Genomic DNA, 112,760 nt, shown 5'->3' with positions numbered 1-112,760 from the left:
TGGCCTGGCTGAGGGAAGGAGGTTCTCACCCAAGATTTGACGGTACATGGCCCCGTCTATAGTCCCTTTGATGCGGTGAAGTTGTCCTGTCCCCTTAGCAGAAAAACACCCCCAAAGCATAATGTTTCCACCTCCATGTTTGATGGTGGGGGTGGTGTTCTTCCTCCTCCAAATACGGAGAATTAAGTTGATGCCAAAGAGCTTGATTTTAGTCTCATCTGAACACAACACTTTCACCAAGTTCTCCTCTGAATCATTCAGATGTTCATTAGCAAACCTCAGACAGGCCTGTACATGTGCTTTCTTGAGCAGGGGTAACTTGTGGGCGATGCAGGATTTCAGTCTTTCACGGCGTAGTTTGTTACCAATTGTTTTCTTGGTGACTATGGTTCCAGCTGCCTTGAGATCATTGCCTAGATTCTCCTGTGTACTGCTGGGCTGATTCCTCACCGTTCTTATAATCATTGAAACTCCACAAGATGAGATCTTGCATGGAGCCCCAGACTGAGGGAGATTGACAGTTATTTTGTGTTTCTTCCATTTGCGAATAATCGCACCAACTGTTGTCACAATCTCACCAAGCTGCTTGGCGATGGCCTTGTAGCCCATTCCAGCCTTGTGTAGGTCTACAATCTTGTCCCTGACATCCTTGGACAGCTCTTTGGTCTTTGCCATGGCGGAGAGATTGGAATCTGCTTCTGTGGACAGGTATCTTTTATACAGGTAACAAGCTGTGCTCCTAATCTCAGCTCGTTGCCTGTGTAGAAGATACCTGGGAGCCAGAAATCTTGCTGATAGGGGATCAAATACTTATTTCACTTATTAAAATGCAACTTAATTTAGAACTTTTTAGAAATGCGTTTTTCTGGATATTTTTGTTGTTATTCTGTCTCTCACTGGTAAAATAAACCTACCAATAAAATTATAGACTGATCATTTCTTTGTCAGTGGGCAAACGTACAAAATCAGAAGGGGATCAAATACTTTTTTTTTCCTCACTGTAGTCTTCTAGGTTGCTTTATCACAAGTAGGCAAATATGAGTACTAGATTTAATGCCAATAGAACTTATGATTAGTGCATCTCTTGTGAGCGACATAACGTTTTTTTAGAATTTTGTTGTTACTGGGTGTGACACATCTTATGGTCTATACACACAATCTGAAAATGGTACGAAAAATAACGATTTTTGAAGCGATTGTGCGGTAATCGGATCGTGATTATTGATCAGACAAACGCGCATGAAATGCATAGAGGTGAGGCCTGACGCTTACAATCATAGGAGCCCTATACTATTGCTTGCACAGCTGAGATGCACCACGCACATTGCAAGTTTTGCGGCATGGGACCGGTTTCTGCTTCCCCCTGAGCGGATTGTTTGTGATTTCATGCTGGACTATGCAAGTGCTCTTTTTAAACAATAAAACATAAAAGCGGTATCACACTATATTCTGCCTTCTGTGGCTCTTTGTTGGGGAGCTATTTCACAGACCTACTTGATGCAAGTTGATATATGCAGTGGAGAGATGCTGTAAGGTGAAGACATCTACATTTGTATACCTGCAAAGTGGATTGGGATCCAGCTTCCTCTATATATGATTGCTTGATTGGAATGGGATGCATAAAGGAGCCACAGCATTGAATTAAGGAGTACTTCCCATTAGTCATGCTTTGAGGTCACTGTGTGGCCGAGGCGATCTGGTGAGCGCATTTTGTTATCACTTCGGGTGAAGCACTTTAAGCAAGTTTACTGACGCACGTGCATTTTAATTTTCACAGTGTTGGAGCATACACAAGAAGATTTGTTCACATATAATTTTTATGGACATTTCTGATGGTTTATTTTATTGTGCACTTATTAATCAGATACACAGTGTATATTATTAATTAGATGTTTGTATTGTTTCCTTTGCGCCCTTTATATATATATATATATATATATATATATATATATATATATATATATATATATATATATATATATATATATATATATACACATATATTTATTTGTATTGTTTTCCACTAATTTGAGGTGCAGCATTGGTACATAATCAACAATTTTTTTTGTATTTTGGCGCCGACACCCAACACTTTCCCCCTCACATTTTGTTTTGTAATCACTTTCTGATGGTACATGCTATTACGTATGGACTCTCTGCAAAGTTTCTATTTTCTTTGTTTTGTTTGTTGACCTTCAATAAACTTTTTTACTTGATTTAAAAAAAAAAAAAAATGTGGTGTTAGTGTAAAAAACAAAGTGCGATATTTAAATATATTTTGTTGGTATACATTTCGCACAAGTAAACAGAAGTATTTTTGCACATTTTTTGTGCCTTTTTTTGTACATTTTAACTTGCCTAGTTACGAAAAAGAAATTGAAATTGATTATAATCAGACGCAAATTAGATTGATAGTTGAAGAAAACTAAAATGACTATGAATTAAGTTAATGTAATCTTATTATATAATATTTGAATATAGTATCTATTAAATGTGTATCTATATGTTGTATTCAACACATACATTGTTCTACTTTTTTTTTATCATTTAATGATTCTGCTATGTTTGCATAATACATTTATAAAATTAGACCAGACCTCATAACTCATGTAAATGCCTCCTATACTTTATTTTTTAACAACATACAAAGACAACAAAAGCACAACGCAAAATACATCTGCAAAAAATGTGCATTGGTCAGGAAGTTTAAAAGGGATATATATCAGTGGGCCCTACCTCCTGAAGATATAAAAATGCAGCGGGTGTCTGCAGGAGGTGGGGGTGACTATGGAGGATATAACAATTTTTCTTGATTAAAAGGTGCAGTTGCTCTCCACAAATCTCCGGCACTTCATCACCTTCAGGTAGGTCTCTACTTTATGCATGTCTTTCTTGAAGCAGGAGAGTAGACCGTAATTCTTCGCCCGGCCTTCTTCACTGCGCAGATTGACATCAAACTTATCATATGTAAAAGTCAGCACACCGTAGTTCCGGACGTTTCCATCATCCAGCTCCTGGTGATAAAAGGTATGTGTTGGTCAAAACCCAATTATATCTTTCTGACAATTTACCACTTTTAAGGCACTATTGATGTTCCTATTCATTGTACAGTCACTTGTGACCAGGATGGTAACTAGCAAGTGTGAAATATAACTATTGTATACTGTGCAAATCAGAATGTAAAAGTTGCATTACTATTAAATGTAATTACCAACTTATATTTTCTCGAAGATTTTTATTCTGGCTACACATGATGCGGTCTGAATGTACAATCTGTTAGGGTTAGGTTTCAAAGAAATCTAAACATGGGCTCACATAAAATACAGGATAGTAATAATAATTAGAACAGTTTGTATGAAGTTGCAAAACTAGGTTTTTTGCAGAATGTAAAGCGGGCCACACATGATCAAATATCTTTAATATCTTTATTAATTTAATTCTTACATTTTATTTGCATATTTATGTGTATATGTGTGTGTGTGTGTGTGTGTGTGTGTGTGTGTGTATATGTATATATATAATCATTTGGGCATCCAAGGAGGTTTTGAAACACTTTATTTTCAGTGGATATATGTGGCACTAGTTTGTTGATCAAGCTCAGTTTATTAGATTGTACGATCATATTGCAGTGTTTATGTGAGACAAACTTCACATGCATGAGAAATAGATAACAAGTATTTAAAAGTATAAGGCCTCATTCACACGAGGCGGATCCGCTGCCACGGAGTCCGCCTCTGTCCGCCGGCTCAGCAGAAGATCTCACCGTTGATCTCCGCTGAGCCGGCGAATGACAACACCGCTGGTTGCTATGGAGAGATCGGACGAAAACGGACAGCATGTCCAATTTTGTCAGATCCCATCCGATCCGCCAGGGACGGATGTGAACGTAGGGCCATCCGTCTGATTTTGGCGGATCGGACCGGGTCGGATTTTAGCGGACATGTCACCTTACATGGAGGGCCCCCGTTCAGGTCCGCTGACAAAACTGACAGGCGGACCTGATACGGTCCGTTCGTGTGAAAGGGGCCTAATTGTCAGGCCATGTCCCTAAAATCTTAGATAAGTCCTAAAGGGCTCGTTCACACCATACATGCATTCAAACTGATGGGGAAACCGTGCAGATTTCTCTTGCAGAGACATTCATTTACATCAGTTTTCATGCGTTTCAGTCAGTTTTTATGCACATTGACATCGGCTTTCATGCGCGTCAGTTACTTGCCCTATTCACACCAATGTTGATGTTGCGTCCGTTTCTTTCCCTGTACAGAAAACTGCATACACATTGCAGATTGCTGTACAGAAAAAATCTGCACTTTGTGGTGTGAACAGGGCACATAGAGAACCATTGGTTTTTTTTTTGTGGTCCTGCAGAATGCGTGCAGAAAAACTGACATCTCTGCACCATGGCATTAACGAGACCTAAATGAGCTGTTGGATGTCTTGGTTATCTGGTTATTTATAAACAGGAAGTATTCATCTTTCTAACAGTGACATTAACGCTAATAAACTGTTAAATGATACTTTATTAAAACAGAGGATCGGCTCACAGCAGAGGTCCGATGCGTCCTGGTTCACCAATTCAGGTCCGATTTCAGCCTGAATTTTGGGCTGAATTTGCACCTGAAACGGACCAAAAGACGTTTTTCTGCAAAATGCAGCGGACCTGCTGCAGGGATATGTGAACCGGCTCCATAGAGAGCCAGTCAAAATCTCCTGCTATTGCGAATTGGATGCGGAGATCCCACATCCAATTTGCAATGGTGTGACTCCAGCCTGAATATTTAATCATATCAGTTCTGTCCTTTGGTATAACTATACAGAGAGACAATAGCGTGTAGTACATTCACACCCCACCGATCTGATATGGTGGAAAAACATATATATATGTTTGGTAATGATATTCACAGCTGTTGTATATGTGGCTGCTCTTAATTTAAGTTTTCTGAACTTTTATATCAGTTGAAGATATACAAGATACTCAGATAAAACAAAAATCTTGCGAACAACCTTCAAGTAGTATACGGATTTCAGCTGCAAGCACTTCTCACATTCCCATAAATGTTTTTACAATAAATCCACAGTGATGTGTCAATAATAAATGAACATACTTTTCTTCAGAATCTGTGCAAAATAATAAAAAGAAGTTGATGCTTGTGAAAATAATAGTTCCAATACACAAATTAAAAAGAAAGAACTTAGCAGTTTAAAATGATATAAAACAGGTGCAGTCCATTAGTGTGCTTCTCACCTCAATTCCAGTGACCTCACAATTAAGTTTGGTCAAAATGCACTTTTAAGTCTCTTCCAGACTTAGTGATATGTGTATTCTGATCTCCTTATGTCTCCTTCAAAATATCACTGCCTAGGATTTCCGCGTACTCCTCCCCATCCATATATGTAAAAAAGTAAATCTCCAATAGTGCTTTAAATTTAAAACCAGGTGACGTTTATTAAACATGTAACAATTGAGTGCTCACATTTATCGGGTGCTTGTAGCGCACCACAGTTTTATCACTTAAATTACGTTCAGTCTCCGTGATCTAGCATACGCCGCTAGGTGTACAGTATGTCCACCTTCGGGAACAGCCACCGTGCCATCCTATTACCCCTCCCCTACGTCACAGAGTCACGTGGCTCCTTCAGGGGGATTCTGAGCATTTTAAGCAACCCATAGAGAAGTAGTGGTGATCATCAGCTGTGATTTTTTTTGCACAGAAGCACACTAATGGACTGCACCTGTTTTATATCATTTTAAATGCAACTGCTACGTTTTTTTCTTTTTAATTTGTGTATTGGCACCATTTTTTTCACAAGCATCATGTTTATATTATTTTGTACATATGTTATTCTGAAGAAAAGTATGTTCATTTATTATTGACACATCACTGTGGATTTATTTAGATGAATTAGTGTGGCACATTGATTGGATTACATATACAAGATACTCACTCTTATGAGAATGTGTAGTCCTTCATCGAGGTCCCTCAGTCTGTCATAAACTCTGTCAATGTTTCCAAACACCTGGTTGTTGCCAAAAACTCTGTTGACGATTTGGATAGGGGTCATCCATGACTGCAGGAGTGTGAGGGAGAAGCGGAGGAGGTCTATATCCTGTGAGATGAGCATATTACCAACAGCATTATCACGATACAGTTTTCAAAAGCCATCCAAAATTGTTGCAAACACCTTAAGGGCTAGTTTATGCTAGCATTAATTCTGAAGTGCAATCTGCAGTGGATCATGTTTTTTAGAGGGCATTTGACAGGTGGTTAGAAGGCATTATGTTGCCTTCTCACTGTGTGTTTTAAATCCTAAAAGACTGCACCACGGCCTCGCAACCACGTGATTTGCATTTAGTTGCAGCACGGCCTCATTCACTCAAAATGCAGCATAGTTTAAAGAATAAGTTCACTTTTAAAAAAAAATTAAATAAATGCACATTTTTTTGCAGGTAAAAAAAATGTGCATCTATTATTTTTTTGTAGTAGGAGCCTGCAAGGCATTGCACCAGCGATCAGCAGATTGCTGATGCCATGCAGGTCGCCTGCACACTGTCAATGTGTCTGCTTTCCTATACGGGTAAGCCGATACTGCCTGACAGGAAGACTCAGTGAACTACCACAGCGCCGTGGTATTTCATTGAGAACTACAAGTCAACAAATGCTAAGGCTGTCGGGGCTTGTAGTTCATTCAGACGCACAGAGCTTTGTGTCTGAATGATGCGGCCCTGTGGGCAGAGCCCCGGACAGCCACACTGGTTTCAAACGTTGACCGCTAGTACGGGAAACTTCTCTCTGTACTGCTGCCACAAAGGGAGAGGGGGGCAGCATTGGGAACATGTTCCACCCCAAAATCAGGTGGAACATATAATGTGTTCCCAAAGGTGATCCTTTAAATCTTGCCAGAAATCAAGGCATCACGACCACGGCATGTGTACAATTCTGTCCTCTGCCTTCGCACCTTAAGGGGGGGGGGGGGGGGCAGTTGGGGGAAGGCAGGTGGTAAAAACGTGCACCCCCTCGCCTGTTTCTACCACAAAATCACAAAAAGAGTCAAAATTTCGTGATTTAATTACCCCGAAACTTATGGAAATAGAAATGGAAGATTTTTAGTGTAAGTCAAAGGGGAAGGCGAAATAAACAGTTTTTAAATGCGCAAAGATCATACATGGCTCTTAAAACTATTCTGAACCTGTTCTTTTACCAAAAACATGTAGTAGCAAAATAGCTAGCTAAGCATGGGAAACTAAAACATTTGAGGTGACAGTACACAATAATCAAATATACAAAAAAGCAAAAAACACAAATTCAAAGGACATTAAATGAAAATAAACAAAATCACTCTAAATACACACAAATAAAGAAAAAAGTGGATTTTTTTTTTACAAGGAATTTTCTGCTTCAGTAATTTTACTGCAAAATTAATTTTGCCAAAAATATGCTCATCCCCAATGATGATGTATATATTTATATTATAGCATATTATATATTATTGCCCCCTCCGATGAAACCCCTTGAAAGCATGCCTCTTCCAAGAGCTGTGAAAATCTTTATTCTTCAAAAATAACCCATACACATCCACTACTCAATGGTCCTGTATTCTATTTTTCATTAAATGTATTTATTTCAGGTACTTATAGCACCATTGATTAATGCAGCACTTTACACACACACACACACACACACACACAATATATATATATATATATTGGAGGAGGCTGAGAGCATTAGAAGGTACTTTTTTGAGTTAGCAATACATACGCGAATGCATTTTTTTTTTAAACCTGCGTTTAATGTCACTTTAACTATAAGGCTGTGTTTTTTATTTGTGGTATATAAACTGGAGACCTCAGTCTCTTATTCTGCTTATACTTACTGATTTCTGGTGAGTATTGTCTTTGTCTGTTGGTGCTGGGATGGTTTCTGAGTAGCAATACACTGAATAAGAGTGTTTGTTTGAAAATCTCTGATCTTCAGGTATATATGTTCTTTCCTGGAAGAGAACAGGTGACTGCTTATCTAGCCGCAAAATTACATTTATGCAGTTTGTTTTTATGTGTGTCCAGGTAATGATAAATCTCTTTAAAAAAATATATTAAAAAAAGTTTCTCTATTCTTTTACAAGAGCCTTGATGCCATGGGGCTTTCCGCTCAGATATGACAGCCTCAGGTCTGAACAACATTTTGGAATATAGTGAGAACAGTGGAAACAAGATAACCTCTCTCTAAGATTTAGTATAATTTTCTAGACGTAAGACCTGATGAATCCTTTTAGTGATTGTCTTATAGTGGTATAGGAAGTGATAAATGTGCGCTGGTTAAAGTGTATTGATAACCAAAACTTTTTTTAAGTTCCAGTTAAGGTGGTAAAGATTTAGAACACCTGTAAGGTTTTACTGTCATCAGAGGTTCAGTTGGAAAGATTGCTTAATTTCCCGTCTGGTAAAAAAGTTGTACCTGGGACAGGAAATAGAGTGATTTCCCTTTAACAACAGTTTTTTTTTTTAAAGTTAAGTATAGGAAGGCTGTAGCCACTGTCTGCTTTTTAACCACTCCTCATTCTATCCAAAACATAAAAATGAGTGTTGGGTATGGATACACTTCAAGTCTGATTCCTGTTGAATCACTGATTAGACCAGGTAATAAAGTTGAAAAAATATATATATATATATATATATATATATATATATTTTTTTTTTTTTTTTTCATTAAATGCAAGACATTTTTGACTTCTCAGGTATTATTATGCTTTAAAAATGAAAGCTTTGGTGGTTCTGTAAAGTACTGTATTTTGGGGATTACATTTTTCCCTAAGACAATAACTTTCAGAGCAACTATAAAAATTACCTAAAACTATACAAAAACAGGACAGAACATGCAAAGGTTAAAATATCTGTGAATTGGTCATCTAACTTAAAACAGATGTTTTCATCTTGGGTAGATGTAAAGCTTGGACATACATGGTTCCTTTTTCTTTCGTTTAGCCAACTGGTGGATGGGGGAATTCTGCCCACAGTGTTGTATTCTGACAGCAGGACTCCCTCACAGTCAGAATACACTGATCAGTACTGCAGCCAATTAGCTGCATGCTCTGATCAAAGCAAAATTTTCTCCTGCACACGAACAGCCATACATAGATCAAAATTCGGCTGATTCTGGGTGAATTTTGATACATGTATGTATAGCCAGCCTTGAATCACCCTCCGGAATCATGTCTAAATCTGGGGGAAAGACCTCTGCATGTGCTTCCACAGCCAACCCACAGTTTCCAGGCATTTCAAGGACTTCCTGTCTACAGGTTGAAGCTTTCTTTAAATTTGAATTACAAGGTACAAAGCAATTAAAGTGAGGCTGCTCCTGCTGGAGCAAAAAAAAAATAAAACAGTTGAGACTCTGCAGATAAAGAGACTTCAAGATATCTTCAGAATTGATTTGGTGAGTAAACCAACCAACAAGCACTTATAACCAATACAATTTTGCATGTCCTAATTTTAAGGATTCATGGTACTTACATAGTCTCTGTAGGTATCGGCAACCATCTGGTGAAGGTGCTGAGCTCGAATGACAGCATTTGTAAAGAGGTTGGAAAGAGACATCTGTGGAAAGGCATTGAACCCTTGCGGGCTTTGAAGACATATTACAACCAAGAGTACAAGAGATGAGCCTAACCCTAAAGAGAGAAATGGATAGAGAGAGAGGTACATCAAGTTAAGCTAGTAGAAGCTGGTTAAATAAACTGAATCTGTTCTGGGATGTTAAAGACATTTTGTCCATCCAATTGGGGTCTTTAGACCAAATGTATGTCTACATTCACTATTAGGATAATACAGTTAACTGGCTGAAATCCATAAATGACATTTTCTAATCTGCCAGAACAGAAAAAAAACATTGTTTACAAAATAGTTAATCACAGAGACCTTTTTTTTTTAAATCAAATCTTTAAAATAAAGTGTATCTGAAGCCAAAACTTTTTATAGTTTTGTTAGTGCTAGAAATGGGTAAACCGCCTGTCATATTATTTTTTTGGCTATCCTTGTCCCACCCGGGAGATGATTTCTCTTCACTTTCTATCTCTGAGACACAACAAGAAGTGATAGGTAATCTCTCCAAATTAAGTGAAATGACCCTTTAGACAGAGGTCAATAAAACAAGGGTTTTTGTTAGAAGAGTCCCCCTCTATTCCTGTTCCAGGTAACAACTTAAAATGTAAGATTTTCCCTCACGGCTAGCCCGGTGACAATGGTCACTAGGAAATATAGAAAGGATAAATTTCAGCGGGTAGAGAGATGGCAACAAAAAACTGACAGATACTAACCCTTCTCCTTTCTACCCTAAACCATAAAAAAATGTCTTTGGATGCAATTTAAGCATTTCAGTAAGATGTACCTGAAGCCATTGATTGAGGTTAGCAGTGTTCCTGATGTATATTGGGGTTCCACAGATCTGTTTAAGGATGAGAATGGTCTGAGGCATTTTATATAGTGTACATATACTAATTAATAGGTATAAGATCAATACACCGGTTACTATCGAGATCCGGCCCTTTACATATATGAAGTATTTCTCATGTGTCACTAGTTGAATATGGATGAAGAGTTGTGACATTTGTGTTCCTAGAACATAGTATATCTGTTTACAGCTGGGCCTCCTGGCAGGTTTTACAGGTATACACCTGTAGTCCAATGTTTTGTAATACGTAAATCTTTTCTCTGGTGACTCCATTGATAATTTCTGAAATAATAAAGAAAAAAAGGCATCTTATTAAACAACATCTTTATTCTAACTGAATCTATAGTGTTTTTTTTAAAGTGAGACAGACTTGTCATAAAAAGTACTTAAGTTAACAACAGTATTGAAGTGCGAGTCCTCTATCACTTGGCTGTCAAATACTAGAGGCATTTGACATTAGAAAGGGGGTTCATGTTTAACACCTGAAGGGAGTGCAGCTTAAATCTTGATAATCTAGATAACGAGACCCAATTTAGCAACATCAGTATGCCACCGTTAACTTAAATTGTTCCCAGCATAGAAAGATAAATGACTACGGTGTTGTCTATTTTAATAGGAAAGCAGAGGGACTGGCAGGAAAACCAGGGATTTCATGCAAGGGAAGCAATACAAAGAGAACATGATACTTTTTCATACAAGTACATGGTACAGCAGGCACATATCAGGAATATGAAATTTTGGGTTTACATATTCTTTAACCACTAGCCGACCAGCTCACGCAGATATACTGTGGCAGGTCGTCTCTCCTTCATGAATTGATGTACCTGTACGTCGGTCCGTGCAAGGAGGATAGCGGGCGTGCTGCGGGTCACGTGGAATCGATGTCCGTCGGCGACCCGCGATCTTGGTGAGGAGATTGCGGTGATTCCCCGTTCTGCCAGATGACAGTGATCAGGAACAATGATCTCTGTCATGTTTCAGTGAGCCCATTCCCTCCTACAGTTAGAACATGCTGAGGGAACACACTTAACCCCTTGATCGTCCCCTAGTGTTAACCCCTTCCCTGCCAGTGGCATTTTTACATTGATCAAGGCATTTTTATAGCGCTGATCAATGTAATAATGTTCTAAAATGTGTGTGTCACTGGCGCAAAACCTATTCTATCAATCAATATAAAAGTGATATCTATAGCTGCTGCATCCAAAAAATTCTCAAAAGAAAAAAATTAAAAGTGCTATGTGTGTGGATGCGCTGCTCTCATTTATACTCTCTTTCCTATCTATGTATATCCTATCTGTTAGACATAATCTTATTCACCATCCACCTATTTAAATATATCACATTAAACAACAATCATATGCAAATTGTGTAAATCATATATAAGTCCGGTGACATGTATCACATGGTAATAAAGTCCCTTCATATATGCTTGCAAATCCTCCGTTAGTTTGCCGTGATCGGCGTGCTCTTGTGTTTAATCAATTTAAAGTGACTTAGTGCTTCACCACCACCTGTGAGATTGGCCACTCACCAGATATTTCTTTAAAACTGCACCTTTGGTTCATTCATAGGGATAACCACTCCACTCAAAGGGAACTTCTCCACAGAGCTTTTCCAGCAGTTAGGGACAGGGTGGGCGCTGCAGCCCGGTTCGCCTGGTGTATACTATGCTGTCTCCGTGTGCCGCTTGCGTTCCCCCCTTGTGTTCGTTCGCGTCCTCACCAATCACGCTCGTTCCCGGTCACGTGGGTGCAAAAATCTCCCAGCAGCCTCTACGCGTTTCGCATTCCAATGTGCGTCATCAGGAAGCTCTATGGATGCACAAATAGGATCAGTGGTGAGCGGATCCCACCATCTCCTCCGCCTCCTACGTAGACTCTTCCCCTTCATCCCAGAAGAAGACAAAGCGGCAGTTGTGGGAACAATCATCAATTCCTGACTCGACTACGCAAATTCGCTCTACATAGGACTACCCCAATATCAGCTTGCGTGCTTCCTGATGACGCACATTGGAATGCGAAACGCGTAGAGACAGCATAGTATACACCAGGCGAACCGGGCTGCAGCGCCCACCCTGTCCCTAACTGCTGGAAAAGCTCTGTGCCGGCATAATGGCACTTGGAAATGTGAGTGCATAGTTTTTTTGTGTTTTATGAAATAAAGGTTTTAAACGTTATTGTGCGATGATCGTTTTCATCCATTTTTATGAGGAACACTAAGACCCTAGTATAGCTATTGGAGAAGTTCCCTTTGAGTGGAGTGGTTATCCCTATGAATGAACCAAAGGTGCAGTTTTAAAGAAATATCTGGTGAGTGGCCAATCTCACAGGTGGTGGTGAAGCACTAAGTCACTTTAAATTGATTAAACACAAGAGCACGCCGATCACGGCAAACTAACGGAAGATTTGCAAGCATATATGAAGGGACTTTATTACCATGTGATACATGTCACCAGACTTATATATGATTTACACAATTTGCATATGATTGTTGTTTAATGTGATATATTTTAATAGGTGGATGGTGAATAAGATTATGTCTAACAGATAGGATATACATAGATAGGAAAGAGAGTATAAATGAGAGCAGCGCATCCACACACATAGCACTTTTAATGTAATAATGTTACTGTTCCCCAAAAAGTGTCATTTGGGGTCAGATTTGTCTGCCACAATGTCGCAGTCCCGCTATAAATTGCAGAACGCCGCCATTACCAGTAAAAACAATAAAAAAAAAAAAAAAGTCCCTAAATCTATCCCATAGTTTGTGGACGCAAAATTTTTTGCGCAAACCAATCAATATATACCTATTGCGATTTTTTTAAATTTTTTTTATGAAAAATATGTTGAAGAATATATATTGGCCTAAACTGATGCATACATTTGTTTTTTATATATTTTTTTTATATGTATTATAGCAGAAAGTAAAAAAAATAGTTTTTTTACAAAAAATTGTTGGCGCAAAAAATAAAATCCGCAGAGGTGATCAAATACTACCAAAAGAAAGCTCTATTTGTGGGTAAAAAAGGAGTCAATTTTGTTTGGGTACCACGTCGCGTGACCACGCAATTGTCAGTTAAAGCATTGCAGTGCCGTATCACAAAAAATGGCCTGGTCATTAAGGGGGCAAATCCTTCCGGGGCTGAAGTGATTATTAATTCTTGCCTACCTGTCTCCATGTGATCACCATAATTGGCTGGCATGATGATAACATACAGTGCCTTGCAAAAGTATTAACCACTCTTGGCATTTTTCGTGTTTTGTTGCCTCACAACCTGAAATTAACATGGATTGTTTGAGGATTTGCATCATTTAATTTCCAGAACATGCCCACAACTTTGAAGATTTTTTTTTTTTTTTTTACTGTGAAACAGACAACAAATAGGACAAAATAACAGAAAAAGTCAATGTGCATAACTATTCACCCCCCTAAAGTCAATACTTTGTAGAGCCACCTTTTGCGACTATCACAGCTCCAGGTCGCTTTGGATAAGTCTCTATGAGCTTGCCACATCTTACCACTGGGATTTTTACCCATTCCTCCTTGGAAAACTGCTCCAGCTCCTTCAAGTTGGATGGTTTGCGCTTGTGAACAGCAATCTTTAAGTCTGACCACAGATTTTCTATTGGATTGAGGTCTGGGCTTTGACTAGGCCATTCCAACACATTTACATGTTTCCCCTTAAACCACTCAAGTGTTCCGGGTCATTGTTCTGCTGGAAGGTGAACCTCCGTCCTAGCCTCAAATTACACACAGAGTAGTACAGGTTTTGCCCAAGAAAATCCCTGTATTTAGCACCATCCATCTTTCTTTCAACTCTGACCAGTTTCCCAGTTCCAACTGCTGAAAAACATCCCCACAGCATGATGCTGCCACCACCATGTTTCACTGTGGGGATGGTGTTCTTTGGGTGATGTGATGTGTTCGGTTTGCGCCAGACATAGCGTTTTCTTTGATAGCCAAAAAGTTATCCATACATTTTGGGAGTCTCCCACATGCCTTTTCGCAAACTCAAAACGTGCTATTTTGATTTTCGCTGAAAGTAATGGCTTTCTTCTGGCCACTCTGCCATAAAGCCCAACTCTATGGAGTGTACGGATTATTGTCATCCTATGTATAGATACTTCAGTATCTGTTGTGGAACTCTGCAGCTCCTCCAGGGTTACCTTAGGTCTCTCTGATTAATGGTCTGCTTACCCGGAGTTTTGGTGTGCAGCAATTTCTTGGCAGGTTTGCTGTTGTGCCATGTTCTTTCCATTTGGTTATGATAGATTTGATGGTGCTCCTAGGGATCATCAAAGATTTGGATATTTTTTTTATAACCTAACCCTGACTTGTACTTCTCAACAACATTGTCCCTTACTTGTTTGGAGAGTTCCTTGGTCTCCATGGCAGTGTTTGGTTAGTAGTGCCTCTTGCTTAGGTGTTGCAGCCTCTGGGGCCTTTCAAAAAGGTGTGTATATGTAATGACAGATCATGTGACACCTAGATTGCACACAGGTGGACATCATTTCACAAATTATGTGACTTCTGAAGGTAATTGGTTGAACTAGAGCTTTTTATGGGCTTCATAACAAAGGGGAAGAATACATACGCACATGCCAATTATCATTTTTTATTTCTTAAAAATAGTTTTATGTTTATATTTTTCTCATTTTACTTCACCAACTTAGACTATTGTGTTCTGATCCATCACATATAATTCAGATTAATAAAACATTGAACTAAAGGATGTAATGTAACAAAATAGGTAAAAAGCCAAGGGGGTGAATACTTTTGCACTGTAATGGGAATAACACTGACTGCTTCTTGATCACTAGGGGAAGTCGAGGAGCTGTCACAGACAGCAGCAGACTCTGAGAACTAAGAATACGCATAGGTGTGTATTCCTAGTTCTCAGTTAGAACAATAAGCAAAGATTTCATGACATGGGGACCCATACCTGACAATGTTAAAGCCAGATTGCAGATGCCTGGCCATTTATCTCAGTTTTGAAAGAAGTCGCATCTCGGGGTACATTTTTAAAATAGAAGCAGCCCCCCAAAAAATTTTACTATCTTAATTGTACTTTATGGGACACAGGAGAGGTATTCAGGAACATTGGATTATGCTACTTCCTTCGGGAGATTGGACACTGCAAAGCCTTGAGGACAGTCCAAAGCAAAGAAAAAACAGTTCAGATAGCACTCTTCATCGGCTTTATTGTAGATAAAAACATCACATAGCAGGGGACAGCAAAATGTTAACGCATTTCATGCTTTACAAGCACGTAATTGTAAGTTATAGATTGTGATTAAGAGCTTGTACTTAGAGGCAAGTCTCAAAGTATGTAGCATTAACCTGTAAAGAACCCTTTCTTGTGCTACAGAAGGACAAGGTTGTTTTGAGGCTCCAGCTCCTACCTCCTCTTCCCCCCTCTCTGTGACAGCAGGCAGGGGATCTTCTCCCCGCACCAGCTGTCAGAATTTAAAAACAGCACAGCCGTGCAGGGCTCTGCAGGCTCACAGAGTTCTGTGAATGAATGAATTACATCAATCGTCGGCCTTGCTCTGGTGAGCGTCCTCATAGTTCATTGCTATTTCTGTCATTCAGTAACTCTGTCTGTACAAGGTACGGGCAGACAGATGTACTAAGTGTTTGCAGAACCCATAATCTGTTCGTGGGTGCAATGCCTTACAGGCTGCAGAGTAAAAGAAAAAATAACAAATGCACATTTTTTTACCTGCAAAAAGATGTGCATTTATTATTTTTTTGTAAACGGTGAACTTAGGCGATGATGACAGAAGAGGAACTACATATTACACTAAAACAAATGAAACCGAGGAAAAGTCCGGGACTGGACTGCTTTTCCACATAATACTACAAGAGCTTTGAACAAAGTCTCCTCATTTTGTGCGAGCTTTCAACTCCTTTCTGAAAGATATACCTCCCCCACCCCTTTTTTGGAGGCACATATGTCAGTATTACCCAAGGCAGGGAAGGCTTCATGTCTAGTCCTGAACTATAGACCTATCTTGCTTCTGAATGTTGATGCGAAATTATTTGCAAAAACCTTGGCCAACCGGTTATTACCACTTATTTCATCGTTGATGGCCCTGTGCCAGGTAGGCTTTGTCCTGGGCCCACAACAGTACCTTGAAAGTGGTTAACATCCTTTTATTGGCCGATCTCCACTGTCGCAAGGGCCTTCTCCTGTCTATAGACGTAAGGAAGCCCTGCGATCACTTGGCATGGGAGTATATGGCAGTGGTCCTGCCCCAGATTTGCCTTTGCACAGAAATGTGTAAGAAGATTTTGTACGCTAACATGTCTGCTAGAGTCAAGGTACACAGGTACTTATTGGAGGCATTTCCGATTAACAATGAGACATGACAGGGGATGTTCACTTTCACATCTAATTTAATTTTCTTCTTGGCACCATTTTTGTGACACTTACAAGCTGACCCTGATATAAAAGGTTTTCAAATAGCAGGAAGAGAGTACAAAGTTGTTGTGGATGCGGACCATATGCTATTGTTCCTACGGATCCTCTCAAAATGCTCCTGAACCTTAATGAGGACTTTTCCCAATTGTCCAACTTGAAACTCAACTATACAAAGTCTTTTGCCCTCGGTGCTGTCTTATCATGAGAGGAGATATTATTATGCAAACTGAATTTTCCTTTCTGGAATTTACCTAGGCCTCGAGCTTCCAGCAGACATGTCGGAACTGTTTAGCTAGAATTAGTCGCCGTTAGTACGACAAATCCAAAAGGATCTACAGTTGTGCGATCTGAAACATCTTTCTTGGTTCAGCAGAGTGACAGTTCTGAAAATTATTGTGTTGCCAAGCGTCCTGTATGTGATGCAGACCCTCCCTATTTTTCTGTCCTTTAACAACCTCAAAAAGCTTTTCAAGACTTTTCTCTGGAACAATATAGCTCCTAGGATCAGCCTATTCCAGCTATCGCTACTGAAACATAAAGGCAGAATGGATCTGCCAGATCTACAAAGATAATATTGGGCCAGTCATCTGGCAAGGATTGTCGAGTGGGTAGTCCATGCTAATTATAAAGAATTGGTTGGTCTGGAGCAGGCGTTTTGGAAACCTTGTTATCCTCTGCCCTGTGGTTAAAACTGTCCCACTTGAAACCTCTGCTATCGGACAACAACCTTATTAAGGCAACCTTTTGTAGCTTTAGATCAGCGTGCACAGCTTTTGCCATCCCCTCAGTGCTGGGTCCTCTCACTCCACTCCGGCTTGGCCCAGACTTTGTACTGGGTATGACTAAGGATTTTTTTAAGTAGACATGGCCAAAATCCTCGCCAAGGGCGCTCCAGTTTTTTCGCAAGGGGGCTTTTATGGACAGAGTTGCTTTGATGACTTGCTTTGATGATGCACCAATTCCTTACTGGTCATACTTTCAAATCCACCACTACTTGCAAGAACCTAAAGCCTCATACACACGATCCGATTGTTGGCCAACAGAGCGTCAGACTTTTGTCCGACGGGTGTGTGCCAGGAATTTGTCTTGCATATAAACGGTACACAATTGTCGACCAACAAACACGAACGTAGTGACATACTAGACGTACTACGTGACTACAAAGAGGAAGTTCATTTCTCAAGCGCCACCCTTTAGGCTCCTTCTGCCAATTTCATGTTAGTAGAAGTTTGAGTGTTGATTCGCGCTTTTCAGTTCTTGCTTTTCAGTTTGTTTCTGAATGGCCGTTCGTCAACCAGCCATGTTGCGGAATCGGAGGAGAAAATGTGCTATTATTGGGCTTGGAGTTATTGTTTTGACCCAAGTACAGTACAGGAATAGGAGCAGGAGTAGGAGGAGGAGGAGCTCTTGGACCAAAAATCGGTTGCTTAATCGTGACCAATTATGTCATATGCCATTGCTGCGTGAGCTACAGGAGAATAATCTGGATAATTTTCAGAATTATCTCCGGATGACGGACCCCTGCTTTCACCAACTTTTGGCATTCCTATATTAGGAAGCAGGACATATGCATGAGGCTTGCCCTCACTCCACCCCTTGGCGATGGGGAGAAGTCTCCAGGACCTCAAGTTTACCACTGGGATCTCCCCCCAGGCTCTGGGACTCATTATTTCAGACACCTGCTCAGCCATTATTCAAGTACTGCAGAAGGTCTATATTCAGGTAAGTTTTTCCCTTTAAGATCACATTCTATGTATTAATGTTTGCTAATGTATTGTAATAATTTGTTGATTACATAATTATCAATATTGTAATATACTGTGAATGTCTTCTTTGTCCTCATGCATTCTGTAAGCTTTTCCTGCTCCTTTGTTGGCCTACATGCATATTTTCCATAACTAATCTCCCCAGCATGCTATCCTGGGCCCATACACACCAAGCCTAGTAACTTCACAATGTTTTTTGTCAGCTACAGTTTGGGCCCTAAACAACCCCTAAAATGTGTACAAATGTTATTGTTGTCCTCAAATTCAGGCAGAGTGCAAGAGACCATTTTTGGGGGCACAAACTCATTTGGAACCCTCCCTCCCCCCTAAGGATGCAAAGTCAACAGATACCAATACTTTATCTGCTGACTTTGCCAAACCAATACACACTATCCCTCTTTTGTGTTTAAATTTCTGTATAAATTCACCAAACCATGTAGTGCAAGTATCTGCCTGATTACCTACAAATTGTAATGTAGAAAGTTTTTGTCTCCTATTATATTGATAGGTGTTTTCAGAATGTCAAAATGTGCTGCAATTTGGACAGTGTGGATCCATATTTTTATATTATGACACTTCTTACCTGTCCACTGGGCTGCCAATAGTGTAAGGAAGGGCTGGCTAAAGTATTCCAGATTATTTATGCAAACAGCTCTCATGGAAGTGTAGAGGGTTACCTGTCCAAAACATCTACCCATTTCCTCCCCCCACCCTAAAATTTTGCTAATGGGCCACCAGAGGGGGAGAGGAATCGGATAAGTTGACCTTACCCTTTTGTCTTTAAATACTCATTTAAGTTTTCTCCTTATGTTGGCTAAGTGTCAGGAAAGGTTGATGACACTATCTGACATCTGGCGCGCAGTACTAATATCCACCAGCAGGTGTCTCCTGGCAGTTTGGAACTGTCAGGGGAGCTTTCCCCTGCTGGGTTTATGTGGTCTTTGGGCCGCAATACTGGCGTCCACCAGCGGGTGGTTCCTGGCAGTATGGAGCCGATATCACCTCCTGCAGTCAGGCATCACCTGAGCCTGATTGCAGGAAATGGTATAAATACCCGGCAAGCTCACACACACCTTGCCTTGGTGTGGTACTTGTGCCCTGACCTGAAAGCTCTGAACCTGATCCTGAACCCTTTACTCTGTACTCTGAATCTGTATTTGTACCTGTTCCTGTCTATCCTGAATCCCTGTACCCCTGCCCTGCAGCCTGATCCCTTCCACTTTCTCCTTGTCTTACTCCTTGCCCCCCATCTGCTGATCTCCCATTTATGACCCCGGTCTGGCTAAAGATTACGATTCTGGTATTCCCTTTTGCTGTATATACTTGTCTGATTATTATTTGTGAGTCTTGTTTGGTATTGGTTTGTCATGCACTGTGTGATTTTGGAGGTGGTTGCATTTATATATTGTTCACTTATCTTAATAAATTACTTACTTTTTCACATACATACGTTTGGGTTACTATGTTGCAGTCCAGACAGCTCTGATCACATCTGATTTATGACACTAAGCATGTTTGTGTCAAATCTGCTTGCAATGTTATGTGCAGAAGTAGAAATTTGTTTTTCTTTTTTTAATCCACAGTTTCCTTCCAACCCACAGCAATGGCATGACATTGCAGCCCAGTTCCACCATCAGTGGCATTTTCCCAACTGTGGTGTTGCTATTAATGGCAAGCATGTCCAGATTGTCCCACCAGCCAATTCTGGCTCCTATTATTTTAATTATAAGGGCTTTTGCAGCATAGTCATGCTAGCTGTAGTATCTACCAACTATGAGTTTTTGTATCTGGATGTTGGGAAGAATGGCTGCAACTCTGATGGAGGAGTGATTATGCAGACAGAGTTCTGCAAGCAGCACCTTAAACTTGCCACCTGCTGAGGAGAATGTTGAGGCCCTCGATTTTCTTTTTGTTGCAGATGAGGCCTTTGGTCTGGGGGAACATCTGATGAAGCCGTTTCCTATGAAACCTTACCCCAGAGCAGAGAATATTCAATTACAGGGTCTCTCGTGCCAGAAGGGTGGTTGAAAACGCCTTTGGCATCCTATCGAGTTGTTTCAGGCTGTTTTTTACTCCAATCAACCTGGCACTCTACAAGATCAACCATGTGGTCCTGTGCTGTTGTATTTTACATAATTTTTTAAGGAGGAATGCGACTAGCTACCTTGCCTCACTGCCAAGTGACGTGGACCCTGCAGTGGCAGGCCCAGCTGAAGAGGCTGCAGCTCAGCCGTCTGTGGGCGTGCTGACGGCTCTTGAAAATGCCCGTGCTGGATTGCCCTCACAAATTGCCAGAGATTTATGGCAGAAATACCTTGATTATTTTGTGGGTAGAGGAGCAGTGGCTTGGCAGCAAATTGTAGCTGATTATGCCTAATATCATTTTGAGATCATAAACTCATATTTCAAGTGAACTACTGTTGTCTCTGTTTCTTATCTGTCTAATATGTTCACAAATGGGCTTTATTTTGGCCACTTGCTCCAATAGTGCAAATGTACCTTATTTGCTACATGAGGTGACAATATCTTCTTCAGCTAACTATTATTGTGTGCTGTGGGTCTGCTACACACTCACAATGTTTTTGTTCTTAATGGATCTAATGCATGAAGTTCAAAAACATTATGCCTTTTCAACTCTTATGCCCCGTACACACGGTCGGACATTGATCGGACATTCCGACAACAAAATCCATAGATTTTTTCCGATGGATGTTGGCTCAAACTTGTTTTGCGTACACACGGTTGCACAAAGTTGTCGGAATTTCCGATCGCCAAGAACGCGGTCACGTACACCACATATGTCGAGACTATAAAAGGGCAGTTCAGAACCAAGCACGGCACCCTTTGGGCTCCTTTTGCTAATCTCGTGTTAGTAAAAGTTTGAGAGACGATTCGCACTTTTTCAGACTCGTGGTTTTCAGATCGTTTTCTGCTGTTCAGTTTGTGCTTGTGGGTTTGTATCTGCTCTTCAGTGCGTGCAGTCAGTTCGCAGTCGCAGCCGCTCTTCACAGGCCTTGCTGTTCTTCAGTGCATTCTGTTACTTCGTTCTGAGCAGCCGACCGTTTTCTAGCCATGTTGCGTATACGTACTCCTCGTAGAGTTCGTGCTGTGCGGGGGCTTGGTGTTGGGGTCCTTACCTTGACACAAGTCCAGTCCATGAACAGGGTGGGGAGGAGTTCATGGACCAAGAATTGGTTGCTTCAGCGTGACCAGTTCTGTCACATGCCTTTGCTCCGTGAGATCCATGAGAATAATCCTGATGATTTCAGGAACTTTCTCCGGATGACGGACCGCGTATTTCACCGTTTGTTGGCTTTGCTGACCCCCTATATCAGCAGGCAGGATACCTGCATGAGGCAAGCCATCACTCCGGAGCAGAGGCTAGTCGCCACCCTGCGGTACTTGGCGACGGGGAGAAGCCTGCAGGACCTTAAGTTCTCGACAGGCATCTCCCCCCAGGCTCTGGGGATCATTATCCCAGAGACCTGTTCTGCCATCATTCAGGTCCTGCAGAAGGAGTATATTAAGGTAAGATTTTTATCCTTTAACATCACATTTTATTGTATATAATGTTTGATAATATATTGTATTTCTTTCCTCATTCCCTAATTACCATGATTGTAATATGCTGTGAATGTCCCCTTTGTCCTCATGCATGCTGGATTTTTATGTAATTTTTTATTTTGTCCTTCATACATATTTGCCTTCACTTACCTCCCCAGCATGGTCTCCTGCCCCTATATTCACCTCATGTAGTCACTTAACAATGTATTTTATCAGCTCCATAGTAGTGCTTTACCCCACACACCCCTAAAATGTTTTTTAATGTGATTTGTGCTTTAAATTCAGGCAGAGTGCCAGAGGCTTTTTTTTGGGTGTCCCCAAATCATTTTGAACCCTCCCTCCCCCCAACTGCTAAGTCCGCTGATACCAATTCTCTATCTATCCTCAATCATCTATCTGCTGACTTTGCCAAACCCATACACACTATACCCATCTCTTTTGTGGTCAGATTTATGGACGAATTCCCCAAAGCATGTAGTGCAAGGGCCTGCCTATATACTTTCAAATGGTACTGTTTAAAGTTTTTGTATGCTATTATTATCTTGATAGGTAATAGCAGAATGTCCAAATGTGCTCAAATGTGTACAGTGTGTATGTATATCTTTGTATTATGACACTTCTTACCTGTCCAGTGGGCTACCAATAGTGTAACTAAGGATGGTCTGTTCAAAGTAATACACATTATTTAGGCATTCATCTCTCAATGAAGTGGAGAGGGTTACCTGTCCAAGAGCTCCCCCCCTATAATGTTAGAAATGGCCCATGAGAGTGTGGGGGGGGGGGGAATCTGATAGGTGTACCTTATACTTTGGTCTTTAAAAATTCCCATAAATAAATGGTATCTTGATGTTGGCCAAGAATGTTTGTGTCTAATCTGCTTTCCATGTTTATGTGCAAAAAGACAAATTTTTTCTTTGTTTGACTCCACAGTTTCCTTCCACACCACAGGAATGGCAGACTGTGGCCTCCCACTTTGCCCAGCGGTGGGACTTACCTAACTGTGTAGGGGCAATTGATGGGAAACACGTCCACATCGTCCCACCACCCAACTCGGGGTTGTACTATTACAACTACAAGGGGTTCAATAGTATTGTGATGTTGGCGGTGGTGTCGGCTACTTATGAGTTCCTGTATGTGGACGTGGGGAAGAATGGCCGGATGTCCGATGGTGGAGTCATCACCCAGACCGAGTTCTACAGGTGTCTCCAGAATGGCAGCTTGGACTTGCCACCTCCAGAAGACAATGTGGAAGGACTCCCATTCGTCTTCGTTGCAGATGAAGCATTTGCGCTGGGGGACCATCTTATGCGGCCATTCCCGATGAGGACCCTCACCCCGGACCAGAGGGTTTTTAATCACCGGCTAATCATGGCCAGCCGGTTCCGCCTATTTCTTACACCCATACACATGGCGGAGTACAAACTGAATTATATTATCCTGGCGTGCTGTTTTCTACACAACTTTTTACAGATTAATTCTGCCAACTATGCTGGCTCAGTTGGGCCTGAGGCCGGAATTCAAAATGAACCAACCCTGACGGCGCTTGAAAGTGGCCGTCCTGGCTTGCCCCCCCGAGTGCCCGTGATGTCTGGCTAAGATACCTTGAATTCTTTGCGGGTAGGGGGGCTATCAATATGCCAGACAATGTCTAAAACCTTTTTCAAATAAAAAAAAAAGAAAAAAATTATTTTGTGACATTTACTGCTTGTGTTTGTTTTAGCTGATCCTGAGAGAAATGTGGTGAGTCCTGAAAATGGTGTGATTGTGTAACATTACAAAGCAATGTTGGGTGTTACTAAAGGCAAAGACACTTTGCACTACAAGTGCACTTGAAAATGCAATAACACCCATTGACACTGAAAACAGCAATTAGAGCACCACAAAAGTGTTGTAGCGTTGAGACAATAATCCACACATTCTTGATTAACAATCTTTTTAATACCAGCACAATCACATGTGCATTTGTAAAAGGTTTTTTAAAACAAACCAACATGTTTGTTGTATAACAATTTTTGGGGTCACATTAGAAAAAGTAGAAATGTCCATTTGAGCTAAAACAGGCATATGTAAAACCAACAAGAAAGACACAAATCTTGAACTTACAAAGTTCACATTTGGTAGAAATTGAAGGCAATATCAGACATGAGTATTTGCAAACTGTGTTTGATATTGATGTTCAGATGGGGTGAAGTCACCCCAGGAAAAGCCAAATTTTGAAGATGCACACAAATTTACGAATGTCAACATGTGCTAGCTACCATCACGGGGGATCAAGGGACGTGTTTTGGGGGTGCAACCCCTTCCTCACAGCTACTTTATTATTGAGGAAGGGGTTGCACCCCCAAAACGCCTCCATTGAACTCCCGTGATGGCAGCTAGCACATGTTGACATTCGTAAATTCGCATCTTCAAAATTTGGCTTTTCCTGGGGTGACTTCACCCCATCTGAACGCAATATCAAACACAGTTTGCAAATACTCATGTCTGATATTGCCTTCAATTTCTACCAAATGTGAACTTTGTAAGTTCAAGATTTGTGCCTCTTCAAAATTTGGCTGTTCCACAATTTGACAATAAAAGGTCAAAAAATTGTAGCACACGAAAAAACAAAGGGATTTGGAGGGCTTTTAAACTCTCCCTAAAACATCAATGATGTTCTTATTTTTTTGAAGAACATCATTGATGTTTTTCTTGATGTTTTCCAAGTCCCTATTACACCCCATGATCTCCCTGATCAGGATCTGGGCACTTTCAGAGGTGAAAGGATCTGGATCCACAACATCACGATCACCTAAAAACAAAAAAAAAAAACATGTATTATAAATATGCCGGCATCCATTTCTTACCTGAGCCTGTGGTCGCAGACACTCACCTGTTGTGGTGACGATTTCCACCACGTCTTCCTCCCCCTACTCTGCTTGGCTTTGGGGGATTTCTCCTTCCAGAGGTGGGGGGGTCTGTGGTCTCCTCGGATGAGGGGTGTCCTCCGAGTCTTTTATCCCCTATGTAGAAAAAAAAATGGTATACTTAGCACACAGATATTTGATGTCAGAACTAAAAATATGAAACATTGCTTGGAAATGGGGTACAATTTTTTTGGTGAGCAGAGTTCCAAGACGTAGCATTTTTCTTGTCCTTTGTCAAGCTTCAATACTTTACCTGTTTTGTACAAGCTTCACAGATGGAGACCCCCCTATAGTATACACTGGAGCACCTGTGTGGGGCCCCCTAATAAAAAGGGTGTTCTTGTGTCCCACACTAGTGCTCCAGTGTCCAGATGTGTAAACTGCTGCTGAGTGTCCTCTCCTTACACAGAATCTAGTTTGCATTTCATTCTAGTTACAAACCCATCTACACAACCAAATATTTGTCAGACAAGTAGGCCCTAAAAAATGTGGGGAAATGCATATGGCCAAAACAATGGTGTTTTCTAGGCCGAACGAACAATGTTTGATACGAACGAACAATGTGCCCATGAACATGAAAGTTGACATTTTAAACTGGATAACAGTTAATAAAAGCACATGGAGCAGCACGAACGTAATAAATATAAAAAGAATAGGAACACAGGACAACTACTTACTTTTTTGCAGCACTCTCCGGATCTTTCTGTACTGCTCATGCTCTCTTAATTTCAGGTCCGACCACCGCTTCCTGAGCTGATCTTTCGATCGTCGTACCCTGAAATTCCGGTGCAGACTTTTGACCACTTTCGCCATGATCTTGGCCTTTCTGACATTGGGGTTGGGGTAAGGTCCATACTTCCCGTCATAGTTGGCCTTCTTCAGGATGTCCAACATCTCCCCAAAGGACATATTTGATGCCTTAAATCGTCTCTTCCGGGATCGGGACGTTTCTGGCTCCGGGCTTTCCTCCTCCTCCTCGTTGCTGTAATTAGCACGCACCTGCTGTGTCTCCACCATGTGCTCTTCCCCCCACTGCGCCAAACGAGAAAGGGCGGGGAATAGACTAGAAAGAACGTCAGGGGCGGGCGGAGTTACACGCATGCGCAGTGTCTATAAAGCATAACACGCGTGCGTAGTACATACGATCTGTGAGCAGAGGAAGGAGTATCAGAGGCGCCGATCGTGAAAACGAAGGTAAGATCTAAACTTGGGCCTATACTGCTTCTAGATTGAGGCCTATATTGTAACTATATTAGGAGAGTTTCGCCTGACATTAGGGTTTGTCTTGTGTTTGTGTCTTGCAGATAAAATGGATGGCTTCAATGATCACAACTTCCTCCCCCTGTTCATAGACAAGTACAGGGAGCTGCCCTGTCTGTGGCAGGTGAAACATCCTCATTATAACAATAAACAAAAGAGGCAGGCAGCGCTGGAGAAATTGCTGGAGTTGGTGAAGCCGGTGGTCCCCACAGCAACCATCCCCTATTTAAAAACCAAAATTGGTGGCCTGAGGAGCACTTATCTTAGGGAGCGCAAGAAGGTCACGGATTCCCAGAGATCCGGAGCTGCAGCAGATGACGTTTATGTCCCCAGGCTGTGGTACTATGAGAGACTTCGTTTTCTGTCAGACCACACTGGAGTCAGGGAATCCCTCTCCACTCTTCCTTCCACCCTATCTTCCACCCCAGCTGAGGCTTATGATGTCCAACCTGGGACTTCCAGCCAGGAAGAAGTGGAGGAGCCCAGCCTGAGTCAGGTATAGCATTCTTCTACAGATTTCTGGTCAATAAATAAATGATGTTTACTAGATGTTATTATTGATCACTAATTGCTGATTTAAGAAAGTGTTTTACATATCAATAGACAGTAGTGGGCACCAAAAAGTCGGACAAGAAGGAAAAATGCTGGGCTCAGAATGATAGTCTGTTATATTTGTTAACATTCAATTTGCAACAGTCATGAGATGAAAATTGTGTGTGATTGATGAATAAAAAACTAAAACTATGTCCCTTTTTCATACACAGGAAGACCTCAGCCAGGAGGAGGCTGTGAAATGTGGCACACAGGAGGCGGGGCTAAGTGGCAGCCAGAAGGAGGCGGGGATTAGTGTCAGCCAGGAGGAGGCGGGGCTAAGTGGCAGCCAGGAGAAGCCTGGGCCCAGTCGCAGCCTGACAGAATCGCAGATTCCTCCCCTCCGCCTTCCATACAAAAGACCGAGGAAGGGGACTTACGTGCAGGATTCTGCGCTCAGGCTCATTCAGGAGGCTTCTGTGTCCCTCAGAGCCTTACCCACTCCTGAAGAGGCCTTTGCCTGCATGGCTGCCACAAAACTGCAGGGCATGCAGGAGCTATGTGAGGACCTTCTGTATAAAGTCCTAAGTAAGGGGGTGAGTGGTGAACTAACACCCAATACCCACCTGAGTGAGTTGGCCCCTCCTCCTCCTGCTGCCACAACTCCACCACCACAGCCGCAGCGTGGAAGGAAGACCAGAGAGTGATGGCCCTGGGTTCAATCTGGTGTGACAAAAGATGCAGGCTCTTGTATGACCACAGCCTGGGGACACAGATGTCATCTGCTGCTTTCCGGATCTCTGGGACTTCTGAACCAGACTGCACTCCCTTAGATATGGACTCCTCAGGCCACCAATTTTACTTTCAATTAATTGATGTCTGCCCTGGGGGCCAAAGGCTTCACCAATTTCAGCTGTTTCTCCAGCGTTGCCTCCCTCTTTGTTTAGTTGTGAGCCCTTAAAGCGGGATTCCGGCCAGCTAAAAAAAAATTTTAAAGTCAGCAGCTACAAACAGTGTAGCTGCTGACTTTAAATAAGTAGACTTACCTGTCCTGGGTGCCCGCGATGTCGGCCGCCCGAGGCCGAACCGTCCCTCGGCTCTCGGGTCCCAGCACCGCCATCCTATGTAAGGGAAACAGACAGTGGAGCCTTGCGACTTCACTGCCAGTTTCCTACTGCGCAAGCGCGAGTGGCGCAGCGATCTGTGAATGGCCCCGTGGTGTTCTGGGAACACACACAGTTCCCAGAAGACAATGGGGCCGCTCACCGAGGAGAAGAACACGCCGCGGAATAGGAAGAGGCAGATTAGGAAGACTGCCTAGCAACAAGGGTTTAGGTAAGTATAAAAGATTTTTTTTTTTCCAGATGTTTTTTTTTAAATTTTTTTAGGAATTTTGGTGGCATTTTTTTTTAAGGATGGCCCTCTGCTTTAATAAATCAATTTTTGGTTCAATTATACTCGCCTATGTGTGTTTTCCTTCAAAAAGGACAGTTTGTTGGTGAGTAGGCAGGTACATTTCAAAAATACAATGTGAAATTAACAAGGGACACCAACACCAAACAATCTCATTGAGATTAAATAATACAAGATAATAATGGTGTTGTGGTAACTTGACACACAAAACACACACAAAAATATTATGGAGTAAAACACCAAAAAACCAAAAAAAAAACCATTGGCCTTGGAAAAAATACAAACACAAAAAAAAAAAAATGCCTTGACCAAAAAATTAAAAAAAAAATTTAAAAACCAACAAAAAAAAAATTTGGTAAGATGCGACGAATCTAAATATATTGAAGGAATCACAATAAATAATAAAGAAAGAACTTTGTGAGAAGTCTGTGTGAATATGAGCAGCAAAACTACTTCATTCTTCTCACATTATAAAGAAGAAGAGAGTGCGCTGTATTAAACTATTTGAAACATTGCAGCGTGACGAAAGTGTTGTATCCATTCCGAACGCTAATTTTACCAAACTGAGCTGTTCCATCTCGGAATTTCTTCTGAGCATGTGTGGCACTTTGTGCGTCGGAACTGGCCACACACGGTCGGAATTGACGCGATCGGATTTTGTTGTCAGAAAATTTTATAGCCAGCTCTCAAACTTTGTGTGTCGGAAAATCCGATGGAAAATGTCCGATTCAGCCCACACACGGTCGGAATGTCCGACAACACTCTCCGATCGGACATTTTCCATCGGAAAATCCGACTGTGTGTACGGGGCGTTAGAATTTTTTGGAGGACTAAAAATTGCAGGAGTTGGCCACATTTAAGAGCGCATTGTCACTGTAACTACAACAACTTAAATGCACTGGTATTGAGCTTTGAAATAATAAGCCACACTTTAGAATAAAGAAATTATTCCCGCGCTAACATTAAAAAGAGTCTATTAAAGTAATAGGGACAAGCTGCATGCACTGGATACAGGTGCAAACCAAACCTTAAAAGGACATAAAAATATTGAGTAGTGCTGCGCTAATCCTAAATGCCCCTGTCAGGGGCCTTAAAGTGGTGATAAATAACTAAAAAGTGGTATAAACAACATTAAAGTGTTGGCAGCCGCCATAAAAAGTCAAATTCATCAATAAAAATTCACAGTGCTAGAACGATTAAAACAAGTCCGTGTGGAAAATAAAGTGCTAAAACTTCACTCATCATAAATAATGCCGTTAGGTGAATACTCAGTCCATATCTATAATCATGTGCAAAGAGCAATGGTGTCACTTAACATAGCAAGAAGACATGTGTGACTCAAATAAAGTGGCAATCAAGGTAACAATTAAGGTGACAAAGTGCAAAGTGAAAATAAAAATGTAAACAAGTGTTGACAAAATGTTCAGAACTATAGCAGGCGATGGTGCTAAATAGTGTAACTTGGATAATTTGGCATGCACCAGATGTGACAGTGGGGCAAAGTCCTTTTTAGTTTAAAATAAAGGTGATAGCGTCCTGACATGCAACGGTCGCTCCGTGGTGCTTGACTTTAAATAACACGGTGCTCAACTTCGTGTAACAACACTCCTGTGAGAGATGGCCCCTTACCTTAAGGCAATAGGGCAAAAGCATATAGCCAGGGGTCTTTATACAGGGTCCTCCTTGGAGCAATGGAGCAGGCGTGTATGACCAAGAATCTTTTATGGGGGGGGGTCCTCCTGGGATGTAAATCCCTATCCTCACGGTCCCAGTTCCAGGGGGTGGTTCCCTCGGTAGTAGGGGGGATAAAAAACACGGGGAGCCCCAATAGTGTAATAATGCTAAAACCAGTAACTTTATTAAAGGTAAACACGATACTCACATAAAAAAACAGCAATTTGTTCCTATCTCCGACGAGCGGCGAGCTCGTATTACTGACGAATTGACGCGATCGGATTTTGTTGTCAGAAAATTTTATAGCCAGCTCTCAAACTTTGTGTGTCGGAAAATCCGATGGAAAATGTCCGATTCAGCCCACACACGGTCGGAATGTCCGACAACACTCTCCGATCGGACATTTTCCATCGGAAAATCCGACTGTGTGTACGGGGCATTAGAATTTTTTGGAGGACTAAAAATTGCAGGAGTTGGCCACATTTAAGAGCGCATTGTCACTGTAACTACAACAACTTAAATGCACTGGTATTGAGCTTTGAAATAATAAGCCACACTTTGTTTAGTAAAAAACTATTTACTCAAAGCACATTCACATGTGCACTTTAAGGTTTAAAACAAACCAACATCTTGGTGTATAACATGTATGTTTTGCATTATTTCCCCTTTTTTGGGGCTAAACAGGCATGTTCCAAAACATTAGATACACATCCCAAACTCATGAACTTACAAAGTTTGATTTTGGTAAAGTGAAGGCCAAATGAGACATTAGTATCCCAAGACTGTGCGGATGTTGTCTTCCTCATATGGGGTGATCTCACCCCTTTAAAAGCCAACATTTTAAGCCATGTACACGTAGAGGCATTACAATTGAATCACCCTTATGATCCCATGCCGCAAATATGTGTAGTTACAAACATCTTTTTTCCTAAACCCACAAAAAACACAGTGTGTCAACATGTGCTAGCTCCCAGCACGGGGTATCAATGGACGTGTTTCGGGGGTGCAACCCCTTCCTCTGAATTTCTTTAGTTATGAGGAAGGGGTTGCACCCCCAAAAAGCGTCCAGTGATGGTAGATAGCACATGTTGACACACTGTGTGTTTTTTGGCTTTTGGCAAACAAGATGTATGGAAATGCACACATTTTAGGCATGGGACCATGAGGGAAATAAGAATGTTAAGGCAAAATTTGGGAGCACCTTCAAATTTTGGGTTTTATATTCTTAAAAACACTGAAAAATTACAATTCACATTAGTAAGGGCAGTGTTTCCCAACTCTCCTCCTCAAGATGCAAACCCAGGTCATGTTTTCTATACTTGTAGAATTTGGCACTGGTGATGTTGTCATGTTCACTGTTCATAATTCGCACAGTCATTTTTAGACTGAGGAAAATACAGAAAACATGACCTGGTTGTGCACTTAGAAGAGTGGAGTGGAGAAACACTGAGTTCTGTCCCTAAACTTTCACATTTCCAAGTCCGAAAAACATGTTAAATAAGAAAAGGGCAAACAGGAGCAAACAAGTGGAATAAAAAACTTCAGAACAGGCAAGAGGAAATTAAAATTTGGCAAACATGTCCACAAAATCTCTGATTCTTCGCTGTAAAACAGTGGCAGCCTCCTTGATTTGCTCCAGATCCTTCAAACAGTGCAACATATCTGCACTCATTCTGCCAATAGTGCGTTGTGGAAGATCATGACCTAGTAAGAAGAGTAAAAAGTATTAAGGTAACGATGGTTAAGTGGCTGAGGCCCTACATAGTGAGCTATGGTCAAATTCAGTAAATACTTACCTACACAGTCTATTGTTGCTTGCAACCTGCTTGCCCTTCAGACACCTACACTATTAGGAATGTACACACTGCAGCTACTCTTTAATCCTGGCCCTGGTGCCTGGGTCTCTAAAACTCGGGTACCTAACAACACTGCCAGCTCCTTCCACCTATTCCTTCTCCATGCTAATGTTAATGCACTACATACTTTGCTAATGTGTGGAGTGGGTGTTTGGCTTCAAATGTGTATATGAGTCCAACAATACTTACTTGCACAAACAAGAGGCTCCTGAATACTTTCTTCCTCTTCTGGGTCGCTTTGGCCCTCAGTGTGACTTGCGTCAGGGTATTTGACATCTGTGCTGGGTCCAGGAGTCAGATCCCATTCCTCCAAAACAACATCCTGGGTGAGCTCACCACACTCTCTTTCCTCTAAAAAGAAACAATACACCATTAATTAAGCCACCCCAAGTCCCATCTGTTTCTAACATCAATTTTGCTACATTAGTTGACCAACCTTGCACTTGGTCTGATGTCAATGTTTGACTTGTTGATTCCACCATGCTGCACTCTGGTTGTTTTCCTGTGAAAAATGCATAGAAAAGGGATGGTGATGTCATTTTACAGAGGGCAATCACTGGACAAGTGCCAACATTTAAAAAGTCCAGCAGTTGCCCCCCACCCCTCTTGTCTCCTGTGGGAATGGGGATATATTATGATCATCCTAGCAGGCGTGACTCTGTGTGACTGTGATCCCTAGGGCCTCTCCTCTACCCATGTCTACACTGGCAAGGCTGCATTAATGGGCACTGATGAGGCAGGCAGCAACCAGAAAGTGTTTTTTACCCCTTAAGTTGTGACCTAAGCCCATGGCCTTTGGCCAACCTAAAAGCACCCCGGCCAGCTAAATGAGTGTGTTTTGAAGTTGTAACTTATGTTTTTAGGGGAGGATTCCCTTGTTGCCTCCCCTGTTGGGGTCTAATCTAGGGTAGCCTCCCTTCGTGCTTGTGGTGACTTGGCTGGTGCCTCCTTTTTTGGTGCCTCCCTGTTGAAAGAAGATTAAAATATTAGTTACAAAAATAAATGTCCAAAAACATGACCAAATAAGAATGTTCATATCTGCTTTATATTTACCTTCATCTTTTGAATACCAAGACATACAAAGATTTTATATAACCTTATACATAATTCTCTAGAGCTACTTATAGAAAGAACATATACAGACAGCTAATTTACACACATACATATTGGTTAGATACAAATATTGTCATATACTTTTTTTATGATCTGCTGTATGTACTCCATCTGGTCTTGCTCACGGTTTTTGAGATCAGACCATCATTTTCTGATTTGGTCCTTTGATCGTTCCACCGAAAATTCACTCTGCAAAACGGCGATGACCTTCTCCAAAATGCTTTCCTTTCGGCTGTTTGGTCTTTTGTAATTGCGCAGCTTGCAGTTGTAATCGTGCTTCTCTAGGATGGAAACTATCTCCTTGCTCATGGGGGTTGCTTTGTACCTCCTATGAGCTGCACCGCCGCGGGGCTGCCTGGAATCCGCCAGATCTGCCATGTTGTCCCTTTCGAATGTTCCGCTGTGTGTGTCGCATGCAGAAGAGAGATGGTCACGCCCCAGCATCATGACGCACTGAGGGCGGAGTTTCATGCATGCGCAGTGTATATAAAGCCATAACACACCGTCAATGGAATGGCCATAGGAACGATCTTGGAGTGGGTGATGAATGATCACCATTGCCAACACACGAAAGGAGCCAGAAAACGAAGGGACAGTTGGAAATTGTGGCATAGGTGGTTAGTGGCCTATACTGCTAAGATTGAGGCCTTGATTGTGACCAGCTTATGAGTTAAGCCAGATATTATGTTTTGTCTTGCAGGCATCATATCATTTATCATGATGGATAAATTTACTGCACCTGATTTTTTGCCCCAATTCATTGACCTGTACCGGGAGCTGCCCTGTCTCTGGAAGGTCAAGAGTCGAGACTACTCAAAATCTTGAGGAAGGCAGCACTGGAGAAACTGCTTGAGTTAGCGAAGCCTTTGTACCCCTCGGGCAGACATCAGCTATGTCAAGAATAAAATATCAAACCTGAGGGGTACTTTTAAAAGGGAGCTCAACAAGGTCATGGACTTACAGAGATCTGGAGTATCAGCAGATGACATATATGTCCCCAGGCTTTGGTATTACAACAGCCTGCGGTTTTTGACGGACCAGACAGAACCCAGGCCATTGCTGTCTACACTCCCTTCGACATCTACTGAGGCCACAGCTCCTGAGGTCCACACAGATCCTGCTGCACAGGATGAAGATGTGGAGGAGCCCAGCTTGACCCAGGTATAGCATTGTTGAACATATTTGTATCCAAAAATACAATGATGATATCTAGACGTTATTGTTAAAATATTTCTACCTCAACAAAGTGGTTTCCATATCAATAGACAGGAGTGATTGTAACAAATAAAAAATGCTGGGGTCAGAATGATAGTCTTTTCTATTTGTCAACATTCAATTTGCAACAGTGAGGAGATCAAAATTGTGTGTGATTGATGACCAAACCCTAACCAAAAATTAAAATTATGTCCCATTTTCAAAAACAGGAAAGTGTCAGTCAGGAGGAGCCCGTGGCCAGCAGCCAGACGGAGTCCCAGATCCCTTCCCTACGCCCTCCTGCTAAAAGGGCCAGGAAGAGCAGGAATCTGGACGAGGCCACTGCTGCCTTCCTCAGCCAGGCCACTACTGCCATCCGGACAGACCCAGAGGCATTTGGGTGTCTGACAGCAAACAAATTAAGGGAGATGGATGTTGAGCAAAGGAGAAGGTGTGTCATCCTGCATCTCCTCAACAAGGGGGGAGGGGCCAAATTTCGGAAAAATCACACATTTCGGATTTTTAGGCCCCCACCTCCACTGCCACCCCACCCACCACAGCAGCATGGCGGACAGTGGAAATACCAGCCACAAGACCCCAACAAGGCCGCTGGACTGGAGATTTTCAGCCCTTTACCAATTACTAATTTCCTTTTTGTTTTTGTTTTGGAATAATGATTTTATTTGTTATATTTTCTATATTTTTGTATGCATAGAATGTACTTTTTGGTTAAGTTCTTTATATTTGGATGGCAGATAGCATCTCTAATTTAATTTTTTTGCTTTTTTTAATGTACAATAAATAAAAAATTGTGTAGAATAATACTTGGCTATGTGTTTTACTTCAAATGACAGTTTGGGAGTAGGCAGTTACATTTAAAAAATACAAGGTACCGTATTTTTCGGACCATAGGGCGCACCGGGTTATAAGGCGCACTAGCAATGATCAGCTACTAACTGGGTTTATTTTCATATATAAGGCGCACTGGGTTATAAGGCGCAGTAAATGAAACAAAACTCTGATACGGTAAGTCAAATTTTATTCAACTCTTTCACAATAACCATAACATGGTCTTTAACAATAACTCTCAACATTGTTCAGTAAAATAGAAAACAATACACTCACTTTTTCACTCTATTCTTCTCCCGCAAATCCATCAAATTCTTCATCTTCAGTGTCTGAGTTCAACAATTGGGCGATTTCGGCATCAAGCACGCCCGTATCCCTCTCATCATTCTCATCATTATCCGAGTCAGTCTCGTTGCTGTCATCGGTACTTAGCTGTTCAGTGATAATTCTGGCCTTCCTGAAAGCTCGGATGACACTGGAGACTGATACCTTCGCCCAGGCATCCACGATCCACTGGCAGATAGTGGCGTAACTCGCCCGGCGTTGCCTCCCTGTGTTGGTGAATGTGTGTTCGCCTTCTGTCATCCAATGCTCCCATGCAGCTCGCAGTTTAACTTTAAACGACCTGTTGACACCAATATCTAGTGGCTGGAGTTCTTTGGTTAATCCACCCGGAATGATTGCAAGCACCGAATTAGTTTTCTTCACTTGGGTTTTGACAGTATCGGTCAGATGGGCGCGCATGGAGTCATAGATCAATAGGGACGGAGATTTGTGGAAAAAGCCATCCGGTCTCTTGACGTAAACCTCTCTCAGCCACTCACTCATCTTCTCCTCGTCCATCCAGCCCTTCGGGTTAGCCTTGATGATGATGCCAACCGGAAACTTTTCTTTTGGCAGAGTCTTCCTCTTGAAAATTACCATGGGTGGTAGTTTCTGGCCATTAGCCTGGCACCCGAGAACTACAGTGAAGGATGACTTCTCGTTTCCTGTAGTGCGTATAGATACCGTACTGGTCCCTGTTCTCTCGACAGTACGGTTTACGGGGATATCAAAGGTAAGGGGGACCTCGTCCATGTTGGTGATGTGTTCTGGCCGGATCTTCTTTTCATTGATCTTGTTCTTGCAGTAGGTACGGAAAATGGCCAGCTTTTCTTCGTAATCCTTTGGCAGTTGCTGTGACATAGTAGTTCTTGTGCGGATAGAGAGATTACGCCTTTTCATTAAACGGAAGCACCAAGAGGGACCTCCTCGAAAGTCGTTGATCTCCATGTCACGTGCTATTGATGTTGCTTTGAGTCGAATAGAGACAGTAGAGACACTTCTACCTGCGGTTCTCTGTTCAATAACCCACTGTTCAATTTTGTCCTCCAACTGTGGCCATCTTGCTTTGTTTCCTCGGAAACTCAGTTTGGTCTTCTTTACCTGGCGCAGGGCATCTTCTTGCTTCCTCCACTTTCTTACCATTGATTCATTAATGTTGAATTCTCTCGCAGCTGCTCTATTTCCATGTTGTACTGCGTAACTGATAGCCTTGAGTTTGAAATCTGCTTCGTAAGCATGTCTCTTAACAGGAGACATTTTTTATAGAAAATGAAGGAATGAATACGCACACCTCCTGACTACGATGGCCGTAATGCCCAATCCAAGCAGTGCAGCTTCGTAGGATTACCAAAGCTAGGAAGCTGCACTGCTTGGATTGGGCATTACGGCCATCGTAGTCAGGAGGTGTGCGTATTCATTCCTTCATTTTCTATACTCGCTGCCCAAAAAATGGCTCCTGTTAAGAGACATGCTTACAAAGCGGATTTCAAACTCAAGGCTATCAGTTACGCAGTACAACATGCTGGCCGTGCTAAAACATTTTGACAGATTTTTGCCATACATTAGGCGCACCGCATTATAAGGCGCACAGTCGATTTGTGAGAAATTTAAGGCTTTTAGGCGCGCCTTATAGTCCGAAAAATACGGTAAAATTAACAAAGGACACCAACATAGTTGTATCCTTGATCTTAAAAACGACTTGATAATGGTGTTGTGGTAACTTGCCCCAAAAAAACCCCCCAAAAAACCAGGCATAATAATATTATTCTTGATATCGCTAGAAAAAAAAAGCCTTTTAAAATACGTTTGGCAGAAATCCATTGGTATCACCAGCAAAGCAGCTTCATTATTATCCCATTAAAGAAGAAGAGAATGTGCGCTGCATTTCGACATTTCATAATTTGCCGTGTCACGAATGTTAATTCTCCATTATGAACGCTAGTTTACAAGACCGACCGCTTCCGGCTCATCCTTGCTTCCGTGCATGTACTTTGGACTTTTGTGTGAAGGACTTGTGTACAGACAAGACAAAAATCTGACAACAGACCGTTGTCCACCGAAAATGTACTAGCCTGCCATCCAACATTTGTTGGCCGAAAGTTGGACAATTGTTTGATGGAGCGTACTAACGGTCGGATTTTAGGCAAACAGTCTGTCATCACACAATTCTCTGCCGAAAATCCGATCGTGTGTACGAGGCTTAAGACTAGGGCTGCATTTGGCAGATCACCTGCTTTTGAAGCTATTTGATTGGAAGTTCTCCACAGAGACAACTGATGTCTGACCAATGCTATCTAATTTTAATACTAATTCTCAGGCAGAGGGTCCATTATGTAGTGCTTGGGCAGAGGATCTGGGCTTGCAGCTCACTAATGAAGAATGGAAGCTTGTGAACCTAACAGTGCACAAAAGCTCTCTTAATGTTAGCAATCAGAAGAAAGCATACAAGATAAGGTTCAGATGGTCTAAGGTACTCATTCTCCTTTATAAGATCTTGTCTACTTTCTTAGACAAATGCTGCCATTGCCTTTAGGTGAAATGTTGCTTCCTACATGTGTGGTGGTCCTGTTTGATCCTAAGTATGTTTTAGACAAAGGTACATGAGATTGCTGCTGCTGTGACTGGGGACGATTTGAATTTCTCCCCGCCACAATTTCTCTTGCACTACAACCAAACAGCATCATGGAAATATTGTAAAATGTTAGCTGCTTATATGATCAACTCGATTTTGCATCCCGGTGCATTGGCTTGACACTCGTCCTCCAAGGATGGTTCATTAGGCTAAATAAGATGGAGGAGATGAAGGAATTGGTTCATATCTCTCAGGACAGAATGCCCTTTCTTTCTTACGAGAACCTGAGCCTGCTAGATTCACTATAAAACTACTGACTCGTGTGCATGTATGGGTGAGGGGGCAGCATTCTAGATAAGACTGGAGGTTGTATAGAGAGTGAGGCATCTACACTTCTATAATTTTTGGACAATGTGACCTGGGTGATGATTTGGATGGCAGGCCTGGGGAAGTAATTTTCCTCCCTCGTGTTGGAATAAGCTTTTGATTAGAGATGTTGGTTGGGGAGACCCGTAAGGCAGTAGTGGTATTTGCCCTCTGCTATGCTAAAGACTTCCTAATAGGGTCTACTCACCCTATTTTCCTAAGTGGTACCTGTGTCCTCTGTCATATATATTTTCTATATATTGGTCATTGCAGAGTCCCTCTGGGGTGACAGCGATCTACTTTTATTTTTATTTTTTTCTTGTATTTCCTGTAACCTCTTGCAGAGGTGGTCTAGGGTTGAACTGTTTCATGTGTAAAACTTTTGGAAAATCAATAAAAATATTATGGAACAAAAGAAAAATTTGTACTGGACATACAACCAAATAACTATAATACAACACAACTTTGTCCTTAGATTGACCAGGCACATTTTACAGCTATAAAATATCTGTTCATTGCATAAACATGATACCTTCCTTGTGATCTCCAGATGCCTGGATTATAGTTTTCCATAGTAATGAATGAATACATCATGTCACACCTATGCTATGTATATTGAATAGGGAGTAAATCCTCCTAAATTCCAGGCCCACATATTCTTCATGAATATTAAAAGGATAGATCTGCAATGTGCTCAGAGACCTACTGGTCACCCTTGTCCACTTACTTCATTAGCATCTAAACATCTAGTGATATCTGTGAACCAGTAATTATAAAATACAACTATTGGCTAGCTTTTCTTTCTGAAGATTTTTTCAGCAATTTTTTTTTTACATTTATTATTATAAGTGTTAATGTGGTTTTATAATCTGATTTAAAGAGTAGTCACTAAAATTAGAGAAAATTAAGACAAAGGTGAAAAATACTCAAGTTTTCTCTGTGACCCAAAAATTATTTTTGCAAACACTGGTCACGTAATTGAAATATTGGATGAAATGCCATCATTGTTTACCTGTGATCAGCTGACGGTGCTGGCAGAATGACATGACCAACCGTTTGCTCTGCGTAAACTTTAATTATCACCTTTAGTAGAGATCACATGATGACATGTCGGCATTCGGTCAAGATACTGGCATTAGTGGGGAGAATTCCTGGGCTGAACTATTTTGCACTTTTTTTAGTTTTCCTTGCATTACAACTTTTTTTATTTTACAATAAGCTTGTAGTCGGGCTATAGGTCTTCTATAACATTTTATTATTTTACTTCATAACATGACAGCATTGGCGTACAACATTTGAATGGAAACTACAATAAGAATCACAAGCTCCCAGCATAAACCCCCATTTTTCAGGGCCATAGCAGTTGACTCATATTTGGGGCTTGTGCTTGAAAACTCCTTCCACGGTGAAATCAATGGGATTCTTTTTGTGCACAGTCATGTCTCCGGTTCAGCTTATTATTGCTGAGTAGTTCATAGTGGTAATAAGTCAGCTTCTATGGTCCTTTAGTTTATTTAGGATTATGATGATCCTTCTATGGTCCTTTAGGATTATGATCAACTGAACCCAAGTTAAGACATTCTTAACCCACCAGCTTCTAGATACTTGTAGGCAGGTATTAGACTGTGAGAAAACAGGGCAATCCATTATTTAAAATATTTTATTTAAACAAACTTTATGTTTATAGTATAATAGTTTTATATCACTGTAATGTATTAAAATACTATAGCTTATTTGATACACAGTAAGCTTTGGCAGAAGAAGAACTATGGATAGAAGCAAAAGGATGATGATGTTGAACAGGAACTTTTGCTATAACAACTGTTCAGGAGCTAATTCCTTTATCTATCTTCAGTAGGAAAATTACAGCTGGAATGTGGCTAGTTGCTTTCAGCAACAGAGACACTTGATGGCACCTCAACTAGCTGAAGTTCTTAGTGGTATAATAAGAACATGGCTGGTTTGTAAGCGAAGCAGGGTTAAAGGGTCAGTCCAACTGGTTCAGTTTACTTATACTTATGACTGCAGCATAATTTTTAACTGGACTGCCCTTTTAAAGAAACTACTGTTGCCCACAGCAACCAAACCAATTCAAATTAGCCCTAGAAGAATTACAGCTGAAACCTCTCCTCTTTGTATAAGTTGGCCCAAAAGCCCAAATGTATTGAATGGTGTGCAGTAGATAAATATACAGTGATACCTCGGTTCGCAAACAGAAGAGTTCACAAAAATTTGCTTTGGCTCACGAACATGAGCCGCAGCCGTCTTCCCTGCTCTGACACATTCATATTGAGAAGAGCAGTGAACCTGTCCATTCAGATAGGGGTTTCTGTCCCCTGACTACCATGAGGGTGGGCTCACTTGATTGGGAATCATGGATAAACAGTTCATATGAATTCTACAACTTTATCATGCCCTCAGATGATCTTTTCCTGGATGCACATTGCTGTTTTCTGGCCCCTAGATTAGTCATTTAAATTGAGGTTTGGGATTGTTTCAAACAAGGATTAAAGAGGAGCTATAGTTTTTTTATTTTTATTTTTAGCTGTACACATGAAAGAGGTCAGCTTAATGTAAAAGACCGTATGTAATAAATGTTTAACCGCTTCAGCCCCGGAAGATTTTACCCCCTTCCTGACCAGAGCACTTTTTGCGATTCGGCACTGCGCCGCTTTAACTGACAATTGTGCGGTCGTGCGACGTTGCACCCAAACAAAATTGACCTCCTTTTTTTCCCGCAAATAGAGCTTTCTTTTGGTGGTATTTAATCACCTCTGAGGTTTTTATTTTTTGCGCTATAATCAAAAAAAATTAAAATTTTGAAAAAAACACAATATTTTTTACTTTTTGCTATAATAAATATCCCCCAAAAATATATAAAAAAAAATATTTTTTTCCTCAGTTTAGGCCGATATGTATTCTTCTACATATTTTTGGGAAAAAAAATCGCAATAAGCGTATATTGATTGGTTTGCGCAAAAGTTATAGCGTCTACAAAATAGGGGATAGATTTATGGCATTTTTATTATTAATTTTTTTTTTTACTAGTAATGGTAGCGATCTGTGTTTTTTATCGGGACTGCGACATTATGGCGGACACATTGATTACTGTAAAAATGTCACTGGCAGTGAAGGGGTTAACCACTAGGGGGCGATCAAGGGGTTAATGTGTTCCCTATTGTGTGTTCTAACTGAAGGGGGGAGGGGACTATGTAGGGGAGATGACAGATCGCTGTTCATACTCTGTATGAACAGACGATCTGTCTGTTCTCCCGTCAGAGAACCGGGATCTGTGTGTTCAGACACACAGACCCCGATTCTCCGTGTGCCCCGAGCGATCGCGGGAGCCCGTCGGTGATCGCGAGAGCTGCGGGGGCGCGCGTGCGTGCGCCCCTAGTGGCCAAATATTAAAGCAACGTAACATGACAGCGATTCGCACAGCCGAGCCATGTTGCCGCAGTACAATTGCGGCGGCAAGTCCTTTATATGTACATACATTTCAGAATTTTACTGTACATATAAACAAAAAAAAAAAATAAACCGGATTAACCTAACTTACATTGAACCCTATGGGAAAATTTGCCTCGGTTCACAACCATTTCGGTTCGCGACCATTCGGTTTGCGAGTCATTTCACAAATTAAGTTTGTGAACTGAGGTATCACTGTAAAAACCAAACTCATAAAGGGAATAGACAAAGTAAAAATGTTACACATTAAAACTCATGTATATATGTGCAACATATGCATATACAGCATTCAGCACTATGGTGAGTGAGGGCTATGTGTGTCATAGCACTGGGCATCAAGTTAATTGGGATTATACCCAGAATACTGGGAAACTTTTGTTCAAAAAAGGAAACTGCGTCAATGTAAGATTCTAGAATATAAAAGCAAATAAAGTAGCTTATACAGATATACACATCGCCTGTACAACATGCAACCTCTGCTCTGGTCACTGGCATCTCTGAAGCTGTGAATTGTAAAGGATGTCAACAGTTACCTTTTCTGCACTAAGTTTCTAATTTATGTGCCAGGTGTAGGTTAGCTAATTTATACATATCTGTAAACAAAAATGAAAAATAAGTTATTTCAGTAATAGCCTGGATAGAACCTATGCACAGTTATGCCCCTATCACACAGGCTAGTCTGTCCTTAAAAGCAACATTATCTCTTAAGAGACCCTGTTATTCTCTAAACTAATCCTATCTGATGTTCCCTGCAATAGAAAAGGTGTTATGCAGCGTACACACGGTCTGACTTTTCGACCGGACTTGTCCGACAGACCAAATCCGGCGGACAATCCGATCGTGTGTGGGCTTCACCGGACCTTCAGCGGACTTTTCCAGTCGCAAATCTGACGGACTTTAGATTTGGAACATGCTTCAAATCTTTACGTCGTAACTCCGCCGGACCCAGAAATCCGCTTGTCTGTATGCTAGTCCGACGGACAATAACCGACGCTAGGGCAGCTATTGACTACTGGCTATCAACTTACTTATTTTAGTCCGGTGTACATCATCACGTACGAATCCGTCGGACTTTGGTGTGATCATGTGTAGGCAAGTCAGTTCGTTAAAAAGTCAGTCGAAAGTCCACTGGAAAGTCTGTCGGACCAGTCCGGTCGCAAAGTCCGCCCGTGTGTACGCGGCCTTATACTCACCTGTCTGGCAGCCTCTGTTACCTTACTTTTCTCCAGGACTGTATTGCAGTCATTCTGTTTTTATTTCTCCCAGCAAGTGTGTTCGCGGAGACAATAATAGTTTAGGTATAATTCCTCTTTAAATGCATTTGCAATATATTTTTGATACTGGAATACAAGAGCTGCATTTCCCCCCCCCCCTCATGGTTTAGGCTCTCTGTGTAGACAGGAAGATTCAACAAAGCACCATCTTCCTGATGCGCTGCAGCTTCTCCACATAGCGCACATAAATGCATTGGCATACATGCATGTAACCTACTAAAGGGTTAATAACATATAAAAATACACAAATAAGACCAATGACAAAAGCAAATGGGGGTCTAAACTGTGGATCTACAAATAAAAAATAATAGGATAATACTGGAATAATAACCTATAAAAAGTGAAAAAAACACTTGTGCATCTATTCCTTAGACCTCTCTTTAAGCCATCTCACAGGCTTCCTGGGACAAGATACTTAATATTTAACCACCCAGGTTTATCCAAAGTAGATTTGAAACTGCAGGAAGTTCACCTTGACCCTGACAATTTACAGACTTGTCTGTCCTTTATGGGTGTCATTTCCAGTGAAAACGCAGATCTCACAGTCAGGGTTTGAAAGTTAACGCATGTAGGTTAGCACTATATAATGCAGAAGTCAAAGAGACTGTAAGTCCAGCGGTTGCTAGAGTGGAGACTTTGTATTTCTAGCTCTGGATGACCCTACTCCAGACATGGGTGTTCTCCTTCCATTGTTTTAGAGGCAAGTACTCGCACTGTCTGGATGTCCTCATAGGTTGGTGATTGGTATGCCTCCAGTCCCTGTTTTAAAGACATTAAAACAAATTAATTTTATCTGCAACACAGAAGACTATAATAATAAAAAAACATAACTTCGGCTTCACGGAAGTCAGATTGGATGGATCCTGATTGGTGATTACAGGTACTGCTCTTACAGTAGCACTTAGCTCTGTGTGCTAATACATTGAATAACCCAATTGAATGTTGGATTTCTGTGAGCTTTTTATAGACCATTACAAAAAAGCAGGTTTATTGACAGTTGACCTATTGCAATATATTAGAGTTATTAGGGAGGAGCGACGTGCTGACGTCAACGCGTTCGCGCAGGTCCCTGAGTGACGGGCTGCAGCTTTGAGAGGGCCGACTTGTTTTTATGCTCTATTTTATCTCCATAATTGTAAGTGCATTTTTTTTTTAGTTTTTTACTATTAAAATATCCAAAGATTTTATGCTATGGAAGCTTTTTATTTCTTCATGGTGATCCTGTGTCATTGCACTCTTTATGAGTGATGGAAGCTTATGAAGACACTGTGGCTGTTGCTGTGTCCATTAAAGGCCATGGCTGGGTATTGAGCCGAAAGTGATTGTGATCCCCCCATCATAGGAGCTCACAGAGAGTGAATCTAGTGGTGGATGTCATCTTTTTTTCACATCACCTTTCCTTGGGTGTAATATTTGTTATTGCCACGCTGATGTCACTTCATTGGATGGACTCTATTTGTTGTCATTATTCACTTATTTCATTGATAATTTTAGATTATTAGCAAAACTTGTTATTTGAAAAGGTGTTTGTTATTGTGTGTATCTCACAGGAAGTTGCTGCTTTTTTGCACATGTTTATTTGTTTATCTATTTTTGGTAGCGCAGTAATTACTTTTTCTTTACAATATATTAGAGTTAGATTTAAATAGAAGCTTTTTTTTACTAGTTTCAAATCTGCAAATCTTTTTAACCTTCTTCAATAAAGAGTTCTAATTCTTAGAGACAATGTCAACTTGCCCATTCAGGGAAAAAAATGGCAGTGTTTGTGCAAAGGGGTCTCCCCTGGCCCTCTGATACTGTCTAAAATTCCCAGTGTCAGATGATTTTGTACATTGGACGGAAGAGCGACATCACGCCCTCTGTCATGGGACAGTGCTCGGGATTAGAGATTGGCTGATAGACCTGAGCTTTGTCACATGCTCCCCTATACCTGGAAGCGCCTGGTACTGCGACAGAAGGAGTTGATGGGAAGCAGAGTTGGGTGAACGGTTTGGCCCAAGTATCAGTTCGAGCCGAACATTGGCTGTTTACCCTGCTCGGTGAACACCCGAATTTGCAGGGCGTTCCACGGGTGTTCACCCTGCTGATTGCCCTACAATGCACTGCGCGCTACACAGTGCATTCTGCGTGCTGAAAGCTGATTGTTAAGGAGCTAAGCAGGAAGACGGATCTGTGTGTTTCCCCAGTCACACAGTCCCCTATACAGTTAGTAATCACAAACAGGGAACACAGTTAACCCCTTGATCGCCCCTGATGTTAACCCCTTCCCTGCCAGTGTCATTAGTACAATGTCAGTGCATATTTTTAGCACTGATCACTGTATTAATGTCACTGGTTCCCAAAAAAGTGTCAAAAATGAATGTCAGTTAGGTGTCCGATCTGTCCGCCGCAGTGTCGCAGTCCCGCTAAAAAAACACTGATTGCTGCCATTACTAGTAAAATAAAAATAATAAAAACGCCATAAATCTATGCCCTATTTTGTAGATTCTATAACTTGTGTGCAAACCAATCAATAAACGCTTATTGGGATTTTTTTTAAGCAAAAATATGTAGAATACATACATATTGGCCTAAATTAACAAATACATTTTTTTTATATATTTTTTGATATGTATTAGAGCAGAAAGTAAAGAATATATTTGGGTGATCAAATACTACCAAAAGAAAGCTCTATCTGTGGGGAATAAAAAAGGACGTCAATTTTGTTTGGGTACAACGTCGCACGCCCGCGCAATTGTCAGTTAAAGTAACACTGTATCCATATGAAATTGTTATCATATTTTCCCCACAAATTGAGCTTTCTTTTGGTGGTATTTGATCACCTCTGCAGTTTTTATTTCTTGCGCTATAAACAAAAGAAGAGTGACAAGTTTGAAAAAAACACAATATTTTTTACTTTTTGCTATAATATCCCAATTTAAAAAAAAAAAAAAACAATTTTTTCCTCAGTTTAGGCTGATATGTATTCTTCTACATATTTTTGGTAAATAAAAAAAATCGCAATAAGCGTATATTGATTGGTTTGCGCAAAAGTGATAGCGTCTACAAAATAGGGGATAGATTTATCGCATTTTTATTATTTTTTTTTTTTTACTAGTAATGGTGGCGATCTGCGATTTTTATCATGACTGTGACATTGCGGCCAACACATCAGACACTTTTGACACTATTTTGGGACCGTTCACATGTATACAGCAATCAGTGCTATAAAAATGCACTGATTACTGTATAAATGTCACTGGCAGAGAAGGGGTTAACCACTAGGGGGCGATCAAGGGGTTAAATGTGTTACTTAGGGAGTCATTCTAACTGTGGGGGGAGGGGACTTACAAGGGAAGGAGACCGATCGGTGTTCCTCTGTACTGGGAAAACACCATCGGTCTCCTCTCCCCTGACAGTATGTGGATCTGTGTGTTTACACACACACACACAGATCCACGTTCCGGCTCTGTTACCGGCAATCGCGGGTGCCCGGCAGACATCGCGGCCGCCCGCCGGACATCACGGCCGCCGGTCATGTGCACTAGTTTCTGAGTGACGCAGCGGGCACGCGCCCCCTAGATAGCCGGGAAGCCCAGGACGTCATATGGCGCCCGCCCAGGATGGGAGATCCCTCCTGCGGACGTCATAGAACTATGGGCGGGGTAGGAAGTGGTTAAGCATCATTAAAATCACTGCTCCTTAAAAAAACAATCGTTTTACCTGGACCCCTCATACCCCCTTTTATGGTCAATTACTTGCATATAAGCATTTAATATGGGCACTTTTGATTTTTCCTGTTCGGCTCCCAAAGACTTCAGTGGGGTTCGCTGTTCGGGTTAGAACTTTTCCCCTGTTCGCGAGTTCTGCTGCGAATCGAACAGGGGGGTGTTTGTCCCATCTCCCGACACTGTTTCTTTGCTCTAAATCTCAAAGGTAATGTCTTTGAGTATTAAACTTCAGAAGCCAATAAGAATCTATTTTGTATTTATCTAACTGCAGCTAATAAATGAAAATATTTATGAATAAGGCCATTTGTCTTCAAAGGCCAACACTTCACATGACTGATACTTGAATTTTCAAGGAGAAACAGAAATATTTAATCTTCAGCTGCTTTCTTTTAATTTCTTTGTTTCTTACTTTTATATTAAAGTACCCAGATGCCTTGGAAACACATGTATAAATGGAACTGGTCACCCATTTGGTAACACTCCTTGACGGTAGGGACTGATGTGAATGTACAATGTATATGTAAAGCGCTGCGTAAATTGACAGCGCTATATAAGTACCTGAAATAAATAAAAATAAAATAAATAAACACAGCTAGGCAGCCCACCTCAACAGGCCCTGTTTGTGCCCTGGCACAGGCTGTAGGCTGCAGTTCTCACAAATCCCTTATGGCATCAGTATCATTCTTTACTATGCTACAACTGCATTTTGAACAAAGAACAGCAGGGGGCACCAGCACTCTGAACTGAAACACACTGTCTTTTGATTTGGAAATAACTGGTAGAGTTAGATGAGTATGTTTTATACTTGTATGATATACAGGTAGGCAGAGAACAGCGGAGGTTCCAATGGGAAACTGAGACTGTTGTGAAGGGCCAAACCAATAGGCTGAATTTTTAACTTAACATACGTTTAACCTTCACAAAAACAGTACTGAAAATGTGTATGTTTAAGACCAGCAATAAATGTTGTGAAGAAAAAAAAACAACCGCTGCCGTGTTTTTTCTACATGGCATGCCACGGAGTGAGATTTAAACTCATTAAGGAAGCTGCAGCCACAGTACAGTGAACCCAGTGAGCACTATGGTTTTTAATTGACCAGGCTTCCTTTCAAGACTTTTTATAGACTTATATTTATGGAACTTATCCTCTGGTATTTTTTAGAGCCCTGTTTTGCCACCCCGGCCACTCTATACTCTTTACCACTTTTTTGCAATAAATGTTATGAACCTATATCATTCAATTTTACAATATATACCTGTGGGGTGGAGAGCAAGAACAGGCAACCACTTCCCACATGCCTGAGCTTGCAACATATCCTTGTTGCCCACCTCCCATGATCTGTCCCAGTCACTTGAGTGGCACCATCAACCCCCCCCCCCACGCAGCCATAGCCACTCTAAAGTGCCACTGCCATCGTGTGGCGGCCAGCAGATCAACGAAAGCAGAAGCACTGCTACCTCCTCTAATTGACCTCACGTGGGCTGGACAGGGAATACGAAAGGGCTGGATGTGGCTCAGGGGCCATAAAATACCTAGGTCCGCATTGGAAGCGCATAATATACAATCACTGGCCACTTTATTAGGTACACTTGTTCAATTGCTTGGTAAAACAAATTGCTAATCAGCCAATCACATAGCAGCAACTCAATGCATTTAGGCATCTAGACGTGGTGAAAACGACTTGCTGAAGTTCAAACCGGGCATCAGAACAGGGAAGAAAGGGGATTTAAAGCGGAGTTCCGCCTGGAAAAAAAAAAAAAATTAAAAGTCAGCAGCTACAAATACTGCAGCTGCTGACTTTTAATATAAGGACACTTACCTGTCCAGGGAGCCTGCAATGTCCTCACCCAAAGCCGACCCGTCCCTCGGCTCCCTTACTAAGGGAAACAGAAAGTGAAGCCTTGTGGCTTCACAGCCTGTTTCCTACTGCGCATGAGCGATCTGAATGGTCTCTGCTGTCTTCTGGGACCTGTGTGTCTCCCAGAAGACAGCGGGGGGGGTGGACAATGTGTAGTTTGCCGCACAAAGTGCAGCAATCTATGCCTGGAAGTGGGAGCAGATACCTGGATTTTTACGCACAACCATCTCTAGGGTTCACAGAGAATGATCCGAAAAACAGAAAATATCCAGTTCACACATTTGTGTGAAGGAAAATGCCTTGTTGATGTCAGAGGTTCATAAAAATTGGACAATAGAAGCAGGGCCGGTCCTAGACGGGGTGCACGGGGTGCAGTGCACCCAGGCGCCAGAGAGGTGGGGGCGCTGAAGCGCTGGAGTGCTCCCTTCCCTCCTCCTCCTCCTCTTGATTGCGTCCGGCGGCGGCGCTCTCCGCCGGTGTTAAAAGAAGAAAGGCGCCGCCGCCGCTGTGTGTGCTGCTCAAGCCCCTCCCTCCTGAGCGGCTGGTCTCTGCGTGGAGAGAGACCAGCCGCACAGTGATGTCGCGCGGGGGGGAGGGAGCGAAGGAGCGGTATGTGCCCGACACATTCTGCTCTGTGTCTCCCACTCCTGCCTACTTTAAACTCCTCTGCTCTTCACCCGGGCGGCGCGGCTGGCTGCACACTGTTCTCTCCTCTTCAGCTGCCGCCCGGGTGTATATATGTACCCTAATGGAGGGGGGGGCTGTACTAATGGAGGGGACGCTGTACTAATGGAGGGGGGGCTGTACTAATGGAGGGGGGGCTGTACTAATGGAGGGGGGGCTGTACTAATGGAGGGGGGGGCTGCACTAATGGAGGGGGGGCTGTACTAATGGAGGGGGCGCTGTACTAATGGAGGGGGTGCTGTACTAGTGCAGGGGGGCTGTACTAATGGAGGGGGGCTGTACTAATGGAGGGGGGCTGTACTAATGGAGGGGGGGCTGTACTAATGGAGGGGGCTGTACTAATGGAGGGGGGGGCTGTACTAGTGGAGGGGGGCTGTACTAGTGCAGGGGGGGCTGTACTAATGGAGGGGGGCTGTACTAATGGAGGGGGCGCTGTACTAATGGAGGGGGCTGTACTAATAATGGGGGGGTCTGTACTAATGGGGTCTGTACTAATGGAGAGGGGGTCTGTACTAATGGGGTCTGTACTAATGGAGGGGCAGGTCTGTACTAATGGTGGGGTCTGTACTAATATGGGGGTCTCTACTAATGGAGGGGGGTCTGTCCTGGGGGGTCTGTACTAATGGAGAGGGGGTCTGTCCTGGGGGGTCTGTATTAATGGAGGGGGGGTCTGTCCTGGGGGGTCTGTACTAATGGAGGGGGGTCTGTACTAATGGAGAGGGGGTCTGTACTAATGGAGAGGGGGTCTGTACTAATGGAGAGGGGGTCTGTCCTGGGGGGTCTGTACTAATGGAGAGGGGGTCTGTACTAATGGGGTCTGTACTAATGGAGGGGGGGTCTGTACTAATGGAGGGGGATCTGTACTAATGGAGGGGGGGTCTGTACTAATGGGGTCTGTACTAATGGAGGGGGGGTCTGTACTAATGGGGTCTGTACTAACGGAGGGGGGGTCTTTACTAATATGGGGGTCTCTACTAATGGAGGGGGCGCTGTACTAATGGAGGGGGCTGTACTAATAATGGGGGGGTCTGTACTAATGGGGTCTGTACTAATGGAGAGGGGTCTGTACTAATGGAGGGGTCTGTACTAATATGGGGGTCTCTACTAATGGAGGGGGGTCTGTCCTGGGGGGTCTGTACTAATGGAGAGGGAGTCTGTCCTGGGGGGTCTGTACTAATGGAGGGGGGTCTGTCCTGGGGGGTCTGTACTAATGGAGGGGGGTCTGTCCTGGGGGGTGTGTACTAATGGAGGGGGGTCTGTACTAATGGAGAGGGGGTCTGTACTAATGGAGAGGGGGTCTGTCCTGGGGGGTCTGTACTAATGGAGAGGGGGTCTGTACTAATGGGGTCTGTACTAATGGAGGGGGGGTCTGTACTAATGGAGGGGGGTCTGTACTAATGGAGGGGGGGGTCTGTACTAATGGGGTCTGTACTAATGGAGGGGGGGTCTGTACTAATGGGGTCTGTACTAATGGAGGGGGGGTCTTTACTAATATGGGGGTCTTTACTAATGGAGGGGGGTCTGTCCTGGGGGGTCTGTACTAATGAGGGGGTCTGTACTAATGGAGGTGGGGTCTGTACTAATGGAGGGGGGTCTGTACTAATGGGGTCTGTACTAATGGAGGGGGGGTCTGTACTAATGGAGGGGGGTCTGTACTAATGGGGGGGTCTGTACTAATGGAAAAGAAAAAAGGAGCAGAGAAGAGGATTGTGGGACATATAGTCCCGAGAACTGGCAGCCCCACTGTAACACGGAAACTGCAGCCCACACAACATGCTCAGCTGAATGGGAAAGAGAGAGAGAGAGAGACAGGAGCCTGGGAAAGTTTTCAGGGAAGTACACCCAGGACTCCAGAGGGAGAGGACAGTGCTGAGAGAACACCATCGCTGGGTCAGGTGAGAGGGCCGATCGGCCAATATATACTATGTCTGCAGTCTCTGATCATCTCCTGTATTATGTCTGCAGTCTCTGACCATCTCCTGTATTATGTCTGCAATCTCTGATCATCTCCTGTACTATGTCTGCAGTCTCTGATCATGTCCTGTACTATGTCTGCAGTCTCTGATCATGTCCTGTACTATGTCTGCAGTCTCTGATCATGTCCTGTACTATGTCTGCAATCTCTGATCATCTTCTGTACTATGTCTGCAGTCTCTGACCATCTCCTGTATCATGTCTGCAGTCTCTGATCATCTCCTGTATCATGTCTGCAGTCTCTGACCATCTCTTGTATCATGTCTGCAGTCTCTGATCATCTTCTGTATCATGTCTGCAGTCTCTGACCATCTCCTGTACTATGTCTGCAGTCTCTGATCATCTCCTGTACTATGTCTGCAGTCTCTGATCATCTCCTGTACTATGTCTGCAGTCTCTGATCATCTCCTGTACTATGTCTGCAATCTCTGATCATCTCCTGTACTATGTCTGCAGTCTCTGACCATCTCCTGTACTATGTCTGCAGTCTCTGATCATCTCCTGTACTATGTCTGCAGTCTCTGATCATCTCCTGTACTATGTCTGCAGTCTCTGATCATCTCCTGTATTATGTCTGCAATCTCTGATCATCTCCTGTACTATGTCTGCAGTCTCTGATCATCTCCTGTACAATATCTACAGTCTCTGATCATCTCCTGTATCATGTCTGCAGTCTCTGATCATCTCCTGTATCATGTCTGCAGTCTCTGACCATCTCCTGTATCATGTCTGCAATCTCTGACCATCTCCTGTGCTATGTCTGCAGTCTCTGATCATCTCCTGTATCATGTCTGCAGTCTCTGACCATCTCCTGTATCATGTCTGCAGACTCTGATCATCTCCTGTATCATGTCTGCTGTCTCTGACCATCTCTTGTATCATGTCTGCAGTCTCTGGTCATCTCCTGTATCATGTCTGCAGTCTCTGACCATCTCTTGTATCATGTCTGCAGTCTCTGATCATCTCCTGTATCACGTCTGCAGTCTCTGACCATCTCCTGTATTATGTCTGCAATCTCTGATTATCTCCTGTACTATGTCTGCAGTCTCTGATCATCTTCTGTACTATGTCTGCAGTCTCTGATCATCTCCTGTATTATGTCTGCAATCTCTGATCATCTCCTGTACTATGTCTGCAGTCTCTGATCATCTCCTGTACAATATCTGCAGTCTCTGATCATCTCCTGTATCATGTCTGCAGTCTCTGACCATCTCCTGTACTATGTCTGCAGTCTCTGATCATCTCCTGTACTATGTCTGCAGTCTCTGATCATCTCCTGTATCATGTCTGCAGTCTCTGACCATCTCCTGTATCATGTCTGCAGTCTCTGATCATCTCCTGTATCATGTCTGCAGTCTCTGATCATCTCCTGTATCATGTCTGCAGTCTCTGATCATCTCCTGTATCATGTCTGCAGTCTCTGACCATCTCCTGTACTATGTCTGCAGTCTCTGATCATCTCCTGTATCATGTCTGCAGTCTCTGACCATCTCCTGTATTATGTCTGCAATCTCTGATCATCTCCTGTACTATGTCTGCAGTCTCTGATCATCTCCTGTACTATGTCTGCAGTCTCTGATCATCTCCTGTATTATGTCTGCAGTCTCTGATCATCTCCTGTACTATGTCTGCAGTCTCTGATCATCTCCTGTACTATGTCTGCAGTCTCTGATCATCTCCTGTATTATGTCTGCAATCTCTGATCATCTCCTGTACAATATCTGCAGTCTCTGATCATCTCCTGTATCATGTCTGCAGTCTCTGACCATCTCCTGTATCATGTCTGCAGTCTCTGACCATCTCCTGTACTATGTCTGCAGTCTCTGATCATCTCCTGTATCATGTCTGCAGTCTCTGACCATTATCATGTCTGCAGTCTCTGACCATCTCCTGTATCATGTCTGCAGACTCTGATCATCTCCTGTATCATGTCTGCAGTCTCTGACCATCTCTTGTATCATGTCTGCAGTCTCTGATCATCTCCTGTATCATGTCTGCAGTCTCTGACCATCTCCTGTACTATGTCTGCAGTCTCTGATCATCTCCTGTATCATGTCTGCAGTCTCTGACCATTATCATGTCTGCAGTCTCTGACCATCTCCTGTATCATGTCTGCAGACTCTGATCATCTCCTGTATCATGTCTGCAGTCTCTGACCATCTCTTGTATCATGTCTGCAGTCTCTGATCATCTCCTGTATCATGTCTGCAGTCTCTGACCATCTCTTGTATCATGTCTGCAGTCTCTGATCATCTCTTGTATCATGTCTGCAGTCTCTGACCATCTCCTGTATTATGTCTGCAATCTCTGATCATCTCTTGTACTATGTCTGCAGTCTCTGATCATCTTCTGTACTATGTCTGCAGTCTCTGATCATCTCCTGTACTATGTCTGCAGTCTCTGATCATTGCCTGTATTATGTCTGCAATCTCTGATCATCTCCTGTACTATGTCTGCAGTCTCTGATCATCTCCTGTACAATATCTGCAGTCTCTGATCATGTCCTGTATCATGTCTGCAGTCTCTGACCATCTCCTGTACTATGTCTGCAGTCTCTGATCATCTCCTGTACTATGTCTGCAGTCTCTGATCATCTCCTGTATCATGTCTGCAGTCTCTGACCATCTCTTGTATCATGTCTGCAGTCTCTGATCATCTCCTGTATCATGTCTGCAGTCTCTGATCATCTCCTGTATCATGTCTGCAGTCTCTGACCATCTCCTGTACTATGTCTGCAGTCTCTGATCATCTCCTGTATCATGTCTGCAGTCTCTGACCATCTCCTGTATTATGTCTGCAATCTCTGATCATCTCCTGTACTATGTCTGCAGTCTCTGATCATCTCCTGTACTATGTCTGCAGTCTCTGATCATCTCCTGTATTATGTCTGCAATCTCTGATCATATCCTGTACTATGTCTGCAGTCTCTGATCATCTCCTGTACTATGTCTGCAGTCTCTGATCATCTCCTGTATTATGTCTGCAATCTCTGATCATCTCCTGTACTATGTCTGCAGTCTCTGATCATCTCCTGTACAATATCTGCAGTCTCTGATCATCTCCTGTATCATGTCTGCAGTCTCTGACCATCTCCTGTATCATGTCTGCAGTCTCTGACCATCTCCTGTACTATGTCTGCAGTCTCTGATCATCTCCTGTATCATGTCTGCAGTCTCTGACCATCTCTTGTATCATGTCTGCAGTCTCTGATCATCTCCTGTATCATGTCTGCAGTCTCTGACCATCTCTTGTATCATGTCTGCAGTCTCTGATCATCTCCTGTATTATGTCTGCAGTCTCTGATCATCTCCTGTACTATGTCTGCAGTCTCTGACCATCTCCTGTACTATGTCTGCAGTCTCTGACCATCTCCTGTACTATGTCTGCAGTCTCTGATCATCTCCTGTACTATATCTGCAGTCTCTGATCATCTCCTGTATTATGTCCGCAGTCTCTGACCATCTCCTGTACTATGTCTGCAGTCTCTGATCATCTCCTATACTATGTCTGGGGGTTCTTTCTAACAGACTCTCTAACAGAAGCCCTCTTTGTGTGCATCAGAGAAACTCCCCTCCAGGTCTCATTAGTGTACGCTCTTCCTGTATTTTTTTTTTATTGTTAAAAGATCATGGGAGGATCCTAGGGTAACAAAGAGTTATTTGGAGAGCATCTCTGTGTTTGAGTCATTGCCATAGAAACATTTGTAAAGGGGAGGAGTTGGTAAGATGACCACGCCCATGTGGGGGCGCCAGAAATATTTCTGCACCCAGGCGCCGGTGACCCTAGGATCGGCCCTGACTATGTCTGCAGTCTCTGATCATCTCCTGTATTATGTCTGCAATCTCTGATCATCTCCTGTACTATGTCTGCAGTCTCTGATCATCTCCTGTACAATATCTGCAGTCTCTGATCATCTCCTGTATCATGTCTGCAGTCTCTGACCATCTCCTGTATCATGTCTGCAGTCTCTGACCATCTCCTGTACTATGTCTGCAGTCTCTGATCATCTCCTGTATCATGTCTGCAGTCTCTGACCATCTCTTGTATCATGTCTGCAGTCTCTGATCATCTCCTGTATCATGTCTGCAGTCTCTGACCATCTCTTGTATCATGTCTGCAGTCTCTGATCATCTCCTGTATTATGTCTGCAGTCTCTGATCATCTCCTGTACTATGTCTGCAGTCTCTGACCATCTCCTGTACTATGACTGCAGTCTCTGACCATCTCCTGTACTATGTCTGCAGTCTCTGATCATCTCCTGTACTATATCTGCAGTCTCTGATCATCTCCTGTATTATGTCCGCAGTCTCTGACCATCTCCTGTACTATGTCTGCAGTCTCTGATCATCTCCTATACTATGTCTGGGGGTTCTTTCTAACAGACTCTCTAACAGAAGCCCTCTTTGTGTGCATCAGAGAAACTCCCCTCCAGGTCTCATTAGTGTACGCTCTTCCTGTATTTTTTTTTTATTGTTAAAAGATCATGGGAGGATCCTAGGGTAACAAAGAGTTATTAGGAGAGCATCTCTGTGTTTGAGTCATTGCCATAGAAACATTTGTAAAGGGGAGGAGTTGGTAAGATGACCACGCCCATGTGGGGGCGCCAGAAATATTTCTGCACCCAGGCGCCGGTGACCCTAGGATCGGCCCTGAATAGAAGATTGGTAAAACGTTGCCTGGTCTGATGAGTCTCGATTTCAGCTGAGACATTTAGTTAGTAGGGTCAGAATTTGGTATAAACAACATGAAAGTATGGATCTATCCTGCCTTGTATCAACGGTTCAGCGGTATGCTGGTGGTGGGGGTGTAATGGTGTGGGGGATATTTTCTTGGCACACTTTCGGCCCCTTAGTACCAATTGAGCGTCGTTTAAACGCCACGGCCTACCTGAGTATTGTTGCTGACCATGTCAATCCCTTTATGACTATAGTGTAGTGTTGAATCTATGCCACGAAAGATTAAGGCAGTTCTGAAGGCAAAAGGGGGTCCAACTTCGTACTAACAAGGTGTACCTAATAAAGTGGCTGGTGAGAGTACATCCTGCATGTTGATTTAGTTATTGATAGTATTTCAGTTATACAGTATTAGCATTGTTTTTAAAAAACATAATTTTACGTCATGACTAAACAGAAACTGTGTGAGCCATGGACTGGAGTACTGGGCAGAGGTGGATATGAATAAAGAATCATGCCAGCTCCTCATGTTTGTGTCAACAGGATACCTATGTATTTAATCTCCAGATCAACAGAGTAAGCACTTTTCCTACTGAGGGGCCTAAATATGATGTGTGTTGCTTAGTGTGATCTTAAATACTTTACTTGGAGAACACCATCTAAAATATTTTTTTTAGCTGTGACATTTGAACTGATGTGAATACTTGAAATATTCCTTTTGCAGAACTCCCTGTTTGGAAGGTGAAGCTTCCTTTTGAATCTCCTGGAGATGGTCAATATCAGGCCAGTAGGAATCCTTTGCGCTACAATATCTCTAATTATTATCTATAAAAATGTCCAGCGGTGTTAGAAAATATTCATACCTCGTATGTATGATCTTCAATCTTCAGAGTGCGCTTTTTCTTCTGAAATAGAGAATGAAAATGATTAAATTTTAAATAATCTCTGCAACAAAGACTACGAATGTAAAACTGATAAGTGATAGAAACAAGAAAATACAGCCATGTTAATCCAAAGCAGTGGCGGCTGGTGGTCAAAACTTTTGGGGGGGGGGGGGGCGACAAGCAGGCCTTGCCCCCTCACTCGCACCTCCCCCCGTGGCTCACGTACGATCAATCAAAACTGAGCGATCCACTGGCACTACACAAACCCCCCTGGCTGCGATCCTGTCGCACTAGCTCCACCCCCCCCTTCCCCGCATGATCAATGGCCATACCTTACTGTGGTAGAGGTGTGGGGAGGAGGATGAGGTTTCGATGCTCTAATGCATCCAGGGTAGGAAGAAGAGACTGCTGCTCCCAGGGCGTTGCTTCTCCTCCTGGCCGGATAGGGGGCGGGTCCTGAGACCCGTCCTAAGACTCCCAGCCAATCGGGTCTCAGGAGCCGCTTTCTGATTGGCTGGGAGGAGAAACAGGAAGACATTAGCAAATATTAATTCGCTAATGTCACACAAGTGGGTGGGCTCGGGGCACAGTGCTCTGCCTCCCGCTCTAATCATGTGTTTAAAAAAAGCCAAAAAAAAACAACTACCCATTGGAATCCATTGCGTCTGGCGCCCTGCATGGAGATTAGCGGCTGGGCGCTATGGATTGGGGGGGGGGGGCGGTGCCCCTGCTCCCCTAATGGACGGGCCGCCACTGATCCAAAGGCTGCAATATTTACTGAGGTAGGCCCCCATGTACACGGGACGCTGAGGCAAAGTCCTCTGAATGATTTTTTTGACACCTTGAAATCAGCATTTAAAACGCCCGTTTAGCAGCGTTTGCATGCTGCGTTTAGCGGCGTTTTACCACGTTTGCGTCTAGAAGTGTTTAGTTAAGATGACATCATAAGACCCTCCCCAAGCTCAAAATACAGTATTATTTAACTATTTCAGCTATTTTATGAGACCAGAGTGAGTAGCAGCAGCTGGGAGAGCAGCAGTGTACTTGTATTTAGCGTGTCACTTGCCACGTCGCCTGCCACAAGTTATGGATTGTCACTTGCCACACGTTGCGGATTGTCCACTTGCCACGTCACCTGCCACAAGTTGCGGATTGTCCACTTGCCACGTCACATGCCACAAGTTGCGGATTGTCATTTGCCACGTCACCTGCCACAAGTTGCAGATTGTCCACTTGCCACGTCACCTGCCACAAGTTGCAGATTGTCCACTTGCCACGTCACCTGCCACAAGTTGCAGATTGTCCACTTGCCATGTCACCTGCCACAAGTTGCGGATCGTCATTTGCCACGTCACCTGCCACAAGTTGCAGATTGTCCACTTGCCACGTCACCTGCCACAAGTTGCAGATTGTCATTTGCCACTTCACCTGTCACAAGTTGCGGATTGTCATTTGCCACGTCACCTGCCACACGTTGCGGATTGTCACTTGCCAAGTCCCCTGCCACAAGTTGTGGATTGTCCACTTGCCACGTCACCTGCCAAATTGCTGCCAAATCTAACAACATATGGGTCAAATTCCAATTATACATCTAATAACAGCAATGCTAGTGGTCTATTGGATTGGATCAAGGGCTCATTGGGGTATATAAATGGTCTATGAATCATTGCAAGCAATTACAATTTTTAAAAATATTTTTTTAAACGGTTTTTCATCATTTGCCATAATTTTTGAGATTTTTAATGTAAAAAAAATAGGGCACCTTTAAAAACGCTTATAAGCGAAAACGCATCTAAACGCCGGTACCGCGTTTAGTCGCATTTGGCGTCTGAAACATGGAAATCTTTGGCTTCTGAACCCATTTTTTTGCTTACAAAGAAACGCTGTTAAACGCAACTGCAAAAAAACGGCAATAAACAAGACTGTGTACATGGTCACATAGGATAACATTGAATGAGTTCTGGGACAGTTGAAAAAAAGCGTCCAACTGCCTCTGAACGTGTGTTTAGCAGCTTCCCGTGTACATGGGGCCTTAATGACCTGGAACATGTTTGTAGATTTTTAACTCTATTCAGAATTCACTTGCTTGTTCTAAGCCAGTGACTCAAAAGCCTGAAGCCAGGGACTGTCAGACAAATAGCATTTTCAAAAGGAGATCAGCAGTGGCAGTTTGTTTTTTTTCATCAAAGTTTACTGTAGAGACACACTGTATGTAGGATGCAGTAACCAACCTTCACATTGTTTTATACATGTGAAAGTGGTAGTAAACCGCTGTGTTTGCAACCTGCAAGGCAATGTCATAATGTGCTAGTATGCATCGCATACTAGCACATTATGTGAAACTTACCTTAGAACGAAGCCCTCCAGTGAAAGCGCTTCCATCTTCACCCGGTCTTCCTTCTGGGTTTCTGGACTCCGGCTATGTGAGTGGCCAGAGCCGCAATGATGTCACTCCCACGCAGGAGCCGCCGTTTATGGCACAGGACAGTGACGTCACCGGCTGCATCTACAGTAAATATCTCCTAAACGGTGCATGTATAGGAGATATTTACAGTACCTATAGGTAAGTCTTACTATAGGCTTACCTATAGGTAAAAATTATGCATTGGAGTTTACTCCCACTTTAAATGCAATAAATATTATGAAATATAACATCATATTGCAGACTGGCATAGTGCTAAAAACAAAGGGTAATTTGTGTTTAAATGTAACTTGTTTTTGACCCCTCCACTTTGCCTATTGCTTTGTTGGCTGAAGACAAAGCATTTACATTTACTGTATGATGATGCTACGTGTTATAGTGCATGTCCATGATTCTGTTGTAGCACAAAACCTCTCCAGCAGATAGCATTGTGTGAAATAAAATAATAAAAAAACACACAAGCTCTTAAAGCAGAACTAAACCCATTTAACTGTTTCCCAAAACAGTTACATTCAGGACATATCATGAATATGATAACTGTCACAGTTGCCTGTGCTCTCAACCAAACAGTCTAGCCCATCAAATGGCTGGTGTGATACACTGGCCATACACTAGTAGAATTTCATTAAAATTTTTTTGCTTTAAGTACGTTCATTTGATTAGTTTTCGTTCAGAAAATTACCATTTATTTCAAAATTTAAATGTTTAAAGCAAATAAAATGTTGAAATACTTTCAAACAACATTTGTCAAGTCATTGAATTAAATTAAAATTTTTGCGATAATTTTTGTACAAACGTTCTAAAGTCTACTAATTTGTTGCCAGCTTTAGTCTTCTTAAAAGCAGGACAATGGGAAGGGAGGAATTCTACACACAAAGAATGGAAGTTGATGTGTGCTTTCCCATCCTGAGTAGACGTCATATGACATCCCCTCAGAAAGTGGCGAGATGTGTCACCCGCTGTGTCCATGGGACACAACCAATGACTGATCAGTGTAATGGCTCACTGCCGGTACCATGTGACCGCCGTGTACAATTGTGTTGCTAGCTGTGATTGGTCAATTTGATCAGATGGTACAGACAGGGCCAATCACAAACCATTTGTACCATGTGATTAGCTTTAATCAATCGCAGCTAATCACAACAAAACAAACTGAATCTGTTTCATTCAGTAGAATGCTTGCTTATAGCAATGTATTTCACTGCTATAAACAAACATAATATGTAAAAAAAAAAAAAAAAACCTGATCACTTCCCCAGAGTAGTACAATGTTTTTGTGTTAACTTTATATTGCTCTGATCACAGTGAGTTAAAAAAAAAATAAAAATCATAACCAAAAGAAAAAAAAATGTTAAAAAAAAAAAATTATAACTTTGCTATCACCAGTCAGTGTTCCTGATCAACCGCCACACCAAAGTTATATAATGACGATGTACTGCACTGGTGACAGTATGTAAAAAAAAAATAAATAAATTGGGATTTTTTTTTTTTTTTACATTTTTGTTTTCCGCCAAAAAAATTTCAGAGATATATATCATAGTTTGTGGACTCTATAACTTTCCTACAGACTAAATAATATACACTGATTTGGGTTATTTTAACCAAAGAAATGTAGCAGGATACACTTTGGGCTACATTTTATGAAGAACCATTATTTACTTGGAAAAGTTTATAACAGAAACGAAGAGAAACTTTTTTACTTTCAAAATTTGAGTCTTTTCTGTTTTTTAGCAAGAAATAAAAAACCCAGTGATAATTAACCACCTCAATACAGGGCACTTTCACCCCGTTTCTGCCCAGGCCATTTTTCAGCTTTCAGCGCTGTCGCACTTTGAATGACAATTACGCGGTCATGCTGCACTGTACCCATATGAAATGTTTATCATTTTGTTCACACAAATACAGCTTTCTTTTGGTGGTATTTAATCACTGCTGGGTTTTTTATTCTTTACTTTAAAAAAAGTTTTTGTCAGTAAATTTTGTAAATAAGTAATTTTTCTCCTTCATTGATGTGCGCTGATGAGGCTGCATTGATGGGCACTGATAGGCTGCACTGATGATGTGGCACTTATGGGCACTGATGAGGCAGCACTGATGAGGAGGCACTGATATGCTTCATTGATAGGTGGCACTGATGAGCACTGATAGGTGGCACTGGTGGACACTGATATGTGGCACTGATGGGTGGCACTGATGGGCAGCACAGATGAGCAGGCACCGAAAGGCAGCACTGACTAGCAGTACTAATGGGCACTGGTGGGCACTGATGGCAATGATTGGGCACTGCTGGCGCCTGTACTGTAATCAGGGCACTGATTATCAGTGCCCTGATTACCTGTTCTGGTGTCCCCTGTGAGGAGATGCAGCTGATCAGCTCTCCTCACTACACACTTTGTCAGTGTAAGGTGATGAGAGCTGATTACCGGCACTTCTGCATTTACATGTGATCGGCTGTGATTGGACACAGCCGATCACATGGATTTAGTTTGGGTACAGTGTTGCATGACAGCGCAATCGTCATTCAAAGTGTGACAGTGCTGAAAGCTGAAAATTGTCCTGGGCAGATAGGGAGTAAAAGTGCCCAGTATTGAAGTGGTTAAATGAGAAATACCCTTCAATCATGAAAGTAGCAAAATATACATCCATATAAAACGGTCTCCACTACTATCAGAAGATCTATATCGCAACAAGAGGGTGTATCTCTACCCCCTAAGTGCCTAGTTCCGGGCGGGTTCTAAGGGATGGTTCTGCCAGCTCCAGCAGTGCTAAGCGTAGACTAGAGGGTACGTGCCCTGGGTCGGAAACATAGTCCATCCAGGGTGCCTATATACTGTTGAAGTGTTCATGAAAACCCCTACAGGTCGCTATCCAGTCTTCTTCCTCGTGAATGTCATTCACCTTGCCAATCCACTCCTCCTGTGTAGGGATTTGTGGTTGCTTCCAATATATTGAGAGTAAGCGTCTGGCAGCATTCAACAAATGGGGCAGTGCGCTTTTCTTATATTGACTAATCGGGATCTGAGGGACATGTAGGAGGAAGTGGACCCGGGGATAGAGGGATATCCAGGCCCAGGATGTCTTTTATTTGGATCCAATGTCCTCCCAATAAGGCTTAATCTGAGGGCAATCCCACTATATGTGTAAGAGTGTGCCCCAGTGTCCACAGTCTCGCCAGCATAGGTCTGATACAGAAGGGTAGATGCGCACCTAGTCTGCTGGCACCCTATACCAAAGGGGAAAGAACTTTTATAGTTTGTTTCTTGTGTTTTAGACTCAGTAGAGCTTGAATGAGTGAGCTGGTATAGGTAAGCCAGCTGAGTTTTGGTAAATTCAACCCCCAGGTCTCTCTCCCATGCCTGCGTGTATGTAGGTTTATGTCATGTGTAGTGGAGCCTAGCAGACAGTACAGTTCTGAGACCACGTGTGGTGTCGGGTCGTCCTCCACAAAGAGGCGTTCGAAGGGTGTGAGAGAGGAAATGTCTCTTATAGAGTGGTTATGGATCTCAAAAAAATGGTGAAGCTGTCTGTGCCTCCAAAAATTAATCTGGGAACCGCTATGTCTGGCCTGTAGGGTTTCAAAACTGAGTAGCTTACCATTCCTCATGAATTTACCACAACTGGCTTGCCATCATCAACCCAGGGGCTGAAAAGCGTGGGTTGTTTGCTAGGAGGGAACCACAGAAACCCACCCAATGGAGCCAGTGGGGACACAGGGGGGCTAGGTTCAGGATTGGGTTGATTCGGTCCCAGACTGAAAGAGCGTGGGCCGTCAGTGGGGAGGTGGTGTCAGACAACCTCCTGTGCTTCCAGGACAGCCACGGTGCTTATGTTAGATTCCTCCCTGCCAAACATTTCTCCAGGGAAACCTATTGCTTGGAATGAGTGTGGAAATGCCAACTGAGGATCCTCTGAAGAGCAATTGCCCTATAATACTTTTGTATGGCTGGGACTCCCAATCCACCTGCCTGTTTCGGGTGCCTTAGCACTCTCAAAGCTATTCTTGGTTTCCGTGCGTTCCACACAAACCCATACAGCATACTAAAAATCCGGGTAAAGAAGTCTCTGGACAGGGGTATCGGTATCATCTGCAGGAAGAAAAGTATGCGCGGCAGAATGTTCATTTTTATGATATTTATATTTACTCGACCTAGCCATGTGAAGGCGTCCATTGTGAAAGCTCTCTCTTGACCGCGTCAAGGGGGGGTAGTTGGCAGCATATAGGGTATCAAAACGATTTGTTAGCTGTATGCCCAAATACCGAAAGGAGGACCTGGCCCAGGTAAAAGGGAAAGCGGCCTGCAAGCTACCTGCCAAGGAGGGGGTCAATTGAATGGGCAGGATTTCTGACTTTGAGAAATTAATCTTGAAATTGGAAAGCAGTCCAAAATGCTTAAGATCACATCATCAGCGTATGCTGATAGCTTATGTTCAGCATTGCCAACCTTCAGACCATTTATATCTGCATTCGCTCTTACGGTACATAGTAACGGCTCTGTTACCAAGGCGAAGGGAATCGGGAGGAGAGCACCCCATTTACCTTGACCTGTGCGCTAGGAGTGGAGCAATAGGGCCATAATTCATGTCAACATAGTGATCCTAACCCCTGGGTCTCTAACACCGCTCGCAGATATGACCAATCAACTCGGTCAAAGGCCTTTTCTGCATCCGTCGATAGAATTATATAAGGCTTAGGGTCGGGACGAGTACGGGCCCAGTGGATAAGTTGGATTGCTCTAATGGAATTGTCTCTAGCTTCCCTACCTGTAATAAATCCTGTTTGGTCGGGGTGAATGATATGGGGCATAAGGTGTTTCAGCCTGTTCGCTAGAATTTTTGCCAGGATTTTAACATCAACGTTAAGGAGGGATATGGGGCGGTAACTCTGGGGGACAGTAGGGTCTTTGCCTTCTTTTGGAAGTACTAAGATGTAGTATAGTATAGATGTAGTGTTTCCCTCAGCTATGGAGTTAAAATAACTACACACAGGGTTCACCAAGAGGGAGAGGAAAGCCTTATAGTACACCTTGGTGAATCCATCAGGTCCAGGGCTTTTCCCATTGGGCAAGGACTTCACTGTTAGCTCAATCTCAGCGGGGGTAATCGGTAGCTCCAGCGTAGCGCAATGATCTACGGTCAAGGGAGGAATATTCCTGGATGACCACTGATCTGGGCACCTGAGCGTTCAGGGGCAGGTCAGGGTTTAAGTTGTACAGTTGGGAGTAGTATTCCTGAAACCCTGAGGCAATTTTAGAAGACTGGACCACAATTTCGCCAGAGGAGGTGTGAAGCTCCTGCACGTATGCCGGAGCATGCTTCTTTTGAAGAGCCCTTTTGAGCATACGACCACATTTATTGCCATGTTCATAGTATTTATGAGACATGTATCTAGCTTGCTTACATGCTTGGCAATCTAACAACCGCAAGAAGAATTCCCTCAGGTCGGTAAGTTTCTTCAGTGCCTTAGGGTCTCCGCAATGTTTATGTTGGAGTTCTGAGTTTTTTGAGCTTGGAGCCTAAGGAGATCAGTTTCCCCCTGACTACTGCCTTATGACCCTCCCACACTATACCTTTACTGAGGTCATCCGTGGTGTTTTCTTTTAAATAGTGAGTTATGACGTGCGCCACCCTTTGCTGCCACTGCAGTATCATCCAACAGGTTCTCATTTAGCCTCCAAGTCCAAGCCCTATGGGTGCTGGACAGTAAAGTGAAGCCATCACGAAGTAAGGGGTTGGGACTGACATTGAAGTCACCACCAAGGACTGGGAAACCCTCCTTAAATTCCAGCAATAGCTCTAGGGCCGTATCTAGGAAAGTAAGTTGGTTGGTATTAGGGGCATAGATCATGGCAAACGTATACAATTTCCCTGCAATAGTACCTTTCAGAAAAACATAGTGACCCAGAGGATCTATTTTGTTCCCCGTGGGCTGGAAGGGGCAGGATTTATGATTTACAACCGTTGTACCCCTGGATTTGGAGATCAGGGAAGTACTTTGGAACCATTGATTGTAAAGGTGGGTGGGCAGCTTAGGCACCAAATGGGGAGTAAAATGGGGATGCCCCTGGGAGAAGAGGAGGAGAAAGGAGGAAAGAGAAAAAAGGAGAAACACATACAATTACCAGTTAAAACAAAAAAAAACACGACAAGGTGTCAGAAACCATAACAGTAATCCAAACATCTGTAGGTCAGATTCGGGGCCCTCCCCCCTAAGGGAGAGGGCCCCAAACCACAACCCAGAGTCCCAATAGGAATCAATACCCAAAAAGGGGAGGCCTATGTGGGGAACGCATCTAACAAGACGCTATGATCAGATGGGGGGGGGGGATACCTTATCTAGATTAAATGCCCGCAGACTGCTAATGAAGTCTGGCGGCAAGGCCGGGATATTCTTAACCATAACCTAGGCAGTATCGTTAATATATGTCAGATAACAAAACCATAGCGAGATTGCATCTGTCATGGGTAGACATAGGCTCTATCTGGAACAGTCTCGGCAGTAATAGAGTAATATCAAGTAGGACTTCTAGGAAGGGGTTATGTGTAAGGGAGCAGGGTCGCAAAGGACCTCGGATACAACCGTGGAGTCCAAGAAAGCCTGCTCCGTCAGTCTCTGGAAGTGGAGGGGCCCCGATGAGGCACCAGGGGCTGGATTCTGCCGATCTCTTTTATGACTTCTGCGTTTAGTAGGCAACCATGGTTGGGGAAGATACATCACAGGGACGTCGGAAGATCCTCTCCAGTCTGGGAAATCCACAGAGTCTAGCCCAAGAGTAGATAAGAATTGCAGGAGGTCATCTTTCGTGCGTGGGGTGACCTGTTTGCCATCTTTAGTCACCTGTAGAAAAAAGGGAAAACCCCAGCGGTATGTCAGTCCTGCTTCCTGGACCGCAGCCAATAGGGGGCGGCGTGCCCTGCACTGCATGAGGGTATGTCTGGCGATATCCTGATAGAAAAATAAATGTGCTCCATCAAAATCAAAAAAGTGCTTGTCACGCATTTTTTGCATGATGTGGTCTTTAAGTGTGAACTTATGTAGCTTACAAATGATGTCTCTGAGATTGTCCACATACTGAGATGGAGGTCTTTGTGCTCTATGCGCACGATCAATCACGATGGGAGCAGAGGCTGGTAGTTCCAGTATTTCCCTAAAGATATCTACCAGAGTGGGTATAATGTCCCTGGAAGCTGTGGCTTCTGGCAGGCCCCGGATTCTGATATTTGCCCTCCGACTGCGGTTTTCCACATCATCTAACTGACATAGTAAGGTACTAATTTGCTGATTCTGCATGAGGCATTTAAACTGTAGCATAGCAATAACAGGGAGAGCTTCCTCAATTCTCTCTAAAGATTCTACTCTAGCACCCAGGTGTGAGGTGTCAGCCTTTAGCTGTGCAATGTCTTCTGTAAAGGCTTTCTCTACCCTGCTAGTGAAGCGCTCCAGGTCCTCTCTGGTGGGGAGGGACAAGATATGGCATCTGATGTCCTCATCCCCAAGGAGCCTCTATCTGTAGAGACGGGGGGGCTGATTCCCTCACCGACCCTGGGGAGGGAACCAGGGAAGCTGCAGTCTCCTGGAGCTGAGCTGCGACATGCTGGGAGGATTTTGCGGCCTTCTGGGCCTTCCCGGTTGGGGCAATCTTGGAAGCCTCGCGGCCTTGCCTGTGGGTACGGGAGAAGAAGGATTCTAGCTATCTCTGCTGCGAACGATCGGTCCATGATGGCTGGGAAGAAAGCCGCTGTCGCTGGGACATTGGAGGAGCTGTTGGAATCCCCCTTCAGAGCTGTGCTGTATGCGGCGGTGGTACAGAGCTGAGGCAATACATGTCCTCACTCCTTCATAGCCAGGACACGCCCCCATGAGAGTTTTTAAAGATTAGAAGAGTTTATCACTCTTCCTATGATATGTTGACTTTGCATGAATTCCCATCTAGATAGTGAATAGAAGCCCTACCGTATCTCAGTACTTTTAATACAAGCTAGTACAAAACATACTTTTGACATACAAAGAACCTTCAGTATTCTCTGCTTCATGTCCTATTATCTGGAGCATACACTTACCATTTCCATAAGAAGTAATACTGGCACAGTTATGAAAAGCACAATAAGAATAGTTTGAACCATCATGATTGCATCTTTCATTCTATTTCTTGACGCTGATGTAGCTTTGTCCGAAGAACCTGCAAAATTAGAAAAAGGTGTGTTCATGTGTGTCGTTGATATGACAGTATCGGTTTTAGTGCTACCGGGCTAAATTTAGAGGGAGACTTACAAAGGTTAAAGCAACTCTCTTTTACACCATTATGGTGCTAAGTTTGCAATCGCAAGAAAATGTACATATCTGTGCACCTTCTGCTCATACGTATATAACAGACAACATATGAATCCTTGGTACAGGTTCAAACGCTTCCACAAGTTGCTAAACAAAATGTTTTAATTGTGGGTTGGGTCCCCAGTATAGAGATTTGCCTTGCTTCCTTTTCCAAATAAAGACCTGAGTGAACTTTTAAACTATATCCACCATATTATGATCTTAAAAAAAAAAAAAAGTCTGATATACTCTGCCTGCACTTGTCTACCCTCTTTTTTCCTTTTTTTTTCTGTAAAGTGTATGTCAGGGAAAAATAAAAAACAAAAACATATTCAGTAATTCTCTGTAATACACACATTTTCCCCATGTTTAATGCCTGTAAAACACTGCAAGTACAGAAAAATACCTTTTTGTCTGCCAGAAATCCAGTGAGCTCCTAACTTCCTGTTGGAGCTGACAACACAATGCCCCTGTAGCACTGATATCCCAAGCGGTGTTATTATCCCTGCCAAGTTCTCTACTGTTGTGGTTCAATGTTTTATTGAATTTTTAAATTTATAACAATGAACATGTAAACACGTAAACATTAGTTACACACATTAACCCCTTCACTGCCCCCTAGTGTTAACCCCTTCACTGCCAGTAACATTTTTACAGTAATCAATGCATTTTTAATCGCACTGATCGCTGTATTAATGCCAATGGTCCCAAAAATGTGTCAAAATTGTCTGACGTGTCCGCCATAATATCGCAGTCACGATAAAAATCACTGATCGCCGCCATTACTAGTAAAATAAAAAAAAATATTAATAAAAATGTCATAAACTATCCCCTTTTTTGTAGACGATATAACTTTTGCGCCAACCAATCAATATAAGCTTATTGCGATTTTTTTTTTTTTTTTTACCAAAAATATGTAGAAGAATACGTATCCACCTAAACTGAGGAAAAAAAAATGTTTTTTTATATATTTTTTGGGGATATTTATTATAACAAAAAGTAAAAAATAATGCGTTTTTTTTCAAAATTGTCGCACTTTTCGCAGAGGTGATCAAATACCACCAAAAGAAAGCTCTATTTGTGGGGAAAAAAGGACGTTGATTTTGTTTGGGAGCCACGTCGCACGACCACGCAATTGTCAGTTAAAGCGAAGCAGTGCCGAATCGCAAAAAGTGCTCTGGTCTTTGGCCAGCCAAATGGTCCGGGGCTTAAGTGGTTAACTAGCATAATCGTTTCAGATATGTTGATAGCAAAGGTGTTTTTCCAGTTTATAAGTATAAGGGTTTGGGTTGCCAGAAGTATGTGAGTGACGACTGATCTATGTTCTTGAGGAAATTTCTCCATACCAATGTGGAGAATTGCTAGTGCGGGGTTTGGGGTCATTAGGACTGTCAGCAGTGGGGAAGTCCTCTATGGGGTCAGTCAGTTGTTTGGCCTGAGCAGTGTTTTTCTCTTGTGGACCGCTTACCTACATGTCCTGGTTGTTGTTTGGCCTGACGGGGGATTCCATCCTTGGCTTAGACTTGGCTGGGCTACGTGTGGATGGGCTGGATGTGCCTGAGGATGATCAGCTGTGCAAGGGGTCTCGTGCGGGCGGTTTATGGGGGCCTCTGTGTTTGTTGTTGTGGATCGCGGCCCTGTCCTCCGGCCGTTGCGCGTGTGAGCCACCGCCATTTTGTTGAAGCCCGTGGAACTTCAATGCGAAGAAACTTATTGTGCATCTTGTGTGGCTACGGCAGGTTCTTTCTCCTCCGTGGCACCCCTGAGCAGCCTGGCAGTCCGGCTAGGGTGATTGTGGCCGTGGATGAGCTCGGTGTGGTCCGATGTTTGTAGATCTCTCCAGCGGCCGAGCGGAGCTCTCAGCTAAGACGTCCATCTTAGAGCTCGGTCACCACGCCCCCACCCCGAGTTCTCTAGTGATGATCCACAAGACACTTTCCATTATTTGCATTTCTTTAACATAATGGGGGGGGGGGGGGGTATTTTGTAGTCAAGCAGATGAGAACTGATAACACTGCCTGGGATTTCAATGCAGCACCGGATTTCTGGCTGGATCAGTAGATATTTTTCTATACCTACAGCATTTTTATGCAAACATAGATTTCCAATATATGGTACACATAATACTGATAATATACAATTGATTTGCAGCATTGTAGACATAACAGTGTAGGAGTTGATGGTCTCAGTCACTCTAATATGAGTCAGCTTTGGTCATGTGAATGGAACCTGTCAAGATAAAAGTATGAGAGCTACCATTGCTGACTTGTTTGCAAGCTCCAAGGCTGTCATCCTGATCTTCACTACACTGCTTAGATCAGGGTTTCTCAACTAGGGTTCCTCCAGAGGTTGCTAGTGGTTCATTGAGCAATGAGCAATTTCTGCCTCTTAGATAAGTTCCCACTGACACCATTGATATTTTTAGCTATCTGTAAGGGGGTAATTCTTCCCAATTACCACAAATGTAAGGAGCATTCCTCCCACTGACCATCATATTAATGTATCATGAGTTGTACATATAGTAATTTTTAGTAGGGGTTCCCTAGACTGGAAAGTTATTTCAAGGGTTCCTCTGTGTTGAAAAGGTTGAGAGAGACTGGCTTAGATGGTCACTGGCCCAGACAGCTAAGTGCATATCATGTGCTGGTATCCCAAATATTCATGTGCTTGCTCCTATCACCAAGTAAGGAAATAGAAGGGCGGAACATGCACCTTAAAAATAAATCTACAATGGCCAATGTCCAAGATTACCTATTGGGATGGATACCTTTTAAATGGGAAGAAAAAAAAGAATAATGGAATAATAAAGCATAATTCCGACTGATTTAACTGTCTCCCAAAACAGTTATATTCAAGGCATACCTTGAACAATGACTATTACAGTTACTAGTAGGCTTATGTTCGCTCTTAGCAAAAATGTCAATCCATCAAATGGCTGGTTTAATAGCTGATAACATGTACAGCACCATGGTAACTGCAAATCAGACAGAGGCTAAGATGGCACCTTCCTTGGCTGATAGGAGGGTTTAGTTCCACTTTAACTGCCAACCTAAAATGTCCTCTCTTGGACTTAACAGCCATTTTGAGGAGGCCATCATCCTAAGTTAATGCTGGCTTTTTCTGGGACAGACAAGGACCATAAATGCTTTATAGGCGAAAAGGGTATTTGTTATTAAAACAGGAACTGTTATGCCAGGAACTGTGCATTGGGAAATTCAGGCAAATGTATGTTGCCATTTAATATTCCCAGGCAAGCCATAGTAAACATGTAAAGTTTCCTCTTGATCTTAAAATATTTTTTCGACCTCTTTTCCTAAGGCGAGATATTCTTATTCTCTAACCCTCAGATACAATGAGTCAGCTGGTGTATGGGCTTTGACAGGACAGTAGAGAACAGCTTGGGAAAGAGGAAGAGCCAGACAGGAAGAGCTAGCGAGAACCCTGCCAGCATGCACAGATTAGATCCATAGTGACACCAGCTTTGCCTGCAGTAGGACTACAAAGGGGTGATGAGGTGACCTGTCACCCTCCACACAGGCAGCAGGCTGAAGTGACCGGTCCCCATGGGAGGAAATAGCAGGTTATTTCATGGCAGTAGAAAAACATTAAAATATCTTTGCTGGCCATTAGGATGTCCAGCTCCTCCACAAAAAATGTGAGCTGCCTGCTAGATAAACACACAAAATGTTTGTTGGCCCCACTTCAGCTTTGGCTTACAATCATAATATCTTACTACCAACAATTCAGAAATGGCTTTGTTTTGCTTTTATAATTAAACAATTTTTTTGTATTTCGTTGTTTCCTTGTACTCCAATGGTCCCTTTACCGACAAATCAACTTTTTCATACTTTTAAAAGACAATTTAGGAGAAATAATGGTTCAGAGGGCACTTGGAGAACACAAGGATTATCACAGTGGTACACTGGCTGAATCTAGGGGGAATGGCGTAACACTAATCCTACATCAGGTCATTATATGCACATAGATCTGCTTTGGTGTGAAGCTGAAAGGTTTGCTTTGACATCTGCAGCCCTCTGCCTTTCCTTTTTTCCATTCGTTGTTCATAAAAGTTTATAGAACATGTTCCTTTCCACAGACCTCTACAGATAAAATTAAAATGCAGCAGCAGAATATTTTTGGCTCGGTATGACTGCTATGAAAAACAGGAAACAGGCCTGATGTCACTCCGGTATGATCTTTCAGCAGACTTTCTCTGTTTGTAACACAACTTCTTTGCTGTAACAGTAACTTGTAAAAGTATATTAATATAATATCTAACAAGGGTAAAAAAAAAAACTGTTGAAGAATTTGCACAATTCTAAAGAAACCTTGCTTTGTTTGAAACTCTCAATCCTAAAATTATTAGTAGGCCAACTCATCGAGTTACTGTAATGTAGTATTAGGTTTGGATTTTCATATGTAATCAAAACATGAAAAAAATGCATTGCCTCCAGCAGCCAATCCGATGACAGCTACATTACTTTTTTTTTCTTGTTATGTCGTAACATCGTATCTGCTGACATGCTGTCTCGCAGCCTTGACAGATTGCTTTCTTGAAACCCAAATCCCAAGTTAGTGAGACATGGTGTGCACTGTTAAATAAGAACCACCTTCGCCTTGTCACATGGGGCAGATAAAACGCTCCAAAAAGAAAAATTTTAGCATATTGGTTTTACTATATCAAATTTCAACATTCCCAGGAAAAGGCTAATTGGGCATCGTAAATGGAGCTAACACCCCATAAAACATAAATCCCTAACCCTTTGTCCCCATAAACACCCACCACCCCTTTTCTTTTACACCAACTTACCCCCTAACACAGTGATTCTCAAACTGTGTGCCACATGAGATTTGCAGGTGTGCCGTGGGAGTTTTGAAAAATATTTCAAATTGCTAGCATTTTGAAACCTTGAACATATCAGGAAATTAAATGGTAAATCAATGTCGCAAAAGTTAGAAAAGCAATATATATATAAAAACGCAATCTCTGTCAGTCTGTAAGCCATTGGTTCCTTTCGTAACACAAGACTTGTGCGAGATCTCGGGAGAACTTGACCACTCGAATTATATTATAATAATAGAGATCGTTCCATTCCAAATTTGATGCTTATGAATAAAGTTTGTTCATTGTTTAGCGATTGAGAAATACTTGCTCTCGAAAGCAGGCACATCCTTCACATTAAATTTAAAATTAAACATATATGTAAAAATAAGCACGTTCTTCACCCCAAAAATTGTTAAATCTTTTCAGGTGTGCCATGAAAAATTTTAGATCTTTTTGATGCACCGAAAGACAAGCAAGTTTGAGAAACACTGGTCTAATACAACCGCTTCTCTTCCTTCTTTATCATCCAAGACCCTAATCCCCCCCCCCAAGACATGGGGATAATTTCTTTCTTACACATCTAAAATACACTATACAGGCAGTCCCCGGATTACAAACAAAATAGGTTCTGTTTGTTTGTTCTTAAGTTGAATTTGTATGCAAGTCGGAACAGGTACATTTTTTAAGTGCAACTCCAGCCGCAACTCCAGCCAAAAAAAATTTGAAAGTTTTTTGTATAGCATAAGCAAGGGTTAACACCCCTGCAATGTTTCTTTTGCTGTCTGTGCCGCTGTTCAGAAGGTTTTATCTCATTTTCTGTCCCTGTGATAATTGGATTTTTAGAAATTCTGGATTGTCGTGGAAACGAGGATTGATGATAAACCTTCAGTGGAGACACCCTATTCCCATGATAACTTTTACAGGAGTAAATTTCCCTTTCCTAGGGGTAGATTTCCTCTCACCTCTTGTCACCCCCCCCCCCCATTCGGATGTACGAGTTGTTTGTTACCCAAATGTTCGTAACTCCAGGATTGCCTGTACCGCAATGCATTTATATGGTCTTTCTAATGAAGCTATATAACTCACGAGTTTCGTACTTATGCATAACATTATAATGACATGCTATTGTAACATTCTATGTACAGTAATATGGAATTTTCAATAATTAATAAAGAATACAAAAAATCCTCAAAAACCCACTGCATCAGTGTCGGGGTCTGTGGAAGGTCATTGCTATTGAATACATTAAGCTGTAGACAAGGTGCAGAGAATAACCATCTTTTATGAGTTTTTTTTTTTAGAACTGAACTAAAGCTTGTAAACATTTCCAAGAAATAATTAGAAGAACTGTCTGTATTGCCGAAAGAAACAAGCTATCCTCTCTGGCACACTCTCCCCTTTTTTTAAATTGCAAAGAGGGAAATTAGACCAGCAGCTATGGATGGTACAGCCTTTTTTTCTTTCATGTAGCATCTTCTTTTATAGGTGCCCTTTTTCAAAAATTTCTAACATTCTATCCTTCTGAGCCCTAAACCTGCAGTTCATTTAAACAAAGAACCCCATTATAAAGCATGATCCGCTCAGGGAAAAATGCTCCTTATTGTTCCCCAAAAACAATCAGATAACACCCTGGATCAACGTTCAACTTCAGCAGTATCATTTCTTATTAAGAATAATAGCCAGTTCCATTTTATGCATGTAGAAATGCATCCAGTCTTTTTTGAACTCTTAGCTGAGGCTGGAGGAATTACTTTCTGTAGGATGCTATTCCACATTTTTTGCAGCTCTTGCTGTTAAACTTTTCTGTAGGTGGAGGTCAAACCTTTTTTTCCAGGTTTAAAGAGACCCCTCTTGTCTTTTGTAAGAGCCCTTTCACACTGGGGAGGCGTCGGCAGTAAAACGCCGCTTTTATTAGCGGCGTTTTACCGTCGGTATGCGGCCGCTAGCGGGGGCGGTTTTACCCCCCGCTAGCGGCCGAGAAAGGGTTAAATACCACTGCAAAGCGCCTCTGCAGATTTCAATGGGCAGGAGCGGTATACACACCGCTCCTTCACCGCTCCGAAGATGCTGCTGGCAGGACTTTTTTTACCGTCCTGCCAGTGCATCGCTCCAGTGTGAAAGCCCTCGGGGCATTCACACTGAAATGCAAGCAGCGGCACTTTCGGGTCGGGTTGCAGGCGCTATTATTAGCGCAATAGCGCCTGCAAACCACCCCAGTGTGAATGGGCTCTAAGGGCATTAAAGAGAACACCTTTGTACCAAGTACACTATAGGGACCATTTATGTAATTGTACAAGGTGATTGTCTCCCTTAAAGTAGAACTGAAAGAAAAATGTTTTATCATTTTGGGTAGGGTAATGAAGGGTTTTAACCCCTGTCAGATTTTTTTTTTTTTTTTTGGCCACAACAACAAGAAGTGAGAGGAAATCCCTGGTTGTCAACCAGGGTCACCAGACCTAGTGTTCCCATTGGAAGCTTTCCCCTCTATTCCTGTTCTGGTGACCACTCAGATTTGGGATTTTCTTTCACGTATGGCGATAACGGTCATCAGGACAAATAGAAGAGGTTCCTCACAGGAACACAGACAGCAATAACAACCGTCTTCACAATTTATAACTAAGAGAAAGGTTTTGCCTTCAGTTATATTTTAATCACGTCCTCTTAAAGCGGTAGTAAACTCTTTATGGGGGAAAAAACTAATCTTCTCTCTGCATGGTAATGTCATAATGTGCTAGTATGCATTGCATACTAGCACAATTATGAAAAGCGTACCCAAAAACAACGCCCTCCAGTGGTGCCCTGTCACTGCTGACATGGCTTCCATCTTCACCTGGTCTTCTTTCTGGGTTTGCAGACTCTGGCCGCTTGAATAGCCGAGCTGTGATGACATCACTCCTGCGCACGCATGTGCCACAGGAGTCATGGTTTACGGCACAGAACTCTGAAAGGATGGCACGGGTATGCCATCTTTTCAGCGCGCATGCCCTGGTGACGTCACCCGCTGCATGCAGTGTGAGTATCTCCTAAACATGGCGGGTTTAGGAGATATTCACTTTTCCCTACAGGTAAGCTTTATTATTAGCTTACCTGTAGGTACAAATTTCCAAACGGAGTTCGCTACCAGTTTAAGGGGGAATAGTACTGAGTTGTAAAATAGATTATGCTGCTCATTATAATAGTCAAATCCACCTAGAGCTACAGGTACAGGGTTTCCCTGAGCCCTTGAAAAAATCAGTGCATAACGGCTAAACCCTTTTATTTTCCTGCTTTATATTCTGTATGGAATAGAACAATTCTTTCCTTTAAGTATGTAGTTTATGCTGTTATCTGTTGCCTTAGGTGCTCAGTGAACCAACCAGTGTGGTCTTATGTGAAATGAAATGGCCTTGATTGTTGTGTGTGTGTTCTGTTGCATTGCAGAGCACCTGTGTTTTGTAGACTCCTCAGGAAGCGAGGGGTGGGGTGCCAACCAGCAAAGCGGAACAAATAGGGACCTGCACCATCAGTACCTACAATAAATGATATTCAACCCAGTGCTTTGGATGTCTTGACACATACTGTGTGTATTCTTATTTACACCCAATCTCTCTATCTGAAAAAAAGAGACCACATCAAGTAATACTGAGTATAATGGTGCATGAACTTACCTAGAACCATTAGCTCTGTTCCACAGGGAAGTCTATTTGCTCCATTTATTGTGAAATTACAAAAGTAGATCCCATTGTGGTTTTTATGGACCTTTTTGATAAGCAGAATGTTGCTTTCAATTTGTATATGTTTATCTGATTCCAGGTAGCTGATAAATGACCCATTTTGATGCCCAAGGTACCAAGTGACGTTGCTGTCCGTAGGCAGATAGCTCTCACATCCGCATTTTAGTCTGACAGTCCAGCCTTTTTTCAAACCCACAAAGCGAAGCTCTTGCAGCGATAAATCTGTAAACAGAAATGAAATATTAGTACACTATTAAACCATCAGATCTCATGTTTACTCAGGGATGTGTACATATAACTAAATAATTCGAAATGTCTTAAGCTAGCTAAAGGTGTTTTTTTTTTTTCCGTTAAGCCTGCAGGCGGAATTAAAAAAATAAGCAAATGGATTCCTCCATCCAAACAAGCAAGGTGGTGGATGAAGGAATCCTCCCCACTGAGACAATGCATTCTGGGGGCTGTCAGAATACACTGGTCAGTGACTGCAACCCATTGGCTGCAGCCACTGATGGAGGAAAATTTTCCAGCATTCTAATTTGAGAAAAGTTGATCAGTAGATCGACTTCTGACGAGCAAGAGCGGGCCGCACATGGATTAAAATTTGGCCAGTCCCTGTTGAACCGGCTGAATTTCAATCTGTCTATAGTTGGCTTTATAAACCCTGAAGCCAGTTCTGACTCGTAATTCAACAATATTAAGCAAATCACATTGTATTAAAGCCGAATTCTAAGCAAAAAAAAAAACTTTCATTGAAATATATCCCTCAATAGAGACAAAACATTCAAATCCACTTTGTTTGCACAAATGCCTTGAAAAAGTAACACTCATATCATCATTATGCTGCACATATCCTGTACAGAGAGCAAAGCTATGGGAGGGACCCAGAAAACTCCACCCACTACAGGTTGCCTGCAGAAAACTACAGGAAGGGCGGAGACCAGACCAGTCACCCTGCACAAGGAGAGAGAGCAGCAGTGGCTGTTTCTATTACAGGAAGCTCCTGCATAGAGGTGACACTGGATTATTGCACAGATCTGAAAGAAATACAAAAACCACACCAAGAATTAAAGTGTTACTAAAGCCACAACAGTAAAATTAGTCTGTATATGCAGTAAAGCATGCTTGTTATACTCACTGTGGAACCTAAGGGTTAAACCTTCGCATTGTGTAAAAAGGCTGTTTGATCCTGTCTTCTCTGATCCTCCCTTTCTTTTACTGTCCCCAATCCATCTCCTTATAGTACAGAGCCCTAGGGGTCACTTTGCACATGCTCAGTTTGGTATGTATTGCTAGAGAGTCTTTTTTTTGGAGGGGGGGGGTGCATAGGATCAGCACAGGGCCAATCAGCACTGTCCAGACGGGGGGGTCAGGGGTCATGCAGCCTCATAGGACAGTCAGAGGAGAATTAAAACTCCTCTTAAGAGCTTTAACTAGTGCTCACCTTGACAGTTATAGAAGTCACAAGACTGCTACATACGAACTATTGCATTTGCATGTTGTGTACTGTAGGAGACCAGATATAGTGAATGCAGGATCCTGGGTTTAGTAACACTTTAAGTTAAATTTCACATGCCTCTTGTATTTAGCAAAATTTTTTTATACCGGAGTTTATCATTAAGTAGGAATATGGATATTCAGCATAAACTCAAATTTGACCCAGTTTGTATAGCTTGCATTCTCTGTTTTAGGCTTTCTGGAATGGTTATTGCTATATAGTTATGTGAGAGTTGCATTTATTTTAAATGCCTCTTAAAGTGGAAGTTTCGGCTAAATAGAAGTCTGCCTAAAAACACTGCTTCCCTTCCTCCTCCTGTCCGTGCTTGTATACTATTTGCAAAAGTGATGTGAGTAAATACCTTTTCTTGAACCTGCTTTGCTCCAACTCTTCTGTGTCAGAGACCATTGGATAAAGAGGCTGAAATGCCAGAGCCATGACATAACCCACCTGCTTCTACTGCATCTGTTGTCAGCAGGAGCCACTGCTTCTGCATTACTTGACCGCACCAAAGCATATTCAAGAAAATATGTTTACATCTCTTTATAACTTAGTGACATTGCAAATGTGCCATGAGCTAGAGAGGTAATAATTTAGCAGGGGTTCCCCTGAGACAAGAAAATGATTTAAAGGGTTCCTCTGTATTAAAAAGGTTGAGAGAGGCTGGTATACAGCATAGGTAGAAGGAGGAGGAGAAGCAGTATTTTTAAACGTCTGTTTAAATAAATGTATCCCAAACTTATACTTTAAGAATACATGATTTAATTACATGGCAGAAATGATAACTGCCAGGTTCTGATGCCCACATTCCTTGAATTTTCTGTCCCTGAGGGCGATAAGAACTCCATAGTAACAGTCAGCATAGAGATTTGCCAGGCTGCATTCAGCAGCTTGCAGTGGGTACACTTGGAAATCCCAAAACATGACTTACATAATGTAATGTTTTATTTTTTTAACACACTGAGCACAATAAAGTAAACATTCCCCAGTAAAGTATTTATTAGTGGTGCACCAAATTGAAAATTCTGGACCAAAATCAAAAATTCAGGATGCATTTGGCCAAAAAACGAAAACTTTTTATATATATATATATATATAATTGTATTATGTTCGATGTTTTCATTTATAGTGTTTGAAGCGCTTTTGCGTTAAACAAAAAAAAAAGCACAAGAAAAGCTCAAGGAAATTTATATGTATCTTCACACTGGTCCATTGTGCTTCCCGGTGCATCCTTAGTATTTATTAATATTATTACCCCAGCACTTGCAGTTTAGAACTTCCAATGCTACTGGCTCCTACGCTCTCATCCTAGGATATGGGGCTGTGTGTTTCTATTTATGCACACAGCGGAAGACACAGCTCTAGTCCCCGCATGCAAAGTGGCTCCATAGGACTGTAAGAGAAATGAGACACCCTGGAAAAGGAAACCTGGGGAAGCAGTCATGTTACCAGGTTAAACAACAACATAAGCAAGGATTAAAACAGTAGCGGTCCATCCAAAACGGGCACACAGGATGCCAGACTATGGCTTCCAATGGGGAGGGGTGTTTTTTGACACACGTGATTAGAGCCAGAGGATCTAATAGGCTTCAAAACAGGGTGGGCTTACCCATTTGTGTGACAACAGCAGGTGAATATTCGCTATGTTCACACTAAATCTCCCCACCAATCAGGAAGCGTATCATGAGACCCATTTACCGATTGGCCAAATGTCATGCGTTCCTATTGGATGCCTAGCACAGAGGAGAGAGGAGATGCACTGCAAAAGGCGCCGTGCTGAAGATGAGAACACTGGAGCGCGTCACCCGCCACTTAGATTGGGTCCGCCGTGCTGGAGCAGAGGGGAGGGGGGGTCTAGTTCCACCAGTCGCCACTGGATTCAAATATAAAGGAGCTGCTGAATTGATAAAATCTGCTGCTGAAAGTGCTGAGGGTTTACTATCACTTTAGGTGTCAAATATTTCCATTCCTATACATTTGAGGGCATTTTTTTTATAGTAGTTCTTTCAAAACAATGTATCTTATAGTTTGTTTCCTAAATTTAAACGTTAGTTTCACAGATGTCAATTGCATTCACCTTTCATGTACAAATTGCTGATTGTGCAGCTGGTCTGATGAGGTACACTTTACATCACGTATCTAATGTTTAACTACTGTTTGACAGTACATACTTCCTACTGTTTAAGTTTTCCGAGTAATGATTGTATCACATGCAGTTACAGATATATGCAAGTGGAATTTTCCATAAATGGTTTTCACTTTTTGTATACATATGAAACCTTAAAGAGGTATTGAGCCCAAAAAACAAGAAATAATTATATTGCAGTCTGCCAATTCTTATCTCTGGTGGCTACATTAGTTTTCTTCTTTTTTTTTTTTTAAACTGGTGATCTGGCCAGTAAGTCTATTATTTTTAAACTTCCCTTAGCAGACCAAGCTGTCCAGCAAAAGTTGCATGGTTGAGACAAACCAGCTCTGCTTACAATTGTCAGCTTTATTCATTTATCGCAAAAGGGAAAAACTTGTTGATGTAACTACTTAATAAGTGATACCTGGAGTTTGGCTTCATTTGTAAGTCCATCTAAATCTTCTAGTGCAGGGGTAGGCAACCCCCGGCACTGGTGCCACAAGCGGCACACAAAGCCTCTTTTGCCAGCACTCAATCCCTCCCTATCAGCAGAGCAGCGCAGGGAAGTGTCAGTGAGACACTAATGCATTCCAATTTCAGAATTCCCCACGCCACACCTGAACTGAGGGTGAGGCACTGTGCCCCCACAAATTGTAAAAGATGGGAAACATTGTTTGGTCCTCTAAATTTGCTGTAGCTGCGATCGTCAGCTTTTGTGATGGGGAAGAGATTGGGTGCAGTTCTGCTAGGGAGAGGGCGGTCCCGGTTTCCAGGAGGAGGAGGACTGTCATTGGCCACTGCTAAAGCCAATCACAGTCCTGCTAGCCCCGTCCAACATCTGGAGAAAGATGACTCGCTTGGTTTCCACTCCCAATCTCAGAAAGAAGGGATTTCACTGTGATTGAGAAAACAACAATCAGGTGACAGTTTGTGGAATTACTGTTGAGCTTCTGGGAACTTTGTTGAAATATTTCCTGAACCTTTGTGTCACTTACTACTGAACCCCTGTACTCTGTGTCTCTTTAAGCCACAGCCAGTATTTAGCGCAATGAAAAACACACCCAACCACTTTTTCTCAGCTGCGGGGGCCCAACTTATGATCAGCAGGATGAGTGTGCCAGGACAGGTGGATATGTCTCATCTCTGCTTCCTTTCACCACTCTGCATATCATGACTATCATAGATGAGAAGAGGGTACAGCGGTGGAGCAGATGAGCAGGAGGGTACAGCGGTGGGGAAAATGAGCAAAAGGGGTTCAGAGGTGGGACAGAAGAGCAGGAGGGTACAGCGGTGGGGCAGATGTGCAGGGAGGTACAGTGGTGGAAGAGATGAGAAGTGGTTTCAGCAGTGGGACAGAAGAGCAGAGGGGTACAGTGAATGGGGCAGATGAGCAGGGGGGGATCAGGGTTGGGCCAGATGAGAAGGGGGTTCAGTTGTGGGACAGAAAAGCAGGGGGGTTAGGACAGTGGGGCAGATGTGAAAGGAGGTGTATTGGTAGCACAGATGAGCAGGGGGAACAGAGGTGGGGCAGAAGAGCAGGGGGTACAGAGGTGAGACAGATGTGCAGGAGGTACATTGGTGGAGCAGATGAGAAAAGGGGTACATTGATGGGGCATATGAGAAGCGGGGTTACAGTGGTGGGACAGAAGAGCAAGGGGGTACAGTGGTGGGGCAGATGTGCAGGAGGTACAGTAGTAGGAGGGATGAGAAGGGCGTTCAACGGTGGGACAGAAAAGCAGAGGGTGGGACAGATGAGTGGGGGGGGGTTTAGTGTTGGGGCAGATGAGAAGGGGTTCAGCGTTGGGAAAGATGAGCCGGGGGGGGAGGTTCAGTGGTGGGGCAGATGAGAAGGAGGTTCAGCGGTGGGACAGAAGAGCAGGGGGGTACAGCGGTGGGGCAGATGTGAATGGAGGTGCATTGGTGGGACAGATGAGCAGGGGGTTACAATGGTTGGGCAGAAGAGCAGGAGGTACAGAGGTGGGGCAGATGTACAGGGGGGTACAGTGGCAGGGCAGAGGAGAAAAGAGGTACATTGGTGGGACAGATGAGCAGGGGGAACAGAGGAGGGACAGATGTGCAGGAGGTACAGTGGTGGGGAAGATGAGAAAGGGGGTTACAGTGGTGGGACAGATGAGCAGATAAGTTCTGTGTTAGGACAGATGAGAAGATGGTTCAGTGGTGAGATGGAAGAGCATGGGGGTACAGCAGTGGAGCAGATGTGCAGGGAGGTACAGTGGTGGAGCAGATGAGAAAGGGGGAACATTGGTAGGGCAAGTGGTACAGTGGTGGGACAGAAGAGCAGTGTGGTACAGTGGTGGGGCAGATGAGCAGGGGGTTTACGGTGGTGGGACAGAAGAGCAGGGTGTTACAGTGGTGCTATTAAAGAAAAAGAAAGCTGGGAACCTGAATGATAGATGGATGGTGCTGCCCAACATGCGGTTACAGTGGTGGGGCAGATGAGCAGGGGGTTACCGTGGTGGGGCAGATGTGCAGGAGGGACAGCGATGTGAGGTGTAAAGGTGCATGAATTGGGGCAAATCTGAAGTGTGGAGTTGCAGGAATTGGGGCTGATCTGAGGCGTGAGTGCAGGATGTTAATTTCTCACTACTCAAGTAGTTTACAGCATTTATAAAAAATCCTTTTTGTGATTGAGAGTGTGAAGTTGACATTTTTTATGTTATAAAATCGGCACTCTTAATTTCTTTGAAAAAAGATTTTGGCACACTGTGCTCAAAAGGTTGTCTACCCCTGTTCTAGTGCATTTAACACTTCCTTTGCCACAGATTTACAATGCTGCTGTCCAAAGGTATCTCCGTTGCTCCTCCACATAGAGAAGAGACACTATGCAACAGCTGGGTTACTGGCTGGATCACCGGCTGAAAATAAAGGGAAAAAAGTCTAAAAATACCTAATGCAGCCACCACATCTAAGGGTTGGTATGTAATATATTATTATATATACCATATTTTTCGGACCATAAGATGCACTTTTTTCCCCCAAAAATATGTCTCTGCGTCGTCACCGCCCAACGCCGCCGTCGTCACCGCCCCCTGCCGCCGCCGTCACCGCCCCCCCCATCACAGTCGCAATGCTAGTCCCGGAAGACAGACTTTCCGGGCCCCCACGAGCGCCGGGCGATCTCCCGGCCTGACACCTGCTGAGGAGACAGAGCAGCCCGAGCAATGGCACAGGTCAGGCTGCATTTATGGCAATAGTTAGGCTGCATTAATGGTAATATTCAGGCTGCATTAATGATAATATTCAGGCTGCATTAATGGCATTATTCAGACTGCATTTATGGCAATGGTCAGGCTGCATTTATGGCAATGGTCAGGCTGCATTTCTTTGACACAGGTCAGGCTGCATTTCATGGGCACTGGTAAATATTTTAGTACACCATTTGGTTCAGAATTTTTTTTTTCTTGTTTTCCTCCTCTAAAACTTAGGTGCGTCTTATGGTCAGGTGCGTCTTATGGAGCGAAAAATACGGTACATTTTTGTTTAATACCGCTTTAAAGTATTCAAACCCTAACAGTTAAACTCTTTTATTAGCTCCCTTTGATTTGTTAAATATACCATAGAATATTTATTTTTTATTCTTGTTTGATAAGTGGAAACCAAATACCTATTGGTCCTACCAGAATTCTTGGGACATGTCGCAGAATACATTTTGGCTTAAATTTATGACAAAATTTGATTTTATTGGATTTCTTTTAAAATAGAAAGTAGAAAATATTGTTTTTTTTCAAAGTTGTCGCTCTTTTTTCGCTCATATATTGCAAAAAATAAAAAACTGAGTCGTGAATAAATACCACTAAAATAAAGCTCTATTTGTGTGAACAAAATTATAAAAATTTCATCTGGGTACAGTGTTGCATGACCGCGCAATTCTCATTGAAAGTGCGAGAGAGCTGAAAGCTGAAAATTGGCCTGGGAAGGAAAGGAGTGAAAATGCTCAGTATTGAAGGTGTGCTGCAATTGAATACTCTACAAGGCATTTCTGAGAGTTGCACATTTCATTATTTTGCATGCCAAATAAGTGTTTCTTACAGTTTAAGGGCCACTGAACAGATTTTGGGGTTGTAACACGTAATTGTCGTTTTGTTGTTCCTGGAAATGTAGTTGTATTTGCAGGACCTGTGTGAATAAAATTGAAAAAGTCAAAGAAATTACAGGTGTCTTTTTTTTAAAGTGCATATAAAGGCAAACCCTTTTTTTTTTCTTTTTAGCTTTGAATGGAGTGAGGAAGAGTTACAAACCCCTCTTGAAGTTTTCACTCATTCCTAGTAACTAATTTTCCCCAAGGCAGAAAATGAGATAAAAATAACCACAGAATTTTAATCCAGTCACCAGAGCAAGAGGTGAGGTTGAAATGGGGCAAATGTTCTGGTGACAAGTGTCCAAGATGGGCGTTTCATTCAATTTAGGGAGGTTTCTTCTTACTCCTGTTGAAACTCCAGGACAAGAAGTAAAAGGAAATCTATCCAAAAATAAAAATAAAAGTTGTGGCTATACAAACACATTAATTCCCTCAAATATATTTTTTTCAGGTTTAGAAAAATTGTGATTTTAGAGCATACTGTGGTCGAACATATTACTTCCAACAGAGATGCTATTCACTAAACTCAACAAAACTGTTCATTGGGCCCCAAGAACTTTTGTTTTTTTTCAGTTTTGCACTTTTTTAAAAGTTTTTTTTAAAATAATATTGGTTAATAAAAAAAAAGTAATACGTGAAGGGAGAAGGAGGCGGTAATTTGGGCTGATTAGGGTAACCTCATCCTTTTGATCTGCAGATGAATAAAACAGACTAGATACAAATTAATAAAAAAGATTGGTATTACCTGGGCTTGCAGTTCCCACTGCTCTGTCGCCATGCTCTGAAAAAAGAATAGGTAAAAGATTTGCACTCAGTAAAAAAACAACCTCATGCCATCTTTAAAGCTTCTGTCTTGTTACAATCTAACCATACAATCTATCAACATGTAGTGCAAAGACCTACCTGATTGGACACAGATTGGTTGGATAGTTTAGGTCTGGCTGGCCTAATATAATTATAGTTTTGGTAACTTTAAACCTATTTGTACTAGAGCTGCACGATTCTGGCTAAAATGAAAATCACGATTTTTTTGCTTGTATTTTTTCCCAAAAAATTGCGTTTGAAAGACCGCTGAGCAAATACAGTGTTACATAAAATATTGTAGCAAATGACATTTTATTCCCTAGGGTCTCTGCTAAAATATTGGGGGTTCCAAGTAATTTTCTAGCAAAAATATTGATTTTAACTTAAGAAACAAGTGTCAGAAAAAGATTAAGACTGTAAGTGGTTAAACTTCCTGCATTTGCATGTTGTGAAAAACTTGGCAGACTGCCTGGATTTTTTTTCACACAGAAGTTTACATCCCTTTGATCTAAGAAGGAAGAGTTATGCCGGCCATACACAGTTCGAATTTCGAAAGAATTTTCTTTCGAAAATCGTATCAAAGAATTTTTGTACGATTTTCGCACCATTAGTGGGCTGCAGCAACGGCCGATTTTCGTGCGGCAATCAAATTTGAGGAATCGGACATGTTGGAAAGCTTTAGAAAAGCAAACGATTTTCGAATCAATGATGGGAGAATGGTGCGAGAAATGTAATAAGAAAAGAAAATTTACGGAGAGAAAAGAAGATTCCCAGCCACGAAAATTCTTTTCTGAAGCAACATGAGGTGAAATTGAAGGCTTGGTCGGCCGAATTTCGAAAATCAATGGTGGCATGATCGGATCACAAAAAAAAGAACTTTCTGATTTTGAAAAGAAAATTTGTTCGAAATTCGACCATGTATGGCCTGCTTTAGTTACAATGTTTCAAGTTAAAACAAATTTTTTACGATTAATTGTGCAGGTCTAATTTGTAGAAAAATTGTACAGTTAGATTGTAATGTGTAAGGTGAGATTATTATTATTTTAACACAGGTTTCATTGAGGATGTCATAAAAGATAAGGTATCCTGACTCAAACTGTAAAATTTATTCTATCCCCTCAAAATTACACTTAACCTCCCCTCAACAACTTACTAAAGTATCTATTGAACTTTAACACTTAGGCTTAATGTACACAGGATGTTTTACAACCTCCCCTGAAAGATTTAACTTGACAGATAGTAACCGACGCTTAAAAACTTCAGTTTTGCCGCGCTTATATGCTGTATTTAGTCGCGTTTGCGTTTAGAAGCATTTTTTTTTTTTAAAAAGACAAAAATTAAACGAAACGCGAGTAACTGCGTTTACATGCTGTTACAGGCGTTTGACGTTTCAAATGCCTCTCAAACATCCATTCTGAACGCATTTTTTTGCTTTCCAAAAAATGCTTCTAAACTCAACTGCCTAGAAACTACTATAAATGACCCTGTGTACATGTACTGATAAGATAACATAGAGGAGAGTTCAGGGGCAGCTGAAAAAAACACCCAACTGCTCCTAAATGTCTATTTACCAGCAGCAGTGTACATGAAGCCTTAACTTTACCCAAACCCTTAAACATTAAAACGTATGTAAACTGAAAACCTGTTTTTAATATGTTTGGCATCATTCTTTGCAATACACAGGTTTCTTAAAGCGGAGTTCCACCCAAAAATAGAACTTCTGCTTTAAAGGAAGGTGACACCCTGATATGCCTCATTTGGTATGCCATTTTTTTTTGGGTGGGGGGGTGGGGGGGAGAGCCAGCGGAAACCCTATCTTTAGAGGGTTCCAGCTCCCACTTCCTCCCGGGGCACTGTGGCGCCGGAAGTAAGTTCACCTCTCCCCCCTCCCTCTCGGCAATCATCTGGTACATGTCACAGGTCTCAGATGATTGCCCAGCCAGTCACAGCGCGGCTCGCGCAGTGTGTGTCCGGCTGTGAAGCCACAGCCGGGCGCCCACAATGACAATGCCGGTACCGTGGAGAGGAGGGGGAGATGAGCAGTGCTTCGTTCCCCCGTATTGCTGGACCCTGGGACAGGTAAGTGTCCGATTATTAAAAGTCAGCAGCTGCAGTATTTGCAGCTGCTGACTTTTATTCATTTTTTATGTTGGAACTCCGCTTAAAGCAAATTTAGTTTTTCGTGAATTAGTTACTTCGTTGAAGGCTGACAATGCTAAGCTACTGGCTCACAATTAAACACAGCATTGTCAGCCTACCATAATTGCTTCTTTAACCACTTCAATACCAGGCACTTATACACCTTTCTGCCCAAGCCAATTTTCAGCTTTCAGCGCTGTCACAAATTGAATAAAAATTGCTACACTGTACCCAAACAAATTTTTTATCGTTATGTTCCCACAAATAGAGCTTTCTTTTCATGATATTTGATCACCTCTGCGATTTTTCTTTTTTGCGCAACAAATAAAAAAAGACCGAAAATTTTGAAAAAAAAATAAAAATTTTTCTTTGTTTCTGTTAAAATTGTTTGTAAATAAGTAAGTTTTCTTCTTAAATGACGGGCACTGATATGGCTGCACTGATGGGCACTGATAAGGCGGCACTGATGGAGGCTCTTTACCGAGATAGGTGTCAGACTAACCCACCGATCACCACGGGCGCGAGGCGGCTGTTGTCCTGCAGGGCGTCATATGATGCCCAGTCAGGATAACTGAACCACCACCAGGCCATCATTCTGCTATAGGTTGGCGGGAAGTGGTTAAATGGCCATTGCATTGCCTATCAGGTCTATCAGATAGGCAGACCAATGGTCAACTGAAGGAGTTTGCACAGTAGGCTGATCATACTGTTATTAATTGCAAGTCAGCAGCTTAGCACTGTCAGTCTGAAACAGGAAGTGCTGTTAGTGGCAGGATCTCCGGGTAAGAAACAATAGCAATTGACAGCAGCATTGTTAGCCTGCAGTGAGAGCAAACCAATGGGCAACTAAAGGAGTGGCAGGCTGACAATATTGCTGCGAATTACAAGCCATTGGCTTAACATTGTTAACCTGCAACAGGCAATGCAGGATATCCATGTAAGAAAATTATTAAAAAAAAAAAAAATTTGCTTAAGTCGTCCCTCGGACACAGCACATCACCGATTAGGGTAAAGAGCCATTGGCATTGGCTCTTTACTACGTGATCGGCTGTGTCCAATCACAGCTGATCACAACTGTAAACAAAGACTGGTAACTTGCTGTTACCAGCTTCATCTCCTTACACACAGATCCTGTGTGAGGAGAAGAATCCGGGAACAGTGAGTTACAGCCATCAGTGCAGTCAATCAGTGTACCTGTCACTGCATCCATCAGCGCAGCCTAATCAGTGTACCTGTCACTGGAGCCATTGGTCCAGCCTATCAGTGTACCTGTCACCACAGTCTTCAGTGCAGCCTATCAGTGTACCTGGCACTGCAGCCTAATCAGTGTACCCGTCACAGAACCGCCATCACTGATGCCCATCATACAGCGGTAACCGGCAACACTGTTAATGTAGGATATCCAGGTAAGAAGCTTTGCAACTTTGCAATTTGTTTAAGAAACCTGTGTACAGCAAGGAATGATGCCAAACATGATCAAAATTAGGTTTTGAGTTTACATAAACATAAAGAAAGTCCCTTTTCTGGTATAAAAAAGTTGTACTTTACCTTTTCCGTTTGGCCATTTATAATGCATATGTCACTTATCACAAGTCCATGCAAAGACCCGCCGCCTCTCTAAAAATTTATGTAATCATTGCCCTTATCTACCAGCAATGATCTCCACCAGAAAACATTTGCTCTGAATCTGTGAACAGACTTCATGAGCGCCATTTTCCTGAGAACATTTCACCCACAGAAAGAGGCAAAGGCACCAAAAAACATGTCAGGTAAACAGCACAGGGGGAGTTAGGAAAGACACCAGTTTTCATTGTCCCCAGTGTCCCTCCCAACTGGGTTACTAAAATATTAGGTATAGTGCCAATATTTCTAATAGCCTACCATTTCCCCATTCTGTGCTGATCATTTGCCTGCTGCCTTCTGCCTTAACTGGCCCTGACCTGTTTATTAAAAGTGCCTCTGTCTGCCATCTGGATTGTTTATCAACCATGTTTCTGCCTTCTACCTGAACTGACCCTGGCCTGTTTATTGACGATGTGTCTGCCTGCCATCTGGATTTCTTATCAATCATGTTTCTGCCTTCCACTGAAACTGACCATGGCCTGTTATTGACCATGTTTTTTTACCTGCGACTTGAAATGATCTTTTGCCCTACTACTGTAGTAGTGGGATTCAAGCTAAAACAGGGGTCTGACACATGTGAGAGGCTTCAGAGTAGTGTTCAGAGTTGAGTAAAACAGTTTTTGGTTTTCTCCGGGATTTGTAATTCCTTGATCAGGGTCTGGAGTCCAGAGGCTTCAAAGTGATTTGGGTGGGAAGAAGCCTCTATGCCTGTGCCCTAAGCTTGATGTTCCTGCTTGCTGCCTGAACAAATACTTGGGCTGTGCTGAGCATATCTCTGCCTGCTTTCTGTAATGATTGAGAACTTTTTATGGACATTGTTTCTGTCTGCTGCCTGGACCAATACTTTGGCTGTACTGACTAAATTTCTGCCTGTAATGACCCAGGACTTTTTAATGGAACGTGTTCTTGCCTGCAGCTTGGATGTCAGCCTGCTCCCTGTACTGACCCTTGCCTGTTTATGGACCAAATTCCTGCCAGCTGCCTGGATGATTTTTATAGCTGTTGCTGACCACATCTCTGCCTGATTCCTGGACCATTGCTCTCCTCTGTGGACAACTGCTATACTAAGACCACAGGTAATCTTTTGTTTACTCTTTGTTTAGCTAGGCTATGAAAAAGTCTCATACATGTGCCATAGTCAGGAGGAGTAGCAGAATTTATTTTTGGGTGTAAGTCTTTATGTGTCCATGCTGTGTGTTAAAAATATCTTAAAAATTGACCACTTTGCTTTTCAAAATGTGCTAACTTTGGGGGTGTTTCCATTGTTCTGGTGCTCCAGGGCCTTCAAAGTGTTATAGGTAGTCAGAAAATTAGATGTCTCTAGTACAAATGAAGGTCCTCCTTGGATGTTGGGCCTCTCTATGTTGCTAGGCTGTGAAAAAGTCTCACGCAGATGGTATAATTCATTTTGGTGTATAATTCTTGGTGTGTTCATGCTGTGTGTTAGAAATACCTTATCTTAAAAAATTGACAACTTTGCGTAAAAAAAAAAACAAATTTTCCAAAAACTTGTTGACAATGGCATATTTCAAAGACTCATCATGCCTCATAGAATATACATGTGGGTGTTTGCTTTCCAAAATGTAGTCCAAAAATTGAATATGTAATTTATGACCCTAGAGTGTGTGGCCAGGCTGTGGAAAGGTCTCACACATTTGGTATCGCCATACTCAAGAGGAGTAGCAGAATGTATTTTGGGGTGTAATTCTCGGTATGTACATGCTGTGTGTTAGAAATGTTTTTATAAATTGACAACTTTGTGTACAAAAAAAATTTGATTTAGTTTTCTTTTCACGTTTCCTAAACACTTGTGGAAAAAATGACATCATGCCTCATAGAAAATACATTGAGGTGTATGCTTTACAAAATGTGGTCATTTTGTAGGTAATTCCATTGTCCAGGAGTTCCTGTCCCTTCAAATATGTGATAGGTAGTCAGGAAATTAGATGTGTAATTTATGTCCCTAGAAGGTGCTACTTGGATGTTGGGCCTCTGTATGTGGCCAGGCTGTACAAAAGTCTCACACGTGGTATCGCAATACTCAGTTGTAGCAGAATGTATTTTGGGTTGTAATTCTTGGTGCGTACGTGCTATGTATTAGAAATATCTTATAAATTGTCAGCTTTGTGTAAAAAAAAAAAAAAAAAGTTTTCATTTTCCTTCCACATTTTCCAAAAACTTGTGGAAAAAAATGACTCATTAGGCCTCAAAGAAAATACATTGGGGTGTTTGCTTTTCAAAAAGTGGTCATTCAAAAATGTGATAGGTAGAAATTAGATGTGTAATTTATGCCCCTAGAACGCTTGAAGGGGCTCCTTGGATGTTGGGCTAGCCTGTGAAAAAGTCTCACACATATGGGATCTCCATACTCAGGAGCAGTAGCACAATGTGTTTTGGGGTGTAATTGCAAGTATGCCTATGCCGTGTGTGAGAAGTCACTTGTTAACCACTTCAGCCCCAGAAGGATTTGCCCCCTTAATGACCAGTCCATTTTTTGCGATACGGCCTTGTGGCGCTTTAACTGACAATTGCACGGTCATGCGACCCTGTACCCAAACAAAATTGATGTCCTTTTTTTTTTCCACAAATAGAGCTTTATTTTGGTGCTATTTGGTCACCTCTTCGGTTTTTAAATTTAAGCGCAATAAACAAAAAAAAAGAGTGATAATTTTGAAAAAAACACAATATTTTTTACTTTCTGCTATTATAAATATCCAAAAAAAGAACAAAAACACATTTCTTCATCAGTTTAGGCTGATATGTATTCTTCTACATATTTTTAGTAAAAAATAATTGCAATAAGCATATATTGATTGGTTTGCACAAAAGTTATAGCATCTACAAACTAGGGGATAGATTTATGGCATTTGTATTATTATTATAGTCAGCTAGTTGCGGCAAAGAGCCTATGTATAACCAGTATGAACGGTAGATCTGTCTCCTCTCCTCTGACATAACCGAGATCTGTCTGTTTACATTGCAGACCTCTGTTCTGTTTTTCTCAGGAGCGATCGCGGGTGCCCGGCGGACATCGCGCCCCCTATACCCCTTAAAGCGCCTATCATCTATTAAGGATCATTGCCCTGCATCATATATGGGTTGTTACCTTGTTCACAATGTATCTATTATTGCATATACATTATGTGACTATTATCCGACATTTGGTTTGTTATCATGTTATCTATTTTTTACCAATAAATTTTTTTTTTTAAAACGGGGACTGATCCTTTGGCCCCACCTACCCACCTCATTCAAAGTCCCAAAACCCCTCCTTTTTATACCCCATAAAGTGCCCGCCGTACAGCTACGGGGATTTGCGCAGGGAGCCAACCGTATAACGACGGCAGCTGGTCGCCAACTGGTTAACCGCTTCCGGACCAGCCGCCGCAGTTTTACTGCGGCAGGCTGGCTCCCCTGCGCGAAATCACGTCACTGTATCTCGCGAGGTCCGGATAGCAGGCGCACGCGCCCGCTGCATTGCGGGGGTGCCGATGCTCGTGGCCGACGGTCGCAATGACCGCCGGCCACGAGCGTTCGTGACCAGAAGACACCGAACAGGGACGAGTGTATGTAAACACGCACTTCCCCGTTCTGTTCTGACAGGAGTGACAGATCATGTGTTCCTATTAGCTAGGAACCACGATCTGTCACTTCCTGTAGTTAGTCCCTCCCCCTTCAGTTAGGATCACCTCCCAGGGAACATAGTTTAACCCCTTCACTGCCCCCTAGTGTCAACCCCTTCACTGCCAGTGACATTTTTACAGTAATCAATGCATTTTTAATCGCACTGATCGCTGTATTAATGCCAATGGTTACAAAAATGTGTCAATATTGTCCAATGTGTCCGCCATAATGTCGCAGTCATGATAAAAATCGCAGATCGCCACCATTACTAGTAAAAAAAATGTAAAAAATAAAATGCTATAAATCTATCCCCTAGTTTGTAGACGCTATAACTTTTGCGCAAACCAATCAATATACGCTTATTGCGATTTGTTTTTTTTACCAAAATTATGTAGAAGAATACATATCGGCCTAAACTGAGGAAAAAAAATTGTTTTTTTATATATTTTTGGGGGATATTTATTATAGCAAAAAGTAAAAAATAATGCTTTTTTTTTTCAAAATTGTCGCTCTTTTTTTGTTTATAGCACAAAGAATAAAAACCGCAGAGGCGATCAAATACCACCAAAAGAAAGCTCTATTTGTGGGAAAAAAAGGACGTCAATTTTGTATGGGTACAACGCCGCACAACCGCGTAATTGTCCGTTAAACCGACACAATGCCGGATCGCAAAAAGTGCTCTGGTCAGGAAGGGAGTAAATTCTTCCGGGGCTGAAGTGGTTAATATGACAATTTGTGTGGAAAAAAAAAATAACATTTCTTGATTTTCTAAAGCATTATGGAAAAAATTACCAAAACACTCACACACTCTTACTAAATACCTTGGACTGTCTACTTTCCAAAAAGGGGCCATTTGTTGGGGTATTTGTACTGTCCTGGTATTTTAGAGCCTCAAGAAATGAGATAGGCAGTCAGAACATAACTTTCAATGATAGGTACCATAGCTTGTAGACTCTTTAACTTTCACACAGACTAAATAATATACATCGATTTGGGTTATTTTTACCAAAGATATGTAGCAGTATAATTTTTGGCTTAAATTTATGAAGAAAATTACTTTGCAAAATTTTACAATAGAAACTAAAATAAATGTTAATTTTTTCAAAATGTTGTGTCTTTTTTTTGCTTATATTGCAGGAAAAAAACAGTGGTGGTTAAATACCACCACAATAAAGTTCAACCTGTGTCAAAAACATGATCAAAATGTTGTTTGGGTACAGTGCTGCATGGCTGAGTAATTGTCATTCAAAGTATGAGAGCACTGAGAACTACTGCTTTGTATCCTCTCTGTAGGTAGCACATGGAAGGATTTGTATGCAGGACATCAAAATGGGAGAATACACTTGTCCTACTGTCAACTATCACTGGCCGGGAATAGAGGGGGCGCATGAACTTAAAGGCTGCTCTCCTGTAACAACCCTTAAGTGTATGTAAAGCCCAAAATGTATTTTTTTTAATAGAATACAGAAAGGTTAAAACCACTATTAAGTTATTTTTTACGCTCTGTTTCCCACTAGGGAGATTTCTTTACACTTTGGGGTTGATTTACTAAAGGCAAAAAGGCTGTGCACTTTGCAAAGTGCAGTTGCACTCTGCCAGAGCCGTTGCTCCAAAGCTTAGTAAATGAGCAGAAGCTCTGCTGACTTCCATCATCCAATTATGTGCAAGCAAAAATGCATTTTTTTTATTTTCCTTGCATGTGATAGGGTACTCTTTGCAAAGTGAAGCCTTACCTCATTTACTAAGCTCTGAAGCAACTGCGCTTGCAGAGGGCAACTGCTATTTGCCTTTAGTAAATCAACCCCGTTGTGTCCTGGAGGCTCAACAGGTAACGAGGGAATATCTCCACAAAGTGAACAGATTTCCCATCTTTGAGTGTTGCTATAGGAACAGGTGCCTCCATTGGATAATTTCACCTCACCTCTTGCTCTGGTGACAGCTCAGATTGTTTGGATTTCTGCTCACTTTGTCTCGGTGATAGTGGTCACCAGGTAAATGGAGGAGTACATTTCGCGGCACGGTCACAGAGAGCAAAAAAAACTTGACAAAGGATGTAACCCTTCCCTGCTCTACCAAATGTAAATAATAAAAAATGATTGACCTTACATAAACATTAAGCCCTTGCCTTTATTTAAATGTTAACCCTTCCCTAAACTGCCTCCAGTACCTGAAGCATGTAAGGATGATACAGTACATGTCCTTTCACTCTCATTTATGGTGTGCAGGTGATTGCTCACAAAGATGAAAGAAAAAAGAAAGATGTATTTTTCAGTAGTTTTAAGTTTTCAAAAATGCTTTTAATTATTTTCTAATGAATCACTTCTGGATATAAATGGTGGGATTTTGAGTTTGCCTGGTATTCCTCATTACAGGCAAATGTAAAATCCAACCCAATACTACAAATGACCTTGTGCAAAGATGACTAAATGTGACAAACAAGAGTGGTATTTTTGCTCCACCAGTATGAAGATTATGGGTACCCAATTTAATTCCATGATATTTATCCAAAACTGTCAATTTCAGCAGGATTTGACACAAGTCTGATACCTGGGCATTTCTGTATATTGGGTCCAAGTGCGTCTCTCAGATAGAAAACATAACATGCCACAAATTTGTGGTAGTGTTGAGCTGTAAGTCTTGTAACTAGCTGCACATTTTCAGTGGCAAGTTGTACACTTGCAGAACATTTGAAGCACAAGTTCTAGTTGGCACTTTTTCAATTTGTAGCAAATTTGTGTGGAAAGCCTCTAGCAAGAGCAAAATTGCAGACCACTCTCTCTCTCTGCACACTCTTACTCTCTGCACACTCTCTCTCTCTCTGCACACCACTTCCAAAGTTATTGTAAAATGGCTGCCAGCACCAATTAAAGAAAAAACTTACACAGGGAGCAAAGATGAAAATTCAGCCACAGTGATCCCTGTGGTGGGATGACTATTGCACAACAGAACTGAACCAGAACTTGCAGCAGACTTGCAGAATGTTTGCAAAGAAAGTTAATCTGGGGTCATGCAATGCAGACTTGTGAAAATCAATGTCAATATAATAATCACTGCACTAAAAAAAGTGTGAACACATATTATGAAGGTTTCAAATTTCAACAAAGGGACAATGCCACCCAGAATCAATAAAAATGAATAATGATTGCTATTATTCATCCCAAAGGCGTTCTATAGGGTTGAGGTCAGGAGACCATGCAGGCCAGTCAAGTTCCTCCACCCCAAACTCGCTCATCCATGTCTTTATGGACCTTGCTTTGTGCACTGGTTTAAATCATTTGGTGGAGGGGGGATTATGATGTGGGGTTGTTTTTCAGGGGTTGGGCTTGGCCCCTTAGTTCCTGTGAAGGGAAATCTTAAAGTGATACTAAACTCTTGTTAAAAATAACAAACATTTTATATTTACCTGCTCTGTTGCAGTGGTTTTGCACAGAGCCGCCCAGATCCTCCTCTTCTTGGGTCCCTATTCGTCGCTCCTGGCCCCTCCCTCCTGTCGAGTACCCCCACAGCAAGCAGCTTGCTATGGGGGCACCCAAGCCGAGCTGCAGCTCCCTGTGTCCCTCTCTCCTTATTGGCTAAATGACTTTGCTTGACAGCAGGGGGAGCCAATGGCGCCGCTGCTGTGTCTCAGCCAATCAGGAGGGAAAGTTCTGGATGGCCGAGGCACTGGTGGACATCACTGGATCAAGATGGGGCTCAGGTAAGCATTAGGGGGGCTGAGGAGGGGGTGCTGCACACAGAAGGTTTTTTTATTTTAATGCATTAAGATAAAAAACCTGCCTTTACAACCACTTTAAGGCGTCAGCATACCAAGACATTTTGGACAATTTCATGCTCCCAACTTTGTGGGAACATGACTGCGCAACAGTGCACAAAGCAAAATTCATAAAGACATGGATGAGCGCGTTTGGGGTGGAGGAACTTGCCTGGCCTGCAGTCCTTACCTCAACCCGATTGAACATCTTTGGGATGAAATAGTGGAGACTGCGAGCCAGGCCTTCTCATCCAAGATTAGTTCCTGACCTCACAAATGCACATCTGGTAGAATAGTCAAACATTCCCATAGACACACTCCTATACCTTGTGGGCAGCCTTCCCAGAAGAGTTGAAGCTGTTATAGCTGCAAAGGGTGGGCCAACTCATTACTGAACCCAACAGGCTAAGACTGGGATGCCATTAAAGTTCATGTGCGTGTAAAGGCAGGCATCCCAATACTTTTGACAATATAGTGTCTATATCTCGGAAAATCCTTTTGCACATATTTTAAAGAAATCACTATACATTTTTTTTAATTTTTTATTGATTGTGGGTTGCATTGTCACTTTTTTTCAGCACGGTCATTATTATATTGACAAGTCTAGCAAAGTCATTTTCAAACTTGCAGCTCAATTGCTTGCTATCTGGGCTATTGAACGCAGCACTTCCAGAATTTGACTATGCATGTCAATGCATGGAGAGAAGATAACAATTAATCAACTCATCCCCTATGTAGGTCTAAAGTTCATCTATTTTTTAAATCAGCATAGTATCTGAACTTATTGTAGATAATACAATACAGTTCTGCCTTGCTGCTCCAATAGACTTCTAGACATGGCTCATCTGCTTCCTCTTTCACACAGATGTGCAGGAAATGGTATTTTCACAGAATAGTCACCGTTTGGCTCTACTCTTGTAAACAACTTTTCCTTGTGCACGGGCCTGAATAGGCAATGTCAGATATACATTGCTAAAATACTGACATACAGATTAGATTGCTAAACCTACATATTGATGGAAGTGTAAAAAAGGCCACGGTCCTGTGGGTGCTCTTTGACAGAACACTAGTGATGTTACGAATTGTGAACTGTCCACTTCTCCAGATAATATATTAAAGATTTTTTAAGAAATGTAGTCCTATTTTTAAATTAGGATATGATGTGCTGCTAGCTGAACTAAAATTTGACCGATTCCTTTTGGTAGTCATTGCATTTTAAGGCTTTAATATCAGATTTCTCCAGCAGGTAAAATCTGTAACTAGATTTGTCTGTCAACCTCGGGACCTCTGTGTGTTTCTACAGCGACCCTGGCACATGGAAGTTAGGCTTTTATTTTCTCAAAATCCCTTTTAAAAGCGCAATGTGACCCATCTTTAACTATGTGGAATATAACAATTTTTCAGAAAATATTTTCAGCTGAAACAGTAAATAAAAGTGAAGTTCAGTTACTAAACCATTACATTCTACACGTTTAAAGTAGAAGACAGATTTAACAAGGTTGTACAAAGAGCAGCGGTGTACAGTAACCCACAGCACCTAGATTTCACCTTCTATCTTAGAACACCGAGAGGTGACTGCAGATTGGTTGCAGAGGATTTTTGCATGTGGCACATTGCTCTTTTCCATCCTAAACACAGGACTCTATCCATTCAGAGACAGTGATTTGCAACAAACAAATAGTCACCTACCTATAATGAAAATGGCAATAAAGATGACAGACAACGTGGCCTCTGGTGTGTTCATCATGAATTGTCCCCACATTCAGTTTGTTGTGCATGAATTTAGATCGTTCTCAAGAGACCAGCAGGGAAGAGGCTGGGCAGGGGGCACTATGCAAATACTTCAGGGTAGGAACTTCCTCCGGCAACTGACAGAGTCTGTGGAACCAGGCATATTTACCTAGGGGCACTTAAGCAGAACAAACCTTTCAAGCACAAAAAATTAAATTTTCAGTACAGATATAAGACTTAATGTGCATCTGGTATATTTATCCTGGGTTCTTATTTTAGAGTTACATAATTACTATCCAGATTTAGGCAAGATTTCTAGTGAAGCTCATAGTGTTTATTAAAATAGCAAAAAGAAATCCAAGGTGCTTTTCTTAGCCATGTAGTTTGGCAGCCTTCTCTAGAACCATTTATGCTAAACGTACAGCTGTTTCTTGGCTCTGCCCACTCTCCTAAAATAAAAAATAAAAAAACCCTTATGATTTTGATTAGTAATGAAAGTGAGACTCCTCCATGTTTTTAGTTGAGTGCTTTTTGGTTACTCATTGTCCACCTAATTATAACCTGGTCTGGTAATACTCGTTCTTGGTTGCCAAATGTTACTCTATAGCAGTGGTCTCCAAACTGCCGCCCTTTGCTTGCCTTTATCCAGTCCTTGAGGCATAATTCCTGGCACTGACACCAACAATGGGGCATAATTCCTGCCACCGACAACAAAAATGAGGCATTATTCTTGCCACTGACACCAACAATGGGTCACTATTCCTTCCACTGACAACAACGATGGGGCATATATCCTTCCAACGACACCAAACGTTTCTCCCCCTAATACCAAAGATCTGCAATTATTTATTCCCACTTGGCACAGTCCCGCAACCCCCCCCCCCCAACAAAAAAATCTGAAAGACAGTAAATTGGACCTTTCTTTAGAATGTTTGGAGATCCCTGCTCTATAGAAACCCTGGTTTACACTGCACTTCACTTTTGATGGCCTACAAGCCTGAAACAGCCATATGCATTCAGAATAAATGGCTTTATCATACCAAGCTGTTACTGCTGTAAACCAGGGGTTCTGGATGCACAGTTGGTCTATTTTTAAAAATAAATAGTTTGCATGCCTCACCCATTGTGCTAAAATGAGGAATAAAACCTTTTTGGCTTTGTTCTAAAGGTGAGACAAATACTTTGTTTTAAGAAGGTTCTATTGTGCTTTGCTCAGAGTAGCTAAAGCCAAAGCTTTAGGCGCCTTTCACACTGCTGGAGTCCGCAAGCGGATCTGCAGGGGATCCCTCCGCTGATCAATGCCGAGCAGGCGGTTGACAGGTCTGTGTCTGCTCCTTTTCCATCTGACTGTCATCCGATCCACCAGACGGATGAAGAATGGATCCCCATCCATCTGTTTGTAGCGGACAGGATCGGATGTCGGTGGGTGTCAACAGACACATGCCCGTTGACATCCGCCGCTCCATGGATGGTCCGATCGGGTCCACCTGAAAAATTGACAAGCAGACTTGATCGCTCTGTCAGTGTTTAAGGGGCCTTAGTTTTCGTTTTGATTAGAGTGGCGAAGGGTTAGAACCTCTGTCAAGTTTTTATCACGGTTTGTGTTCCCACTGAAGCAATTCATCCCTCTGTTTGTCCTTGTGACCACTGTCAAAAATATTTGTTTTATTGGCTTGCAATGTGCTGAAGTGAACCTGCTAGTAAATTTGACTTCTTCTGAAGAGGTAGTTTCCTAGCCCAGCCCTCTTTCTTTTTCCACATTATAGTCTATTTACTATCGGCGCTGTACTGTCCATATGCCACATTACATGAAAGATAGTGGATCCCAGCAGCAGTCTCAAGGCTTTTGAATGCACACACAAGATGGCTTTTACATGTAAATAACATGCCTAAAATGAGTTATAAATGCACATATAACCCTATGGGAAAATTGTTGCAGAAATTAATGCTCTGGTGACAGGGCCTGTTTAGTAACCCACATTTTTGTATACAGATTACCACATGAGTTCACGTGTGTGTTTTAAACAAACTTTCTTTCGTGTCTTCTATTTATGTTTGACAGCAGAGCTTGTTACCTTTCCAAAAATGTCTTTGATTAAAATCAAGTGCAGAGCTGTACAGAAGGTGGGTGAGATAGAGAAAGAAATCGCTGCATGTACTCATTTTTGTGTGTAATTTTCACCTTCAGCTGTTGAGCTCTGTAATCAACAACTTTTTCACAACAGACTCAAAAAATTCCCTGGAAAACCTGTAAGGAACCGACGGCACCACCTGCTGACTGCTTATGAAAATCAAAAATATTTATAGGCAAAATGTTATATTTACCAGAATGAAAGTATATATATTGTTTAAATGTATTTTTTTTCTACTAGACATAGTAATAAGAACATTTGTACAAAACTGCTGTATGGTCCTCTTAAGTGAAGGTTGCCTATAACTAGATAAATTCTTAATGAATATCAACCAATGTTGAGAAATCTGACTTAAATAAAATGCTGTGACTTATTGTAAGGTGATGCTGGGCACCTGCAAAAAGAAGTATCTTTGCAATATGTTTGGACAATAAAGGGTGCTTTTGATGCTTAATCATGCTTCTTATCACTTTCTTGCTGGTTGAAAGTGTTGCTCAACTTTACCACATAATTTAAAGGATGAAGATGTACAGGCAGCATTGTTAATTGTATATCTTTTAAACGTCCATTATTATTATTATTTTTTTTAAGTGAATTGTTTGCTTTCTTTCAGATGGAACAATCTGTTCAAGCACCTGATGTTTCATCAAAAAAAAAGGGGGCAAGATAGGTGAGGGCAGAGAGAAATAATACTGACATTAGTGTCATCTGTGGAAGAGAAGGTACAAATGAAATTTAAGCCTCGTTTGAATATTGATTGGTGGGGAAAGGACACCGTTAGCACATGCTGATGATGTTTCACAATGTATTATTTGTGTTGACTTGGTCATGAATTTGTGTAAGGGATATAAGCAGAGTTGTATTCATTTATGGATTAAGCCAGGTGAGCTGCGTAAACATGCCCTGTTAAGGTGAATGCGGTGAGACTATGACATTTGTGATATTGTAGTGAGACCTTTCACAGTCCTTCAGCGGGTGTGTTAAACTACAAACTGCTTTTATTCACAAATAAGACTTTGAATATAGTAAGGAAATGGTAAACCACCTGTCAAGTCTTTATTGCCAGAGAGACAAGGTGGTAGCAGTGGTCTCTGATCAGGGCAAATGTCCCAATTGGGTAAAATAAGTCATTAATATCTGCAGGCTGCTCTCTACCATACTATGTCAAGTTTTTACTGCTGTCTGTGTCACCTTTGGGGAGATTCATACACTTATTTTTTGCCCCAGTGACCCATTTGCACTAAGACAGAAAATTATGGAAAATCCAAAAAGTTACGTCTGGCACTAGATGAATAAGCTTGAAGAGAGACAGCGCACATAGCAGGGAACTCCCAGTCCAATTTGCAAGATCCTCTTTCGGGTGCTCACACACTGTCCTTACACACTACAACAGAAACAAGTAAAATATTGAGCTGGCAACTCTGTAGTCCATATAGCGATTTTAATGGTTGGTGACAAGCAAAACAACTGACGCATTTCGGCAACAGCCTTGGTCGTAGCATGTTGAATATAAAAATGGCAATACATTTATACTCTTATAATTGCCATTCCAAAATCAATGCAATTGCATGGTAAATTGAAGCAATTAACTGAGCAATCAAGGAGGTTAATATCAAAGTGCCAAAATACAGGAAAAGGATTGAGACAAAAGATATACATCACATGACATGTTGCAAAAGATATAAAAACACAGTAGAATACCATACATGATCATCCTACACACACATAGGTCACAAAAAACAAATCAATAATGATAAATCATAAAAGAAAAAAGAATCAGTATGTTGGTGCATGTAGCCCATGTGTAAGGGTCCATATGGCATTATGTTAAACCACTGTATATAAGACAGGAGAGACAACATGTATCAACAAAAGTAAAAAATATTAGGTAGCTGGTCAAGATTAGAAACGTAGGAACTGAGACAGAGAAGCATAATGTCTGAGAGGAATGAGGGGAGTGGATTGCATTATTTAAGAAATAAGTCCACATCCCATCTGTAACTCATTCCATCAGTGATCCGTGTTCCCAGGGAAAGGATCCATATCACTTCCTGTTCTAGAAGTCTTCTATGTGTATCCCCTCCACGTGCTGCTTGTTTAATTTCCTGCACTGCACAGAAGAAAAATTAGGTCATATTGCCATCATGCATTGTTTAAAATGTTTTGATACGTTAGACATCTTTTTTATATTGCTTGAGGCAGTACCATTATAATGCTCACTTATCTTTGTGCGCAGATACCTTGTAGTGCATCCTACATACTGTAACCTGAAGAGGCTACAATCAGTTACATATATCACATGTTTTGTACTGCAATTAAGAAAATCCTTAATAGGAAATGTTTTGCTGTTGTGATATGAAGTAATGGACTTGTGATTATTATTATGTTTGCTGCAGTATCTACAGGTGTTCAGACCACAGCTGTATGACCCTGTGGTACTAGGCCAGGTTTTGGGAGGTAAGCCTGAGCTGTATAAGCTGGGGGACAGTGAATTGCCCAGGGTGCATGCCCGATGGCAAGAAAAACTGCAACTATTGGTCAAAACCTTCGCCAGATCAGCATCCTTATTTAAAACGGGGAGATATTTATTAATTATTGGTTTAATTTGATTGTATTCTTTGGAGAAGGTAGTTCCAATAGTTACAGGGCGATCGCCATTGCCTCTCATATATTTAGTCTTGGATTTACCTCTAAAGGAGATCAAATTGTCTCTAATTTATTGTAGGCAATGGCAATGGCAATGGCTCTATCTAGATACTACTGTTGGTAGCCACGATGTCTAAGATGTTTAGAAATATTTTGACACTCATCATAGAAGCTATGCAAGGTGGAGCAGTTTCTCCTGCCCCTAATGAATTCCCCAACTGGGATTGAGCGAATAGTGTGGGAGGGGTGACAGCTGGTGGCCAGGAGCAGGGAATTTCTTGCACTTGGTTTGTGGAAAGTTCTGGTATCAATACTCCCTGTTTCCTGGCTGTCTATAAATGTGGTGTCTAAAAAGTTTATGGTGTCCTTACTTTGTTCATATGTAAATTCAAGGTTGAGAGTATTGTCGTTCAAAAACATCACAAATGAACATAGAGCAGCATCTGTGTGATTCCAGATGATTCATTCATGATCAGGTCATCTATATACCTATACACGTGTCGCAATCTATATGGAATCACACAGATGCTGCTCTATGTTAATTTGTGATGTTTTTGAATGACAAAAAATAACACCTTACAATCTACCTTATTCAAGATGAAAAATTGGCTTTAGATAAAATTTAAATCAATACTCCATTTTCTTTTAAAAACTGAAGACAAAAAATATATAAACTCAAGCAATTTTAAAATGTAATGTTGCTAATAATAACCTTTGCTAAGTTAGCTATGACTTAGAAAAATGAAGAATAAGAAATGGAAAATGTTGCTGGCTGGAAACCATGGCACACTAGGCGTTGACCATCATGTTCAGGGCCCACCCTACCATGGGTCCCAGTGGGCCCATGGTACCAGGCGACATCTAAAGAGGGGCGGCAGTCGGCAGTGACAACTTGTACCCATACGTCACCCGTGCCGGCTGTGAGACTGCTGTGAAATGTTACATCCAATGAGTGTGCAGTCCCTGCTGCCTGTGAGACAGTTTCACACTGAGCCAATATTGACACTTGCCAGAGCCGCTCAGTATGTCAGGGGTGGGCGGGAACCAGCAGTTATTAAACACCAGCCAATGGGATGGGGTCTGGGCAGACCTCTACGTGTATGTGGCCCCACCCCTTTCTTGAGCAGCCCAATCATTGGCTGGTGTTTGATTGCTGCTGGGTCCTGCCCACCGCCGACATCACCGCTGAAATTTGACAGCTGCTCTCTCTCTGCTTGCAGTTACATTACATGTCAGCTTAACACAGTTTCACTAAGCGTCAATATCAGCTCAGTGTGAAACTCCCTCTCCTCTGTCAGCGCCAATCAGTGCCACCTATCAGTGCCAATCAGTGTTTCCAATCAGCGCCACTGGCCAGTGGCAACCAGTGCCACCTGTCAGTGGCAATCAATGCCACCTGTCAGTGCCAGTGTTTGGAATCAGTGGCACCTGTCCGTGCCAATCAGTGCCAGTGTTTCCAATCAGTGCCACCTGTCAGTGCCAATCCGTGCTAATCAGTGTTTCCAATCAGTGTCACCTGTCAGTGCCAATCAGTGCTGCCTAATAAAAAAATAATCACCCCCCTTTTAAAATAATCACATTTTGTTTCTTTGCAGCCTGAAATGAAGACAGGCACAGTTTTTGTTTTATCCAGCTGTATTTATTTCAGTGCAACTTCCAAGTGAAAGATATAATACCAACATGTCAGAAAAAAAAGAAAATCAAAAACAGAATCACTGAGTTGGAAAACGGATCACCCCCCCTTATGTCAGTATTTTGTTGAACCACCTTTTGCTTTAATGACAGCCTTTAGTCTGTTGGGATATGTCACTACTAACTTTGCACATCTAGATGTTGCAATATTTGCCCACTCTTTTTTGCAGAACTGCTTAAGTTCAGTTAAATGCGATGGTTACCGTTTGTGGACTGCATTCTTCAAGTCATTCCACAGATTTTCAATGAGGGTAGCAGATTTTCCTCAAGAATTTGGCGGTATTTTGCCTCCATTTCTCCTTCTATACTAGCAAGTGCTCCAGCCCCTGCTGCAGAGAAACCCCCCATAACAGTATATTACCACCTCCATGCTTTAAAGTAGGAATGGTGTTATTTGGATGGTGAGCTGTATTGTATTTACGCCAGACATATCGTATGGTGTCGATGCCAAACTATTTAATTTTTGTCTCATCTGACCATAACACCTTTTTCCATGTGGCCTCAGCATCTTCAAGGTGCGTTTTGGCAAAGCTCAGTCGTGACTGCATGTGGCTTTTCTTGAGCAGTGGCGTTTTTCTTGCATCCCTCCCATACATGGCACATTTGTGGAGAATTTGTGATATTGTTGTCACATGCACACAATGACCATTCTTTGTCATAAATTCCTGCAACTGCTTCAGAGTTGCTGTAGGCCTCTTGGTAGCCTCTCTGACCAGTTTGCTCCTGGCTCTTTCATCCAGTTTGGAGAGATGTCCTGATCCAGGGAGGGTCTGTGTTGTACCAAATACCTTCCACTTAGACTTCACTGTGCTTCTAGGCATTAATAAAGCCTTTGAATTTTTTGTATCCATCTCCTGACTTGTGCCTGTCCAGAACTTTATCCTTGAGATCTTTTGACAGTGCCTTGACACCCATAGTTGATTGTTTGCTTCAGTTGCAATACCAGGGACTGACATGCTCCAGGAAAACTCTTTTCATGCAGAGCTAATCAAAATGACCACAGCTGGGATAGACTAGTTTATCCCTACACTGAATAGATCCCTACACTGAAAGGAGGAATTGGACTTTCAGATGTATTCAAATACTACTGGTCTTGCCACTTGGCTAGAATAGTTGACTGGCATGTCCATGCAAACACTAAAGATTGGATTAGACTCAAGGAATCGTTCTCCCATTTGCCAATCCGCCACCTACTGTAGATCAGACCTAACATGATCGCTAAGGGAAACGCTGTACACCCCCTAATTGGCCCTACCTTACAGAATTTCCGGGCTGCGTTTAAAAGGATGAATCTCGCCTCTTCACCCGGGCCGTTGACTCCTATTGACCGAAATCCAGACTTCCCACCAGGGCTCACGGAGCTCACCACATATAGCCTACACACAGGGAAATCAATTAAGGCAGACACCTTCTTTGATAAGGGCAAGCTCTTACATTTTCAAACCCTCTCCTCCCCATACCCTGACCAAAACATTCCTTTCTTCAAGTTCCTACCGATCAGACACTTCTTGAATAGCTCCAAACCACTTTCCAATTGGTACAGAGAACGCACTCCCTTTTGAAGCTATCTGCACCAGATCAGAGCCCCAAAGACACTTGATTTCGGATATGTATTCTCTACTGTTCACAGGTAGCGATTCCAAAGAAAACGCAACTAGCCAACAATGGGAAAGGACTGGGAGAGAATCCACACCCATATACACAAAGGGTCAACCAACATTTCCACACAGGAAAATGGATTAAAAATCTACTCAAGGTGGTACAGGGCCCCAGATAGAATCCATAAATATCATCCCAGTGTCTCTCCACTATGCTGGAGATGCAACATAGCCCGCGGTTCTCTGCTCCACATATGGTGGGACTGCCCATTGATACAACCTTACTGGAAAGAAGTACACGGCCTTACTTCTCATATAATGACCTACTCCCCAGATTTCACCCTGGCTCAATACCTACTTCACCACACATCCATACCCCAATCGGCCTGCAAAAGATCTCTCACTCTACACCCAATCAATGCAGCCAAAATGTGTATACCCTTACATTGGAAGGATCGCTCCCCCCCTAGTATCTTAGAGTGGCTTCAATGTCTAGGGAGGATCACTGAAATGGAAGAACTAGTCCAATAGGCGAGAGAGACCCTGGTGAATCCCATAAAACCTGGGCCTGTTGGATACATTTCACAGAATCTGTGGAATTCCGCAGTTTATCAAACATATCACTGTAACTTGACCTGGGGGCACCCACAAGGTATCAGATACCAACCCGGACAAATAACTGCACACTAATGCTGGCCATACACTATACGAAAAATCGGCCGAAAAATCGTTCGTATAGACACTTCGTTCGTTTTTTGGCAAGTTAATGGGCACAAATCGATAATCGTTTGTGACGTTTTTGTGGGAAAAAAAACGAACGGGAAGTTTGGAAAATTTCTGCCGAACGTACGATAAATTGCAAGGTTAATGTGTTTCCCGTCCGAACTGTCTGCACTAGGTATATGTAAAAAAACTAACCAAAAATTATTTATTCATGTCCACTGAACAATTTATCGGTCATTATATGATGGCACGATCGTTTGCGGTCATGGTCGAACGTTCGTTTTTCGAAAATGTGTTCGGCCGATTTTCTGTATAGTGTATGGCCAGCATAACACTTCACCCTCTTTACCCTGCCCTCCCCATGCCCTTCCCTCCCCATAACAAAAACAAAGGTTCCCTAATAGGTTCTTGAGCTATACCAGCCAGAATACACATTACTCCACTTTAATATAGTGTTAGGGGAATCTCCCTTGAAGCCAATCCCTGACGATGGGTCTGATATACATGTGCTACCCGATACGTAGAGTGATTCAAATATACTTTTCAGAGAGCTGGTAAGATAACAAGACAAGGGCCGGTTGTAAGTGTCTCTACCCATTCACAGTTTGTTCCCAATAGGGGTGTTTGGGTGCCTTGGAGGCTTGCCCGATTTCTCTATAAGCCCGTCACAGAGTCCCTCATGTCTCACCTTATTACCCTTTGGGCTTGACCCTAACGGTTCTTTAATTATATAAATTGCTATGTTTAATTGTATTTTGCTAATGTTATCATTATTTTGGTTGTACTTAGAATTTATCATTTCTGTACGAATGCAAATTGTTCTTTGTTTTTCTACCTGTGCATTGGAAAACCTTAATAAAAACATTGAAACAAACAAAAAACATTAAATGGCTTTGTGTGCCATTGAGAAGGTGATTAGCTACACCTGACTGAGTCATTTTTAGGAGGGGGTGATCCTTTTTCCAATTCAGTGATTCTGTTTTTGAATATTTTTTTTTTCTTTACATGTTGGTATTATATCTTTCACATGGATGTTATACGTTGCACTGAGTGAGTACAGCTGGATAAAACAAAAACTGTGTCTGTCTTTATATCAGGCTGCAAAGCAACAAATTGGGATTATTTTAAAGGGGGGCGATTCTTTTATATACCCACTGTATGTATAGCAATCTGATTTCTCTGACTTTAATGTAATTACTGTAAAGGTCTCAGAATCTTCAGAAGCTAAAAAGCAAAGACGTTTCCCTTTAAAGTATATAACAGAGCTGGAGATTGTTTTCTCTTTTTCGCGCATTGGTATCAGTGGATAAAATCTTGTATTTAAAAATTTGAATATTATAATTTTTTTGTGAGGGAAGAATTCTAGTCATTTAAAGTGACACTGTCAAGGTAGCCATAGATAGATCGAAATACAGCAGGGACCAGTTGAATTTAGATCCGTGTGTGTCTGTCCCTGATTGACATCTGTCAAATGAACAACTTGGAGAACTTTTCTCGATTAGCAGCTGCAGCTACTGATCAATGTATTCTAACAGTCCCGCTGTCAGAATACAATATCCTTGTGGAGGGGGAAGGGGGGGAATCCTCCATTCACCTTGTTTTGTGGATGGAGGAATCTGTTCTTTCTTTGTTTTTTTTCTTGTTCCGCCTACTGGCTGAATGAAAAAAAAAACACTAATCATCTATGGCCAGCTTTAGTCACTGAATGCTGAATTCTAATAATGAAACAAACAACCTTTGAAGTGAGTCCTCCCTGCACTGCAAGGGTTAAATGCTTGTTTAGGGCATGATTACTTACATGACTCCTCGCTCTGGCCGGCTCTGACATGCTCCTCCTTTCCTTGAAGCTCCGGTCTGTGGGCGAGGCCTTGTTGTCATTGTGTGCAATGCAGGGCTATTAATTCTGCATTGTATGTGGCGGGGGTTAGCAGGCGACTGCAGGCCAAAGCACCTTAGAAAGCAAGCTGCAGGGGACTGGTCACACTGACTAAGGAAGCCTGCCAGGGCCAGGAGTAAGGTAAGCATTTCTCCTTATCTGTGCACCCGTAAACTAAATGAACATTGAACCTTTGCAGTGTACAGGGCCACACTGCAAGTTTGCCCAAGAGTCTGCAACCAGTGTTAATTTCGTCAACGAAAACATTTTCGTCATAATTTTCGTCAGAGGCTTTTTTACAGTGATGAAAACAAAACTAAAAATACAGCACATTTTCGTCGACTGACGAAAATAGAATCCGTTTTCATTACGTTAATGGCAAGGAGGGACTTATGCTCACTCCAGCCCTGCTCGCACATTTACCTCGCTCAGCACAGCTGACATGGCGCGCACGGTGACAGGCAGCACAGCTCCAGGCAGCACAGCTCCAGGCGCTATGAATTTCAGCCCCTCCTCCTCCTCCTCTCTCCCAGTCAGATGCAGGGCAGATGATGGCCCTTCATTTCTGACCCCCCCTTCTTTCCCCCCAGCCCGCCCTATGACCAATCCCCTCCCACAGAGTCCCACCCCACCTCCAGTCTAGCATTTTACCGTTGAACTGAAGGCGAGTGAGGTGAGAGGGAGCCTGGGAGGAGCTGAGTAAGACCAGAGGGAGGCGCTGAGTGATACCAGGGGGCGGGGCCAGCAGGCACAGGATCTGGAATGGCATAGCACAGATGACAATCCTCAGTGGAAGGTAGGACATGGATTAGATGCCTCATTCTATGTGATTGTATGTTTTCTGATTATACAGCCTGCAGCTGCTATATATGTACATCATGGGGATCCTCATGAGGAATAGTTGGGGACAGAAAAGGGGACATAGAGCAGGGAAAAAGAGAAGGGGACATAGGGACAGAGCAAAGGAGATGGGGACAAAATAGAAGACATTGACAATAAGGCCCCTTTCACACAGGGTGGGCTTTACTCAGTGGGGGATCTGTCCGCTGAGTGGTGAAAGGCAGCTCTTGGGAGAGAGCTACTATACCTGTATTGTTACTTTTTGAGTGAAGTGGATGCAAATATCCAGCAGAGGACAAGTGCATGTGACCTCATAAGTTGAAGAGGTCACATTTTTGATAAGCGGATGATGTATGTTCTGTCTTGGTGATGGTATACTGCAGTTGGTGTTTAGTTTAGTGGACTAAAATACGATGACTAAAATGGGACTAAAACTAAAATGGCATTTTAGTCAAAGACTAAAACTAAAACACTTTCAGAAGACTAAAATGGGACTAAAACTAAAATGCCATTTTAGTCCTAAGACTAAAACTAAATCGAAATTTGCTGCCAAAATTAACACTGTCTGCAACACTGGACCGGAGGAAAGGTAGAAGGCTCAGCCACTGGAGAGGTGAGTATAATATCTCTTCTGTTACAGGGAACCCCTATTTGGAATAATAAAGTGAATGGCAGGGTTAATAATGTAATGACATTAGGAGGAAACACATACACAATATTGGTATAATGTTCAGCGCTAAATCATCTGATGAAAAAACTGGATTTATTTTCTAATCACCATAAAATCCCTTTCTCTGAGTTCATTGACAGACAAAGCACTTCCATACTTGACCTTAGGGTTATATCACCACCTTCAGGAGTAGGACTAGGCAGAAAAAAAGAGCAAGCACAGCACCGTCTAGGGGCGGGCCTTACTGGTAGTAACCCCACACTCTGCTACAGGCAGCTCAGTTCGTTACAAAGCAGTACAAACACAAACAGGAGGGGTGGGTGCTGTGTCCGTCAATGAAGTCAGAGAAAGGGATTTTACGGTGAGTAGAAAAAATCCAATTTTCTCTTTCGTTCATTGACGGACACAGCACTTCCATTCTTGACCTTAGGGACGTCCCAAAGCAGTGCCACAACGAGGGGTGGGAACACAGAAAAATTGAAAAAAAATAAATAACCTCCACCCAAAAACAACCCCCCATAAGGGGAGCCAAAACCTCAGACGGCCGCCTGCAAAACTTTGCGGCCGAAACAGGCATCCGAAGATGCCAAAATATCCACCCTGTAAAACTTGGTGAAAGTGTGCATGGACGACCAGGTAGCCGCCTTACACACTTGAGAAACAGACGTAAGATGTTGGAAGGCCCAGGAAGCACTAAACGCCCTGGTACAATGCGCTGTGACGGGAAAGGGGGGCACCCCTCCCCTAATGGCATAAGCCTAGACAATAGTCTGTCTGATCCAACGAGAAATAGTGGCCGAAGAGGCCGCCAGGCCCTTTCTCGGGCCATCCACATTTACAAACAGCGAATCTGACGTCCGAAAAGAAGCTGTAACCGACAGATACACAGGGAAAGCCTGTACCACATCCAAAGAGTGCAAGGCGACCTCCTTGGGGTGAGACGGTCAAGGATACAAGGAAGAAAGGGCAATGTCCTTGTTTAGATGAAAGGCAGATGCCACCTTAGGAAGAAACGAGGAATGCAGATGCAGCACCGCAGATGCAGCGCCGCCTTATCCTTGTGGAGAACCGAACAGAGAAGCTTACACAACAAGGCCGATGGCTCAGAAACTAGCCACTAGAAAGACAACCTTCTGAGAGAGTGTGAGTAAGGGGATCTCCCTAATGTTCTTGGACGGTGGCTTCTGAAGTATCGAGAGCACCAGGTTTAGCTCCCACGGAGACAGCGGCGAGCGTACCCGGGGAGCCACACGCCGAACCTCTTGAACAAGCAAATGAGTGAGCAGCCAACGGCCGCTGAAAAAAGATAGCCAGAGCCGATATTTGCCCCTTGATAGTGCTCAAAGCTAGCTTCTGATCAACCCCACGCTGCAGGAACACAAGGATCTTAAAAACCGAATAGGAGCGCAGATGCCATCTCACAGCCCCGCACAAAGAGATGTAAGCCTTCCAGGTGCGATGATAATTCCTCTGTGAAGTGGACATACGCGCCTTCAACATAGTGGGATCCACAGAAACCGGCAACCCCCCAGTCTCTCAGCACTTGGCTTTCAATAGCCAGGCCGTCAAAGCCAGAGACGGTAAAACAGGGTGGAATATCGGTCCCTGGGACAGGAGGTCCTCCAGCACCGGCAGTCACCAGGGGGCGTCCGCCACCATCCGTACCACGTCAGCGTACCATGGATGCCGAGGCCAATCTAGATAGATTAGAATAACCGGTATCCCCTCGGCCTCTACCCTGCACAGCAGACAAGGAAGGAGCTTAAGAGGAGGGAAGGCAGAAATTAGCTGATAATGTCCCCACGGCGCCACTAGCGTGTCCGACGCATCCGCCAAGGGATCCCTTGTTCTGGCCACGAATCTCTGCACCTTCCGATTGAGACGGGAGGCCAGAAGATCCACGTCTGGCGTGCCCCACCACAGGCAAGTCAGATGAAACACCCCTGGATGCAGCGACCACCCCCCTGATCCAGCAACTGATGGCTGAGGTAGCCTGCTTGCCAGTTTTCTACGCCCGGAATGTAGATGGCAGAGAGAGCCTGCACGTGAAGTTCTGCCCACCGCAGAATGTGAGAGACCTCCAGCGCTGTTGCTGAGCTCCTCCCCCCCAGTGGTTGACGTAAGCCACCGCTGTATCCAAATGGGGAGGCATAACCTGATCGCACGCAACTCCAGAACGTTGATCGATAGGCGAGACTCTTCTGACATCCAGCGACCCTGGGCCGATCGAAGGCCCAGAACCCCCCCCCAGCCGGTCAGGCTGGCATCCGTCATGATCACCGTCCAATGGAGAGGGAGAAACGACTTCCCGGTCCGTAGGGCTGGAGACCGTAGCCATCAAAGAAGCAAGGCTCTGGTCAGACGGCCCACGCGGATCTGACAAGCCAGAGATGCCAGAGATTTGTCCCATTTGGATAAGATCTCCCTCTGCCAGACCTGAGTGTGAAACTGGGCATATGGGACTGCCTTGAAGGTGGATACCATGTGGCCCAGAACCCGAATGCAAAAATGTAGAGACGACCACTTGTGGGACAGCAGCAACCGCACCGCGGAGTAAAGGGTCTGAAGTTTGATCAGCGGAAGTAAAACCTGCGCAGAGTCCAGAATCAACCCCAAGTATTTCAGGCATTGCAAGTATTCCAAGTCAACCCCAAGTATTCCAGGAGCAACACGGACTTCTGGAGGTTCAACACCCAGCCAAACTCTTGTAAAGCTTGCATGGCGATCGCCACATTGTCCCTCAGTTCTGAAACTGACGCCGCTCGCAGGAGGAGATCGTCCAGGTAGCCCACAACCACAATCCTCCGCTGTCTCAGCAATGCCAGAACCGGTGCCAGCACCTTGGTGAAGACCCAGGGAGTCGAGACCAGGCCAAAGGGAAGTGCCACAAACTTATAGTGTGCGTCCCCGACCGCAGAGTGCAGGAAACGCTGGTGCCTGACACAGATGAGGACATGCAAGTACGTGTCATTGATGTCCAGGGAGGAAAGGAAATCCCCCTGATGAAGCACGGCCACCACCGAATGAACGGACTCCATCCTGAACCTCAGTACCTTCACAAAACAATTGAGGGCCTTGAGATCCAGGATCGGATGACCCCCTTCCTTCTTTGGGACTATGAACATATTGGAGTAG

General features: G+C 42.5%; 2 protein-coding genes across 2 annotated transcripts; both read right to left on the bottom strand.

Moving 5' to 3' along the window:
* Window positions 1-2,605: 2,605 nt before the first annotated feature.
* Window positions 2,606-10,534, bottom strand: LOC141113749 (somatotropin). Its single transcript, XM_073607033.1, has 5 exons — window positions 10,386-10,534; window positions 9,512-9,669; window positions 7,876-7,992; window positions 5,950-6,111; window positions 2,606-3,014 (listed from the first exon to the last, which is right to left on the bottom strand). The coding sequence occupies exons 1-5, from the start codon at window positions 10,393-10,395 to the stop codon at window positions 2,814-2,816; spliced, it is 648 nt and encodes a 215-aa protein (XP_073463134.1). The 5' UTR covers window positions 10,396-10,534; the 3' UTR covers window positions 2,606-2,813.
* Window positions 10,535-39,714: 29,180 nt separating this feature from the next.
* On the bottom strand, window positions 39,715-97,533 carry CD79B (CD79b molecule). Its single transcript, XM_073607646.1, has 7 exons — window positions 97,407-97,533; window positions 84,522-84,557; window positions 83,728-83,814; window positions 75,989-76,276; window positions 67,267-67,385; window positions 56,766-56,807; window positions 39,715-43,761 (listed from the first exon to the last, which is right to left on the bottom strand). Exons 1-7 carry the CDS (start codon window positions 97,477-97,479, stop codon window positions 43,663-43,665), a joined length of 744 nt encoding a protein of 247 aa, XP_073463747.1. The 5' UTR covers window positions 97,480-97,533; the 3' UTR covers window positions 39,715-43,662.
* Between the last annotated feature and the right edge of the window lie 15,227 nt (window positions 97,534-112,760).

Source organism: Aquarana catesbeiana, linkage group LG12, assembly GCF_042186555.1.
Source record: "Aquarana catesbeiana isolate 2022-GZ linkage group LG12, ASM4218655v1, whole genome shotgun sequence".
NCBI lineage: Eukaryota > Metazoa > Chordata > Amphibia > Anura > Ranidae > Aquarana > Aquarana catesbeiana.
The sequence above is the reverse complement of the archived record's forward strand: the minus strand, read 5'-3'. Positions and strand labels throughout refer to the sequence as shown.

Excerpts from the sequence above, each read along its gene's own strand:
- LOC141113749 (XM_073607033.1), bottom strand. Across the intron at positions 6,112-7,875 it reads ACAATACTCACCAGAAATCA|GATATAGACCTCCTCCGCTT; the intron begins GTAAGTATAAGC and ends CTCATCTCACAG. Across the intron at positions 3,015-5,949 it reads GACTACACATTCTCATAAGA|GAGCTGGATGATGGAAACGT; the intron begins GTGAGTATCTTG and ends TTTTATCACCAG.
- CD79B (XM_073607646.1), bottom strand. The coding sequence starts at position 97,479 with ATGTGGGGACAATTCATGATGAACACACCAGAGGCCACGTTGTCTGTC. Across the intron at positions 83,815-84,521 it reads AGTGGGAACTGCAAGCCCAG|GTCCTGCAAATACAACTACA; the intron begins GTAATACCAATC and ends TTATTCACACAG. Across the intron at positions 76,277-83,727 it reads TGTTCAGTGGCCCTTAAACT|ATTTATCGCTGCAAGAGCTT; the intron begins GTAAGAAACACT and ends TTCTGTTTACAG.